The sequence below is a fragment of the Sorex fumeus genome, unplaced genomic scaffold, assembly GCF_029834395.1.
Source record: "Sorex fumeus unplaced genomic scaffold, SorFum_2.1 ptg000030l, whole genome shotgun sequence".
Taxonomy (NCBI): domain Eukaryota; kingdom Metazoa; phylum Chordata; class Mammalia; order Eulipotyphla; family Soricidae; genus Sorex; species Sorex fumeus.
In genome coordinates this window covers 11,982,767-12,126,945 of record NW_026606087.1, presented here as the reverse complement: position 1 = coordinate 12,126,945, position 144,179 = coordinate 11,982,767, and the positions used below count along the sequence as shown (strand labels likewise).

General features: G+C 42.5%; 1 protein-coding gene across 1 annotated transcript; it reads right to left on the bottom strand.

The window, feature by feature from the left end:
• Positions 1-94,735: 94,735 nt before the first annotated feature.
• On the bottom strand, positions 94,736-139,427 carry LOC130025412 (interferon-induced very large GTPase 1-like). The gene is given in 4 exon segments (XM_056116365.1): positions 94,736-101,986; positions 101,989-102,092; positions 102,094-102,177; positions 139,144-139,427. Coding segments are annotated over 4 exon segments (7,545 nt in total). The 3' UTR covers positions 94,736-94,913.
• Positions 139,428-144,179: the final 4,752 nt, after the last annotated feature.

The following is a 144,179-nucleotide window of genomic DNA, read 5'->3' as shown; positions in this document are numbered from 1 at the left end:
TTCCCAGGGAGAGGCATGGTTTTGGAGACAAGGTTAGAGAAGAGGTGGTTGAGGTGGTGGCTGCTGCCAGGGTCATGGAGATGGATACGGGAGAGTGAGAGACAGAGTTTCGTGGAGAGTTGGAGAGAGCGTTGTGAGGCAGGTGAGAGGCAGGGTTTAAGAGAGCATTGGGAGATAGAGAGACGGTTGGAGAGAGCTGAGAGTGAGCTAGAGAGTTGCAAGTTGGGGAGAGACTTGTGGCCAGAGGTGGAGAGAGTTGTGGAGAGAGTTTGGGAGAGATTAGAGATGGGATAAACAGCAACTGATCACCAACCAGCTTGGCACTCGGTCCTCTTTCATCTGCCTATTGCAACGGCTGTCCCGGGTGAGGAAGGGGTTTGAGAGCACCGAACTCAGAAGGCAAGAGAGAGCCACCTGGAGAGACAGTGAACATTTTAATGTATAATCCCTCATAGCGACACCCGAGCTAAGGAGTTTACACAGCTCTGAGGAAGGTGTTTACACAACAACCAATTCTGTAAAAAATGCCAAGAATTTGAAAAACACAAAGCAATACGACCACCATAAACATCTGTATGCAGTCATGTTGGATAACCTAGAGAAATGCTCAGTTTCTGTATCTATTATTCCTGGAGAAACCAGTCTTTGATATACGTTGAGGCCTTTAAGGACTGTTACATCTAAATCGATTTGAACAGCAGGGTGTGAAAAATACAGAAACAGCGCTAAAGGAAATAAGAGCTGCATAACATGCCTGTAACAGTCTGTAAGAGGAGCATGAGAAGGAGCTGCCACATGGACAAATAATAATTAGAAAATAGGAAACAGGAGAGTAATGAAAGAGAGATGAACTTGATGGGCACAGCAAAATTCAATGACTCTTTTACATGGTCTTTGGGGGAGGAGAAGAGTAGGTCAAATTCAAAAGTCTAGGTCTTGCAAATGAATTCCTTAGGTGGATGAGACAAGGTAATGGCTGAATTACACCAAAACAAGAAGCCCTGTGTTAGCTTCAGGTGTCCTGGGATAGAATTATTCCTCAAAGAGCTAGAGCTCTGGGAGGCACATATGGCTGGGTTCTGTAGCAGACCCCTCCCCTCCCCCCCCCCCCCCCCCCCGCCACACACACACACAGTCTTGTATTAGCCCAATTAAGCATTTAAAGTTTACCAAAAACCTGTTTCAGCCGTAGTTGTGCTAGGGCTCTGAAATCACAACGAAATGAAATAAATGAAAAGCTCTATAGGCATGAAAAATTCAAAATGATACACGCAACTTCTGGCCTCAGAAAAACCCACCCTCCAGTTATGAATTTTTCTTGTTCTTCCCTGTTGTGACTGTAGGTACCACTTGTGAGTCCAATCATCTGACTTCCTGTTGAAATTACATGCCTGCCCTTATTCTACCACCAGATGGAGATACAGAGCCACCTCAGGATCATTCTGCTAGATCAACATCTGCTGTGTAGTACTTGGAACCAGATCATTCTTTGTCTGGAGGTACTGGCTTATTGCTATAGGACATTTTGCATCATCCCTGAACATTACACATAAGATTCTCGTAGCAATCCTTGCAATCATGACATACAAATGTGTCCATACAGTGCCAAATTCAAGGAAGCCTGACATTTTTTTTTTCAATAGGATTAACAATTGTTGGAGAGATAGTATAGTGGATAAGGTGTTTGTCTTGCACACTTGGTTCAATCCCTGGCACCCTATATGATCCCCTGAGTCCTAAGAAGAGGTGGGTGTGATCTAAAAACAAAACAATGGAAGGTGTAAAAATTTTTCCCTATTTCCCTTTGTTGTGGTCACCATTATCTCTGGGGTGTAGCAAGGGTGGTGGGACATGGGAGGAGCAGGTCACACTCTCAACTGGGCCAGAAGTGGGCTGTATACTCTTGGCCTCTTGTAAGCACTCTACCATTGAGCTACTTCCCTTTTGTTTGTTTGTTAGCACAGCGGTAGGGCGTTTGCCTTGCACGCAGACAACATGGCCGACCTGAGTTCGATTCCTCTGCCCCTCTCAGAGAGCCCGGCAAGCTACCGAGAGTATCTCACCTGCACGGCAGAGCCTGGCAAGCTCCCCGTGACGTATTCGATATGCCAGACACAGTAACAACAAAGTCTCCAATGGAGACGTTACTGGGCCTGCTCGAGCAAATCGATGAACAACGGGAGGACAGTGACAGTGACAGGATTTGTTCATAGAAACAAATTTCTAAAATGCCTTCAGTCGTGTTTCTTTCTTTTTTTTGGCTTTTTTGGGGGGGTCACACTTGGCAATGCACAGGGGTTATTCCTGGCTCTGCACTCAGAATTACCCCTGGCGGTGCTCAGGGGACCATATAGGATGCTGGGAATCGAACCCGGGTTGGCCATGTGCAAGGCAAACGCCCTACCCACTGTACTATTGCTCCAGCCCCTCGTGTTTATTTCTGTACAATCTTTGACTTCGTATGCCATTTTCCAGGCACATGAACACACATAGAAATGAGCTCAACTTTCCATACATGGTAATGCATAGTCTCTATGCTCTTCTATATCCTCTTTCACTCAAGTCTAGTGTGAATCCCTGTGGATATCAGCAATTTTATTTTGTGTTTTTACTTATGGATATCAACAAATTTATTGTGGAAACAAGGACTTAACTGAGTGTAATTCTGTGTGTATGTTAGTGATAGCTCACCACACCCACCACCAACATGCCAAAATCCCTCCATCACTGTCCATAGTGATAAAGCGTGCAGGGGCTAAGATCCTAAGGTCTTGTCTGTGATTCGTAGGTCTCCCCAAGGATTTTATGAAGAATGTAAAATGTTGAAAGTGAGCATTTACCTATTTACTTAAATAGGTAACTGAAGCAAACACACTGCTGAGGTTAAAATTAAGAAAAAGAAAAAGTAGCAACACAAGCTCAAAAATGGGGATCCAAGGAGAAGCAACACCATCTTTATTTCACCTGTTTTTATATCAGCCTTCCCACCTTCCCATTTCCTCCCACTCCCTTCCCTAAATGTGGGGAAGTACCTGGGTCTGAAGTTCTAACCATATTTGGCTTCTTCTGTGGGTTGCTATGGAAACTATTAAAATGTCCTGGCACTGTTGGCATAATTATGATATGTTAAAGTACTATAATGATCATGTAGTTAGAGGTCACTTTTCAGTCACCGGGGACTGACCTAAGCTTGGTGCCCCAGGTTGTAACAAGGGAAGACCTTGCAGGATGTCATCAAACTCCAGTGAGGTTCTTTCACTACCATCAATTACTGCTGGCATCAGACTTAGAGCCTTGCTACCAGGCAGTTTTACTCTTTCACATCCTTTCTCATGCTCCCATGTCCTCATCCATACTATCCATCCATTATCTCCGTAACCCTCCAGGCAACCCACGCACCCTTGCTAACCTCAGTTCTGTCATCCGAGTCTAAAGTATTTTGTTGAAGTATTTTAAATGAGACTTGCCTCATTTCTTTATATAATACATGTGAGGGGCTGGAGCGATAGCACAGTGGGTAGAGCATTTGCCTTTCACACAGCCAACATGGCCGACCTGAGTTCGATTCCTCTGCCCCTCTCGGAGAGCCCAACAAGCTACCAAGAGTATCTCACCCGCATGGCAAAGCCTGGCAAGCTACCCATGACATATTCGATATGTCTAACACAGTAACAAGTCTCACAATGTTACTGGGCTCACTCGAGCAAATCGAGCAAACAACGGGACGACAGTGACAGTGACAGTGACAATACATGTGAGATTATTCATATTTGCTTTTCTCCTGTGGTATTTTCTCCCATGATAACCTCTAGTTCCATCCATCATTTCTCATAGCTGACTAGTATTCCACTGTGTATAGATAATATACATAATATTCATAATACATTGAAAGGGGCCTTTTAATGCAAAGGGTCAGGGATATGGTGCTACTCAAGCCCTGTGGAGCCAGGGATTTACCTGGGCTACCCCAGCAGTTCTGGGAGCCACCAGGGTCACACCCAATAGTGTTCAGGGACCTCCAGGATTTTAGTCAATGACGCTCAAAGGACCATGATATACCAGGGATAAAAGAAAGTGCGGCCACATCCAAACATTCACTTTAATTCCTGTACTAGCTCTCTGGCCCTTTGTCAATTTGAATAGCAAATTGTAATGCCTGCATAATCACTTAATCACTTAATCACTTAATCCCCGTTATTCATCGATTTATTCGAGCGGGTGCCAGTAACGTCTCCATTCATCCCGGTTGCGTGCTAGCGTAGCCCAATGGTATCTGTTCGTTTTAGGAACATGTAGAGCCTCAAACCGATCATTTAGGGTCTTGACGAAGAAGTCTGACCATCTTATAGGTGGGCGTCCACGTGATCTTTTGATGTCTCGTGGAATCCAATCAGTAATGGCTCTAGTCCAGCGGTTGTCTGTAAACCTCATTACGTGTCCAGCCCATCTGATTTTTGATGTCTTGGCAAATGAGACAGCGTCCCTGATTCTTGAGCGTTGACGAAGATCAGAACTCCGGATTCTCTCATTTGAGTGAATCGTGATATTCCAAGCATAGTTCTTTCGATTCCTCTTTGAGAGACCCGAATAGCGTTCTCATCCTGTTTTCGTAGGGTCCAGGTCTCTGAGGCATATGTTAATGCAGGAAGAATAGTGGAATCAAAGAGATGTGCTCATAGCTGGAGGTTCTTTGTCCTTTTAGTTATTTCTTCAATGCTCTTGAAGGCATTCCAAGCCGCTCTCTTCCTCCTGCGCAACTCAGGTGCCAGGTCATTCATCATGTTGATTTCTCGACGTAGGCATATATAACTGTTGCATTCGGAGATGGTGGTTCCGTTGAGAGCGAATGGAGCGTCAGGAACAAGGCTGTTTCTCATAAACATTGTCTTCGTAAGATTCAGCTGTAGTCCTACCTTTCCACACTCACGGTCAAAGTCCGCCAGCATTTGTGCCGCTTGGCTGATGTTTGGTGTTATTAGAACGATGTCATCAGCAAAGCGGAGGTGGTGTAGTTGCCGACCATCTATCTTCACTCCCATGTTTTCCCATTCCAGTCGTCGCATGATGTTCTCGAGGGTGGCACTGAAGAGTTTTGGTGAAATGGTATCACCCTGCCGAACCCCTCTCTTGATATGGATGATTACATCTTTGTAGAATGGTGAGATCTTGGTAGTGAATCCGCAATAGAGCTCACGAAGGATCCTGATGTATTGAGTTTGTACGCCCTGATTGGCTAGGGCTTCCATGACCGCTTCCATCTCAACAGAATCAAAGGCCTTCTTTAAATCAATGAACGTTAGACAGAGCGGCATCTTGAACTCCCGAGATACCTCAATGAGCTTGGTTATTGTGTGGATATGGTCAATGGTACTGAATCCTTTTCGGAATCCAGCTTGTTCACATGGTTGTCCTTCATCTAGTGTTCTGCTAATCCTATTCAGGATGACTCGAGTGAATAGTTTGTAGATGACAGACAATAGGCAGATTGGGCGATAGTTGCCAATGTCGTGGATGTCTCCTTTCTTGTATAGTAGTACAGTCTTGCTGGTTTTCCACTGGGATGGAACCTTGCATTCAGACAGGTAGCGTGTGAAGAGTCGAGCCAATGTATTGATGAGTACTGATGGTAAGTTCTTCAGGTGTTCAGGTCTGATCTTGTCTGGGCCAGGTGCTTTTTGTTTCTTTACCGTTGAATTTCGGAAGGGAGAACATTGGGAACGACATATCCATCATGTGGTATGTGGTATGTGGGCAAGTGGATGTGGCTATTAAAGAGATCTGATTAGAAGTCATGAATAATCTTCTCCATTGCCCTTCTGGAAGATGTGATAGATCCATCATGATGTCGGAGGGCAGTCATCTTGGTTTTGTAGTTGGTGAAGGACAGGCGGGCATTACGAATGTTTTTCCCAGCTTCTGCTGCATCTACCAGTACTGCTGCTCTCCTGTTTTTGAGGTCATCCTTGATGGCTTTTCTGCACTGTTTTGCCAGTTCGGACGTTTGCTTGTGGTTGCCTGAGGCACGTGCCAAGCCACGTTGGCGAATAAGTTCAAGAGTGTTCGAAGAAAGACGGTTTTTTGTGGTTATCTCTCTCTTGGCATTCCTTGCACAATCATGGAGGTGCTGAATCATTCGATCGTATTCCTCATCAATGTTGTCAATGACGGCATCTTCCCATGTTGCCGCAACAGAGCCAAAGAGTTCCCAGTTGGTGGTTGTTCTGGGAGTCCTCTTCTTAAACCTTGCATTCTTTTCTCCTCGTTCTGTGAGGTAGAATTTTGCACGAAGAAGACGGTGGTCTGATCCCGTTTGGAATTTTGGGACAACAGCAACATCGGTTAGGCAAAACCGCCGATTGAATATGATGTGGTCTATTTCATTGTGGAACCGTCCATCGGGAGACTCCCATGTCCAACGTTTAGATTCAGCCTTTTGGAATTGTGAGTTACCATGGAAGGTTTTGGTTGACATGATGAACTCAGACAGTCTGTCACCCTGTTCGTTCCATTCCAGGCCATGGGTTCCGATGTGGAGTTCATCGACTGATCTTCTTGGTCCTATCTTGGCATTAAAATCACCGACAATGATCTTGTAGAAGGTGTGATCTTCTTTATAGAATTTCTCCAGCTCCATGTAGAATTTCTCAGTTTCTTTTTCACCATAACTGGATGTTGGTGCATAGACAACAAAGATAGAAACTGCCGGTAGTGAGCCACATTTATTCAAGTGTAATCGTCCGATTCGGGTTGTTAGGCATTCAAATGAATCAATGCTTGTGACTAAGTTTGTGTTGACAAGGATACCGACACCACCAACGCCTCTTTTATCACATGTTCCAAGGAACAGTTCTTCTCCAGTGTCGAAAACAGCATGATGGGATTGATGTCTTCTTGTTTCGGTCAGACCAATGATGTCGTACTTGATCTTTCGTGCTTGTACCATAAGGTCTTCAATGGATGCAGCAGATGCCAGCGTACGAGCATTAAAAGTACAGACAATCATTTTTGTTTTTCTGCGTTTTGGCAGCCTATGTCTGCCTTGGTGTTTTATCAGCTTTTCCTTCCATATCCTTCTCGACTCTGCATATTCAGCCTGCATAATAGTCTTTGATATCTAAGGTCTCTATCAGTAGGTAACCAAGTTCCTTATATTCCTCTATTTATTCTATTTCTATCCCTGAGCTTTCATTGTTGATGTGGTTCCATAATAGGGGTGGTGGTGTCTCTACCTGCACCTGACTTCAGTGCTCATGTTTCAGTTATGGCACTCACCAGTGTGGCAGCTCAGATTGTGATGCTCCCAGACTCAGATGTGGTGGTGCTAAAGGCTGCACTCCTTTTGCTGTGGTGCCTGTACACATGCCCACCAGTGGCTACACACTTCTGCTGTGGGGTTCACTCACCTTCTGGTTGCAGTACTAGTCAGAGGTACTGCAGTTCTAACCAGAAACAGCACTGTCTCCTTGAAGTGCTAAGTGGGATTGTGCTCCTTTGTTGTTGTGCTCACATATCCCTGGCTTGCCCATCAGAGATCACGAACAGCAAAGTTGTCAGGACCACCCTCAGCACATATGGAAACACCAGGGATTAAATGCTCAACCTTGTGCTTGCATAGCTGGCATTCTAATCTCGGAGCTATTTTCGGGGCCCTGAATTTTCACTAGCATAAACAGCATTGGAATGGACATCGCGTATAAGCATCTCTGCACAGCTTGTTACAGACACTGCTTCACACTGAGCATTTCTGAATTATTGGAATTTTACCTGAACACAAAGTTTGAATTCTTGGTCTGAAAACTTTCAGAAATGAATAGGAGAAAATGAGCAGAGCACAAAATTCAATGTGAAGAGTGGCGTGAAATCATGGGCAATAGGTTACAGTATTACTGGGGATCAGAATCAACCTTGCTGACAAGAGTTGAGAAGGAGTAAAGAAATTAAATTAGTCTCAGCAAATTTTCCCTAAAGTAGTTGTTTATAAAGGGAGAAAAATAGGAAGGAAAAATCATCTATTTGTTTTGAGCTTAATTTCGTTTTTTTCCTTTTTTAAAATTTTTATTAGTGAAACACCATAATCTACAGTTGTAGACTTACAAATTGTTGTGCTTGGGTTTCAGTTATACAATAATTGAGTACCGATCCCTCCACTAGTGCCCGTTCCCCACCTCCAGTGCTCCCAGCACACCTCCCACCCCCCATGGCCCCCATCCCACCCAACCCCTGGCAGGGCATTCCCTTTTGTTCTCTCTCTCTCCTTTTGGGTGCTGTGGTTTGCAAAAGAGGCATTGAGTGGCAATCATGTTCAGTATATAGTCTACTTTCAGCATGCATCTCTCATCCTGGGAGGATCCTCCCAACACCCTTTACTTGGTGCTCCCCTCTATCTGAGTTGTCTTCTCCCCCAGCATGTGCGGCTGGCCTCCAAGCCATGGAATGAACCTCCTGGTACTTATCTTGGCTATTCTTGGGTGTTAATCTCCCATTTTGTTACTTTATATTCCCCAGATGAACTCAACTTTCTTTGTCTGTCCCTCTCATTCCGACTCATTTTGCTTAGCATACTTTCCATGTAGTACGACTTGTATGTAAATTTCATGACTTCATCTTTTCTAGCAATAGCACAGCGGTAGGGCATTTGCCTTGCACGCAGCCAACATGGCCGACCAGAGTTCGATTCCTCCGCCCCTCTCGGAGAGCCCGGCAAGCTACCGAGAGTATCTCGCCTGCACGGCAGACCCTGGCAAACTCCCCGTGACGTATTCGATATGCCAGACACAGTAACAACAAAGTCTCCAATGGAGACGTTACTGGGCCCACTCGAGCAAATCGACGATCAACGGGAGTGCCTTTACTTTACTTTACTTTACTTTACATCTTTTCTAACAGCTACTCCATTGTGTAGATGTACCAAAGTTTCTTTAACCAGTCATCTGTTCTCGGGCACTCAGGCTTTTTCCAGATTTTGGCTTATTGTGAACAGTGCAGCAATGAACACAGAAGTGCAGATGTCATTTTTTTTTCTTTTTTTATTAGTGAAAAACCATGAGGTACAGTTATAGGCTTACAAATTTTGTGCTTGGGTTTCAGTTATACAATGATCAAGTGCCCATCCCTCCACCAGTGCCCGTCATCCATCCCCATGGGTCCCAGCATCCCCCCACCCACCCTCATCTCCCCCCTCCCCCGTCCCATCCTGCCTCTGTGGCAGGGTATTCCCCCTTGTTCTCTCTCTCTTCTTTTGGGTACTGTGTTTTGCAAGAGAGGCTTTGAGTGGCAATCATGTTTGGTCTATCGACTACTTTTAGCATGCTTCTCCCACCCTGGGAGAACCCTCACAACACCCTTCATTTGGTACTCTCTTCTCTATCTGAGCTTCCTTTTCACCTAGAGCCTGTGGCTGGCCTTCCATTCATGGAGCAAAATTCCTGGTACTAATCTCAGCCATTCCTGGGTGTTACTCTCCCTTTTTGTTGCTTTATATTCCCCAGATGAATGCAATCTTTCTGTGTCTATCCCGCTCTTTCTGACTCATTTCGCTTAACATGATACTTTCCATGTAGTACCACTTGTATGTAAATTTCATAACTTCATCTTTTCTAACAGCTACATAGTACTCCATTGTGTAAATGTACCAAAGTTTCTTTAACCAGTCATCTGTTCTTGGGCACTCAGGTTTTTTCCAGATTCTGGCTATTGTAAAGAGTGCTGCAATGAACAAACAATTGCAGATGTCACTTCGACTATACCTTTTTGCCTCTCTGGGATATATTCCCAGGAGTGCTATAGCTGGGTCAAATGGGAGATCAAATTCTAATTTTTTGAGAGTCGTCCATACTGTTTTCCAAAAGGATTGGACCAGCCGGCATTCCCACCAGCAGTGAAGGAGGGTCCCTTTCTCGCCACATCCGCGCCAGCACCGGTTGCTTTTGTTCTTGTGGATGTGGGCCAGTCTCTGTGGTGTGAAATGATATCTCATTGTGGTTTTGATCTGCATCTCTCTGATGATTAGTGATGTAGAGCATTTTCTCATGTGCCTTTTTGCAATTCGAATTTCTTCTTTGCGAAAGTTTCTGTTCATTTCCTCACCCCATTTTTTGATGGGGTTGGGTGATTTCTTCTTGTGGAGTTTAACCAGTACCTTGTATATCCTTAATATCAACCCCTTGTCGGATGTGTACTTGGTGAATATCCTTTCCCATTCTGTAGGCTGTCTTTGTATTTTGGTCACTGTTTCTTTGGAGGTGCAGAAGCTTCTTAGTTTAAGATAGTCCCATTTGTCTATCTCTGTTTTCACTTGCTCGGCCAGTGGCGTGACATCTTTGAAGATACCATTAGCTTCAATATCATGGAGAGTTTTGCCGACTTTGTCTTCAATAAACATTATGGATTCTTTCTGATGTTGAGGTCATAAATCCATTTTGATCTTACTTTTGTGCATGGTGTTAGGCAGAGATCTGAGCCCACTTTTTTGCATGTAGCCGTCCAATTTTGCCAGCACAGTTTGTTGAAGAGGGTTTCCCTGCTCCATTTCACTTTTCTTGCCCCCTTATCAAAAATTAGATGATTATATGTTTGGGAGGATATGTCAGTATATTCAACTCTGTTCCATTGGTCTGCAGCTCTGCTTTTGTTCCAGTACCATGCTGTTTTAATTATTACTGCCTTGTAGTAGAGTTCCACTACTTCCACTACCCAGCCGTCGCCACACTCCAGGATGCTTTCCGGACCTGCGCGGCAGCTCCGGCCGAGACCCACGCACAACTGAAGACCCACAGAACAAGATAAGCGGAACTCTCTGAGACCTTGGACTCCAGGCTCGGCGGACCCAGGGACAGAGCTTCTCTGCTTGCTCCCACCACCACAGGTGACAAAGGGATTCTAATCAGGAGCCCCACCCTACCCTGCCCTGTCTGCTTCCATCAACCACCCAGGGATCGAATTGTGCACAGGAGACCCACCCTACCCAGATAAATACCCCACTGGCAGACTTCCATTCTCGACACTACTTCCACTACCCAGCCGTCGCCACACTCCAGGACGCTTTCCGGACCCGCGCGGCTGCAAGCGTCCGCGCGACACATCATAAGACACTAAATACCCATCTTCTGGAATTGTCGTACCATATTTGATAGGGTTCAAATATGGTAAAACCTACAAGGGTGATTAGAGGTCACCCCAAAAGCCTCTATACCTCTCGGAAAGACTGGCAAGCTACCGAGAGTATTCCGCCCGCACGGAAGAGCCTGGCAAGCTATCCGCTGTGTATTCGATATGCCAAAACCAGTAACTACAACTGGTCTCATTCACCTGACCCTGAAGGCTTCACCGGCATGGCAGCATTGAGAAGGATGAGAAAGGAGAGGCCGACAAAATCTCAAGGCCGACCTAGGCTGCCACAACGAAGGAAGACAAAAATGATCGTCTGTACTTTCAATGCACGTACGCTAGCATCAGATGCATCCATCGAGGACCTGATGGTACAAGCGCGAATGATCAAGTACGACATCATTGGTCTGACCGAGACAAGAAGGCACGAATCTCACCATGCCGTTTTCGACACTGGAGAAGAATTGTTCCTCGGAACATGCGATAAAAGAGGTGTTGGAGGCATCGGTGTCCTTGTCAACACAAACTTGGCCAAGAGCATTGATTCATTCGAATGCCTAACAACCCAAATCGGACGTTTACATTTGAATAGATGTGGCTCACTGCCTGCAGTTTCTATCTTCGTTGTCTACGCACCAACATCTCATTATGATGAAAGAGAAATCGAGAAGTTCTACATGGAGCTAGAGAAGTTCTATAAAGAAGACCACACCTTCTACAAGATCATTGTGGGTGATTTTAATGCCAAGATAGGACCGAGAAGATCAGCTGAAGAACTTCACATCGGAACCCATGGCCTAGAATGGAACGAACAGGGTGAGAGACTGTCTGAGTTCATCATGTCGACCAAGACCATTCATGGTAACTCACAGTTCCAGAAGGCAGAATCTAAACGATGGACATGGGAGTCTCCCGGTGGACGATTCCACAACGAAATAGACCACATCATATTCAATCGACGGTTTTGCCTGACTGATGTTGCTGTTGTCCCAAAATTTCGAACGGGATCGGACCACCGTCTCCTTCGTGCAAAATTCTACTTCACAGAGCGGGGAGAAAGGGCTGCAAAGTTCAAAAAGAAAACTCCCAGAATGACCACCAACTGGGAACTCTTTGGTACTATTGCGGCAACATGGGAAGATGCCATTGTTGACAACATTGACGAGGAATACGATCGACTGGTTCAGCACCTCCATGAATGTGCGAGGAACACCAAGAGAGAGATAGCCACAAAAAGTCGCCTATCTTCGAAAACTCTTGAGCTAATTCGCCAGCGTGGTTTGGCGCATGCCTCAGGCAACCGCAAACTAACGTCCGAGCTTGCAAAGCAGTGCAGAGATGCGATCAAGGAAGACCTCAAAGAGAGAAGAGCAGAAGTACTGGTAGATGCGGCAGAAGCCGGGAAAAGTATTCGTAACGCCCGCCTGTCCTTCGCCAACTATAAGACCAAGATGACTGCCCTCCGACGTCCTGATGGATCCATCACATCCTCCAGAACGGCAATGGAGAAGATTATCCATGACTTCTACTCAAATCTCTTCGATAGCCATGTCCACTTGCCGACATACCAAATTCCACAGGATGGGTATGTCGTTCCTAACGTTCTCCCTTCCGAAATCCGACACGCCATTTCGTTGGTAAAGAAGCAAACAGCACCCGGCCCAGACAAGGTCAGACCTGAACACCTGAAGAACCTGCCGTCAGTACTCATCAATACACTGGCTCGGCTCTTCACTCGCTACCTGTCTCAATGCAAGGTTCCGTCCCAATGGAAAACCAGCAGGACCGTACTACTGTTCAAGAAGGGAGGCATCCATGACATTGGCAACTATCGCCCGATCTGCCTATTGTCTGTCATCTACAAGCTGTTCACTCGAGTCATCCTGAATAGGATTGGCAGAACACTAGATGAAGGACAACCATGCGAGCAAGCAGGGTTCCGCAAAGGATTCAGCACCATCGACCATATCCACACGGTAACCAAGCTCATTGAGGTTTCTCGGGAGTTCAAGATGCCGCTCTGCTTAACGTTCATTGATTTAAAGAAGGCCTTTGATTCTGTTGAGATGGAAGCGGTCATTGAAGCCCTAGCCAATCAGGGCATTCAAGCCCAATACATCAGGATCCTCCGTGAGCTGTATTGCGGATTCACTACCAGGATCTCACCATTCTACAAAGAAGTGATCGTTGATGTCAAGAGAGGGGTGCGGCAGGGTGATACCATTTCACCGAAACTCTTCAGTGCCACCCTCGAGAACATCATGCGACGACTGGAATGGGAAGGAATGGGAGTGAAGATAGATGGTCGGCAACTACACCACCTCCGCTTTGCTGATGACATTGTTTTAATAACACCAAACATCAGCCAAGCGGCACAAATGCTGGCGGACTTTGACCGTGAGTGTGGAAAGGTAGGACTACAGCTGAATCTTACGAAGACAATGTTTATGAGAAACAGCCTTGTTCCTGACGCCCCATTCGCTCTCAATGGAACGACCATCTCCGAATGCAACAGCTATGTGTACCTAGGTCGAGAGGTCAACATGACAAATGACCTGGCACCCGAGCTGCGCAGGAGGAAGAGAGCGGCTTGGAACGCTTTCAAGAACGTCGAAGAAATAGCTAAGAGGACGAAGAACCTCCGGCTCCGGGCACATCTCTTTGATTCCACTGTTCTTCCTGCATTAACATATGCCTCAGAGACCTGGGCCCTACACAAACAAGATGAGAACGCCATTCAGGTCTCCCAAAGAAGAATAGAAAGAGCTATGCTTGGAATATCACGTTTCACTCAAATGAGAGAACGAATCCGGAGTTCTGACATCCGTCGACGATCAAGGATCAGGGACGCTGTCTCATATGCCAAGGTGTCGAAAATCAGATGGGCTGGTCACGTAATGAGATTTAAAGACGACCGTTGGACTAGAGCTGTTACTGATTGGATTCCACGGGATGTCAAGAGACCGCGTGGCCGCCCACCTACCAGATGGTCAGACTTCTTTGTCAAGATCATGAACGATCGGTTTGAGGCCCTCCATGTTCCTGGAGCGAAGAGATGCCATTGGGCTACACTAGCACGTGACAGGGACAAATGGAGACGTTACTGGCGCCCGCTCGAGCAAATCGACGACTAACGGGAAGTTAAGTGATAAGTGATTAAGTAGAGTTTGAAGTTAGGGAGGTTGATTCCTCCCATTTTCTTTTTCCCAAGAATTGCTTTAGCTATTCGTGGGGGCTTATTGTTCCATATAAATTTCAGAAGTGTTTGCTCCATTTCTTTGAAGAATGTCATGGGTATCCTTATAGGGATTGCATTGAATTTGTACAGTGCTTTGGGAAGTATTGCCATTTTGATGATGTTGATTCTCCCCATCCATGAACAGGGGATATTTTTCCATTTCCTCGTGTCCTCTTTTATTTCCTGAAGTAGCGTTTTGTAGTTTTCTTTGTACAGGTCCTTTACTTCCTTAGTTAAGCTGATTCCTAGATACTTGATTTTCTGGGGCACAATTGTGAATGGGATTGTTTCCTTGATGTCACTTGCTTCTCTTTCACTATTTGCGTATAGGAATGCCATGGATTTTTGGGTATTGATTTTATAGCCTGCCACTTTACTATACAAGCCTATTGTTTCTAGGAGTTTCTTGGTAGAGGTTTTAGGGTTCTCTAAGTATAGTATCATATCATCTGCGAATAGTGCGAGCTTAATTTCTTCTTTCCCTATCTGGATGCCCTTAATATCTTTTTCTTGCCTAATCGCTATTGCAAGTACTTCCAGTACTATATTGAACAGTAGTGGAGAGGGTGGGCATCCTTGTCTCGTCCCTGGACTTAGGGGGAAGGGTCTCAGTTTTTCCCCATTGAGGATGATGTTTGCTGTAGGTTTGTGGTAGATGGCTTTAACTATATTGAGGAAAGTCCCCTTTATCCCCATTTTGGCAAGGGTTTTCATCATGAATGGGTGCTGGATCTTGTCAAAAGCTTTCTCTGCGTCTATTGATATGATCATATGATTTTTATCTTTTCTTTTGTTGATATGATGGATTATGTTGATTGATTTCCGAATGTTGAACCATCCTTGCATCCTTGGGATGAATCCCACTTGGTCATGATGTATGATCTTTTTGATGAGTTGTTGTATTCTATTGGCTAGTATTTTGTTGAGAATCTTCGCATCCGTGTTCATCAGGGATATTGGCCTGTAGTTTTCTTTTCTTGTGGTGTCTTTGTTTCCTTTTGGTATTAGAGAGATATGGGCTTCATAGAAGCTGTTTGGGAGAGTTTCTGTTTTTTCAATTTCCTGGAAAAGCTTGAGAAGAATTGGCAATAGGTCCTCTTTAAATGTTTGGAAAAATTCGCTAGTAAATCCGTCTGGGCTTGGGCTTTTGTTTTTGGGAAGACTTTTGATTACAGTTTCAATTTCCTTGATGTGAATAGGTCTATTCAGGTACTCTATATCTTCTTGATTCAGCTTTGGGAGATGGTAGAAATCCAGGAATTTATCCATTTCTTCCAGGTTCTCGTGTTTCGTGGCATAGAGACTTTCAAAGTAGTCTCTGATGATCTCTTGAATTTCTTTAGTTTCTGTTGTGATATCCCCATTCTTATTTCTGATTCGATTTATTAGGGTTCTCTCTCTGTTTCTTTGTGAGTGTTGCTAGTGGTTTATCTATCTTATTTATTTTCTCGAAGAACCAGCTCTTGGTTTCATTGATCTTTCAGATTGTTTCTTTGTTTTCCATGTCGTTGATTTCTGCTCTAAGTTTTATGATCTCTTTCCTTCTGCCTGATTTAGGCTCTTTCTGTTGATCCTTTTCTAAGGTCTTGAGCTGTGAGGTCAAATTGTTTATGTGCATCGTTTCTATGGACTTAAGATAGGCTTGCAGAGCTATAAATTTTCCCCTTAATACAGCTTTCGCTGCATCCCATAAATTCTGGTAGTTTGTGTCTTCATTCTCATTTGTTTCCAGGTATCTTTTGATTTCATCCTTCACTTCGTTCCTGACCCACTCATTGTTCAGCATCAAGTTGTTTAATTTCCAGGTGTTTGATTTTGTTCTCCGTGTCTCTGTGTGATTCACTTCTATCCTCAGTGCATCATGGTCTGAAAAGATGGCTGATACTATTTCTATTTTCTTGATTCTGTTGAGGTATGTTTTGTGTCCTAGCACATGGTCTATTTTGGAAAATGTTCCGTGCGCGCTGGAGAAGAATGTGTATTCTTTCTTTTTGCGGTGTAAAGCCCTGTATAAGTCCATAAGCCCTTTCTCTTCTATTACTTCTTTCAAAGCCAATAATTCCTTGCTGGGTTTTGTTCGTGTTGATCTATCCAGAGATGATAAGGTGATGTTGAAGTCTCCAAGTACTATTGTGTTGGTAGTGATGTCCTCCTTAAAATCTGTTAGCAGTTGTTTTAAATATTTAGCTCTTCCCTCATTAGGTGCGTATACATTTAAGAGTGTGATTTCTTCCTGTTGTACGTATCCCTTGATGAAGAGAAAATAGCCTTCACTGTCCCTTCTAATCTTTTTCAAGGTGAAATTAATGTTGTCGGATACTAGTATGGCCACCCCAGCTTTTTTGAGGGAGTTGTTTGCTTGCAGGATTGTTTTCCATCCTTTGACTTTGAGTCTGTGTTTGCTCTGGCTGTTGAGGTGAGTTTCTTGTAGGCAGCAGAATGTTGGGTTCTGTCTCTGTATCCATTTTGCCACTCTGTGTCTCTTAACTGGTGAATTTAGACCGTTGACATTGAGAGAAAGAATGGTTATGGGGTTTTGTGTCATCTTTCTGTGCGGGTGTGTTGTGGTTGTAGGGTTTGTCTTTTCTTATAGTAGCCCCTTTAGGCCTTGCTTTAGGTTTGGTTTTGAGTCTATGAAGTTCCTGAGCTGCTGTTTATCTATAAAATAGTGTACTGTTCCTTCGATTTTGAGGGAGAGTTTAGCCGGGTAGAGTATTCTTGGGGAAGCATTCATTTCCGTGAGTTTTTTGACTATATCTTGCCACTGCCTTCGGGCTTGTAGGGTTTCCTCTGATAGGTCTGCTGTGAATCTAAGGGATGCTCCTTTGTATGTGATTTCCTTCTTTGCTCTTGCTGCTTGCAGTATTGTGTCTCTATCGGCAGTATCGATCATTCTAAGTATGATATGTCTTGGAGTGTTTTTGTTGGGGTCTCTTTTAGCTGGCACCCTTCGGGCTACTTGAACCTGAATGGCTGCATTGTGCAGCTCTGGGAAGTTTTCAGCAATGATTTGTTCGACGGTGTTTTTTTCGTTGGGATTGTTTCCCTGAGGTTCAGGTAGTCCCATGATTCTAATATTGTTCCTCTTGGAGTCATCTGCTAGGACTCTGATTCTCTGTAGAGCCATTTTGAGGTCCCTTGCCACTGTTTGTTGTTGCGTGTTGGCTTGTTGCAGCTGATCTTCCAGGTCACTGATTCTCTCTTCAGCTGTGGTCATTCTATTTTTAAGAGAAGAAACTGAATTTCTCATTTCATCTATGGAATCTTTTAATCATGACATTTCTGCCCTCATTTCTTCTCGTAATTTGTCGATTTTTTCTGTGGTGTTACTGGCTGTCTGTCTGACTGTTTCATTGAGTTGATTGAACATCTTGATGACTTCATACCTGAATTCTATGTCAGAGAGGTCCCTTAGGTGAGCTGTATTGACAGAACGGTCTAGATTGTTTTCGTTGTTCTCCCTTTGTGTTGGAGATTTTCTTTGTTTCTTCATATTGCTGAGTAGGTTGGGTTACTAGATTCCCTGGGGACTAGGTTTCTTAGTGTGAGAAAACAACCTGCGGCTGCGTAAGCGTTGGCCCGCCGGAAATTAAGCCATGCCCACTTTTGAGGCCACGCCCACTTTTGAGGAGGCCACGCCTCTACAGAACCCTGGGTTTGGGATGAGATGGGCGCCGCCGTCAGGTCAGGAGTGAAGAGGGCAGGGCAGTCGCTCAAAACTGCTTCTCTTCAGGCATCTCGGGGGACACCTGGGGTCCTGCAGGGAAAGATGGAGGTCCCAGGGTCCTGAGCCGGCAGCTGTTCTGACCTCAGATAGTCTCTGTGACAAAGGATAAGGTTAGCTTTAGTGTACAGGGTGGAGCCCACTTCTCCCAAGAGACAGTCACAGCAGGCGCACTTCAAGCAGTCTTCATGCCAGTATTTGTCCAGTGCCTTCAGGAGATACCGGTCCTTGATCTTTCGGTTGCAGCCAGCACAACCTTTCGGCTTGGTATCTGGCTGGACTGAGAGCATTTGTATACCTTCTCCAGGAAGCGATGCAGGGGGAGGCCGTTCAGCAAGCGCCGGGGCTGCTCGGTCGCGCTTCTCCCTGGCCCGGGTGCGGCGCGCGAGGAGCCGAGCTGGAGGCAGCACCCGGCTCTCAGCTGCAGAACGCGCCGCTCTTACGGCCAGGCATGATGATGCTCCAGCAGCTGGAGCGGTCACTGCACGGCCACCCGAGCCCGGGCAGCCAAGCGCCGGGCAGCCAAGCGCCGGGGCCGGCCCGCAGAGCACGCAGTTCCCTCCCCGATCGCTCGCAGACTGCCCCCTGCTCTCCCCTCGGTACCCCTTTCTTCCCCACCCGCCCTCTCCCACCTGCGACCGGCCTCGCTCTGCTCCTCCGAGCAGGCTCTGCGGCTCCGTCCGGTCCCCCCGCAGCCCTGGCAAAGTGCCGCAGATGTCATTTTGACTATAATTATTTGCGTCTCTGGGATATATTCCCAGGAATGGTATTGCTGGGTCAAGTGGGAGCTTAATTTCTATTTTTTTGAGAATTGTCCATACTGTTTTCTAAAAGGACTGAACCAGTCAGCATTCCCACCAGCAGTGAAGGAGGGTCGGTCCCTTTCTCGCCACATTCACACCAACACTGGTTGCTTTTGATCTTTTGGATGTGGACCAGTCTCTGTGGTGTGAGATGATATCTCATTGTGGTTTGATCTGGTCTCCATGATGATTAATTATGTAGAACATTTTCTCATATGCCCTTTTGCCATTTGAATTTCTCCTTTGAGAAAGTTTCTGTTCATTTTGTTGCCCCATTTTTTTTTTTAGTTAGGAGTACTACTATTTATTCAGCCATTGATTAGCTGATTGAATTGGGCATGAACTCCATCTTACTTTTTTTTCCATAATTTTATTTATTTATTTTTCTTCTTATATTTATTTATTGAATCACTGTGGGAAAAGTTACTAAGCTTTCAGATTTGTCTCGGTCATACAATGATCAAACACCTTTCCCTTCACCAGTACTCATTTTTCACTACCAAGAACCCCAATACACACACCTCCCACCCCTCACAATGCCTGTGAGGCATATGATTTCTACTTAACTCTCTCAACATTGATTACATTCATTATTTCGACGAAAGATGCACCATTATTGTTTAGAGTTTTCCCCCCTAACAATCAGAATTGCTAAAAGGCATTGTGAAATACTTGTTTTCTATAGCTGGTTATGAGAACCATATAATGTCACATGGCTGTGATTTTAGATTTCTGCAAAGAGCTAGATAATTACGAGATTGGTTTCTGTGCGTCTGGTGTCATGTTTGTGCCGGAGAGCCGCTAGTTGGGGACAACTCGTGACCTCAGTAGGGCTTACAGGACGAGCCGGTACAGTCCCCCTTCCCATGAGACTGCAGTTGCCCTGTCAATGCCAGCTCACACCTGGCTTTTGTATAAGCTCTGAGGCAGTGGCCATCTTGCTGCGGGTGGGGGTGGGGGGAGGAATGGAGCAACACCCTTTCCCTCTTGGAGAGGCATAACGCTGTAGTTTAATGCATGGTCCATTCACTTTTTTGCCGCAAGCTGCCGGGCTCTGGATTAAGTCCTTTTACCTCTGGAGCCATGGCCATGTCGGAGAGCTGCTTGTGGGGGGCAACTCGTGACCTTGGGCAGGGCGTGAAGGATGAGCCAGTACCATCCCCCTTCCAATGAGACTGCAGTTGTCCTGTCACCGCCGGCTCATACCTGGCTTTCCAATAAGCTCTGAGGGGGTGGCCACCTTGTATGCGGTCCAGATGCATTTTTCCAAAAGTCACTGGGTTTTGAGATTTGTTTCTGAGTCTCTGGAATCATGGTCGTAAATCAGCTTGATCAGGAGCCAGAGAGGCCGTTTATAGGCGGCAACTCGGGGTCTTGTTGGGATGGGGAGGAAAGGGCCGGTTCCATTCCCATCTGGTGAGACCCCGTGTGTCTTGTCACTGCAGGCCCAAACCTGACTGTCCAGTGGCCTCTGGAGGATGGTGGTCTCTAGGCCACCAGGAGGAACAGGCCTAGGCACGAAACCTATTCCCATGTGGAGTGGTCCAGTGCCAGTAACCTACTGCAAGAACAGGACGCATTTCTGCCAAAAGCCATTGGGGTCCGAGATTTGTTTCTGAGTCTCTGAGATCATGGCCATTAAGCGATTCGATCAGGAACCAGAGAGGTCATGCCTCCAGTTATATAGCTGAGCTGGAGGTGGTTTGTGGGTGTGTCTCCCACATACCTAAATTTTGACTGTTTACTTTCTTGGTAAACTTTGCCCCAAGTTTTTGGGGTCTGGACAAAGGCACAGCAGCAATTTTGGGGTATCTGGAAGTCTGAAGATGCCATGAGGCTGCTGATGCACTCACCTCACAGGTACAGATTGACCTGCTGGCGGTACCATACCCCCTCGTTGCCCGATTTTTTGATGGGTTGGATGTTTTTTTTCTTGTGGAGTTCAACCAGCACTTTGTATATCCTTGATATCAGCCTCTTGTTGGATGGGTATTGGGTGAATATCCTTTTCATTCTGTAGTCTGTCTTTGTATTTTGGTCAGTTTCTTATGAGGTGCAGAAGATTCTTAGTTTAAGATAGTCGCATTTGTCTATCTCTGTTTTCACTTGCCTGGCCAGTGGTGTGTCATCTTTGAAGACACCAATAGCTTCAATGTTGTGGAGGGTTTTGCCAATCTTGTCTTCAATGTACCTTATTGATTCCGGTCTGATGTTGAGGTCTTTAATCCATTTTGATCTTACTTTTGTACATGGTGTTAGGCAGAGATCTGAGCCCATTTCTTTGCATGTAGCCCTCCATTTTGCCAGCACAATTTGTTAAAGAGGTTTTCCTTGCTCCACTTCACATTTCTTTCTCCCTTATCAAAGATTAGATGATCATATGTTTGGGGGGAGATGTCTGTATATTCAACCCTGTTTCACTGGTCTGCAGCTCTGCCTTTGTTCCAGTACCCTTTTGAGCGTGTCTGGTGCTAGTACCAAGGACATTGGTGGCAGCGGAATACCTAGCTGCATACCCTTTACCCTGAAAGCAAGTCCAGCAGTTTGTAACACTGAATGGGTGAATCATTAATTCAGCTCTGGATAAGTTTATGCAGTCCACTGAGACTCATTTAAGTATCAACAGTACACAAAAATTCAGGACCTCTAAAGTTAAAGTTTGAGAGGCTATAGTCCAGTCCATAGGGTGCTTGTATCATAGACAACCAACTCAAGTTCAATCCCTGGCCATCCCATATAGTCCCCTGAGTACTGCCAGGAGTAATTCCTGAGTGCAGAGCCAGGAATAACTCCCAGAGGATCACCTGGTGTGGCCCACAACCCAAACAAATAAAATAAAGTAAAAGTAAAATTAAAGCTCAAGGTATTCTTCTGGCTATGATGCACTACTGTTCTGTGACCGAATCTTAAAGTTGATCAATGAAAAAATCCACTGTGTATATTAAAGACTATTTTTGTTAGCATGTTTCAGGTTCTGATGTCCAGAACAGAGATTATAATGCAAGACAGGAGAGAGCAGGAGAGCAAGGGAAGTTTTACTGTGAGTACAAGCTAAAAAACTTGCCTTTGTGAGTACAAAAGCCTCCAAAGTAAGAGGCTTCTGAAAAGGGTTGCCCTGGAATCTAATCTTTTCTTATATAGAATTTTGCATTTTCCTTTGATTTCCCAGATGAGATTAGGATCTGACTGTTGTGGATTACCTTTGATCCTATATTTCCAGCATTATCCAGAGAGGGTGTGAGTTACATTTGGTGGAATATTTTTTTTTGACATCTCTCTCTCTCTCTCTCTCTCTCTCTCTCTCTCTCTTTTTATTTATTGAATCACTGTGGGAAAGGTTACAAAGCTTTCAAGTTTAGGTCTCAGTCATGCAAATATCAAACACATTTCCCTTTACCAATACTTATTTTTTACCATGAAGAACCCCAATAAAACCCCACCCCCACCCCTCCCAGTCCCTGTGAGGCAGATGAATTCTAGTTAACACTCTATCTGCTTTGATTAGATTCACTGTTTCAATAAAAGATTCACCACTATTATTTAGAGTTTACCCACCCCCCAAATCAGACATGCTGAAAAAGCATTGTGAAGTGATTTGCTTTCTACAGCTGGGTTCAAGAATTAAATGTTGGTTTTGGATTTCTGCTATTTTACTTATTGACCCTGGAAGTATTTCTACTGAAAGTCAGATAGTTAAGAAATTGGTTTCTGTGCTCTGGAGTCGTGGCCGTGCTGGAAAGCCACTCGTGGGGGGCAACTGGTGGCCTCGGTAGGGCATGAAGGGCGGACTGAAACGCCCCCCTTTCCATGAGGTTTTAGTTGCCCCCACACCCTCGGCTTATATCTGCTGTCCACAAGGCTACCATGCGACCGCCATCTTTTTTTCCAGAGAGGAGAGGGCGAATGGGGCAACACCCTTTCCCCTCCGGACAGACATGATGGCCTGGATTAACGCATAGTCCGTTCACTTTTCTGCTCCAAGCTGCCAGGTTCTGCATTAAGTCCTTGTGCTTCTGGGGCTGTGGCTGTGCTGGAGAGCCACTCGTGGGGGGCAACTGGTGACCTCGGTAGGGCGTGAAGGACGGACCGGAATGCCCCCCTTCCCATGAGGTTTTAGTCGCCCCCACACCTCAGGCTCATACCTGCTGTCCACAAGGCTCCCATGTGGCCACCATCTTTCTTTCCAGAGAAGAGAGGGCGAATGGGGCAACACCCTTTCCCCTCCGGGCAGACATGATGGCCTGGATTAATGCATAGTCCATTCACTTTTCTGCTCCAAGCTGCTGGGTTCTGCATTAAGTCCTTGTGCTTCTGGGGCTGTGGCCGTGCTGGAGAGCCGCTCGTGGGGGGCAACTGGTGACCTCAATAGGGCGTGAAGGACAGACCGGAATGCCCCCCTTCCCATGAGGTTTTAGTCGCCCCCACACCCCAGGCTCATGCCTGCTGTCCACAAGGCTCCCATGCAGCCGCCATCCTTCTTTCCAGAGAAGAGAGGGCGAATGGGGCAACACCCTTTCCTCTCCAGGCAGACTTGATGGCCTGGATTAACGCATAGTCCATTCACTTTTCTGCTCCAAGCTGCTGGGTTCTGCATTAAGTCCTTGTGCTTCTGGGGCTGTGGCCATGCTCCTAACTTAACTCTGATTTTCAGGGAGAAACGTTGGGTGGTTTACTTCCCATTGATCACTTTGTATATAGAGAGATGCTTACGCGGCTGCGCGGTTTTGAGGAAAAGTCCTAGTTCCCGCATACTCGAGCTGTGCTTGTAGAGGCTTCTGGTCACCGGGGTTCCATCTGGGGGAGGCAGGATGCGGTACCTACCCCATCTGGGACTTCCCGATGATCTCGGCTCTTTTTGGAACCTGTTTTTTTTTTTCCCTCCGGGAGCTGTGGATCCCGCCCTCCATGTGGCCCTTCTCTTCGGCTGTATCTTTTTTCACTTTTTTGTATTAGTGAAACACCATGAGGTACAGTTGTAGACTTACAAACTTTCATGCTTGGGTTTCAGTTATGAAATGATCAAGTATCCATCCCTCCACCAGTGTCCATTCTCTACCACCAATGATCCCAGTAGCCCTCCTTCTCCCACCCTCAATCGCCCCCCCCCCCGCCTCTGTGGCAGGACATTCCCTTTTGCTCACTATTTCCTTCAGGATGTTGTAGTTTGCAATAGATGTATTCAGTGGCCATAGTGTTCAGTCTATAGTGGTACTAGAATATTTTACATGATAAGAGAAGATATGCTGGCCCAGTTTTGAGAGCACACCAAGCCCACATTATTATTTTCTGTCTGGTGTGCTCTGTTTACCTGTTGTTTCTCCTTCTCCTTCTCCTTCTCCTTCTCCTTCTCCTTCTCCTTCTCCTTCTCTTTCTTCTTCTTCTTCTTCTTCTTCTTCTTCTTCTTCTTCTTCTTCTTCTTCTTCTTCTTCTTCTTCTTCTTCTTTTTTCTTCTTCTTCTTCTCCTCCTCCTTCTCCTTCTCCTCCTCCTTCTCCTTCTCCTTCTTCTTCTTCTTCTTCTTCTTCTTCTTCTTCTTCTTCTTCTTCTTCTTCTTCTTCTTCTTTTTTCTTCTTCTTCTTCTCCTCCTCCTCCTTCTCCTCCTCCTTCTCCTCCTCCTCCTCCTCCTCCTCCTCCTCCTCCTCCTCCTCCTCCTCCTTCTTCTTCTTCTTCTTCTTCTTCTTCTTCTTCTTCTTCTTCTTCTTCTCCATGACCTTCTTGTGTATGACCCCAAGCACTGCTCAGCAGGCCCAGGTTCATTTTCAGCAATACTTGACCAAAGATAAGACAGTTCACCACTAGGATCCAGAGATCATGCACTTCTGACCTGGAGGCTATCCTCCTGGTCCCACTTTCTACATTTCTTTTGCAAAAATATATAATCTCCAAGTCTTCATGGAACTTGGAATAGCCAGGTCATATCATTTAAGCCATATTGTTATTGTCTCCTTAATATGTCTACTCTGTCCCTAAGGCTGGAGTGATAATATAGTAGGGAGGGTGGTTGTCTTGCCACTCAACCAAACTGGGTTCAATACCTGGCATCCCCTATGGTGCCCTGGGTGCAGAGCCAGAAGAAACGTCTGTGCATCACCAGATGTTATCCCAAAACAAACAAATATAAACACAATATGTGCCTTATCTACTTTAGCTATTTCTAATATAAACAGGTAAAGAATAAAAGTAAGAATTGCTGTAGAGAAGAGCTATTCAAGTTACGGTGAGAGAAGGAAGAAGAAGAAGAAAAAGAAGAAGAAAAGAAGAAGAAGAAGAAGATCAAATGCTTTATAAAGAATATAGCCAGTTCAGACACTAACACATCTGCATTCTGGATCATAAAAAGAAGTGAAAAGGAGAAATCTTCCCATCCCACCCCTCATTTCAGTAGGACCACACACTCCCTAGTTCTGAGGGCTGGAGGGCCTGGAGTCATTTTTGACAATAGAATGTGCTTTTCCACTTAAGCCATATCCTCAGACCTAAAAAATCTTTTCAGAGGAACCCCTCAAGCCCAGGAGCTCCAGAGGTGAGCACTGCATTTCACTCAGGCACTGAGGGGACCCGCTGCTCCCTATACAGGTGAGGGGATGGTGGCGTGGCCTCTGAGGTGGCAGTCATTTTCCCTCTCCCAGCATTTTGGACTCACAGCTCAGCCTCCATTATCTAATTCTGAAGGGGACATCCTGGCTATCTCAATCACATTAGACCAATATTTCACTAGCCTATTCCAATCAAAATACTCCTCCCAAACACCAAAATAACAGTGACCCCAGGGAATTGAACAGTCCTAATGACAAAAAACACATCTCCTGAAGCTACACTAGCGACCCCATGTAAGGCACAGAGGAGCACTGAGGAGAAAGTATTCTAAAAGAGGAAAAAAGAGACCACCATTGACCAAGCCCATCTAGAATTCTCCCTTGTAGTGAGATGTGGTCACTGATAGTGAACTAAAGGGGCCCATCTCCCAGCGAAAGCTGTATTAAGGGGAAAATTTATAGCTCTGCAAGCCTATCTTAAGTCGATAGAAACGATGCACATAAACAATTTGACCTCACAGCTCAAGACCTTAGAAAAGGATCAACAGAAAGAGCCTAAATCAGGCAGAAGGAAAGAGATCATAAAACTTAGAGCAGAAATCAACGACACGGAAAACAAAGAAACAATCCGAAAGATCAATGAAACCAAGAGCTGGTTCTTCGAGAAAATAAATAAGATAGATAAACCACTAGCAACACTCACAAAGAAACAGAGAGAGAGAACCCTAATAAATCGAATCAGAAATAAGAATGGGGATATCACAACAGAAACTAAAGAAATTCAAGAGATCATCAGAGAATACTTTGAAAGTCTCTATGCCACGAAACACGAGAACCTAGAAGAAATGGATAAATTCCTGGATCTCTACCATCTCCCAAAGCTGAATCAAGAAGATATAGAGTACCTGAATAGACCCATTCACATCAAGGAAATTGAAACTGTAATCAAAAGTCTTCCCAAAAACAAAAGCCCAGGCCCAGACGGATTTACTAGCGAATTTTTCCAAACATTTAAAGAGGACCTATTGCCAATTCTTCTCAAGATTTTCCAGGAAATTGAAAAAACAGAAACTCTCCCAAACAGCTTCTATGAAGCCCATATCTCTCTAATACCAAAAGGAAACAAAGACACCACAAGAAAAGAAAATTACAGGCCAATATCCCTGATGAACACGGATGCGAAGATTCTCAACAAAATACTAGCCAATAGAATACAACAACTCATCAAAAAGATCATACATCATGACCAAGTGGGATTCATCCCAGGGATGCAAGGATGGTTCAACATTCGGAAATCAATCAACATAATCCATCATATCAACAAAAGAAAAGATAAAAATCATATGATCATATCAATAGACGCAGAGAAAGCTTTTGACAAGATCCAGCACCCATTCATGATGAAAACCCTTGCCAAAATGGGGATAGAGGGGACTTTCCTCAATATAGTTAAAGCCATCTACCACAAACCTACAGCAAACATCATCCTCAATGGGGAAAAACTGAGACCCTTCCCCCTAAGGTCAGGAACGAGACAAGGATGCCCACTCTCTCCACTACTGTTCAATATATTACTGGAAGTACTTGCAATAGCGATTAGGCAAGAAAAAGATATTAAGGGCATCCAGATAGGGAAAGAAGAAATTAAGCTCTCACTATTCGCAGATGACATGATACTATACTTAGAGAACCCTAAAACCTCTACCAAGAAACTCCTAGAAACAATAGGCTTGTATAGTAAAGTGGCAGGCTATAAAATCAATACCCAAAAATCCATGGCATTCCTATACACAAATAGTGAAAGAGAAGCAAGTGACATCAAGAAAACAATCCCATTCACAATTGTGCCCCAGAAAATCAAGTATCTAGGAATCAGCTTAACTAAGGAAGTAAAGGACCTGTACAAAGAAAACTACAAAACGCTACTTCAGGAAATAAAAGAGGACACGAGGAAATGGAAAAATATCCCCTGTTCATGGATGGGGAGAATCAACATCATCAAAATGGCAATACTTCCCAAAGCACTGTACAAATTCAATGCAATCCCTATAAGGATACCCATGACATTCTTCAAAGAAATGGAGCAAACACTCCTGAAATTTATATGGAACAATAAGCCCCCACGAATAGCTAAAGCAATTCTTGGGAAAAAGAAAATGGGAGGAATCAACCTCCCTAACTTCAAACTCTACTACAAGGCAGTAATAATTAAAACAGCATGGTACTGGAACAAAAGCAGAGCTGCAGACCAATGGAACAGAGTTGAATATACTGACATTTCCTCCCAAACATATAATCATCTAATTTTTGATAAGGGGGCAAGAAAAGTGAAATGGAGCAGGGAAACCCTCTTCAACAAACTGTGCTGGCAAAATTGGACGGCTACATGCAAAAAAGTGGGCTCAGATCTCTGCCTAACACCATGCACAAAAGTAAGATCAAAATGGATTTATGACCTCAACATCAGACCAGAATCCATAATGTTTATTGAAGACAAAGTCGGCAAAACTCTCCATGATATTGAAGCTAATGGTATCTTCAAAGATGTCACGCCACTGGCCGAGCAAGTGAAAACAGAGATAGACAAATGGGACTATCTTAAACTAAGAAGCTTCTGCACCTCCAAAGAAACAGTGACCAAAATACAAAGACAGCCTACAGAATGGGAAAGGATATTCACCAAGTACACATCCGACAAGGGGTTGATATCAAGGATATACAAGGTACTGGTTAAACTCCACAAGAAGAAATCACCCAACCCCATCAAAAAATGGGGTGAGGAAATGAACAGAAACTTTCGCAAAGAAGAAATTCGAATGGCATAAAGGCACATGAGAAAATGCTCTACATCACTAATCATCAGAGAGATGCAGATCAAAACCACAATGAGATATCATTTCACACCACAGAGACTGGCCCACATTCACAAGAACAAAAGCAACCGGTGCTGGCGCGGATGTGGCGAGAAAGGGACCCTCCTTCACTGCTGGTGGGAATGCCGGCTGGTCCAACCCTTTTGGAAAACAGTATGGACGACTCTCAAAAAATTAGAATTTGATCTCCCATTTGACCCAGCTATAGCACTCCTGGGAATATATCCCAGAGAGGCAAAAAGGTATAGTCGAAGTGACATCTGCAATTGTTTGTTCATTGCAGCACTCTTTACAATAGCCAGAATCTGGAAAAAACCTGAGTGCCCAAGAACAGATGACTGGTTAAAGAAACTTTGGTACATTTACACAATGGAGTACTATGTAGCTGTTAGAAAAGATGAAGTTATGAAATTTACATACAAGTGGTACTACATGGAAAGTATCATGTTAAGCGAAATGAGTCAGAAAGAGCGGGATAGACACAGAAAGATTGCATTCATCTGGGGAACATAAAGCAACAAAACGGGAGACTGACACCCAGGAAGGGCTCAGATTAGTACCAGGAATTTTGCTCCATGAATGGAAGGCCAGCCACAGACTCTAGGTGAAAAGGAAGCTCAGATAGAGAAGAGAGTACCAAATGAAGGGTGTTGTGAGGGCCCTCCCAGGGTGGGAGAAGCATGCTAAAAGTAGTCGATAGACCAAACATGATTGCCACTCAAAGACTCTCTTGCAAAACTCAGTACCCAAAAGAAGAGAGAGAGAACAAGGGGGAATACCCTGCCACAGAGGCAGGATGGGACGGGGGGGGATGAGGGTGGGGGGGATGCTGGGACCCATGGGGATGGATGACAGGCACTGGTGGAGTTATGGGGACTTGATCATTGTATAACTGAATCCCAAGCACAAAATTTGTAAGCCTATAACTGTACCTCATGGTTTTTCACTAAAAAAAAAAAAAGAATTAAAAAAAAATAAAGGGGCCCATCTCCACACTACTACAGTAACATGAAACAACAGCGCAGAAACAACACCCCATGAGGAGTGAATAAAAAAAAGATCCTTGAAGCCTCAAAGAAATTCCCACAAATATAATCTTTCAGACAAAGAATTCAGAGATGAAATGTTGAGAATGTTCAACTAACTCAAAGAAACCAATAAACAAACATCCAGTAAATTACAGGAGAACATGAGGGAAAGAGTGGAATGGACAGCCAACAAAACACAGAAAAACAAGAGCAGAAATGAGAAAGCTACAAACAGAAGTGTCACGAATAAAGACTTCAGAAGATGAAATAAAAATTCAGCGGGCGCCCTCAATAATAGAATGGCTACAGTCGAAGTCAGAATCAGTGAGCTTGAAGATGAGCGGCAGAAAGCTTACAGGCAACAACAAACAATGGAAAAAGACCTCAAAACATCTTCAGAGTGAATCAGAGACTTAGGGGATGACTCCAAGAAGAACAACATTAGAATCATCGGAGTACCAGAAGGACAGGGAGGCAACCCCAGTGTAAAAGCCACAGTTAGAGAAATCATTGCTGAAAAATTCCCAGAGCTGGAGAATGAAGGTATCCAGATCTAAGGAGCCCGAAGGGTGCCAGCTACAAGAGACCTTAATAAAAAGATTCTAAGACATATCATAGTCAAAGTGATGTATGCCATGGATAGAGACACAATACTGCAAGCAGCAAGATCAAAGAAGGAAATCACATACAAAGGAGCACCACTTAGATTTCCAATAGATCTATCAGAGGAAACCCTCCAAGTCCAAAGACAATGGGATATAATGAAAAGACTCAACGAAATGAACTTCTCACCAGGAATACTTTATCCAGCTAAACTCTCACTCAAACTCAATGGAACAATAGACAATTTTATAGATAATCAGGAACTTCATAGACTCAAAACAAAACTTAAAAGCAAGCACTAAAGGGGCTACTGTAAGACAAGAAAAAACCCTACAAGCACAACAATACCCTACAGAAAGATGGCACAAAACCCCATGACAATAATCTCTCTCAATGTAAATGGTCTAAATTCACCAATTAAGAGACACAGAGTGGCAAAATGGATTCATAAACTGAACCCAATATTCTACTGCCTATAAGAACACATCTAAACAGTCATAGCAAACACAGACTCAAAGTCAAAGGATGAAAAACAATCCTGCAAACAAACAACTCCCTCAAAAAAGCCGGGGCAGCCATACTAGCATCAGACAATATAGACTTCAGGTTGAAAAAGATTTGAAGGGACCGCAAAGTCTATTTTTTATTAATGAAGGAATATATACAGCAGGATGAAATCATTCTCCTAAACGTATATGCACCCCATCAGCGACCACCTAAATACTTAAAACAACTGCTAACAGATTTTAAGGAGGACATTGATAGCAACACAATAGTAGTTGGAGACTTCAACACCACCTTATCAGCACTGGATAGACCAACAAGAATAAAACTCAGCAAGGAAACACTGGCTTTGAAGGAAGAAATAGAAGAGAGAGGGCTAAGAGATCTGTACAGGGCTCTATAACCCCAAAAGATAGAATACACATTTTTTTTCTGGTGCACATGGAACATTTTCCAAAATAGACCACATGCTGGGTCACAAAACTTATCCCAATAAAATCAGGAAGATAGAAATTGAATCAACTATTTTTTCAGACCACAATGCACTGAAGACAGAAGTTAATCACACATAGATGTGGAGAACCAAATCAAACACCTGGAAATTAAACGACTCAATGTTGAACAATGAGTGGGTCAGGAAGGAAATTAAGGAAGAAATCAAAAGATACCTGGAAACAAAAGAGAGTGAAGATACAAGCTACCAGAACCTATGGGATGCAGTGAAAGCCATGTTAAGAGGAATATTTATAGCTCTGCAAGCATTTCTCAGGAAGGAAGAAAGGGCCCACATAAATAACTTGACTTCACAACTCAAAGATCTTAGAAAAGGACCAACAAAAGGATCCTGTAATAGGCAGAAGTAAAGAAATAATAAAACTTGGCAGAAATTAACGACATGGAAACCGAAAAAAAAAAACAATCCAAAAGAGCAATGAAACCAAGAACTGGTTCTCTGAGAAAATAAACAAGATTGATAAACCACTAACAAGACTCACAAAGAAAGAGAAAGAGAGGCTCCTATTAAACCGAATGAGAACTGAAAAAGGGGACATCACAACAGAAACCAAAGAAATCTATAAGATCATCAGAGGCTACTTTGAAAGTCTGTATGCCATGAAACAAGAGAACCTAGAAGTAATGGATAAATTTCTGGATTCCTAGAATCTCCCAAGACTGAAGCAAGAATATTTGGAATGCCTGAATAGACCCATTACTATCAAGGAAATTGAGGCTGTAATCAAAAGTCTTTCCCCCAAGAAAAAGCTCAGGTCCAGATGGATTCACTAGTGAATTCTTCCAAACATTTAAAGAAGACCTATTGTCAGTTCTTCTCAAGCTTTTCCAGAAAATTGAAGAAACAGGAACTCTCCCAAACAGTTTCTATAAGGCACATATCTCCATAATACCGAAAGCAAACAAAGACACCACTAAAAAAAGAAACTAGAGACCAATATTCCTGATGAACACAGATGCGAATATTCTCAACAAATATCAGCAAATAGAATCCAACAACTCATTAAAAAGATCATACACCACGACTAAGTGGAATTCATGCTGGGGATGCAAGAACGGTTTAACATTGGATATCAATCAGCATAATTGATCATATCAACAAAAGAAAGGATAAAAACAATATGGTCTTATCAATAGATTCAGAGAAAGCATTTGACAAGATCCAGCACCCTTTTCTGATGAAAACTCTCACCAAAATGGGTTTTGAAGGAACTTTTCTCAATATAGTCAAAGCCATCTACCAAAAGCGTATGGCAAGTATTATCCTCAGGGGGAAAAAACTAAGAGCCTTCCCTTTAAGATCAGGGACAAGACACGGTTGCCCACTCACACCACTTCTATTCAATATAGTAGTCGGAGTACTTGCAATAGGGGTTAGGCAAGAAAAAGATATTAAGGGCATTCAGATAGGAAAGGAAGAAGTCAAGTTCTCACTATTTGCAGATGATATGATACTATACTTAGACAACCCTAAAACCTCTACCAAGAAACTCCTAGAAACAATAGACTTGTATAGTAAAGTCACAGACTATAAAATCAATACCCAAAAGTCCAGGGCTTTCCTATAAGCAAATCATGAGAGAGAAGAAAGTGACATGAAAAAAGCAATCCCAATACAATCATGCCTCAGAAAAATCAAGTACCTCGGAATCAGCTTAACTAAGGAGGTAAAGAACCTGTACAAAGAAAACTACAAAACGCTCACGACCACGATCACGACCACCCTGTTGTTCGTCGATTGCCTCGAGCAGGTGCCAGTAATGTCTTCTTCGTCCTAGCCCTGAGATTTTTTTTTAAGTGCCATATTCAAGGGTTTTTCAGGGTTAGGAGAATGAGACCCATCATTGCTACTGGTATTTGGCATATTGGGTATACCACGGGGAGTTTGCCAGACTCTGCCGTGTGGGTAGGTTACATGTGGTAGCCTGCCAGTTTGTCCAAAGTAGGAATGAGATGATATGATGTCGCGCGGGCGAGGATGTGCCCACGCGCTTCCGGGAGCTGAGTGTGATAATCTCGGGATCCTGGCCGTTGTTGGAGTTACACGGCAGTTGGTGGGTGTAACTGTCTAGTTACTTGCAGGTCCAGTCCCAAACCGTGCAGGCTTGGAGATCTCAGCCCTGGGTACCACACACCTGGGTTCCTCTGCCAGTTCTTTTATGCGTGAGGTTCATCCAAGTGTGTGGAGAGTGGTCCCAGCATGGCCTCGGCTGGGCCCCGGAGGTTATATATATATATATATATATATATATATATATATATATATATTCCAGAGATTATCACACCCAGCTCCCGGGAGAGAACAAGGCAGAGTCTCCTACCCTGTGCCTGACTGTCTCCACCAGGGCCCAACAGCTGAAGACCTCCAGGGCCCTGCCAAGGTCATGCTGGGACCACTCTCCATACACTTGGATGAGCCTCATGCATAAAAGAACTGGCAGAGGAACCCAGGTGTGTGGGACCCGGGGCTGAGATCTCCAAGCCTGCATGGTTTGGGACTGGACCTGCCAGTAACTAGACAGTTACACCCACCAACTGCCGTGTAACTCCAACAACGGCCAGGATCCCGAGATTATCACACTCAGCTCCCGGGAGAGAACAAGACAGAGTCTCCTACCCTGTGCCTGACTGTCTCCACCAGGGCCCAACAGCTGAAGACAAAACGCTACTTCATGAATAAAAGAAGACACGAGGAAATGGAAACATATACTCTGCTCATGGACTGTGAGAATTAACATTGATAAAATGGCAATTCTCCCTAAAACATCATACAGATTCATTGTGATCTCTCTAAGGATATCCATGACTTTCTTTGAAGAAATGGATCAAACACTCCTGAAATTCATATGGAACAACAAACCCCCACAAATAGCTAAAGGAATTCTTAGGAAAAAAGATGCGAGGTATCAACTAAGAAGCTTCTGTACCTCCAAAGATACAGTGACCAGAATACAAAGACAATCTACAGAACGGGAAAGGATATTCATTCAATACCCACCTGATAATGGATTGATATGAAGGATATAAAAGACACTGGTTGAACTCTATAAGTGGAAAACATCCAACTCCCTCAGAAAATGGGGCTATGAAATGAACAGAATCATTCTCAAAGATGAAATCCGAATGGCCAAAAGGCACATGAAAAGTACTCTTCATCACTAACCATCAGGGAGATGCAGATCAAAACAATAATGAGATGTCATCTCACACCACAGAGACTGGCCCACATCCAAAAGAACAAAAGCAACTGGTGCTGGCATGGATGTGGGGAGAAGGGATTCTCCTTCACTGCTTGTGGGAATGCCGACTGGTTCAGCCCTTTTGGAAAACAGTATGGATGTTTCTCAAAAAATTAAGCTCCCCTTTGACCCAGTAATACCACTTCTGGGAATATATCTGGGAGATACAAAGAAGTATAGTAGAAATGACATCTGCACTTTTATGTTCATTGAAACACTGTTTACAATAGCCAAAATCTGGAAATAACTTGAGTGCCTGAGAACAGGTGACTGCTTAAAGAAACTGGTACAACACAGCAGCAAAGAAAACCAGCTGGTGGGATCCACAACTCCCGGAGAATTCTCTGGGCACCATACTGAGCCAATATCACTGGGAGGTCTCAGATGAGGTAGGTGCTGTCTCCCCGTTTTCTCCCAATGGAATCCTGGTGACCATGAGCTTCTACAAGCATGGCTCTGGTATGCGGGCACCAGGACTACTTTCCAAACCGTGCAGCCGTGTGTGCAAAATGATCAATGGAAAGTAAATGATCTAGCATTTGTCCCTGAAAAACAGGCTTGAATGATGGAGGGAAAATCTGAGGAAAATATAATGCCCAACAGAAATGCATCTGGACTGTGCATTTAACTATGGTGCTATGCCGCGCTGGGAGGGGAAGGGTGTCTGTCCCTCCACTTGTCCCCCCTTGTGGTGGCGGCATGGTGGCCTGCATTTTTTAGAGCCTAATGAATAGCCAGGTATGAGACTGCATTGACAAGGCACATGGGGCCTCGTGGGATGGGGGATGGAACCGGCCCTGCTCCCTGCCATGACAATGCTCCTGGTTGCCACCCTTAAATGCCTCCTCTGACTTCTGAACAACCATGATCCCAGAGGCACACAAACCAATCTTGGAACCCAGGTGCTTTTGGCAGTAATCCCTCTAGGTTTATTACTATAAAATATAAAATATTTAATATTATTATTAAAATATCAGAAATCCAAATTCACGTGGTCACTATTGTGGTCACATGACATCATATCCTCTTCATAATCAGCAATAGAAAACAAATTATCTAATTGATGTCCTTTTGGCAGGTCTGAATCTTGGGGATAATTACAAATAATAAAGTTGGATCTTTTGTAGTAATATTGAATGTGATCAATGTAGAGAGAGAGAGAAAGTAAAGTGGAAATATGCCACAGAGGTGGGAGGTGTGTGGAAGGGGGGGTATACTGGGATTCTTGGTGGTGGAAAATGTGCAGTCATGAAGGGACAGGTGTTTATTCATTGTATGACCGACCGAGACTTGAACTGAAAGGCTTTGTGACTGTTCTCATGGTGATTCAATAAATAATAATAATAAAAAGAAACTGATACATCTACACAATGGAAAACTATGCAGCTGTTAAAAAGATGAAGTTATAAAATTTGTTTATCCACATAAGTGGATAAACATGAAAAATATCATGTTAAGTGAAACGAGTCAGAAAGAGAGGGACAGACACAGAAGGATTGCACACATTTTTGGAATATAAAGTAACAGAATGAGAGACTAACATCCAAGAATAGTAGAGATAAGTACCTGGAGGTTTGCTGCACGGCTTGGAAACAGGCCTCACTTGCTGGGGGGAAAGGCAGCTCAGATAGAGAAGGGACCACCAAATAAAGGGTGTTTAGAGGGCCCGCTTGGGATAGAAGATGTGTGCCAAAGTAGACTATAGACTGAACATGACAGACATTCAGTACTTGCATTGAACACCACAACACCCTAAGGAGAGAGATAGTAAAATGGAATGTTCCTGCCACAGAGGCAAGGGGTGGGGAGTGGGAGTGGGATGGCAGGGATACTGGGAACATCGGTGGTGGAGAATGGGCACTGGTGGATTGATGAGTACTCGTTCATTGTATGACTGAAATGAAAGCAGAAAAGTTTGTCTGTAAATGTGCCTCATCGTGATTCATTAAAAAAAATTAACAAAAGAAGAAATCTTTTCAATTATTTAGCACTGTAGCACTGTCCTCCCGTTGTTCATCGATTTGCTTGAGCGGGCACCAGTAACATCGCCATTGTGAGACTTGTTACTATTTTTGGCATATTGAATACATCACAGGAAGCTAGCCAGGATCTGCCATGTGGGCACGATACTCTCAGTAGCTTGCCAGGCTCTCTGAGAGAGACTGAGGAATCAAACCCAGGTCGGCCGTGTGCAAGGCAGATGCCCTAGCCGCTGTGCTATCCTTCCAGCCCAGAGCAGGTTACAGCCCTAAAATGTATGTGTAGGAAAACTGCCACACTCCTGAGAGCTACACAGCCATGCCGGACAGACTTTTTGCAAGAGGGGTGGCCTGAGGGCCATGAGTCAGCGGGCTGTGTGCCAGGAAGACATTTGCCAAATGGAAAAGCCTGTTCTTGGGCTATTGCAAGGAGACCCTTTAACTTGTTTAGATGTTAACTGAGATGCCCCTGCAGAAGGCTCCACTCTGCAGAGTGTGTGTGGAAATGGCTGAAGGCAGGAGGTCAGGGGACACTGCCACACAAAGGAGCCTCCCAAGTGGCATCAGCCCTGGGAACTGCACACTGGGCTGCTCTAGAATAGCTGCAGGGAAGGGAGAGGGAGTGGGCTGGGGGTACCCTCTGGTCCTTGCACACTTGAGCAGGGAGCCCACCCAACTAACTTTTGGTCTTAGTCTGATAGTACTTCAACTCTTCACTTCCTACCTGCTTTTTCTTTGAGAGTTGGGGAAGGAGGCAGGGGTGTGGAGAGAAGGGAAAATGGCCACTGCTTGGATTCACTCCCAAGAGTGCTCAAGGATCACTCCTAAGAGTGCTCAAGAGACCTTATAGGATGCCGGGTATCAAATCTGGGTCAGTTGTATGTTAGCAAAGCACTTTGCCTGCTATACTCTCTCCAACCCCTAACAATTCTTAAATAAGTTTAATCTTTATGGCAGGAATAGAGCTCAGTGGTAAACATTGCATATGAGAAGCAGTCCATTCTTGGCCCCTGGACTTTAAGGGAAAAAAAGGCCTCATTTGATAATATTTAACCCTGTTTTGAAAATCAAATTCACTCAGGAGCAGATTGGCTACGGTCCCTTCAACTCTCTTAGGGCTGATATAAGAAAGTTCAAGGGTATTGCCCAGATGCTCAGTGGGGGAGAAGCAACCTGGCTTTTGTTTTGGAGGTATAGGAATGGGGAGGGGAGAGACAGAGGCTTGAGGGTCAACTGTCCCACAAAATTACAGAGGCAGGACATCTCCGCATCAGTGCTGACTGAGCGCCCACGCTCCCGTGAGCACTCACCAATGAAGGGATTTTCTATCTGAAGGGAGCTCTGCATCCTCCACTATCCTTACAGGAACTCAATGATGGCCCGATGTGAGACCCCACTTTCCAGAGGAGGGACACAAGAGATGCACTGTGAAAGATAAAATCAGCAAAATAGTTGTTGTTTGGTGTCATAATAGTTAACTAACAAGCAGTGTACCTGCTACATGATTTGCAATAGATTGAAAATCAAGAGAAGGCAGAGGATAAATACTTCTTTTAAGTAAAGGAGAAATACTCAAGGGACACAGTTCAAATTTCTTTTCTTTTTCTTTTTTTAACCTTTAGGAGCCACAACCAGCGGTGCTCAGGGTTTACTCCCAGTTCTTTGCTCAGAAATTTGTCCTGCTGGTGCTCAAGGGACCATTTGGGATGCTGGAGATTGAACCTGGATTGGCTATATGTAAGGCAAACACCCTACCTACTGTACTAGTTCTCCGGCTCCAAATTCTCCTTTTGTTTTGTTACAAACATATATGTAAAAAGTATAGGGGAGAAAAAATAACAACAACAACAACAACAAAAGTACTGAGTTGGCAGTAAAGGGAACAAAAGCGATGAGATGCATTAGCTTGAGTCTTTAACCTCAATGGGATGTATTATGAATATTATAGGTGCTTTCTCCTACCCTGTGTCTGACTATCCTCGCCAGGGCCCAACAGCTGAAGACCTCCAGGCCCCAACCAAGGCCTTACTGGGGCCACTCTCCACACACTTGGATAAGCCTCAGACATAACAGAACTGGCAGAGGAACCCAGGTGTGTGGGACCCGGGGCTGAGATCTCCAAGCCTGCACGGTTTGGGACTGGACCTGTCAGTAGCTAGACAGTTACACCCTCCAACTGTCGTGTAACCCCAACAACGGCCAGTATCCAGAGATTGTCACAACAAGCTCCTGGGAGCGTGTGGCCGCATTTGTGGCTGCGCGACTATTTATTTACTTTTCTCTAAGTTTTCAGGGTACCTTAAATATCCAACCTGCACGGCAGAGCCTGGCAAGCTATCCGTGGTCTATGCCAAATAGACCAAATTGATATGCCAAATCCAGTAATAAATGGATCTCATTTCCCTAACCCTGAATATGCAGAGTTGAGAAGGATATGGAAGGAGAGGCTGATAAAACACCAAGGCAGACATAGGCTGCCCAAACACAGAAAAACAAAAATGATTGTCTGTACTTTTAATGCTCGTACGCCGGCATCTGCTGCATCCATTGAAGACCTTATGGTACAAGCATGAAAGATCAAGTACGACATCATTGGTCTGACCGAAACGAGAAGACATCAATCCCATCATGCTGTTTTCGACACTGGAGAAGAACTGTTCCTTGGAACATGTGATAAAAGAGGCATCGGTGGTGTCGGTATCCTTGTCAACACAAACTTAGTCACGAGCATTGATTCATTCGAATGCCTAACAACCCGAATCGGACTATTACACTTGAATAAATGTGGCTCACTACCGGCAGTTTCTATCTTTGTTGTCTATGCACCAACATCCAGTTATGGTGAAAGAGAAACTGAGAAATTCTACATGGAGCTGGAGAAGTTCTATAAAGAAGATCACACCTTCTACAAGATCATTGTCGGTGATTTTAATGCCAAGATAGGACCAAGAAGATCAGTCGATGAACTCCACATCGGAACCCATGGCCTGGAATGGAACGAACAGGGTGACAGACTGTCTGAGTTCATCATGTCAACCAAAACCTTCCATGGTAACTCACAATTCCAAAAGGCTGAATCTAAACGTTGGACATGGGAGTCTCCCGATGGACGGTTCCACAATGAAATAGACCACATCATATTCAATCGGCGGTTTTGCCTAACCGATGTTGCTGTTGTCCCAAAATTCCAAATGGGATCAGACCACCGTCTTCTTCGTGCAAAATTCTACCTCACAGAACGAGGAGAAAAGAATGCAAGGTTTAAGAAGAGGACTCCCAGAACAACCACCAACTGGGAGCTCTTTGGCTCTATTGCGGCAACATGGGAAGATGCCATCATTGACAACATTGATGAGGAATACGATCGAATGATTCAGCACCTCCATGATTGTGCAAGGAATGCCAAGAGAGAGATAACCACAAAAAAAGTCTTTCTTCGAACACTCTTGAACTTATTCGCCAACGTGGCTTGGCACATGCCTCAGGCAACCACAAGCGAACATCCGAACTGGCAAAACAGTGCAGAGAAGCCATCAAGGATGACCTCAAAAACAGGAGAGCAACAGTACTGGTAGATGCAGTAGAAGCTGGGAAAAACATTCGTAATGCCCACCTATCCTTCACCAACTACAAAACCAAGATGACTGCCCTCCGACATCATGATGGATCTATCACATCTTCCAGAAGGGCAATGGAGAAGATTATTCATGACTTCTACTCAGATCTCTTTAATAGCCACATCCACTTGCCCACATACCACATACCACATGATGGATATGTCATTCCCAATGTTCTCCCTTCCGAAATCCAACATGCCATCTCATCGGTAAAGAAACAAAGAGCACCTGGCCCAGACAAGATCAGACCTGAACACCTGAAGAACTTACCATCAGTACTCATCAATACATTGGCTCGACTCTTCACACGCTACCTGTCTGAATGCAAGGTTCTATCCCAATGGAAAACCAGCAGGACTGTACTACTATACAAGAAAGGAGACATCCACGACATTGGCAACTATCGCCCAATCTGCCTATTGTCTGTCCTCTACAAACTATTCACTCGAGTCATCCTGAATAGGATTAGCAGAACACTAGATGAAGGACAACCATGTGAACAAGCTGGATTCCGAAAAGGATTCAGTACCATCTACCATATCCACACAATAACCAAGCTAATTTAGGTATCTCGGGAGTTCAAGTTGCCGCTCTGTCTAATGTTCATTGATTTAAAGAAGGCCTTTGATTCTGTTGAGATGGAAGCGGTCATGGAAGCCCTAGCCAATCAGGGCGTACAAACTCAATACATCAGGATCCTTCGTGAGCTCTATTGCGGATTCACTATCAAGATCTCACCATTCTACAAAGAAGTAATTATCCATATCAAGAGAGGGGTTCGGCAGGGTGATACCATTTCACCAAAACGCTTCAGTGCCACCCTCGAGAACATCATGCGACGACTGGAATGGGAAAACATGGGAGTGAAGATAGATGGTTGGCAACTACACCACCTCCGCTTTGCTGATGACATCATTCTAATAACACCAAACATCAGCCAAGCGGCACAAATGCTGAACGACTTTGACCGTGAATGTGAAAATACGGACTACAGCTGAATCTTACGAAGACAATGTTTATGAGAAACAGCCTTGTTCCTGACGCTCCATTCGCTCTCAACGGAACCACCATCTCCGAATGCAACAGTTATATATGCCTAGGTCGAGAAATCAACATGATGAATGACCTGGCACCTGAGTTGCGCAGGAGGAAGAGAGCGGCTTGGAATGCCTTCAAGAGCATTGAAGAAATAACTAAAAGGACAAAGAACCTCCAGCTACGAGCACATCTCTTTGGTTCCACTATTCTTCCTGCATTAACATATGCCTCAGAGACCTGGACCCTACGAAAACAGGATGAGAACGCTATTCGGGTCTCTCAAAGAGGAATCGAAAGAACTATGCTTGGAATATCACGATTCACTCAAATGAGAGATAGAATCCGGAGTTCTGATCTTCGTCAACGCTCAAGAATCAGGGACGCTGTCTCATTTGCCAAGACATCAAAAATCAGATGGGCTGGACATGTAATGAGATTTACAGACAACCGCTGGACTAGAGCCATTACTGATTGGATTCCACGGGACATCAAAAGATCACGTGGTCGCCCACCTATAAGATGGTCAGACTTCTTCGTCAAGACCCTAAATGATCGGTTTGAGGCTCTGCATGTTCCTAGAACGAAAAGATACCATTGGGCTAGGCTAGCACGCAACCGGGATGAATGGAGACGTTACTGGCACCCGCTCGAATAAATCGATGAATAAGTAAGTAAAAGTAAAGGCCCTCCCGTTGATCATCGATTTGCTAGAGCGGGCCCAGTAAAGTCTCCATTGGAGACTTTGTTGTTACTGTGTCTGGCATATCGAATACTCTCGGTAGCTTGCCGGGCTCTCCAAGAGGGGCGGAGGAATCGAACTCGGGTTGGCCATGTTGGCTGCGTGCAAGGCAAATGCCCTACCCGCTGTGCTATCAGTGGTAGGGTGTTAGCCTTACAAGCGGCCAACATGGCCGACCCGAGTTCGATTCCTCCGCCCCTCTTGGAGAGCCCGGCAAGCTACCGAGAGTATTCGATATGCCAGACACAGTAACAACAAAGTCTCCAATGGAGACGTTACTGGGCCCGCTCAAGCAAATCGATGAATAACGGGGATTAAGTGATTAAGTGATATATATATATATACATATACACAGTGGAATTACTCCTTAGGTATGAGAAATGATGTTTTGAACTAGAGGGGATCATGGGAGAAAATATCACAGAAGGAGAAAGGCAATGGGTAATCTCACAAGTATTATATAAAGAAATGAGGCAAGTGAATACACAATGTTGAATAAAATACTTTATTATTTTTTTCTTATATTTATTTATTGGATAATTGTGGGAAATGTTACAAAGCTTTCAGGTTTAAGTCTTGGTCATACAATGATCAAACACCTTTCCCTTCACCAGTACTTATTCTTCACCACAAAGAACCCCAATATACCCCCCTCCCATCTTTCCCAATGCCTGTGAGGCAGATGATTTCTACTTAACTCTCTCTCTACTTTAATTACATTCATTATTTCAACAAAAGATGCACCATTATTGTTTAGAATTCCTCCCCCCCCCAACAATCAGAATTGCTGAAAAGGCATTGTGAAATAATTTGATTTCTATAGCTGTTAATGAGAACCATATGATGTCACACGGCCACTTTGCGCGATTTTGGATTTCTGATATTTTACTAGGTAAGTCTGGAGGGATTTCTGCAAAGAGCCAGAATAATTACAAGATTGGTTTCTGTGCATCTGGTATTATGGCCGTGCCGGAGAGGCATGGAGCCATAGGTTAGCACATGGTCCATTTACTTTTCTGCTGCAAGCTGCTGGGCTCTGGATTAAGTTCTTTTGCCTCTGGAGTCATGGCCGTGCCGGAGAGCTGCTCATCTGGGGCAACTCGTGACCTCGGTAGGGCGTGAAGGACGAGCCAGTACCGCCCCTCTTCCCATGAGACTGCAGTTGCCTTGTCACTGCCGGCTCATACCTGGCTTTCTGATAAGCTTTGAGGCAGCAGCCATCTTGCTGTCAGGGGCGGGGGGGAGGGAGGCAGAAGGGAGCAACACCCTTTCCCTCCCGGGGGACGCATGGCACCATAGGTTAACTCATAGTCCATTCACTTTTCTGCTGCAAGCTGCCGGGCTCTGGATTAAGTCCTTTTGCATCTGGAGCCATGGCCCTGCAGGAGAGCTGCTCATGGAGGGGGGGCGGGCAACTCGTGACCTCGGTAGGGCGTGAAGGATGAGCCCGTACAGCCCCTCTTCCCATGAGATAAAATTTCGAAGTTTTAATATTTAAATTTGGAGGGATTTCTGCCAAAACCTGCTGGGTTCTGAGATTTGTTCCTGAGTCTCTGGGTTATGGCTGTTAAGCAGCTTGATCAGGAGCCAGAGAGGCCGTTTGTGGGCAACAACTCGGGATCTCATTGGGACGGGGAGGAAAGGGCCAGCTCCACCCCGATCCCGTGAGGCCTCACATGTCTCCTCATTGCCGGTCCAATCCTGACTGTCCAGTGGCCTCTGGGGGATGGTGGCCACTGGGCCGCCAGGGGGAACAGGCCAAGGCACAAAACCTATTCCCACCTGGGTTGGCTCAGCACCAGTAACCTACTGCAGGGACCAGACACATTTCTGCCAAGAGCCATTGGGTTTTGAGATTTGTTTCTGAGTCCCTGGGATCATGGCTGTTAAGCAGTTTGATAAGGAACCAGAGAGGCCATGCCTCCAATTATATAGCTGAGCCCGAGGTGGTTTGTGGGTGTGTCTACAACATACCTGACTTTGCCCCAAGTTTTTGGGGTCTGGCCAAAGGTACAGCTGCAATTTTGGGGTTTCTGGAAGTCTGATGCACCATCAGGCTGCTGATGCACTATCCTCACAGGTACAGACTGACCTGCTGGTGGCACCATACCCTTCTGTCGAATAAAATACTTTAGACTCTGATGACAGAACTGAAGTTAGCAATGGTGAGCGGGTGTGCTGGAGGGTTAGGGAAGTAGATAATAATGATATGGATGAGAACATGAGAGCATAAGAAAAGACATGGAAGAGTAAAGTTAATTGGCTGCATTGCAGCGAGTCTCTAAGTCTGTTGCCAGCAGTAATTGGTAGTGAAAGAATTTCACTGGAGTTTGATGACACTCTGCTAGGTCTTTCTTTGTTACCACCAGGGTAATCAAGCTTAAGTCAGTCCCTGGTGACTGACAAGTGACCTCTAGCTCTACATGATTGTTATACTACTTTAATATATCATAATTATGCCAGAAGTGCCATGACAGTTCAGCAATTACCATGGCAACCCAAGGAAGAAACCAAATATGGTCAGAACCTCAGACTCAGATATTTCCCCACATTTGGGGAGGGGAGTGGGAGGTAATGGGAAGGTGAGAAAGCTGACATAAAAGCAGATGAAAGAAAGACGGTGTTGTTCCTCCTTGGGACTTCATTTTTGAGTTTGTGTTGCTACTTTTTCTTTTCCTTAGCTTGCACTTCAGCAGTGTGTTTGCTTCATTTACCTAAATAAATGCTTACTTTCAACATTTCACCTTCTTCATAAATTCCTTGGAGAGATCCAAGAATTGCAGAGAGGAGCTTAGAATGCTCACACCTTAGCTCCTGCACATAAAGGGTGCACTATGTACTGTGGTGGAGGGATTTTGGCATGTTGGTGGAGGGGTGTGGTGAGATATTTTGTGCCTACCACTAAAATACATACAGATTTATGCTCATACAATGAGCATAAAGCAAGATTTATACTTGTTTTCACAATTAAAAAATAAAATAATATTGCTGTTATCCGCAGGGATCAACACTAGAGTGTGGAAGAGATTTTAGGAGAGCATGTAGACTATACATTACCATTTATGGAGAGTTGAGCTCAACTCCTATATGTGTTCATGTGCTGGACAATGACATATGAAATAAAAGACTGCACAAAAATAAACCCGGTAGGAGGAATTTTATTTTAATGTTCCCCATTAATGTTTTTCTATATTTTAGAATTTTTTTCCATGAACAAATCCTAAAGCAAACAAACAAACGAAAGGGAAGTATCTCAGTGGTAGAGTGCTTACAATAGGCCAAGAGTAACACTCACCTTCTGCCCAGTTAAGAGTGTGACCTGCTCCTCCCATGTCCTACCACCCTTGCTACACCCCAGAGATAATGGTGACCACAACAAAGGGAAATAGGGGAAAATTTTTACACCTCCCATCAAAGTCTGATTCTCTTTTTCCTATTGTTTTGTTTTTGGGTCACACCTACCTTTGCTTAGGGATTATTGGTGTGGCTTAGAGGACCATATGGGGTGCCAGGGATTGAACCAAGTTTTGGTAGTGTGCAAGACAAGCACCTTACCCATTGTACTATCTCTCCAACACTTGTTTTTCCTGTTGAAATAAATGTCAGACTTCCTTGCCAGCTTGGTCTCAAACAGAACAATTGAAAATTTCCACTGGGCATTTGGCACTGTATGAACACATTTGTATGCCATGATTGCAAGGATTGCTTCAAGAATCTTATGTGTAATATCCAGGGATGCTGTGAAATATCCTATAGCACTTAAGACAGTACCTCCAGAGAAAAAATGATCTGATTCCAAGGGACAGAGTGATAGCACAGCGGTAGGGTGTTTGCCTTGTGTGCAGCCAGTCCGGCGGAGCCGGGTTCGATTCCTCCACCCCTATCGGAGAGCCCAGCAAGCTACTGAGAGTATCTTGCCTGCACGGCAAAGCCTGGGCAAGCTCCCCATGATGTATTTGATATGCCAAACACAGTAACAACAAGTCTCATGATGGAGACGTTACTGGGCCTGCTCGATTAATTAACAATTTGCTGTGTAGCTACTGTGCCACACAGCAGATACTGATCTAGCAGAATGATCCTGAGATGGCTCTTTACCTCCATCTGGTGGTAAAATAAGGGCAGGCATGTAATTTCAATAGGAAGTCAGATGATTGGACTCACAAATGGTAGCTACAGTCACAACAGAGAACAAGAAAAATTCGTAACTGGGAGGGTGGGTTTTTTACTAAGACCAGAAGTTGCGGTGAGTATTATTTTGTTTTTTTAGTCCCTATAAAGATTTTTATTTTTCTTAGTTTGGTTGTGATTTCAGAGCCCTAGAACAACTAAGGCTGAAGCAAGAAAGGTTTTTGGTAAACTTTAAATACTTAATTCGGCTAATAAAATGTTTTTTTTTTTGTTTGTGTGTGTTTATGTGAGGGGGTTTGTGTGAGAGGGATCTGCTACAGAACCCAGCCATATGTGTCTCCCAGAGCTCTAGCTCTTTGAGAAATAATTCTATCCCAGGACACCTGAAGTCAACATGGGGCTTCTTGTTTTGGTTTAATTTAACCATTACCTTGTCCCATCCACCTAAGAAATACATTTGCAAGACCCAGACTTTTGAATATGACCTACTCTTCTCCTACTCCAAGGACCATATGAAAAAAATCATTAAATTTTGCTGTGCTCAAATAGGAGACTAACACCCAAGAATAGCCGAGATAAGTACCAGGATGTTTACTCCATGGCTTGGAGGCCAGCCACACATGCTAGGGGAAAGGGCAGCTCAGATAGAGAAGGGAGCACCAAATAAAGGGTATTGGAGGGATCCTCCCAGAATTGGAGAAGCATGGTTAAACTGGACTATGGACTGAACATGATTGCCACTCAATGCCTCTTTTGCAAATCACAGCACCCAAAAGGAGAGAGAGGCAGGGCTGACCTGGGTTTGAGAAGAGAGGAGTGCCGCGTGACTACCGGAGAGGGGGCAGCAGCCGCTCACGGCTGCGTTTCTCCAGGCGTCTGCCGGGATGCCTGAGGTCCCGAAGGGAGAGATGGAAGTCCCGGGGCCACACACCAGGGGCTGGTCCAACCCTTTTGGAAAACAGTATGGACGATTCTCAAAAAATTAGAATTCGATCTCCCATTTGACCCAGCTATAGCACTCCTGGGAATATATCCCAGAGAGGCAAAAATGTATAGTCGAAGTGACATCTGCAATTGTTTGTTCATTGCAGCACTCTTTACAATAGCCAAAATCTGGAAAAAACCTGAGTGCCCGAGAACAGATGACTGGTTAAAGAAGCTTTGGTACATTTACACAATGGAGTACTATGTAGCTGTTAGAAAAGATGAAGTTATGAAATTTACATACAAGTGGTACTACATGGAAAGTATCATGTTAAGCGAAATGAGTCAGAAAGAGCGGGATAGACACAGAAAGATTGCATTCATCTGGGGAACATAAAGCAACAAAACGGGAGACTAACACCCAGGAAGGGCTCAGATTAGTACCAGGAATTTTGCTCCATGACTTGAAGGCCAGCCACATGTGCTAGGTGAGAAGGAAGCTCAGATAGAGAAGAGAGCACCAAATAAAGGGTGTTGTGAAGACCCTCCCAGGGTGGGAGAGACATGCTAAAAGTGGTCTATAGACCAAACATGACTGCCACTCAATGCCTCTCTGGCAAAACACAGTACCCAAAAGAAGAGAGAGAGAACAGGGAGGAATGCCCTGCCACAGCGGCAGGGTGGGACGGGGGGGGGGGGGGAGGATGGGGGGTCGGAGGGATGATAGGACCCGTGGTGGGGGAGGATGGGCACTGGTGGAGGGATGGGTACTTGATCATTGTATAACTGAAACCCAAGCACAAAAATTTGTGAGTCTATAAGTATACTTCATGGTGTTTCACTAATAAAAAAAAATGATAAATAAAAAAAAAACAAAAAAAAAATAAAAAATAAAATTAAAAAAAAAAACAAAAGGAGAGAGAGAACAAAAGGGGATGCCCTGCCACAGAGGCAGGGTGGGATGGGGGGAATGGGGTGGGAGGGATACTGGGATCCATGGTGGTGGAAAATGGGCACTGGTGGAGGGATGGGTACTTAATCATTGTATAATTGAAACCCAAGCACAAAAATTTGTAAGTCTACAACTGTACCTCTTGGCTTGTCACTAATAAAAAGAAAATAAATAATAAAAAAATTTTGCTGTGCTCATCAAATTTATCTCTTTTGTTACTCTCCTGTTTTCTTTTTTCTTTTTTTTTTAAAATTGAATCATTGTGAGATACGGATAGCTTGCCAGGCTCTGCTGGGTGGGCGGGAGACTCTCAGTAGCTTGCCAGGCTCTCTGAGACGGATGGAGGCTTTTAGGGCGGCCTCTAATCGCCCTTGCAAACCATATTTGAACCCCACCAAATATGGTGCGATAATCTTGTATTAAGTGTTTTATGATGTGTCGCATGGACGCTTTGTGGCCGCACGGTCCAGAAAACATCCTAGAGCATGGTGGCGCCTAGGTAGTGGAGGTAGTGGAGGTCTGCTAGGCTGCTGGGAGCAGGCAGAGGATCTCTGTTCCCAGGTCCATTGAGTCTGGAATCCAAGGTCACAGAGTTCTGCTCCCTGGTTCTGTGGAGCTTCATTCGTGCGCGAGTCTCAGCCCAGGTGTCAGGAAAACATCCTGGAGCGTGGTGGCGGCTGGGTAGTGAAGGCAGTGGAGGCAGTGGAGGTTTGCCGGGCTGCTGGGAGCAGGCAGAGGATCTCTGCTTCCGGGTCCGTTGAGCCGCAAAACTAGTTAGATGTAACAATCCTTACCAAGCCCTTAAAGGATACAGGAATAGATGGAGAAATGGAGCATTTCTTCTTGGTTATCCAACATGATTGCATAGAGATGTTCATAGTAGTTGTATTCCAAGCTCATTTTTCAAATTCTTGGCATTTTTATGGTATTGGTTGTGACTTAGACTTTTACATTTCTGACTCTTTTGTCTCAGATCTCTCTCTTTCTTGGTGAACCTAATAAGAATATGTTCAATTTTGTTTGCTTATTATAAATTTTTTTTGTGTGGTGCTATGGATAGAACTCAGGTCTATGATACACATGCCTACCACTGAACCACATTCCCAAACTAGTTGAATGCTACTGATTTTTCTTTTTGTTCTGAAGGCTATATGGATGATGCTCATGATGTTGATACTGTTGCTGTTGCAATGAGTGGTCTTACACTCATGGCAGGCTGTGATGCTCACACATTTTTAGCACTGGTTGTTGCTGCAGCTGTCAGTTGGGGTGGAGCAAAAGGGAACTTCATTGCAATGTGAGTTCACATGTATTAATAGGTTAATAAATTAACCTATCACCTGAAGGGATTAAAAAAGAGAAAAAGAGAGATAAGTCACCAGAAAGAAGAAAATATTAAAAATGTGAATTGAAACAAATGAAGCAAGTATAACAACAACAACAGAAGGTGCAAAAGATCACAGAGTGTACGGAGAGATAGTATAGCTGGTAAAGTGCTACCTTGCACTCAGTATATGGAGTTCAATCCCACATACCACATATGGTACCCTGAGCACAGTCAAGAGTACTCCCTAAGCAAAACTCCCAAGAATAATACCCAAGCACCACCAATATGACCCCAAAACCAAACCAAAACAAAATAAAAAATCAGTGAAACCTAGCGCTGGTTCTGAAAGAATCAATTACACTGGGGACTGAGAGATAGTACAGCAAGTTAGATCCTTGCCTCGCACATACTATAGAACTTCAGTTTCACCTTAGGTGCTGGTGATCCTGCCTTTCGTCCCTCCTCCAAGAGACACTGAGGGTATTCAGAGGAGAACAAAGACTAAACTCAGTAATGTTGGTCTCTCTCTCTTCAGCACATCTCTAATCTTAATAAACCTTCTGACTTTTAGGTTTTTACATAAACCATAAGCCTTAGATAGGTCTTCTGGACTTATGTAATCATTTCAGCATGCCCAAATCCCCGTTACTTTAAATTAGTTCCCTTTGTTGCTATGTAAGAAACTTGGGTGTTTCTACTTTGTTTAGTATAATTTTTTCTTTCTTTTTTCCTATTTTTGTTAATTATTTTTAAACTGAATAGCAGTGAGATGCAGAGTTACAAAATTGTTCATGATTGGGTTTCAGTCATAATGTTCCTGTCCCTTCACCAGTGCACAGTTCCCATCAGCAATCTTCCCAGTTTCTCTCATGCCCTGCTCCTCACCTGCATTTATGGCAAGCACTTTTATCATCTCTGTCTCTCTGTCTCTGTATATTTGTCTCCGTCTCTCTCTATGCTTCTTATGTCTCTCTCTTAGACTCTCTGTCTCTCCCTCCTTTTGAGCATGATGGCTTGTATTACATGTACTGGGAGGTTATCATGCATATTCCACGAAAGGCTTGTATTACATGTACTGAGAGGTTATCATGCATATCTCTTTCCCTACTTTCAGCACTCAGTTCTTGTTCAGAATGATCATTTCCAACAATTATTGTCATAGAGGTCCCTTCTCCATCCTAAGGGCCCTCTACACCCCACATACTCGCAGCAAACTTCCAACTCTGGGCCAGACCTTCCCACCTCCCCCTTTTTTAAACCTTGGATATTAGTGTCATACTATTTTTATTTTAGATTCCACAAATTACTGCAGTCTTTTTGTCTGTTCCTCTCCTTGTGACTCATTTCACTCAGCATGATACTGTCCATGTCCATTTATTTATTTATTTTTAAATTTTTATTAGTGAGACATCATGAAGTACAGTTGTAGACTTACAAATTTTTGTGCTTGAGTTTCAATTATACAAGGATAAAATACCCATCGCTTCATCAGTGCCCATTTCCCACCACCACGGATCCCAGTATTCCTCCCACCCCCCCATCCACCCCATCCCACCCTGCCTCTGTGGCAGGGCATTCCCTTTTGTTCTCTCTCTCTTATTGGGTGTTGTGGTTTGCAAAAGAGGCAATGGGTGATAATCATGTTTGATCTATAGTCTACTTTCAGCATGCTTCTCCCATCCTGGGAGGATCCTCCCAACACCTTGATTTGGTGTTCCCTTCTCTATCTGAGCTCCCTTTTCCCCTAGTATGTGTGGCTGGCCTCCAAGCTATGGAATAAAATTCCTGGTAGTAATCTCGGCCATTCTTGGGTGTTATCTCCTATTTTGTTACTTTATGTTCCCCAGATGAATGCAAAATTTCTATGTCTATTCCTTTCTTTCTGAGTCATTTTGCTTAACATGATACTTTCCATGTAGTACTACTTCTACGTATATTTCATGACTTCATCTTTTCTAACAGCTACATAGTACTCCATTGTGTAAATGTACCAAAGTTTCTTTAACCAGTCATCTGTTCTTGGGCACTCAGGTTTGTTCAAGATTCTGGCTATTGTAAAGAGTGCTGCAATGAACAAACAATTGCAGATGTCACTTCGACTATACTTTTTTTTGTCTCTCTGGGGTATATTTCCAGGAGCGGTATTACTGGGTCAAATGGGAGCTCAATTTCTAATTTTTTGAGAATTGTCCATACTGTTTTCCAAAAGGGCTGAACCAGTCCGTATTCCCACCAGCAGTGGAGAAGGGTCCCTTTCTTGCCACATCTGTGCCAACACTGGTTGCTTTTATTCTTTTGAATGTGGGCCAATCTCTGTGGTGTGAAATGATATATCATTTTTGTTTTGATCTGCATCTCCATGATGATTAGTGATATAGAGCATTTTCTCATGTGCCTTTTAGCCATTCGGATTTCTTCTTTGAGAAAGTCTCTGTTCATTTCATTGCCCCACTTTTTGATGGGGTTGAATGTTTTCTTCTTGTGGATTTCAACCAGTACTTTGGATATCCTTGATATCAACCCCTTGTCGGATGTGTATTTGGTGAATATCCTTTCCCGTTCTGTAGACTGTCTTTGTATTTTGGTCACTATTTCTTTGGAGGTGCAGAATCTTCTTAGTTTAAGATAGTCCCATTTGTCTATCTCTGTTTTCACTTGCTTGGCCAGCAGTGTGACATCTTTGAAGATACCATTAGTTTCTATGTCATGGAGGGTTTTGTCAACTTTTTCCTCTATGTGCCTTATGGATTCCGGTCTGATGTTGAGATCTTTAATCCACTTTGATCTTACTTTTGTACATGGATTTAGGCAGCGATCTAAGCCCACTTTTTTGCATGTAGCCGTCCAGTTTTGCCAGAACAATTTGTTAAAGAGGCTTTCCCTGCTCCACTTCACTTTTCTTGCCCCATTGTCCAAGATTAGATGGTCGTATGCTTCGGGGGAGATGTCAGTATATTCAACCCTGTTCCAGTGGTCTACAGCTCTGCCTTTGTTCCAGTACCATGCTGTTTTAATTATTACTGCTTTGTAGTAGTGTTTGAAGTTAGGGAGGTTGATTCCTCCCATTTTCTTTTTACCAAGAATTGCTGTAGCTCTGGAGCGATGGCACAGCGGTAGGGCGTTTGCCTTGCACGCAGCCAACATGGCCGAGCTGAGTTAGATACCTCCGCCCCTCTCGGAGAGCCCGGCAAGCTACTGAGAGTATCTCACCTGCAAACAGAACCTGGAAAGCTACCCGTGATGTATTTGATATTCCAAACACAGTAACAACAAAATCTCCAATGGAGACGTTACTGGGCCTGCTCGAGCAACTCGATGAACAATGGGAGGACAGTGTTTGTTTTGTTTGTTTGCTTTAACTATTCGTGGGGGCTTATTGTTCCATATAAATTTCAGGAGTGTTTGCTCCATTTCTTTGAAGAGTGTCATGGGTATCCTAATAGGGATCGTGTTGAATTTATACAGTGCTTTGGGAAGTATTGCCATTTTGACAATGTTAATTCTCCCGATCCATGAACAGGGGATATTTTTTCCATTTCCTCGTATCCTCTTTTATTTCCTGAAGTAGCGTTTTGTAGTTTTCTTTGTACAGGTCCTTTACTTCCTTAGTTAAGTCAACTCCTAGGTACTTGACTTTCTGGGGCACAATTGTAAATGGGATTGTATTCTTCGTGTCACTTTCTTCTCTTTCAGTATTTGCATATAGGAAAGCCATGGAATTTTGGGTATTGATTTTATAGCCTGCCACTTTACTATGTTTACAAGCCTAATGTTTCTAGGAGTTTCTTGGTAGAGGTTTTAGGGTTCTCTAAGTATAATAACATATCATCTGCCAATAGTGAGAGCTTGATTTCTTTCTTTCCTACCTGAATTCTCTTAATATCTTTTTCTTGCCTAATCGCTATTGCAAGTATTTCCAGTACTATATGGAACAGCAGTGGAGAGAGTGGACATCCTTGTCTCTTCCCTGATCTTAGAGGGAAGGCTCTCAGTTTTTCCCCCATTAAGGATGATGCTTGGTGTAGGCTTGTGGTAGATGGCTTTAACTATATTGAGGAAAGTCCCTCTATCCCCATTTTTGCTAGGGTTTTCATAATAAATGGGTCCTGGACCTTGTCAAATGCTTTCTCTGCATCTATTGATATGATCATATGATTTTATCTTTTCTTTTGTTGATATGATGGATTATAATGATTGATTTCCGTGTGTTAAACCAGCCTTGCATCCCCAGGATGAATCCTACTTGGTCATGGTGTATGATCTTTTTGATGAGTAGTTGAATTCTATTTGCTAGTATTTTGTTGAGAATCTTTGCATCTGTGTTCATCAGGGATATTGGCCTGTTATTTTCTTTTCTCGTGGTGTCTTTTTTTACTTTTGGTATTAGAGAGACATGGGCTTCATAAAAAACTGTTTGGGAGAGTTTCCAATTTTAATTTTCTGGAAAAGCTTGAGAAGGACTGCCAGTTGGTCCTCTTTAAATGTTTGAAAAAATTCGCTAGTGAATCCATCTGGACCTGGGCTTTTGTTTTTGGGAAGGGTTTTGATTACAGTTTCAATTTCCTTGATGTTAATAGGTCTATTCAGATACTCTAGATCTTCTTGATTCAGCTTTGGGAGATTATTGGAGTCCAGGAATTTATCCATTTCTTCTAGGTTCTCTTGTTTCGTGGCATACAGACTTTCAAAGTAGTCTCTGATGATCTTTTGGATTTCTTTGGTTTCTGTTGTGATATCCCCCTTCTCATTTCTGATTCAGTTTATTAGGTTTCTCTCTCTCTCTCTCTCTCTCTCTCTCTCTGTTTCTTTGTGAGTGTTGCTAGAGGTTTATCTATCTTGTTTATTTTCTCTAGGAACCGGCTCTTGGTTTTATTTAACTTTTGGATTGTTTCTTTGGTTTTCTTGTCATTGGTTTCTGCTCTAAGTTTTATGATCTCTTTCCTTTTGCCTGATTTAGGCTCTTTCTGTTGATCATTTTCTAAGGTTTTGAGCTGTGAGGTCAAGATGTTTATGTGCATCCTTTCTAAAGACCTAAGATATGCTTGCAGAACTATAAATTTTCCCCTTAATATGGCTTTCGCTCTATCCCATAGGTTCTGGTCTTCATTCTTCATGTCTTCATTCTCTTTTGTTTCCAGGTATCTTTTGATTTCGTCCTTGACTTCGTTCCTGACCCACTCGTTGTTTAGCATTGAGTTGTTTAATTTCCAGGTTTTTGATTTGGTTCTCCGTGTCTGTGTGTGATTCACTTCTATCCTCAGTGCATCAGGGTCTGAAAAGATGGTTGATACAATTTCTATCTTCCTGATTCTGTTGAAGTATGTTTTGTTGCCTAGCACATGGTCTATTTTGGAAAATGTTCCGTATGCACTGGAGAAGAATGTGTATTCTTTCTTTTGGGGGTGTAGAGCCCTGTATAGGTCTATAAGCCCTTTCTCTTCTATTTCTTCTTTCAAAGCCAATGATTTCTTGCTGGGTTTTGTTCTTGTTGTTCTATCCAGAGGTGATAAGGCGATGTTGAAGTCTCAAAGTACTATTGTGTTGCTAGCAATGTCCTCCTTAAAATCTGTTAGCAGTTGTTTTAAATATTTAGCTCTTCCCTCATTAGGTGCATATACATTTAAGAGTATAATTTCTTCCTGTTGTACGTATCCCTTGATGAAGAGAAAATAGCCTTCACTGTCCCTTCTAATCTTTTTCAACATGAAATTAGTGTTGTCAGATACTAGTATGGCCACCCCAGCTTTTTTGCAGGAGCTGTTTGCTTGCAGGATTGTTTTCCATACTTTGACTTTGAGTCTGTGTTTCCTCTGACTGTTGAGATGAGGTTCTTGTAGGCAGCAGAATGTTGGGTTTTGTCTCTGTATTCATTTTGCCACCTTGTGTCTGTTAAGTGGTGAATTTAGACCGTTGACATTGAGAGAGAGTATGGTTATGGGGTTTTGTGTCATCTTTCTGTGCGGGTGTGTTGTGGTTGTAGGGTTTGTCTTGTCTTATAGTAGCCCCTTTAGCTCTTGCTTTAGGTTTGGTTTTGAGTCTATTAAGTTCCTGAGCTGCTGTTTATCTAGAAAATAGTGTACTGTTCCTTCTATTTTTAGGGAGCATTTAGCTGGATAGAATATTCTTGGTGAAGCATTTATTTCAGTGAGTTTTTTCAGTATATCTCGCCACTGCCTTCGGGCTTGGAGGGTTTCCTCTGATAGGTCTGCTGTGAATCTAAGGGGGTGCTCCTTTGTATGTGATTTCCTTCTTTGCCCTTGCTGCTTGCAGTATTGTGTCTCTATCGGCAACCTTGATCATTCTAACTATGATATGTCTTGGAGTGTTTTTGTTAGGGTCTCTTTTAGCTGTCACCCTTTGGACTTCTGAATCTGAATGGCTGCATTGTGGAGCTCTGGGAATTTTTCGGCTATGATTTTTTTAACCATGGCTTTTTCAGTGGGATTGTTTCCCTGAGCTTCTGGTATTCCAATGATTCTAATGTTGTTTCTTTTGGAATCGTCTCCTAGAACTCTGATTTGCTCTAGAGCTATTTTAAGGTCCTTTGCCACTGTTTGTTGTTGCCTGTTGGCTTGGTGCAGCTGATCTTCCAGCTCACTGATTCTTTCCTCAGCTGTGGACATTCTATTTTTGAGGGCACAGACTGATTTTTTGATTTCATCTATGGAATCTTTGTTTCGTGCCATTTCTGTGCGCAGCTTTCCAATTTCTGCTCTCATTTCTTCCTGTATTTTGTCAATTGTGCTATCGATTGTTTCTTTAATGTCCTTTTTCAATTTGCTGGATATCTGTCTGACTGTTTCATTGAGTTGATTGAACATCTTGATGACTTCATATCTGAATTCTTTGTCAGAGAGGTCCCTTAGGTGGCTAGCACCTACTGAGCCTTCTGAACTCATTTGCTCGTCCTCCCCATATGGTGGGGATTTGCATTGTTTCTTCATGTTGGTGTGTAGGTGTAGGGAGTAGATTTCTTGGTATGATTAAACTACTTGCGGCCGCATCAGTGCGGACCCGCTGAAAATTAGGCCACACCCACTTCTAAAAAGCCACGCCCACTTCTAAAGTGACCACACCCCCACGAGTATCTGGTGTGTGTCGGGGGAAGTAAAGACTTGATGGGGAGAAGAGACCAGCTCAGCTTGGATGACGTAAAGGAAGAGGCAGAGAGGCTCAGAGCTGCTTAGTCTCCCAGCATCTGGAGGATGCCTGTGGGGCTTGCTGGGTGAAATCAAAGTCTTGGGTTCGAGAAGTGGTGGATAAAATGACCTGGGTGGGGAGAAGAGACCAGCTCAGCTTGGGTGATGCAAAGCCATGTCTATCCATTTATAATCCAATTTCATGAGTTTCTTTCCCTTGTGACTGCATAGTATTCCATTGTGTAGATATCCATAGTTTCTTTATTCAGTCATCTGTTCTTGGGCACTCAGATTGTTTATTGATTCGGGCTATTGTGAATAATGCTGCAATGAACAAAGAAGTGCAGGTGGTATTTCTGCTGTATGTTTTTGGGCCTCCAGCATATATTCCCAGATGTGGTATTTCTGGGTCTAATGGGAACTCAATTTCTAGTTTTTGAGGAATTTTCATATTGTTTTCCATAAAGGCTGGACTAGTCACCATTTCCACCACCCATAGTGGATGAGAGTCCCTTTCTTCCTGCATCCCAGCTAGCACTGGTTGCTCTTGTTCTTTTTGATGTGTGCCAGTCTCTGTGGTGAAAGATGATATCTCATTGCTGTGCTGATTTACATTTACTGATGATTAATGATGGACAGCATGTTTTCGTGTGTATTTTAACCATTTAAATTTCTTCTTTGAGGAAGTTTGTGTTTATTTCCTCTACCTAGAGTTGAATATCCTGACACAGGCCCTCACGTATACGATCACTTAATCTTTGATAAAGAAGCAAGTGAAGCAAGAAAAGTCTCTTCAAAAAGTGGTGCTGAGAAGAATGGGCAGCTACACGGAAAAAAATGAACGCACACCTCTTTCAATGCCAGGCACAAAAGTCAGATCAAAATGGATTAAAGACTTCAATATCAGACCATAAGGTACATGGAGAAAAACAAAGGCAGAACTCTCCATGACCTCCATTATACTGAAGTAAAAGCATCTTCAAACATGAAATACCAGTGACCAACCAAATGGAAGCAAAGATAAATAAATGGGACTACATTAAGCCAAGAAGCTTCTGCACCTCAAAAGAAATTGTGACCAAGTTACATGGACAGCCCAATACCCATCTGATAAGTGGTTAATGTAAAAGATATATAAGGTGCTGGTAGAACTTTACAAGAAAATAGTATAAACTTTTTCTTTACTTTTTTTCTTTTTGAGTCACACTAGTGATGCCCTGGAGTTTCTCCTGACTCTGCACTCAAGAATTAGTCCTGGAAGTGCTTGGGAGACCCTATAGGATGCCGGGGATTTGGCTGCATGCAAGGCAAACTCCCTACCCAATGTACTATCGCTCCAGCCCCAACTTTTTTTAACTTCTTGAACCTTCTATGGCCCTCCCTATCACTGAGATTGTCCCATAGCTGGCGTAGTAGCCAAAGTAATAAGTCTCACACCTGGGGATGGTGTCTCCAGTCAATAAATTTTTACACACCAGACTTGTGTTCTAGCTCTGCCAATAATCCTAGGGGTAGTCTCGGCACCTATGGCCACTAGTTCTTGTGCCTCTTTTATGGTGTATCATATTTTTAATGTTTCATAGATGTTACTAACTGGGATCCTCTGACTTAACTATGGTTATAAACCTCTAAACAGGAGGTGTTACATTCTTGCTTTCAAGGTTAGGAACTCTCTTGCAGAGGAGAGACTCTTACAGTGCCATTGTAGACATAGGAAGCACCACCTCTTCTAATGGAGGGAATTTCTTCCTCCCTCACTTGTGTATGAGTTTGCAAGGAGCTCTGTAGAGATAAATTCCTTGGAGGTAGCCAGAGATCCTGGTCCATCCCAGGCATCTTAATCCAAAAGTCACACAGCCCCCAAAAGAAGTATAGGAGATGTAGGGGTGTCTGACATGCTTTATTGCTGCGGCTACACATAGTCCAATCGAGTGATCTTTGGAGAGAGCAAAATAAATCCAGAACAGGTCTAGTGACATGTCCCTGGATAGGCTCAAATTCACAATCAGCCATGGAATTAGTTCAGGCCAAAGATTGACTGTGCTGGGGAGGAGTTATAAGGAAGTAAGTCAGAAGAAAAGGATAGATACAGATTTATCTCTCTCATAGGTTGACTTAAAGATACAGAACAAGGTAACAGCAAAAGTTGAAAGAAAATATAATGGGAGAATTTATCCACACAGCTGAGTTGTTGTTGGTGGGGGTGTTAAAATAGAGAGACAATGGGGTCCTTGGAGGAGGGTGGTGGGTACAACTGGTGGTGATACTTGTGGTGTTGGAATTATGTGCACTGGAAAACATCATTACAGAGTCTTCAATCAAATAAAATACTCAATAAATACCCCCATATTCCCTATACCCTACCCTTTCCTTCTTAGAGTACTTACTATATAATTTTTGCATCATCTCTTTTTCTATTAGTACTTGGAAGGTTAGGAATTGCTGGTCTCCAGACCCCAGGCAAGTCATTCAGGTCCTGGATTTTACCTGTTTGAAAGCACAGACACTCCCAGGTGCATTCCCTGGTCAATTCAAGGAGAATGTGATCCACTGTCCCTCCCACAAGCTCATAGACTGCCCTATGGGATTGTTAGTTTTACTCAACTGACCACAAGAATTCCACAGATAAGCCAGGTTCCTATGACTTGTCTCTATTGCAGTATGCAGGCAGGAGAGGAGCAACGGTCTCTAAATTTGCAAGAGAATATTAATGATACAAGCCCATGACAGAGCACAGGGTTATTTAAGCAGCCAGGTACCAACAAAGTGAAAATCTACTGTTGTCCTTCCCCATGGTAATCCATTATTACTTTGGAAGTGTGTTCATCTAGCTTCTGAATAGTCCACACAGGGGTGTGGTAGGGACTGTGTGCTGAACACATCACCCCAAAATGGCCTTTTCCTCTTTAGTTGCCTGCTTCAAGGAATCAACTGTTAGGTTTCAACTAACTGTTACCACAACTCTTAACAGAAAAGCTAGGTAGCCCAGGCTTCCTTACCCATTGCTTGAAATGTTTTCCTAGGTGCCTCTTCTAGAGACACTTCTGCCCTACCCCTTGAGGTGACAGGTGGTCTATGTTTCATCTCTTATGTGACCAGAGTTGGGGTTCCAGCCTCGTAATTCAATGATTCCACAGCGATGAGTTTCCTGGCATTGGTCTCCTGTAGTGCAGCTGTTCCAGAACCTCCCTGTTCCAGAACCTTCCATAACGTCCTCCATGGTGCATCATGTGATTCATCAGTCTTTGAGGAGAAACCAGGCTGCTGCTCCCACAGCCATCTGGCTTCTAGGCTTCTCCAGTGCTTCCCCAAGAGAGATCAATGCTTTCTTCAGGATGACTGAAGTTATGTATAAGTGTGTGTGTGTGTGTGTGTGTGTGTGTATGTGTGTTATGTAATCAAGTGGCAAGGGCCTTGTCACCTAGTACAATATCGTGACTGTCTAACCAGCCAGTCCCTTCCCCGGGAAGATGTTGCGGGCTCCATACCAGGCCACTTGGCTATATGCTGCTTGTCTATGCCACTTGTGGGGCACAGCATTTTGCCCATGATGTCAAATGTGGGGAATCGGGTTTACCCTGTATATCTTCATTAAGTAGTTAGACAGTCCCAAAAAGGAGCTGAGAAGTTACAGGGTGTTCTGACATTTTTTAAAAAATTTTTTCCCTTTATTTTATTTTATTTTTTTTACAGTTGTAGATTTACAATTCTTTGTGCTTGGGTTTCGATTATACAATGATCAGTTACCCATCCCTCCACCAGTGCCCATTTTCCACCACCATGGATAATATCCCCCCACCCCCATCCCCCCATCCCCCCTGTCTCTGGGGCAGGGCAATCCCCTGTGCTCTCTCTCTCCTTTTGGGTGTTGTGGTCTGCAAAAGAGGCATTGAGTGGCAAACATGTTCAGTCCATAGTCTACTTTCGACATGCATCTCCCCTCCTGGGAGGATCCTCCAAACACCCTTTATTTGGTGATCCCTTCTCTATCTGAACTGCCCTTTCCTCTAGGATACCCGGCTGGCCTCTAAGTTATGGAGTAATCCTCCTGGTGCTGATCTCAGCTATTCTTGGGTATTAATCTCATACTTTGTTACTTTATATCCCCCAGATGAATGCAATCTTTCTATGTCTATCCCTCTCTTTCTGACTCATTTCGCTTAGCATGGTACTTTCCATATTGTACCACTTGTATGTAAATTTCATGACTTCATCTTTTCTAACAGCTACATAGTACTCCATTGTGTAGATGTACCAAAGTTTCTTTAACCAGTCATCTGTTCATGGGCATTCAGATTTCTTCCAGTTTCTGGCTATTGTAAAGAGTGCTGCAATGAACAAACAAGTGCAGATGTCACTTCGACTACACATTTTTGCCTCTCTGGGATATATTCCCAGGAGTGGTATTGCTGGGTCAAATGGGAGCTCAATTTCTAATTTTTTGAGAATCGTCCATACTGTTTTCCAGAAGGGCTGAACCAGTGGACATTCCCACCAACAGTGAAGGAGTGTCTCTTTCTCGCCACATCCACGCCAGCATCGGTTGCTTTTGTTCTTTTGAATGTGGGCCAGTCTCTGAGGTGTGAGATGGTATCTCATTGTGGTTTTGATCTGCATCTCCCTGATGATTAATGGTGTAGAGCATTTTCTCATGTGCTTTTTTGCCATTCGGATTTCTTCTTTGAGAAAGTTTCTGTTCATTTCATTGCCCCATTTTTGGATGGGGTTGGATGTTTTCTTCTTGTGGAGTTTAACCAGTATTTTGTATATCCTGGATATCAACCCCTTGTCAGATGTGTATTTGGTGAATATCCTTTCCCATTCTGTAGTCTGTCTTTGTATTTTGGTCACTGTTTCTTTGGAGGTGCAGAAGCTTCTTAGTTTAAGATAGTCCCATTTATCTATCTCTGTTTTCACTGGCTCGGCCAGTGGCGTGGCATCTTTGAAGATACCATTAGCTTCAATGTTATGGAGGGTTTTGCCAACTTTATCTTCAATGTACCTTATGGTTTCTGGTCTGATGTTGAGGTCTTTAATCCATTTTGATCTTACTTTTGTACATGGTGTTAGGCAGAGTTCTGAGCCTATTTTTTTGCATGTAGCCGTCCAGTGATGCCAACACAATTTATTAAAGAGGCTTTCCTTACTCCACTTCACATTACTTGCACCTTTATCAAAGATTAGATGATCATATGATTGAGGGGAGATGTCAGTGTATCCAAACCTGTTCCATTGGTCTGCAGTTCTGCCTTTGTTCCAGTACCATGCTGTTTTAATTATTACTGCTTTGTAGTACAGTTTGAAGTTCGGGAGGTTGATTCCTCCCATTTTCTTTTCCCCAAGAATTACTTTAGCTATTCGTGGGGGCTTATTGTTCCATATAAATTTCAGGAGTGTTTGCTCCATTTCTTTGAAGAATGTCATGGGTATCCTTATAGGGATTGCATTGAATTTATACAATGCTTTCGGTAGTGTTGCCATTTTGACAATGTTAAGTCTCCCGACCCATGAGCAGGGGATATCTTTCCATTTCCTCATGTCCTCTTTTATTTCCTGAAGTAGCGTTTTGTAGTTTTCTTTGTACAGATCGTTTACTTCCTTAGTTAAGCTGATTCCTAGGTACTTGATTTTCTGGGGCACAATTGTGAACGGGATTGTTTTTTTCATGTTGCTTTCTTCTCTCTCACTGTTTACGTATAGGAAAGCCATGGACTTTTGGGTATTGATTTTATAACCTGCAACTTTACTATACGAGTCTATTGTTTCTAGGAGTTTTTTGGTGGAGGTTATCGGGTTCTCTAAGTAGAGTATCATATCATCTGCGAATAGTGAGAGCTTGATTTCTTCCTTTCCTACATGAATGCCCTTAATATCTTTTTCCTGCCTAATCGCTATTGCAAGTACTTCCAGTACTATATTGAACAGCAGTGGAGAGAGTGGGCATCCCTGTCTCGTCCCTGATCTTAGAGGGAAGGCTCTCAGTTTTTCCCCATTGAGGATGATGCTTGCTGTAGGCTTGTGGTAGATGGCTTTAATTATGTTGAGGAAGGTCCCCTCTATACCCATTTTGGCTAGGGTTTTCATCATAAAGGGGTGCTGGATCTTATCAAATGCTTTCTCTGCATCTATTGATATGATCATATGCTTTTTATCTTTTCTTTTGTTGATATGGTGGATTATGTTGATTGATTTCCGAATGTTAAACCATCCTTGCATCCCTGGGATGAATCCTACTTGGTCATGGTGTATGATCTTTTTGATAAGTAGTTGGATTCTATTTGCTAGTAGTTTGTTGAGGATCTTTGCATCTGTGTTCATCAGGGATATTGGCCTGTAATTCTCTTTCTTTGTGGTATCTCTGTCTGCTTTTGGTATCAGTGTGTTATTTGCTTCAGAGAAACTGTTCGGAAGTGTTTTTGATATTTCAATTTCGTGGAAAAGCTTAAAGAGCATTGGGAGTAAGTCCTCTTTAAAGATTTGGAAGAATTCACTAGTGAATCCATCCGGGCCAGGACTTTTGTGCTTGGGGAGACTTTTTATTAACATTTCAATTTCCTTGATGGTGATAGGTCTGTTCAGGTATTCCAGGTCTTCTTGGTTCAGCCTTGGGAGTCTGTAGGAGTCTAGGAATTTATCCATTTCTCGAGGTTTTGATGTTCCGTGGCATAAAGCTTCTCAAAGTACTCCCTGAGGATCCTCTGAATTTCTGTGGTTTCTGTTGTAATGACCCCCTTTTCATTTCTGATTCGGTTTATTCGGGTTTTCTCTCTCCCTTTCTTTGTGAGTTTTGCTAGAGGCTTATCCATCTTGTTAATTTTCTCAAAGAACCAGCTTTTGGTTTCATTGATCTTTCGGATTGTTTTTTGGGTTTCCATCTCGTTAATCTCTGCTCTGAGTTTTATTATTTCCTTTCTCCTGTTCGGGTTGTGCTCCTTTTTTTGGTCCTTCTCCAAGCTCTTAAGCTGTGAGGTTAGGTTACTTATGTGTGCTCGCTCCTCCTTCCTGAGGAATGCTTGTAGAGCTATAAACTTTCCTCTTAACACAGCCTTTGCTGTGTCCCATAAGTTTTGGTAACTCGTGTTCTCATTTTCATTCGTTTCTAGGAATCTTTTGATTTCCTCTTTGATTTCCTGTCTAATCCACTCGTTGTTCAATAGTGCACTGTTTAATTTCCAGGTGTTTGATTTAGTTTTCTGTTTTTGTGTGTGATTTACTTCTAATTTCAGCGCATTATGGTCTGAGAAGATTGTTGATACAATCTCTACCTTCTTAATTTTATGGAGGCATGTTTTGTGGCTCAGCATGTGGTCTATCTTGGAGAATGTTCCATGTACGCTTGAGAAGAATGTGTATTCAGCTTTTTGTGGATGAAGTGTCCTGTATATATCTACTAAGTCCCTTTCTTCCATTGTTTCCCTCAAATGAAGTATGTCCTTGCTAAGCTTGAGTCTGGTTGATCTATCAAGAGGTGACAAAGCAGTGTTGAAGTCTCCCAGTAGTATTGTGTTGCTATTGATGTCTTTTTCCAAATCTATGAGTAGTTGTTTTAAGTACTTTGCTGGTCTCTCATTAGGTGCATATACATTTATTATTGTAAGTTCTTCCTGTTGTACAGATCCTTTGATCAATAAGAAATGGCCTTCACTGTCTCTTATGACCTTCCTCACTCTGAAATCGATGTGGTCTGATATAAGGATGGCTACCCCAGCTTTTTTATGGGAGCTGTTTGCCTGTAGGATTGTTTTCCAGCCTTTGACTCTGAGTCTGTGTTTGCTTTGACTATTGAGATGCGTTTCTTGCAGGCAGCAGAATGTTGGGTTCAATTTTCTAATCCATCCTGCCACTCTATGTCTTTTAATTGGTGCGTTTAGCCCATTGACATTGAGAGAGATTATTGTTATGGGATTTTGTCCCATTGTTCTGTTAAAATTTGGTGTATTTGAGGGGCCTTTCTTGCCTTAGAGTAGCCCATTTAGTTGTTCTTGTAACCATGGTTTTGAGTCTATGAAGTTCCTGAGCTGTTGTTTGTCTGTGAAACTGTGTGTTGTTCCTTCTATTATGAGTGAGAGTCTTGCTGGGAAAAGTATTTTTGGGGAGGCATTTATTTCATTGAGTTTTTTCACTATGTCCCACCACTGTTTTCGGGCCATGAGGGTTTCATCAGAAAAATCAGCTGTGAATTTTAAGGATGCTCCTTTGTAAGAGATTTCTTTCTTCGATCTTGCTGCTTTCAGAATTTTGTCTCTGTCTAAGGTTTTGGTCATTTTGATCAGAATGTGTCTTGGGGTATTTTTATTCGGATTTCTTCTAGCTGGTACCCTTCGGGCCTCCTGAACGTGGTCACAAGTTTTCTTCAGCTCTGGAAATGTTGTAGCAATGATGTCTTTGACAGTTTCTTCTTCATCGAGGTTTTCTTCCTGTCCCTCTGGGACTCCAATAATTCTTATGTTACCCCTCTTGGCTTCATCACGATCTTCTCTTGCCATCTGTTCCCGAATTGTGAGTCTCTTTTCCATTTTCTGCTCTTTTCTGGAGAGTCTCTGAACTTCATCTTCGAGCTCACTGATTCTGTTCTCAGCCGCTCTTACACTGCTGCTGAGGCCTTCCACTGAGCTTTTCAATTCGCCTACGAGATTTTTCAGGTCTGACATTTCTGATTGCATTTTCCTCATTTCTGCCTTCAGATCCTCTTGTCTTCTATTGGCATTGCTTTCCATTGTTTCTTTTAATTCCCTAAGCATCCTAAGTAGCTCCCTTCTGAATTCCTTTTCAGAGAGGTTGTCTAATACTACAGTACTGTTGGTGTCATCTGGGCTAGACTCTTCAATATGAACGTTTGGTGGGCTTTTGCGTTGCTTTACCATTGTGAGAGGTGTGGTTTAGTTCTTCACGTTCCCTGTTACTATTCTGCTTGATATGCAGTGTGAGTTAAGATAGGCTTATGAGTTATTGGCTATTGTGTTTCTAGTGGCTGAGCTAAAATAGAGAAGTTTCCACCTAAGAAGGTAGCTTATGGTTCCTATGGCATACGTAGTGGGAAAATATTTCGTGGACGCGTTAGCGGCCACGGCTCCGGAAAGTGTCCCTGGCACTGGGCGAGGAGTTGGGAACATCTCCTGCTTGGAATGAGGAGCCGTTCAGCTTTTTTGCCCAGAGCTGGGCCTCTGTGCCCGTCCCACGCAGCTCAGGGGTTGAAAATCGGCTTTCTAGGGGCTGGATCTAGCTGCGCATGCCCAGAGAGGGTCCCAGGCCCTTGGGGTCGGGCTGTACCTATTTGGAATTGGAGCCGTTCAGCTTTGTTGCCCAGAGCTGGGCCTCTGTGCCCGTCCCACGCAGCTCAGGGGTTGAAAACCGGCTTTCTAGGGGCTGGATCTAGCTGCGCATGCCCAGAGAGGGTCCCAGGCCCTTGGGGGCGGGCTGTACCTGTTTGGAATTGGAGCCGTTCAGCTTTGTTGCCCAGAGCTGGGCCTCTGTGCCTGTCCCACGCAGCTCAGAGGTTGAAAACCGGCTTTCTAGGGGCTGGATCTAGCTGCGCATGCCCAGAGAGGGTCCCAGGCCCTTGGGGGCGGGCTGTACCTGTTTGGAATTGGAGCTGTTCAGCTTTGTTGCCCAGAGCTGGGCCTCTGTGCCCGTCCCACGCAGCTCAGGGGTTGAAAACCGGCTTTCTAGGGTCTGGATCTAGCTGCGCATGCCCAGAGAGGGTCCCAGGCCCTTGGGGGCGGGCTGTACCTGTTGGAATTGGAGCCGTTCAGCTTTGTTGCCCATAGCTGGGCCTCTGTCTGTTCTGACATTTTTTATTGTGTCCATGCTTGAAAGAGTTTTAGGGAGCTCTCTCTCTCTTTTCTTTTTTAAAAAAATATTTGTATTCTATTTATTTATTTTTTTGAAGAGTAGAGTAATATCCTTTATCTTTTAATTTTTTTTATTGAATCACTGTGAGATAGACCATTACAAAGCTGTTCATGATTGGATTTCAGTCATACAGTATTCCAACACCCATCCCCCCACCTGTGTACATTGTCCAGCACCAGTGTCCACAGGTTCCCACCCAACACCCCCCACCCCCAGACCATTACAAAGCTGTTCATGATTGGATTTCAGTCATACAGTATTCCAACACCCATCCCCCCACCTGTGTACATTGTCCAGCACCAGTGTCCACAGGTTCCCACCCAACACCCCCCACCCCCACCCCCTGCCTATCTTTATGTCATGTGCTTTTCTTCTGTCTCTCTCTCTGTCTCTCTCTCTCTCTTTCTCTCTCTCTTTCTCTCCCTTTGGGCATTGTTTGCAATATTGACACTGAAATGTTATCAAGAATATCCCTTACCTCCTTTTATTTTTAAAAATTTTTTTGAAAATAGGGATATTTATATTTTAATTATTGAGTTCTTATAGTTTCTTATATTCTGCATACATATTCTTATTAGCTATTTTATTGTAAAACCTATCTTCCACTCTGTAGGTTGTTTTTTTTCAAAAAAAAATTTTAAATTGAATTACTGTGAGCTACAGTTACAAAGCTTTCATGTTTGAGTTTCAGTCATACAATGATCAAACACCCATCCCTCCACCAGAGTATCATGCTAAGTGAAATGAATCAGAAAGAGAGGGACAGACATAGAATGATTGCACTCATTTGTGGATATGAGACTAACACCTAAGGACAGAAGAGACAAGGGCCAGGAAGATTGCTCTATGGCTGGAAGTCTGCTTTATGAGGTGTGAGAGAAGTCAGCTGAAATCGAGAAGGGGGTCACTAAGTCAATGATGGTTGGAGGGATCGTTCGGGATGGGAGATGTGTGCTGAAAGTAGAGGAAGAGGGAAATTGTTTGCCCTTACCTACTTTTAATCCTCTTATCTTGTTCAGAACTTGAGCAGGATAGAGCACAGCACCCCCAAACAAGTTCCCTCCCTGAGTTTCAAATGTGTGATCCCAGTGCATCTTTCAGTGCCCTAGCCAGATCCTCAGCCTCTCTGGGTGTCTCAGAAGCATTGTGACTTTAAAAAATTTCTAAACCTACTTCATACATGTGTTCACTCTTCTGTTGCAGGAGATAAGGAGCCCTTTATAAGTTAAAAAAGAATTTTTCAGCTGCTATATAAATATATTTCTTGAATTATTTATGGATTTTATCATTCCCCAGTAGAATGAGGATAAAACTTAACAGTAACTGAACTGTCCTTTAAGGAAGCAGTATCTCCTATCTTTTGAGTATCTAAATCTAATATTTGCAGGATTTTCCAGATGTAGATAGATCCCTGGTCACCATAGAGAATGCACTAGCCTCTTTTGGGGCAATGCTAGTCAAGATGGATGCCAGGGCATTAGCTGCAGCAATGGGCTTTGTTCTCATTGTAGACTTGTGCCAGGCTGAGGACTGCACCATAGCAGGGACCAACAAACTGGAAGAACTGCAGCTGGAGACAGATTGACCTGAGCAGCAGATTCACATGTTGGAAACCAGGCTCAAGGACACTAGGCTTAGCAACCGTATCTAGAGAGTTACGTTTTTTTTTTTATTTTTTTATTTTTATAATGTATGAGCACTGCTATTTATTCAGCCATTGATTAAACTATGGGAACACCTACAAGGGTGATTAGAGGCCACCCTTAAAGCCTCTGTAACTCTCAGAGAGCCCAGAAAGCTACCGAGAGCACCCCGTCCACATAGCAGAGCCTGGGAAGCTATCCACGGTGTATTAGATATGCCAAAAATAGTAAATGCAATGGGTCTCATTCCCCTGACCCTTAAAGAGCCCCCAATATGGCAGCATTAAGAAGGATGAGGAAGGAGAGGCTGCCAAAACGAAGAAGGACTAAAATTACTGTCTGTACATTCAAAGCACATACACTGGCATCGGATGCATCCATCGACGACCTGGTGGTGCAAGCAAAAGAAGATCAAGAATGACATCATTGGTCTGACCGAGACAAGAAGGAATTGATCACATCATGCCATTTTTGACACTGGAGAAGAACTGTTCCTCGGAAAATGTAATAAAAGAGGCGTTGGTGGTGTTGGTGTCCATGTCAACATGAACTTGGCCATGAGCATTGGTTCATTTGAATGCCTAACAACCCAAATCATACTATCACACTTGAATAGATGTGGCTCACTGAAGACAGTTTCTATCTTTGTTGTCTACGCACCAACATCCCGTTACGATGAAGGAAAAATTGAGAATTCTATATGGAGCTGGAGAAGTTCTATAAAGAAGACCACAGATTCTACAAGATCACTGTTGGTGATTTTAATGTCAAGATAGGACAGAGAAGATCAGCCAAAGAACTCCATTGAGACTCCTGGCCTAGAATAGAACAAACAGGGTGAGAGACTGTCTGAATTCATCATGTCGACCAAGACCATCTATGGTAACTCAGAGTTCCAGAAGGCCGAATCTAAACATAAGACTTGGGTGTCTCCAGGTGGACAGTTCCACAATGAAACTGACCACATAATATTTAATCGACGGTTTTGCATGACAGATGTAGCTTTTGTTCCAAAATTTCAAATGGGATCAGACCACCATCTCCTTTATGCAAAATTCTACTTCATGGAGCGGGAGAAAGGGCTACAAAGTTTAAAAAGAGAACTCCCAGAATGACAACCAACTGAGGCTCTTTGGCACTATTGAAGCAAAATGGGAAGATGCCGTTGTAGACAACATTGACAAAGAATATGATCTGCTGGTTCATCACTTCCATGATTGTTTGAGGAGCACCGAGAGAGAGAAGCCACCATAAGACGCCTGTCTTTGAAAACTCTTGAACTCATTCGCCAATGTGGCTTGGTGTGAGCCTCAGGCAACCACAAGGAAACATCCGAGCTCATAAAGCAGTGCAGATAAGCGATAAAGGAAGACCTCAAAGAGAGAAGAGCAGCAGTGATGGCAGATGTGGCAGAAGCTGGGAAAAGCATTCACAACATCCGCCTGTCCTTCGCCAAGATGACTGCCCTCCAATGTCCTGATGGATCTATCACATCTTCCAGAAGGGCAATGGAGAAGATTATTCATGACTTCTACCCGGATCTCTTCGATAGCCACGTCCACCTGCCCACATACCAAATTCCACAGGATGGATATATCATTAGCAATGTTCTCCCTTCTGAAATCCGACACGCCATTTCATCAGTAAAGAAGTAAACAGCACCCGGCCCAGACAAGGTCAGACCTGAAAACCTGAAGAACCTGCCTTCAGTACTCCTCAATATACTGACTCGGCTCTTCACACGCTACCTGTCTGAATGCAAGGTTCCATCCCAATGGAAAACCAGCAGGACCATTCTACTGTACAAGAAGGGAGACATCCATGGCATTGGCAACTATTGCCCTATCTGCCTGTTGTCTGTTGTCTACAAGCTGTTCATTCAAGTCATCCTGAATAGGACTGGCAGAACACTAGATGAAGGACAACCATGCATGGAAGCCAGGTTCCAAAAAGGATTCAGCACCACCTACCATATCCACACAGTAGGTAACCAAGCTCATTGAGGTTTCTTGGGAGTTCAAGATGCCGCTCTGTCTAACATTCATTGATTTAAAGAAGTCCTTTGATTCTGTTGAGACTGAAGCAGTCGCAAAGCCCTAATTAAACAGGGCGTTCAAACTCAATGCATCAGGATCCTCCATTAGCTGTATTACGGATTCACTACCAGGATCTCACCATTCTACAAGGAAGGGATCATTGATGTCAAGAAAGGGGTTTGGCAGGGTGATACAATTTCACGAAACTCTTCAGTGCCACCCTTGAGAATGTCATGCGATGACTGGAATAGGAAGGACCCATTCCTTCCTATTGAAGTGAAGATAGATGGTCAGCAACTACACCACCTCTGCTTCGCTGATGACATCCTTCTAATAACACCAAACATTAGCCAAGCGGGACAAGTTCTGGCTGACTTTGACCGTGAGTGTGGAAAGGTCAGACTGCAGCTAAACCTCACCAAGACAATGTTTATGAAAACCAAACTCGTTCATGACAATCTATTCGCTCTCAATGGAACAAACATCTCTGAATGCAGCAGTTATGTATACCTAGGTCAAGAAGTCAATATGACGAATGACCTGGCACTTCAGTTGTGCAGGAGGAAGAGAGCAGCTTGGAACGCCTTCAAGAGCGTCAAAAAATAGCGAACAGGACAAAGAACCACCGGCTCCAGGCACATCTCTTCGATTCCACTCTTCTTCCTGCATTAACAAACGCCTCAGAGACCTGGGCCCTACGCAAACAGGATGAGAATGCTATTTGGGTCTCCCAAGGAGGAATCGAAAGAACTATGCTTGGAGTATCATGCTTCACTCAAGTGAGAGAAGAAATCCGGAGTTCTGAACCTCATTGACGATTGAGAATCAGGGATGCTGTCTCATTTGCCAAGGTGTCGAAAATCAGATGGGTTGAACACGTAATGCGATTTGGAGATGCCCTCTGGACTAGAGCCATTACCAACTGGATTCCACGGGACGTCAAAAGATCATGTGGCTGTCCACCTACGAGATGGTCAAACATCTTTGTCAAGACCCTGAAAGATCTTTTTGAGGCTCTTCTTATTCCTGGAGCAAGCAGACGCCATTGGGCTACACTAGCATGTGACAGGTATGAATGGAGACGTTACTGGCGCCCGCTTGAGCAAATTGGTGAGTAAAGGGATGTCAAGTGATTAAGTGAGTGTAGGAGCACTACTTTTTATGCAGCCATTGATTATGCTGATTGAATTGGGCATGAACTCCACATTAGCACTGTAGTATGGTCCTAGCATTGTTCATTGATTTGCTCAAGTGAGCACCAGTAACATCTCCACGTGAAACTTTTTGTTACTGTTTTTGGCATATTGAATATGCCACAGGTAGCTTGCCAGGCTCTTCTGTGAGAATCCACATTACTTTTATTTAATTTTTAAAAATTTTATAAGTTAGTTCACAATGTTTGATTACATTCAATATTCAAACACCAATCCCACCACCATTACACCTTCCCACTATAATTTTTTACACCTTTTTTTCCCCACTGGAGACAGGAGATTTTATTAATGCTGCTAAGGGGTAGGAAAGGCCCCCCAGTTCGCCCTGGGGGTGGGATGGGGACTGAGTCAGTCAGCGGGAGCATCAGGCCTGGGCACAGGCAGGCAGGTTAGGCACATTCATCTCGGGCTTCTGTGGCTCCTTCCCTGGGGAAGGGACAGAGTCGGGGTGGTGAGGGCTCCAGAGAGCAGCAAGGAGGAGGTTAGGGGTGGCTGAGCGTGCCCACCCTGAAAGGAGGCGCCACAGTAGGCAACAATGGCTGTGGAAAGCTGGATGGACTGGTCAGTAGGGGCAGAGGGCGAGGGGGTCCAACCTTGGCCTGGGTGAGCTCTCAAGAATACTTGGTCTCCCGAGGCGGGGGAGGGGGGCGGGCCCAGAGCCCCTTTCCCTGCGGGGGTCTCCACAAGGAGAAATAGACAATCGGAGAATAACGCATTCGGAGAGCCCCCAGGCAAGGGGCACCAATCAGGATTTTCCATTCCAAACCCTAATCCTTGTCCCAAATCAGAGCTGAAATAATATATTTTATATTGTCTGTTATGAAGAACTGACAAACATGCATATAAAAAAGGTGTTCATATAGGAAATATGTGAAGATTGTTCTATTTTGGCAGGAGTCATTAAGACATCCTATAGGATATCACTATCATGTTTTTAAAGTTTGGGTGATGTGGGTTTTGGTATATATATCTGAACATATGTATATATGAACATATATACATATATATGTTTTCCTCCATGATTTGTTGCTTACTATCTGAACCTCATCAAATGTGATGTGGTAATAATTATGGAGAATGAGTAGGGAGTATTTTATGATGTGTTGTGGGGCTGCTTTGGGGGCCACAGGGTCCAAGAATATGTTCACTTATATATAAGGCTCAGTTCGAGCATGTGGGAAGCGGCCTTGAGCATGGCAATGGTTGGGTTGTGGAGGTTTTTGGCTACTGGAGTGGGTCCCTTGGGTTGGGGAGTGCTCTCTCCCACCCCTCTCTGGATTGTCCCACGTGAAAAAGCCAGTGCGGAGTCACGTGGCATGGTTATGGTTATGGGGGCCTCATGTTATGCTCCCTTTTGGGAGAAGCAGCTGTGTGATATGAACGGTGGCTGATGATGAGATTATCTGGCACTGGTAGATGGCTTATGGGCGTGACCCCTGGGTTGCTGGAGGCTAGGGAAAGTGGGCGGAGGATCTCTGCTCCTGGTTCCATCAAGCCCAGCGTCCAAGTTCCGCATTACCTGGGTTCTGTAGGACTTCACTCATGCGTCAGGCTCATCCCAAGCTCGTGGGGAGCTGCCTTGAGCATGGCAGCATATGGGTTGTGGATGTTTTGTGCTGCCGGAGCTGGGTCCCTTGGGGCGGGGAGGGTTCTCACTTGCCCTCCTCTGGGGCACCCCTGTGAAGACAGCCTGGCTCAGAGTCAGAACATTCTGTGGTCTCTCTTTTGGGAGTTTTAGTTTATAGTTCCCGGGTCTTGGCCGTTGATGAGATTGCAACTGGTGCTGCGGGCAGTTTGTGGGTGTGACTGCCAAGCTACTAGAAAACTGGGGACCTGGGGGGAGGAGGCCCAGTCCTGATCCAAGCAGGCCTGGATCTCTCAGTCATGGGTTCCCGCCTACCTCTGCACTACAGACTCTAACTTCATCTTTTGATCTCTTTTGGGATTTGTGGGTCTCTGTAATAAGGCCAATAAGTGAGCTTATATAGCTGAGCTGGAGGTGGTTTGTGGGTATGTCTCCCACACACCTAACTTTTGGTCATTTAATTTTTTTGTAAACTTGGCCCCAAGTTGTTGGCGTCTGGCCAAAGGCACAGCAGCAATTTTGGGGTATCTGGGTGTTTGAAGGCACCATTAGGCTGCTGATGCACTTGCCCCACAGGTACAGGTTGATCTGCTGGTGGCACCATACTCCCTAGAGAGTTCCTTTAGCAGGTGACAGTGGATTTACCTTACTGGAACTGATTCTACGGAATCTGGTTTCATTTCTCAACCTGTGCAGTATTTAGAACTGCCAAGGGAAGAAACAATAGCTATTTACACCTTGAGGACTTTTTTGGAGGGATTTTTCTCAGCATGTAGGGAGTTCAAGTGGCAGAAGCTGGAATTTCATCATTGAGAAGCAGACGCAGTCCTAGAATGAAGAAAGACTTATGGAAGAGTGCCTCAATTATATAATGAATAATGTACCAAAGTGTACCAGCCAAACACAGCAAAATAAACTGTCAGGCAGGTGAATTACCTGAGTGGAAGATCCTTGTCTCTGGAACTGGAGCGGGGATTGCCTGGCTCCTGTGTGGAGGGATTGAGCCAGGCTCTATCAGAAACCTTATCTATGTACAGCTCTTGGTCTGGTGACCAGCAAAGTGGAAGTGGACTATGGCACTGTCCAGTTCTATAGGTTCCTGTGGTGAGTACGCAATGCTTTGGGGTGACTCCATGGGGAGGACTGGGATAACCAGTGGGAATATCATGAGTTGTATGCTGGCTACAAACCCATGTGGGAAATAATGTAAAACTGGGACTTTGCTTAACACTCCTGGAGGGGTGCATGATATCTTTGCTTGAGGGGGGAGGTGATGGTGTGCAATGTGAGGTAGCATATATCTCTAGATTTCCCTAAGTGCATGCTGACCCCATATTATTGTGGAGGCTGCTTGGTGTGCATGAACATATTTTCTGGGTTGTTGCCTGTCTGCTTGGCACTGACCAGATGACTGTGATTAGACACATAACCTGTTGGAGCAGCAGTGACAGACAAAACAGCAATAGCAGCAGGAGAAGTAGAAGCAACTGAAATGAGATCAGTTGTCAATCATGAAGCAGAGATTACACAGAGCCAGACCAGAGACAAAGTTGTACTATGTTGGAGGATGCACCCAGTCATCTGAGAAATTAGACTTGGTGACAAATGTAGGAGCTGACAACTGTACAATGAGAAGGACTGTATTTGCTCTTGTGAAAGTGCACTGGTGAAGGGTTGGGTGTTCCATCATTGTAAGACTGAAACTCAAACATGAAAGCTTTGTAACTGCATCTCACAGTGATTCAACAAAAAAAAAAAAAGAGGAAGCACCTTGATTGGTTCCCATTTATGGCTAGGTCACCACCTCAAATAAGTTTGTGAAGATTCTAAGTCCTTCACTGCCAGGAGGAAAAGCAGTGTGTGATTGGGGGTTCAGAAGAGTGAAGCAGGGCATGTAAAATAATGTGTACTGGGAAACTTGTTTATTCCAGTAGGGAATGGTCAGGGTTGGACTGGACCCTAACTTCAAATTGCTAAATGAGTTGATGAATTTGACTAGGTACTGCAGTGTGTTTGTGTGTGTGTGTGTGTGAGAGAGAAGAACAAGAAAGATTCTTTGCTTCTTGCCCAAGTCATGCCCATGCTAGAGAAATATCTTGAGACTATGTCACTGAGGGAAACTATGATAGATGGCAGTGGGGGTAGAAGGTTGGAGAGTAGTGGGGCACATGTAGAGTTTTATCTTTCCTTTTTCTGATTTTTAGCATTAATTTTATGCACAATTACAATGCACAATTGTAAATGCATATGTTGAACCATTTTTGCATCTGTGGTATGAATTACACTTGATTATATTATATGATCCTCTTGATATGTTGTTGAATTTGGTTTGCTAAGGCTTTGTTGAGCATATTTTTATTGATGTTCTTTAGTGAAATTGATAGTTTTGAGTCTAGGAACCAATAGTTACTGGATTAAATCTAGGATGGTGTGGAGGACAACATAAGCAACGGGAAGGAGGAGAGTTGAGAAATAAATTTGTTTGTGGAGGTAGGACAATGTTCAAGAGGTCAGTTGGATTAGGTTAATCCTTCTCATTCCTTCACCGGAAGTAGACAGGTGAATTATTTTCTATGCTGAAATATTATCAGTTTCAAGTCATATATAGTATGGAAAGGGAAGGGCTATCTGAAATGACCCTAAAGGAATAGGGTTACCTGAAATTTTAAATTGGGTTAGAGAAATGTCTTAACTCTTTCATATGCTATTTTGCACGAACTGTTTTGCAAATAGAAACTACAAACACAAATTGGGAACTGACCCCTGCTCTCTTCCTTTTTCCTTCTTCTTTTCAACAAACAAAAGAGGGCAGAGGATATAGAGAAACAACAGCAGTTTGCATGTTTTGCAGTCAGGAGGCCAGGGTTTAACCCTCGGCACTGCATAGGCCCTCTAACACTTTCCCAGGAGTGCTCCCTGAGCACCGCCGGCTGTGGTCCCCAAATAAATAAATCAATAAATAATTTGAACAAATAAAAATTTTCTTTTACATCTCTCCTTCTCTTCTCCTTTCACCTTACCCTAAATACAAACACAAAATAGCAAAGAGAAAAAACAAACAAACAAAAAAACAAGCTGGGAAAAAAAACCTAAGGAGGAAATGCACAGAAACACATTCTGTTTATCCAGGACCCCCTGCGTCTCTGCAAGGCCCCCATCTTATTTGTCCTGAAACTCACATTCTATTTTTGTTTTTAAAGAATAGACAATTTCTAAGATTTCAGTCCCTTTTATACCTATATATAGTATTCCCTGGGACAGAGGGCAGCCTGGTACATTTGAGCTTCGCTCCTCTCTGGAATGTAGTGAAGATTTTCCTTTTGCAAAAACTGGTGTTGACAGTGATTGATTATCTGATACATTGGGTAGTGGGTCTCATTTAGTTAGTAAAACTGTAGCAGGGGGTCTTGTTTCTCTCCACACTAAGGAGTCAACTGAGCTCACCTAGAGACCAGTAATGGCAGCGCTCCCTGCTCCTTGGGCACCTTCATGGATGAGGCAAACCACATAAGAGGGAAGGTGAGTACTGGAGGTGCACGAAAGACAAGCACTCCGGGGCACTTTGGAGAGACAGCTCATTTATTGCAAGCAGGATCAACCTTATATACTCTAAGGGGCAAGAAATAAGCATCTTAGGAAACTTCCCAAACGTACTTGCACAAAATAAGAACAAGGTAAAACAGGATGTTAATTCCCATTGGCAGGGGCCACTTTAGCTCAACTGTCTCCTGGCCACTGTTTACTGAACTCACATTTACCTGAGGGGGGAGCGTAGCTGAGAAGCCAAAAGGAGAAACTATTGGGGAAGGGCTGCCTACCGTTCATCGCATTCATGTCAAGGTCTAAATCCTCACCCCAGGCTGTCCCCACAACCATGCCCCACAATGTATCCTACAGGGTCGCAAAGGGAGTTTTTGGACACCAAGGACTTCAGGAGCAATAGCACTATTAACTGTACCAGCATGGGTTCTGCAGCATTCATATTGGAAATATCAAGCTCTGAATGACAGACCAATTTCTCTTCTATACCTCAGGGAAACCATCCTACAGGAGCAGAGGTAGAAGCAAAGTGAATGTTAATTTTAACTCTAGTGCTTCAAAACTGGGAAAGACGTGCTTCAGCAGGTGACCTCTGTGGTCCTGAGCAACTCATTCCAGTGCTCAGCTTTGGTGTCTCAATCAGGTTGGCAGCCTTAGCATTTCTTAGAGAGAACAGGAACTGGAGGAAACTGTCATCATGCGTGGCAGAGTTGGCACTGGTCTCTGTAGGCCTCCTGCCACAGAGCAAAGCCTTAAGGGGCGGGATTGTCTCCTGCTACCATACTCCCGCTGAGTTTCTGTAAGAATGCTGTCATCTGACAGCTGTCAGGGATATTTTTCTTCCTTTATACATTTATAGAATTTATAGCTGTATTTGTCTTTTCTATTGTAGTGCTAAGACTTCTGAATAAAAAAACTGACAAAATAATATTTGTGGTCAGTTTATTAAGGAATCAGCTGAGAATTTGAGTCAGGAATAGAGTCCATTTGCTTCAAGATCTGAGTCCTACTGTGCTTATGAGGGGAATTCATAGTGAATATTATAGGAATTCTACAAAGCAGAGTGAGACTAAACAAATAGACACAATCATAATTTTCCCCCTTCGTTTTAACCTGCTCTTCTGCATCATATCTTGCTGTTGAGGTGTTCTATTTTTTTTATGCATCCTTGGTAGTTAACAACCAACATGACCTTACGTGATGTTTTCCTTTTTGCAGAGATTTTGGAATCCCCCGGTGGAGACCTGCTGCAGTGTGAATTCAGACTCATACGGATGTTCAGAAAGATGGCGAATAGTATTTAGTCTGTTTTCCTTAACAATTTATTGTACTTGATAACCATGCACTGGAAAACTTAGACTATATCCTCACTAGGAGTTTAGTGGAATAATAACTCATCCAGGTAGATCCAGCATATTAGAGCAAAGTAATGATGCCGGGCCTTGCTCAGGGCTGAGACTGAGTGAGCCGGGAGGGTGCAGAGGAACCTGAGAGGGAGGAAGGGTTTAAATTTTGTACTGTTAGTGTCTCCATAACTTAGCCTGGTTGGTGGAGCAATGTGAATCCCAATTCATGTTTGTTTTCTTACCTAGTCCTAATATGCCTGTGTCCTTGACCTTTTCCTACTAACAGAGGAATCCCTAGGTTTTCTTCTTTGCTAGTAGCCCTTTTGCTACATGTTAAGAGACATCTTACAGCTCCACCACCTTACAACCGCACCTTACAACTCAACCACCTCAAGTTTTTATTAACTCTGCAGTTAACAAAACTGCTTTTTTCAGAGCCCCAAAGCTGAAAAAAATCTAAGGTTTCCTGGTTTCCTTGCAGACCTGGACAGTTGCCTTTTCTAAGCAACCCTGTCTTCTGAAATAAGCCTGCATTTCTGTCCTGGGCCAAACCAGGAGATTGCAGCAAGCTGTAATGCCAGGTGGCTGTAGAAGACAGACAGAAAGCCCTAAATGTAGAAAAAGCCTGTGGACAGTGCATAGTTTCTCTGTCTTAAGAATCCCTGATATCGCCAACTTCCTTCTGGAAAGAAAGATGGCAGCCGCCTGGGAGCTTTGTGGAAAGCCAGGTATGAGCCGGTGGTGATGGGGCGATTAAAACTTCATGGGAAGGGGGGCGTTCCCGGCTCATCCTTCACGCCCTACCAAGGTCACCAGTTGCCCCCCACAAGCGGCTCTCTGGCATGACCATGGCTCCAGAAGCACAAGGACTTAATGCAGAATCCAGCAGCTTGCAGCAGAAAAGTGAACGGACTATGTGTTAATCCACGCCACCATGTCCGCCTGGAGGGGAAAGGGTGTTGGTCCCTTCCGCCTTCTTCCCTCTGGAAAGAAAGATGGCAGCCGCCTGGGAGCTTTGTGGAAAGCCAGGTATGAGCCAGTGGTGATAGGGTGACTAAAACCTCATGGGAAGGGGGGCGTTCCCGGCTCGTCCTTCACGCCCTACCGAGGTCACCAGTTGGCCCCCAGGAGCGGCTCTCAGGCACGGCCATGGCTCCAGAGCACAGAAACCAATCTCTTAATTATCTGACTCTCAACAGAAATACTTCCAGGGTTAATAAGTAAAATAGCAGTAATCCAAAACTGCGCAGCTGCGGCATCGTTTAATTTTTGTGTCCACCTGTAGAAAGCAAATCATTTCACAATGCTTTTTCAGCATGTCTGATTTGGAGGGGGGTAATCCCTAAATAATAATGGTACATCTTTTATCGAAACAATGAATCTAGTCAAAATCGATAGAGTGTTAACTAGAATTCATCTGCCTCACTTGCATTGGGAGGGGTGAGGGGGGGTGGGGGTTTATTGGGGTTCTTTGTGGTGAAAAATAATTATTGGTAAAGGGAAATGTGTTTGATGTTTGCATGACCGAGACCTAAACCTGAAAGCTTTGTAACTTTTCCCACAGTGATTCAATAAATAAATGAATTAAAAAAAATGTTAGACACTAAGGGACTTCATAAAAAAAAGGAATCTCTGATATCAAGGATATACAAAGCACTGGTTGAACTCTACAAGAAAAAAACATCTAACCTCATCAAAAAATGGGGTGATGACATGAACAGAAACTTTCACAAAGAAGAAATTTGAATGGCTAAAAGGCACATAAGAAAATGCTCTACATCACTAATCATCAGGGCGATGCAGATCAAAAGAACAATGACATATCACCTCACATCACAGAGACTGGCCCACATCACATCCAAAAGAACAAAAGCAACCGGAGTTGGCATGGATATGGCAAGAAAGGCTCTCTCCTTCACTGCTGGTGGGAATGCCAACTGTTTCAGCCCTTTTGGAAAACAGTATGGATGATTCTTAAAAAATTAGAAATTTTTTAAAATTTATTTTTATTTTTTAAAATATTTATGTAGGAGTACTGCTATTTATTCAGCCACTGTTAGGTGATTGAATTGGGCATGAATTCCATCTTACTTTTTTATAATTTTATTTATTTTTTTCTTCTTATATTTATTTATTGAATCACTGTGGGAAAAGTTACTAAGATTTTAGGTTTAAGTTGCGGTTACACAATGATCAAACACCTCTCCCTTCATCAGTACTCATTTTTCAGTACCAAGAACCTCAACATACCCCCCTCTCACCTCTTCAATGCCAGTGAGACAGATGATTTCCACTTAACTATTCTCTACATTGATTACATTCATTATTTTGACAAAAGGTGCACCATTACTGTTTAGAACTCCCTCCCCCCAACAATCAGAATTGCTGAAAAGGCATTGTGAAATACTTTGTTTTCTATAGCTGGTTATGAAAACCATATAACCTCGTGTGGCTGCAATAGCGGCCTCGTGATTTTGAATTTCTGCAAAGAGCCAGATAATTATGATATTGGTTTCTCTGTGTCTGGTGTCATGGCTGTGCCAGAGAGCTGCTCATGGCGGGTAATTCATGACCTCGGTAGGGCGCGAAGGACGAGCTGGTACTGCCCCCCTTCCCATGAGACTGCAGTTGCCCCCTCACCACTGGCTCATACCTGGCTTTTTTATAAGCTCTGAGGCGGTGGCCACCCTGCTGCTGGGGGTGGGGGGAGGCGGAAGGGAGCAACATCCTTTCCCTCCCGGGGAGGCACAGCGCCATAATTTAACGCATGGTCCATTCACCTATCTGATGCAAGCCGCTGGGTTCTGGACTAAGTCCTTTTGCCTCTGTAGCCATGGCCGTGCCAGAGAGCTGCTTGTGTGGGGACAACTCGTGACCTCAGTAGGGCGTGAAGGATGAGCTGAACCCTCCCCTCTTCCCATGAGACTGCAGTTGCCCAGTCACCGCCAGCTCACACCTGGCTTTTGTATAAGCTCTGAGGCAGTGACCACCATGCTGCTGGGCGGGAAAAAGGTGGAAGGGAGCAACATCCTTTCCCTCCTGGGGAGGCACGGCACCGTAGTTTAACGCATGGTCCATTCTACTTTTCTGCCACAAGCTTCCAGGCTCTGGATTAAGTCCTTTTGCCTCTGGAGCTATGGCTATGACGAAGAGCCACTCGTGGGGGGTAACTTGTGACCTCAGTACGCCGTGAAGGATGAGCCAGTACTGTCCCCCTTCCCATGAGACTGCAGTTGCCCTGTCACCGCCAGCTCATACCTGGCTTTCCTATAAGCTCTGAGGTGGTAGCCACATTGTATGCAGTTCAAATGAATTTCTGCCAAAAGCCGCTGGGTTTTGAGATTTGTTTCTGAGTCTCTGGGATCATGGCCATTAATCAGCTTGATCAGGAGCCTTGTTCTTCGGCGGCGACTTGGAGTCTCACTGGGATGGGGAAGAAAGGGCTGGTTCCACCCCCATCTGGTGAGGCCCCCCCGTGTCTCGTCACTGGAGGCCCAAACCTGACTGTCCAGTGGCCTCTGGAGGATGGTGGTCACTGGGCCGCCAAGGGGAACAGGTCAAGGCACGAAACCTATTCCTACCTGGAGTGGCCCAGCGCCAGTAACCTTCCGCAGGAACAGGATGCATTTCTGCCAAAAGTCTTTGGGTTCCGAGATTCGTTTCTGAGTCTCTGGGATCATGACCATTAAGCAGTTCGATCAGGAACCCGAGAGGCCATGCCACCAGTTATAAAGCTGAGCCGGAGGTGGTTTGTGGGTGTGTCTCCCACATACCTAACCTTTGGCCGTTTACTTTCTTGGTAAGCTTTGCCCCAAGATTTTGGGGTCTGGCCAAAGGCACAGCAGCAATTTTGGGGTATCTGGAAGTCTGAAGGTGCCATTGGGCTGCAGATGCACTCACCTCACAGGTACAAACTGACCTTCTGGCAGCACCATAACCCACCAAAAATTAGAAATTGAGCTCCTATTTGACCCAGCAATACCACTCCTGAGAATATATTCCGGAGAGGCAAAAAAGTACAGTCGAAATGACATCTGCACTTCTATGTTCATTGCTGCACTATTCACAATAGCCAAAATCTGGAAATAACTCTAGTGTGTGAGAACAGATGACTGGTTAAAGAAACTTTGGTACATCTACACAATGAAATACTGTGCAGCTGTTAGAAAAGATGAAGTCATGAAATTTACAAACAAGTGGTACTACATGGAAAGTATCATGCTAAGTGAAATGAGTCAGAAAGAGAGGGATGGACATAGAAAGATTGTGTTCATCTGGGGAATATAAAGTAACAAAATGGGAGACTAACACCCAAGAATAGCCAAGATAAGTACCAAGACTTTCATTTCATGGCTTGTAGGCCAGCCGTACATACTGGGAGAGAAGGCAGCTCAGATAGAGAGGGAGCACCAAGTAAAGGGTGTTGGGAGGATCCTCCCAGAATGAGAGATGCATGCTGAAAGTAGACTATAGATCAAACATGATTGCCACTCAATGCCTCTTTTGCAGACCATAGCACCCAAAAGGAGAGAGAACAAACGGGAATGCCCTGCCACAGCGATGGGGTGGGATTCGGGGGTGGGGAGGTAGGACAAATGCTGGGAGCATTGGAGGTGGGAAATGGGCACTGTGGAGGGATGGGTACTCAATCATTTTATAACTGAAACCCAAGCACAAAAATGTGTAAGTCTACAACTGTAACTCATGGTGTTTCACTAATAACAATAAAAAAAAAGAATCTCTGAGCACAGAACCAGGAATAAGCCGTGAGCACTGCAACAGCAACAAGTGAAACACACTAAAAATATTATAAGCAGAAAAACTCCTTTAAAAATGAAGGGAAAATGTATTTACAGATAAATAAATTTGTTGTCGGACTGGAGCGATAGCACAGCAATAGGGCATTTGTCTTGTGCGCAGCCCCCTGGCTAAGCCAGGATCGATTTCTCCAGCTCTCTAGGATAGCCTGGCAGGCTACCGAGAGTATCTCGCCTGCACAGCAAAGCCTGGCATATTCGATATGCCAAACACAGTAACAAGAAGTCTCACAATGTAGATGTCACTGGGCCTGCTCGAGCAAATCAATGAACAATGGGAGGACAGTGCTACAGTGCTACAAATTTGTTGTCAGCAAAACACTTTACTAGGAATGCTGCTAAAGCACGTTGAAGAAAATATCTTGGCATCCAACTTAAAAAGAATATAGAGTCCCAAGGTCACCTGTAGTAATTGATCAGACATGATGTTCACATCTTCACATGGCTAACCCTGGGTAACTCTAACATGACAGGTAAAAAATATTAAATGTCTTTATTAATGTAAGATACCTGCTCTGTCCATATCCAGTCCCCAGGACTTCTCAGTAAATAATTGGGCACTCCAAATGGATAGTTCTACAATCTTGCTGTGTGTATACAAAAGAAAAAACTAAGTACATTAAGTCATCTGGCAAATTTAAAGTGAAGGTGTAGAGAAAACTTGGTTGCTGTAATGTTCCTTTTGTAGAAATCAGATTCTAGTTCCAAATAAATGATTGAACAAGTGTATTGTATAAACCTGATTTAAAAGGTACCCCCTTGGGTAACCCAGATGAAACTGACTTTAATGATGGTAGCAGCCTACTTCATAAATGTAGCACTGTAGCGCTATCCTCCCATTGTTCATCAATTTGCTCAAGCGGGCACCAGTAACGTATCACAACAAATTGTGAGACTTGTTGTTACTGTTTTTGACATATTGAATACGTCACGGGAAGCTTGCCAGGCTTTGCTGTGTGGGCTGAATACTCTTGATAGCTCCCCGGGCTCTCTGAGAGGGGTGGAGGAATTGAACCTGGGTTGGCCACGTGCAAGGCAAATGCCCTACCCACTGTGCTATCGCTCCATCCCACTCATCACCACAGCCTCATAAAATTTTTAATGGGGACTTTCAAATGCTTTTTTCACTACAAAGATTCCTTGATTTGTAAGGAGGTATGTTCTGTTGGAACCATCCTAAATTTCAAACAGCCTAAAATGTAATAGCTGAAAACATTCAATCCACATAATTTCCTGAACACTGTGGCTTAGCCTAAATTTCCCTCAGTGTGCTCGGAACATGCACCAATCTGGAGTCAGGAGAATCAAACACTGTTCACTGTACCTGAAGGTGGGCGCTATCTCTCCCCCCCATAGCCCCCTGCAAGCACCTCCCAAGAGGGATGCTGCAATGATCAGAGGGGAAAGGATCCATGAGTGGAAGCCTGTATGTGCTGGGTGGGTTACTTAGTGATTTCGTTTTCTTGAAGAGGGGAGGTTAGACCAAATAAGTTTGGGAACTTCTAACCCAAATCATATATTATAATGAAGTTGACTGTCTCAGACGAATGGGCATTTTATAAACATGATAAGATGTGAAATTGCAAATTCAAGATCCTAGAACTGATTCCTACTGTATACAGCCTTTTATGGGCCTCGTGGCCCATGGCTGACGGGAAATGGTGTTTGTGGTGGTTCTCCAGCACCAGGAGAGAATGCTGTGCCTCTCACAAGAATACTGCCTGTTCTTAGCCCAGAGAAATACACAAGTCCCACAAACTTGAAATACCAAGATTTAAAGAATGGCTTTTACCTAGTGTGTATAGTTTTTGCAATATTGTATAAAATAACACACGCCAGGGGCCCGAGAGATACCATGGCAGGGAGGGTGCCTGCCTTGCATATGGTGGATCCAGTTTGACCCTCCATCCCATATGATCCCCTGAGCACCAAGCCAAGAGTAAATCCTGGGCACAGCTGGGTATTGCCCAACAACAAAAAGAAAAGACTCATATGCTAAGTTGTCCAAAGTTCTGTTTTATCTGGGCTGTTTCTCAAAAAAGAATAAAATAAAATAAAAGGAGACTTCAGTGCTCCTACACAGCAGAAGCACTGTTCACAGCAGGTGGCACGAGCAGAGCAGGGAGACGAGAGTATCTCCATGCACCAGGGACCCGCAGGCAGGCTACATCTCCCCCCACTCCTGGCCTTTGGAAGTTCCACCGACGACAGCTCCAGCCCAGCCCTTTGGTCTCTGTCAGAGTCAGGGAGGATCGGCCTTCTTATGCAGGGAGGCCAACTGACAGGTCTGTCTGCTCCATATGGGAACTTTCAATGCAGTCCCTCTGCCTCACCCCAGTCCTCTGGACATACTGCACTGCAGTCACAGCATTCTAAGGTTGGACTGAACTGCTGGAAATGGCACAACTTGTATAACTGCCTTTAAACAGTGTAACTATAATTTTGTAGCAGTATAATGTGTACTCATATAAAGGTATTGCAGTATAGCAATACCAGCATGCAGTGGTCCAGCAGTATGAAACAGGGTCATGCTGCAGAGAATAACTGGGAGTGCAGAATCCTAACAGGGATCCTGTAACTGAGCAGTGTGACAGTGTAGCGGGTGACTGATAACTGTGTGAGGGGAGGGTCCCACTAGTCAGTTTCCTTTGGGAGATGCAGAACAATACACAAAAATTCATTTGTCCCTCAAACAGCTCCACTTTCATGAGCGCAAAATGATATTCATCCCTCTGAAAAACCTCGATCACGATCACGATCATGATCATCCTGCTGTTTGTCGATTGCCTCGAACAGACCCCAGTAACGTCTCCTTCATCCTAGCCCTGAGATTCTAAAAAGTGCCACATTCAAGGCTCTTTCAGGGTTAGGAGAATGAGACCCAGCATTGTTACTGGTATTTGGCATTTTGGGCACGCCACAGAGAGTTTGCCAGACTGCCATGTGGGCAGGTTACATTTGGTAGCCTGCCAAGCTGTCCAAAGCAAGAATGAGATAATAAGATGTCACTTCCGGGAGCTGGGTTTTATAGTCTCTGGGTCTTGGCCGTTGATGGGATTACACAGCGCGGGGGTGGGTGGGTGGGGGGGCGGGGAGGAAGAGTTGGTGGGTGTGACCCCCGCCTACTGGAAGATGGAGGATCTGGGTGGAGGATGGTCAGCCCCGATCTGAGGAGGCTTGGAGATCTCAGCCCCGGGACCCGCATGCCTGTGCTCCTCTGCTGGAACCTTCATGCACTGGAGAGTGGTCTCAGCATGATTGTGGCTCCAGAACCAGTCACAAGTCACTGAAAAACCTCAAAGATAATAAAACATCAATGTTGAAATGAGGAAGTCATCCGGGGCTCCAAGCTGTGTATGGAATAAGAGCACTCATGGAAGAAAGGTGAGAGAAGGAGAAAGAGCAGAGCAATCAGATAGAGCACACGAAAAGGAGCATGCCATTTCCAGCAATTCAGTTCAACTTCTTTTTTTTTTTTTTGTAGGAGTACTGCTATTTATTCAGCCACTGATTAGCTGATTGAATTGTGCATGAACTCCACCTTACTTTTTTTTTTCTTTTTCCATTTTTTTATAATTTTATTTATTGAATCACCGTGAGAGCAGTTACAAAGCTTTTGGGTCTAAGTCTCAATCATACAATGAAACATCCGTACCTTCACCAGTGCCCATTCTCCACCACCAAAAATCCCAGTATACCCCCATCCCACACCCTCCCCCTGCCTGTGGAGCAGATGATTTCCACATTACACTCTCTCTACTTTGATCACATTCACTATTTTGACACCAGACCCACCATTATTTAAGATTTTACCCCAACACTCAGATCTGCTGAAAAGGCAACAATAGACAATTTGTGTTCTATTGCTGGTTATGAATAACATATGATGTCGTGTGGCTGCAGTAGGGCCATGTGGTTTTGAAGTTCTGAAATTTTAACACTTAAATCTGGAGGGATTTCTGCCAAAAGCCACTGGGTTTAGAGATCTGCTCCTGAGTCTCTGGGATCATGACCGTTGAGCAGCTTGATGAGGAGCCAAAGAGGCCATTCATGGGCGATGACTTGGGGTCTCATTGGGGTGGGGAAGACAGGCCCTGCTCTACCTCCCCCCCCCATCCCGTGAGATCCAACAAGTTTCGTCACTGCGGGCCCAAGCCTGACTGTCCAATGGCCTCTGGAGGATGACAGCCACCACGTCGCCAAGAGGGAGCAGGCGGAGGGACAGAACCCTTTCCTCCCTGGGGTGGCCCGGTGACAGTAACCTACTGCGGGGTCCGGACACATTTTTGACAAAAGCTGCTGGGCTTCGAGATTTGTTTCTGAGTCTCTGGGATCAAGGCCGTTGAGCAGCTTGATGAGGAGCCAGAGAGGCCGTTTGTGGGCGATGACTTGGGGACTCGTTATTGTGGGGAGGACAGGCCCGGTTCCACCTCCCCCCCCCCCCATCCCGTGAGACCCAACAAGTTTCGTCACTGCGGGCCCAAGTCTGACTGTCCAATGGCCTCTGGAGGATGAGAGCCACCACGTCGCCAAGAGGGAGCAGGTGGAGGGACAGAACCCTTTCCTCCCTGGGGTGGCCCAGTGACAGTAACCTACTGTGGGGTCCGGACACATTTCTGACAAAAGCCACTGGGTTTCAAGATCTGTTTCTGAGTCTCTGGGATCAAAGCCGTTGATCAGCTTGATGAGGAGCCAGAGAGGCCGTTTGTGGGCGATGACTTGGGGTCTCGTTATTGTGGGGAGGACAGGCCCGGTTCCACCTCCCCCCCCATCCCGTGAGACCCAACAAGTTTCATCACTGCGGGCCCAAGCCTGACTGTCCAATGGCCTCTGGAGGATGACAGCCACCAAGTCGCCAAGAGGGAGCAGGCGGAGGGACAGCACCCATTCCCCCCTGGGGTGGCCCGGTGACAGTAACCTACTGCGGGGTCTGGACACATTTCTGACAAAAGCTGCTGGGCATCGAGATTTGTTTCTGAGTCTCTGGGATCAAGGCCGTTGAGCAGCTTGATGAGGAGCCAGAGAGGCCGTTTGTGGGCGATGACTTGGGGTCTCATTAGGGTGGGGAGGACAGGCCCGGCTCCACCTCCCCCCCCCCATCCCGTGAGACCCAACAAGTTTCGTCACTGCGGGCCCAAGCCTGACTGTCCAATGGCCTCTGGAGGATGACAGCCACCAAGTCACCAAGAGGGAGCAGGCGGAGGGACAACACCCTTTCCTCCCTGGGGTGGCCAGGCGACAGTAACGTACTGTGGAGTCCAGATGCATTTCTGCCAAACGCCACTGGGTTTTGAGATTTGTTTCTGAGTCTCTGGGATCATGGCCGTTAAGCAGCTTGATGAGGAGCCAGAGGGGCTGTTCGTGGGCGATGACTTGGGGTCTCATTGGGGTGGGGAGGACAAGCCCGGCTCCACCCTCATCCCGTGAGGCCCTGTGTGTCTCGTCACTGGGGGCCCAAATGTGACTATCCAGTGGCCTCAGACGGATGGCGGCCACTGGGCCGCCAGGGGGAGTAGGCCAAGGCACGAAACCTATTCCCACCTGGATTGGCCCAGCACCGGTAGCCTACTGCAGAGACCAGACGCATTTCTACCTAAAGCCACTGGGTTCCGAGATTCATCTCTGAGTCTCTGGGATCATGTCCATTAAGCAGTTCAATCAGGAACCAAAGAGGCCTTGCCTCCTATTATATAGCTGAGCCGGAGGTGGTTTGTGGGCGTGTTTCCCACATACCTAACTTTTGGCCGTTTACTTTCTTGGTAAACTTTGCCCCAAGTTTTTGGGGTCTGGCCAAAGGCACAGCAGCAATTTTGGGGTATCTGGAAGTCTGAAGGCGCCATGAGGCTGCTGATGCACTCGCCTCACAGGTACAGATTGACCTGCTGGCGGCACCATACCCCCTCAGTTCAACTTCTTAAATGTAAAGTCAGTAAAGCCTGTCTACTAATTCTGAAGACTCAAATACATTTAGATGATTATATTAAGCAAAATAAGGTAGAGAACGAGTGAGAAAACTAATGATTAGTTTAACTCATGTGAAACGTAATAAATAGCCAAATTAAAGCAAATTAACATAAAAATACCTTCCAAAATCCATCTGAGACTTATTTAAAAAATGGAATACCAACAGACAAAGGGAAGGAATTGAAAAAAAAAACTTGACAAAGGGGTTCTTTTTTTTCTTCAAAATATTGATTCTTTGTGAGATACATGAGTTATGAGGTTATTCATGATTGGGTTTTAGTTATACGGTGTTCCAACATCTGAGCTGGATTGATAGTACAGCGGGTTGGCATTTGCCCTGTACATGGATGGCTGGGGTTCGTTCCCTGGCATCCCAAATGGTTCCCTGAGCACTGTCAGGCATTATTCCTGAGTACAGAACCAGGAATAACCCTGAGCATCTCTTTGTGTAATCAGAAAAAAAAAACCCCACTGTTTCAATGCCTGTCCCTTCACCAGTGTACATTTCCCATCACCAATGCCTCCAGTTTCCTTCCAAACTCACTCCCTTTGCTTCTATGTCAGGCTCTCTCCTCTCTTTCTCTCTCTCTCTCTCTCTCTCTCTCTCTCTCTCTCTCTCTCTCTCTCTCTGTATCTCTCTCCTCCTTTGCCTTCCCATTATTTTCGTCATTATGGGCTATAACTCAGGTACTTAAAGGTTGTCATGTATGACTTTTTACTTTTTTTCAGCACTCAGTTTTTGTCCAGAGCGATCATTTCCAACTATTATTGTCCTATTGGTTCTTTTCTATCCATGGACCCGTTCTCCTGGCTCCTGTTTCTTCTGTTCCTGGATATTAGTCTCACACAATGTTTTAATTTTTTTAATTGGGTCATCATGACATACACAGTTACAAGGTTGTTCATGATAGGGTTTCAATTCTATAATGTTCCAATACCAGTCCCTCCACCAGTGTATATTTCCCACTACCAATGTCCTCAGGTTCTCTCTTCCCCAACAACACCAGTCTGCCTATATAGCAGGAATTCCGCCCTTCCTTTTGAATATAATGATTTGCATTACAGGTACTGAATGTTTATTATGTTTGTTCCTTGACTTACTTTTAGCATTCAGATCAGAAGATACCATTTTTTTAAAAAATTAGTTTCTGTACTGTGATTTACAGAATACTTGCTGATATAAATTTTGTTTTAATAGCCAATCCTCCTCTAATATGTGCATGGCACGAGGCTTATATATCAAAATTCTTGTGGAAATATATTTTAAAACATGCAAAAGTAACTGCAATGTGCTAGGGGGAAAGAAGGTGATCATTAGATAAGAACAAGTACTAGACAAGAAAAATGGGTTTTTCTATTTGTTTAATATTTGCTGAATTGATGTAAATGTATACATGCATATATCCTATATTATTATTTCCTAGAACAGATGATGAAAACCATTTTAAAATTGAATATCCATAAGATAGACTATTACAAAGCTGTTCATGATTGAGTTTCAGTCATACAATAAACCAGCACCCATCCCTCCACCAGTGTACATTTCGCACCACCAATGTCCCCTGTTTTTTTCCTACCTTCCCCAATACTCTCCCTGCCCCAGCATGCTTCTCTGGCCAGTACCTTTCTTTTTCTCTCTTCTTTTGTGCCTTATGATTTGCAATTTAGGTATGAAAAGGGCATTGTGGTTGTTCAAGACAGTATTTTTGTCAAGAAGGTAAGGCTTGAGTAGCTTTTTTAACTGAATGACAGCTTTGAAGTGTGGATGTGACTGTCGAGGCTTATAGCAGTACAGGGAGGTGTGGGGAGGTAGCTCATCCCGACCCAGAAAAAGCCTGGAGATTTCAGTCAGAAAACCCGCATACCTGAATTTTCAGCAGATTCTATCTCAGCGAGATCTGTCCTGAGATGGTGCAGTACAGATGGGGACATGGTGGTGATTTTGGATTGGGGAAACACGTGGCTGCCAGGGCTCTGCTTGAGCTGGCACCAGGCTGACGTACCCCTTGTGATTTACCTCGGTCTGTTCAGCCTTGTGCAGGTCCAAGATTAACTGTGGCTTCTGATCTCTTTCGAGACTTATTTATGGTCTCTGAAGCAGGCCTGATAGAAGAACTTACATGGTGGTGCTGGAGAAAGTTGATGGGGGTAACTGAAGGTGCTTCCAGGGATATAAGGAGGTGGCGATTTTCAAATGTGGGAGCAATCAGCTGCCAGGGGTTGTTCTTCTCCCCAACCCCCCATTGTGATTTACCCTGCTGTGTTCAGCCTTGTGTGGGTCTAGGATTAATTGCAGCTCTGATTTCTTTTGAGATTTATTTATGGGTCTGTGAAGCAAGGCCTATAAATGAGCTGTATAGCTGAGCTGGAAGTGGTTTGTGGACATGACTTCCAAATGCCTATTTTGGCCATTTAATTCCTCAAGAAACTTGGTTCCTAGTTGTTTGGGTCAGTCAGAGGCACAGTGGCAATTTTGGGATACCAGAAACCTGAAGGCACCATCAGACTACTGATGTAATTGTCCCCCTCATACAGGTTGACCCACTGGTGGCACCACACCCTCCAGGATAGATGATTTTTAAGTAACACTCTACATTTTTGAAAAATATTTTCTAAATAACACTGCACTTTATTCTTCAGAATCATGAGTTTTCTGTGGACTTTTTTATTTAGATGTTAGAAACTTCTCAAATGTGAAGACAAAACAAAAACAAAAAGTTAAATTGCAGTGTCAGTCAAATCTGTATGCTATTTGATATAAATATAAAGCAATTTTTCAATTTTATAGCAATCTATAGTTATTTTTATTAACAGTTTTCAAATTGCTTGCTCTGAAAAATTTTATAATTCAGATGTATTAAAATTAACATGGCTTACAGAACAATAGTTTGACATATGAGGAATCTATTTAAAAGAATTTTATCATGTTTATGTTTTTAGTAATTTATTTTTGTACTATGAGTTGAGATAAAATGGAAAAGCAGTGATTTAAAAGATAATAGTCTGCTCTTGGAATAATATTTTTCTGATTTTTTTACCTGAAACATGAGGATAATAGAGATTGATCCTGTAAAGAAGAGTTATTTGAAAATAGCTTGATTACTGTACATTATACTACTAAAACTTTATTTTTGTAATTCTGTAGTATTATTGTTTTCTCAAATCATCAAGCACATTCTGTTCTGTGATGCTGTGCCATGTGTCAGGGATTTGGCCTCTATCTTCAAATTTTAACTTGTATTTTTCTTCTAGCTTTGATCTGAAGTGACAGACAAACCATTTCCAGTATGGCTGGTTGGAGGAGCCTGGTGTGATGCTCCATGTGGCATAAGCCCCTGCTGCCTGTCGATAAGTGTTAAATGGGATTCATTTATTGTTTACAAGAAACCTACAGTCACTTGCTACTGCACTAGTACAGAATTGAATAAAAAATTGGTGTGTTCCATACCATCTCCATCCTATGAGACCTGCTGGACGATGGAAGGGAGTATTGTGGTCTCCATCATGTGCAGGGATCCTCAATGGGGAAAAACTGAGAGCCTTCCCTCTAAGAACAGGGATGAGAAAAGGATGCCCACTCTCTCCTCTGCTGTTCAATATAGTACTGGAAGTACTTGCAATAGCAGTTAGGCAAGAAAAAGATGTTAAGGGCATCCAGGTAGGAAAGAAAGAAATCTAGCTCTCACTATTCGCAGATGATATGATACTATACTTACAGAACCCTAAAACCTCTACCAAGAAACTCCTAGGAAAAATAGATTTATAAAGTTGCAGGCTATAAAACCAATGCCCAAAAGTCCATGACTTTCCTATATGCAAATAGTGAGAGAGAAGAAAGTGACATGAAAAAAACAATCCCGTTCACAGTTGTGCCCCAGAAAATCAAGTACCTAGGAATCACCTTAACTAAGGAAGTAAAGGACCTGTACAAAGAAAACTACAAAACGCTACTTCAAGAAATAAAAGAGGACACGAGAAAATGGAAAGATATCCCCTGCTCAAGGATTGGGAGAATTAACATTGTCAAAATGAAAATACATCCCAAAGCACTGTACAAATTCAATGCGATCCTTATAAGGATACCCATGACATTCTTCAAAGAAATGGAGCAAATAATCCTGAAATTCATATGGAAGAATAAGCCCCCACGAATAGCTAAAGAAATTCTTGGGAAAAAGAAAATGGGAGGAATCAACCTCCCTAACTTCAAACTCTACTACAAAGCAGTAATAATTAAAACAGCATGGCACTGGAACAAAAGCAGAGCTTCAGACAAATGGAACAGGGTTGAATATGCAGACATCTCCCCTCAAATATATGGTCATCTAATATTTGATAAAGGAGCAAGAAATGTGAAGTGGAGTAAGGAAAGCCTCTTTAACAAATTGTGCTGGCAAAAACTGGACAGCTACATGCAAAAAAGTGGGCTCAGATCTCTGCTTAACACCATGTACAAGAGTGGGAAGATCAAAATGGATTCGAGAGCTCAACATCAGACCGGAATCCATAAGATACACTGAAGATAAGATTGGCAAAACACTCCAAGACATTGAAGCTAATGGTATCTTCAAAGATGACACGCCACTGGCCAAGCAAATGAAAACAGAGATAGACAAATGGGACTATCTTAAACTAAGAAGTTTCTGTACCTCAAAGGAAACAATGACCAAAATAAAAAGACAGTATACAGAATGGAAAAGGATATTCACCCAATACCAATTCAACAAGGGGTTGATATCAAGTACATACAAAATGTTGGTTGAACTCCACAGGAAGAAAACATCCAACCCCTTCAAAAAATGGGGTGATGAAATGAACAGAAACTTTCTCAAAGGAGAAATCCGAATGGCGAAAAGGCACATGACAAAATGCTCTACATCATTACTCATCAGGGAGATGCAGATCAAAACAAAAATGGGATATCATCTCACACCACAGAGACTGGCCCACATCCAAAAGAACATAAGCAACCAGTGTTGGAGTGGATGTGCCAAGAAAGGGACCCTCCTTCACTGCTGGTGGGAATGCCGACTGGTTCAGTCCTTTTGGAAAACAATATAGACGATTCTCAAAAAATTAGAAATTGAACTCCCATTTGATCCAGCAATACCACTCCTGAGAATATATCCCAGAGAGGCAAAAAGGTATAGTAGAAGTGACACTTGTTTGTTCATTGCAGCACTGATTACAATAGCTAGAATCTGGAAAAAAGCTGATTGCTCAAGAACAGATGACTGGTTAAAGAAACTTTGGTACATCTTCACAATGGAGTACTATGTAGCTGTTAGAAAAGATGAATTCATGAAATTCACATACAAGTGGTACAATATGGAAAGTATCATGCTAAGCGAAATGAGTCAGAAAGAGAGGGATAGACATAGAAAGATTGCATTCATCTGGCGGATATAAAGTAATAAAGTATGAGATTAATACCCAAGAATAGCTGAGATCAGCACCAGGAGGATTACTCCATAACTTAGAGGCCAGCAGGGTATCCGAGAAGAAAGGGCAATTCAGATAGAGAAGGGAGCACCAAATAAAGAGTGTTTGGAGGATCCTCCCAGGTGGGGAGATGCATGTCGAAAGTAGACTATGGACTGAACATGTTTGCCACTCAATGCCTCTTTTGCAGACCGCAACACCCAAAAGGAGAGAGAGAACACAGGGTATTGCCCTGCCACAGAGGCAGGGGGGATGGGGGATGGGGGTGGGGGAATATCATCCATGGTGGTGGAAAATGGGCACTGGTGGAGGGATGGGTATCTGATCATTGTATAATCGAAACCCAAGCACAAAAAATTGTAAATCTACAACTGTAAAAAAAAAAGAAAGAAACAAAAAAAATTAAAAAAATATATAAATCTTGGGGAAGGAGAGCAATAATGTATTATCTTTGATTGATCTTGACTTTAAATTAAAACTAGAATAAAAGTTTAGCACTTTAAAAAAAAGAAACTTTGGTACATCTACACAATGGAGTACTATGTAGTTGTTAGAAAAGATGAAGTCATGAAATTTACATACAAGTGGTATTACATAGAAAGTATCATGCTAGGAAAAATGAGTTGGAAAGAGCAGGACAGACAAAGAAAGACTGCATTCATCTGGGAAACCTAAAGTCACAAAACAGGAGACTAACACCCAAGAATAGCCGAGATAAGTACCAGGAGGTTTACTCCATGGCTTGGAGGTCAGCCGCACATGCTAGGGGAAAGGGCAGCTCAGATAGAGAAGGGAGCATCAAGTGTTGGGAGGAACCTCCCAGGATGGTAGATGCATGCCAAGAGTAGATTATAGACTGAACAAGATTGCCACTCAATCCCTCTTTTGCAAACCATAGCACCCAAAAGGAGAGAGAGAATAAAAGGGAATGCTCTGCCACAGAGACAGGGTGGATGGAGGTGATGGGGGGTGGGAGGGATACTGGGATCAGTGGTGGTGGAGAATGGGCACTGGTGGAGGGATGGGTACTTGATCATTGTATAACTGAAACCCAAGCACAAAAATTTGTAAGTCTATAACTGTACCTCATGATGGTTCACTAATAAAAATTTTTAAAAATAAAATAAATAAAATGACTTGCTCGAAAAATTTTATTTTAGATGTATTCAAATTAACACTTTTTGCAGAACAATAGTTTCACATGTGGAAAACCTATTTTAAATGGATTTTATCATGTGTATGATTTTAGAAATTTATTTTTGTACTATAAGTGATGAGATAAAATGAAAAACAGTTATTTGAAAGGTAATATCAAGCTCTTGAAATGCTATTTTTCTGATTTTTAAACTGAAGCATGAAAATAATAAAGATTGATATTGTAAGGAGGAGTTATTTGAGAGTTGCTTGGTTACTGCACATTTTATTATAATATTAAAACGTTTTGGGGGGGTGATTACTGAGTATTATTGTTTTCTCAAGTGATCAAGCACATTCTGTTTTGTGATGCTGTGCCATTCGTCAGGGATTTGGCCCCTACCTTCAAATTTTAAATTGTATTTTTCTTCTAGATTTGATCTGAAGTGACAGACAAACCATTTCCAGTATAGCTGGGTGGAGAAGTCTGGAGTGATGCTCCATGTGGCAAAAACCCCTCCTGCCTGTCGATAGGTCTTGTATGGGAAAGTTTTATCTCCCACATAAAATTGACAGTCACTTGCTACTGAAGTAGTACAGAAATCAATGGCAAAGTGGTCTGTTGCACGCCATTTCCACCCATTTAGAGCCTTTGGACAGTGGAAGGGAGCACTGTGGTCTCCATCATGTGCCTGGATTGTGTTTGTACAGACTGTTCCACAGAAGGGACATTTTTCCCAGCAGCCAGAGAGATGTTCAGAAAGAATGTCACTGATTTCAAGCATCACATGCTCCTCATTTGTATTTAAGCATTTTTGTTCTAAGTCCTCCATTGTAGGATCCAAAGCATCACTCATGGCATCTTTAAGAAAATCAAGATCTTTTACCTCTTGGTGTTCAATGCTTATCAGGTCTTTTCTTGGAAAGGCAAAGTCACTTCCTAGACTATCACAGAACAAATTCAACCACTCTGATGCAGTCTCATTACTGCTTCTATCTTTGGCTATTTCTGTTGAATCATGAATAGCTGAGCGGATGATTTCCTTAATGTCATCTAAATTTTGTTTCAAAAATGATTTCATTTTTTTACTTCCTTCACCTGAGTAATATTTTTGAACCTGGCTCACAATGAAACTTCTAAAGAAAGATTGTGGATCACATAGATATTTCCAGTACCTATCAAAGTTTTCCTCTTCTGCCAGAGAGATGAGGATATGTTTCTCCAGGTTAGACCTGTTCACATTGAATTCAGGACAGGTTCCTCGAATTTGTCCAACCATCTGACAAACCACTCTTCTCCACAAGGTTGTAGAGATAGCAGAAATGAGTTTGCTCCACAGAAAATCAACAGACGTTTTGATGTTGGTTGCTCCTTCACAAGATATCTTAAAACTCATAAAGAACTCATCTTTCTTCCTTTCCAGATAGTTTACAGGATCATTTGCTTCTTTGAATGCCCTGTGTATCTCCTTAAAAGTTTTTGAAGCTTTTTTAAATAAACTCAAAGCCAAATCAATTTTATATTCAGTTTTAAATGTGTACCTTTCCTGGGTGAATGCAGATTTAACCTCCTCATCTATTATTCTAAGTATTTCATGAAAATAATGGGAATTGTAATCATGCTGCTGCTTCTGAACTTTGCCAAGAGTTTCATTAAATCTTGAGACTATGCGTTCAGTAGTCACATTTATGGATTCTTTATCTTGGGTCTCTAATTTCAGCTTAGTAAAATTGAAATGGTTCTTCTTCATTTGGATATGCTTGGCATATTGGATTTGAAAACTTTCTCCACAATGACTCTTAATTATGTCCACTATGTTTTTCTCTTTGTTGAAATAACAGAAAAGGACATGTTCAGAATCCTTATCAATGTCAGGCTCTTTAGTAGGTTGATGATTTGAGGTTACATCATAGATCCAGGTTTTCCAAAGTTGATCAAATATTTGATACAGTTCTTCACTACTTAACTCTCGGCCCTTGACAGTTAAGGCCAACTGTTGACTTTTTTTCACTATTTCCTTTTCATAACTTGATTTTTTGCTATCCAATTCTTCTTGATTTCTTTTGAAACTGGCCATTAATTTGACCTTTTTTTGGACATCTGAAATGAGGGCGTCTTTCAGAAGTCTTAGCTTATTTTCAAAGCTTACTTTCCACTGAATCAGAATTTCACTGTCTGGATCATCCTCAAAATATTTTTCCATTTTTTGTTTGATGTTGTTATAATGTTCTGAAACTTGATTCTCAAGCATGTTTGTTCCAAGAGTCTGCAATTTTCCATTCTGAATCTGGTTCATGAGTTGGTCATGCAAGCCTAGTATATGACGCCTTAAATCCCAATTCCAGCAGTTATACATGGTTTCCAGTTTGCTCATAGCCAGAACCTCTTGTGTGTTCCTGAAGCTGAAAATAAAGTTCTCACTCAACAGGGCTTTCCACAGATCTTGAATTCTCATTTTTACAGCTGATATCTTCATGATGCTTCTCCTGGATTTCTGTTTGGCAATCTCAAGAATCTGATATTTGAGTTCCTGAACATTGTGGCTGTAGCGAGGATTAGGAGGGGCCATTGGGGGATTGCCATCCCAGAGATGTGAAAAATAGCAGACTTGAGTGCTGACATCAAATTCTATGACATCACTAAAGCAGGTTATATCTGAACACTGCTCTTGTTCAGCTGCTGCGGCTGCCATTTCATCCAGTCTCTGCTCCAACCTCCTTCGTCCTTCCATGGTTTGATCTTTGGCTGTAACTTCCCCTACATTTTGATGAACAAATAGACAACTTGGAGAGATTTTCACTTGTTTCATCCTCAGAAAAGCTTGGACAGTTATTTGTAGAATATCTTGCATTTCTGATGGGTTTTCCCCAAAAATATTGATCAGCGTCAAGTTGGCAAGCCCAATGACAAAAGTCGCTAACTCATTGTCATGATTTTGGGATTTGTTGCTTAGTTCTGGGGCCCGAAGTCCTTCTGTGTCCACAACAAGTAAAAAGTCAAATCCGATTTCCTCTGCAAATGTCTCCTCCACCTTGAGGAGTTGCATGTAGGCTCCCTGGGTGCACCTGCCAGCACTGACAGTGAACTGTAGCCCAAAAAGAGCATTGAGGAGGGTGGATTTCCCTGAACTCTGTAATCCTAGGACAGAGAGAACAAACAGCTTTTTGTCTCCAAGTTTCTCAATGACCTTATTGAAAACAGCTGTCACCCACTTTAGAGGCACGTAGGAAGCTTCCCCATCCATCAATTCAATGGGAACCCCAGATATCATCAACTCTGCAGCGATCTGTGGCAGGGAGAGTAAATATGTCTCCGTAGTTTTCAAGATGGGAGTTTCTTCTAGAACTTCATAGATCTGACCAACTTCCCTGAGAATCTGCTCAATTCCCAAGCTACAGTCATTAATCTTTTTGGAGATTACTGTGATATCATTTACTAACGATTTCCAGTCATTACTCTTGGATGACTTATGCTTTTCTGCTTGTGCTTGTGACCACAGGCTCTTTTTCTCTGCATTAAGGGTTTCCAGGTATGGTGCAGTCAGTTTGTCCAAAAACACAGTTATCCATTGCAAGAAGTATAATCTCTTATTAGTTTCTGAAAATGTTTGGAAAAATTGAAGGAATTCTTTCATTAAATGGTTGGGTGGAAAGGCCTTCCCCAATTGTTCCTGCCTAATTTTTTGTTTCTCTGTCTCTGTATCACTCTTGTGTTGTTCAATGCTTCGATTCCCTTTTTCTCTCAGATGATAGAGTTCTTTGTCTTTTTTGCACCAATCATGCCACAGTTGTCCCTGAAGAGGTAATAAGCTTTCCTTCATCTGAGTTATTTCCATTTTTTTTAGATGGCTCATTAAAAGTCCTGCATTTTCTTTGGTTTCCTTGCAGTCTCTCTGGTCTTCATCGATAAGGAATCCTTGTTTACGAGCAAGAAGGGCACAGTCCTCTAAACTGCATGTGGAGTGAGAGTATTTTAGCAAGTTTTTAATAGCAGTTGTGAGCTCCTTCGATAATTCTGCTTCATTTCTATTTTTGATCCCAATTTTCACTCTTTGGCCAGAAATCTTGGTCATATTTTCTTTATCGTCATATAACAAGATGAAAGGCTTTGATGACTGACACAGGTGACGGACACATTTTCGATTTTCTTCATTGTCATCAGTAGTCACCAAAAGGATCACAAGGACAGAAGAGACTTCTTGGAGGAATGTGAGCTGCTGTTGATATTCTTTTGCATTTCCATGAAGATTGGCAAAGGTCAAGCAACTGTCAAACCTGTCTTCTTCTTGCCCTGAAGGACAGAACCAGCAGATTTCTACCACACCCCCCATCAAGAGACAGTCTTTGCTGCTTCCTTTGCAATGTCGGTGAAAAAAGATATCATGTTTCCGTTGACTGAGAAGGCAATTCATTATCTGAGATTTGGAAGCAGACAGGCCATTTCCAACTCTAATAAAAGATATAATGGAAGTAGGAACTTGGCTAATCTGCTGATTATTGAAATTGTTTTTCTCATTTGGTGATTTCTTTCTTTGCTGCCAGCTTCTCCTAATTTGACTGAGAGACCAAAGGTAAAATTCAATCTGAGAATTGCAGGGATTGGGCACAAGAAGGGGGAGGGCAAACTGACAAATGGAAAGTTTTCCCAAAATATATTGTCTTGCAAAATCATCTGCACAGTGAAGAATTGACATCTGAATGTCCATCGGGTGGATATTGGGTCTGGGAATGGTTACTGGAATGGAATTCTCATTGTCTTCAAAATCATCTTCAAAGGGATCAAAAGTCTTATTATCCTGATTTAATGTGCCTGAAGAAACTTGACTCTCTATTTCTTTACCATTGTCACAAACCAGGTATCTCAGTCCATAATCTAGCATTAGTAACTTCTGCAAAAAATGGAAGGGAAGTTCCCATTCATTGCTGGGTTTGTTATTATGTACGGAAATCCTATAGATCAAATGGAAGTCAGCCCTGGTCATCTTTTTGGGGAACTTATCTTTTAGGTCTAGACTCTGGAGTAACTCTAGAAGAGTTCTATTTTTGTGGACCTCACACATGTACTCATCAGTGTCATGTGTTTCGTTGGATGGCTTCTTTTCATAATGGATACTCTGTAAGTCTTTCTTCACATCATCCATATTCACTGAAGTCATGGTGGCATCACAGTCTCCATTTATAAGCAATCTCAGGTCTTTTTCCAGGTTTTCCCAATCATATGTCACAAATTTGTTAAGGACATGGGCAACTTCTGCAGTCAAGGAATGTCCAATGTACTCTCTAATCAGTGCCAAGCGTTGTTCTTTCACCTCTGGAGAAACAGCTGTGACTCCAATAGTAGCTGTCAATGCTGTGAGCACCAGGAAAGCCTGAGCCCTGTAGCTGCAAATATTTTGGAGCTCCTGGTGTTTATCATGGGCAGCTTGTATTTCGTTCAGCAGGAAAGATAATTCCTCACTCCCCAGAAGATGCTGAAAAGTATTCTTAACCACATTATATCCTACACAAACTGCAATGGAAAGCAGCAAGAGCTGTATGTTTGGCTGTCGTGTTTCTTGCAGGTGATTCAAGATACAGCCAAAGGACATGTTTACGTTATAAGTGGCCTTTCTTTGAGCTTCCTCTACTACTTCTGGGGACTGAGATTTGGCCTCTTCTTCCATGAGAACACTTTGGGTTTTTTTTAGCACTTTCATTAATTCAGAGAGTTGAGTGATGTTGATGTCCTCTTTTTCTGATTCTGACTGGAAGAGCCACTTCATAATGGAGTGTTTCTGGGGAAAGGTTTTCACATTGTAGATATGGGGATTCAGAAGGCTGCACAACTGAGACTTAATGAGTCGATTTTTGTTAGTGGAAGAATTTTTGCACAAATTAACAGTATTTACCAGAAAATTTTGCAGACTCAAATCTGCAAGGCATATGCTAATCCAGCAACTATATCCTTTTTCTTTCAAGGTCAACATTTGCATGAAATCTATCAGTTGCTTAAGTTGTTCTTCTGGTTCAGATACCTCCCAGGATTTCACAGTCTCTAAGAAATCAGTAGCCTCCTTTTGAGCACTCAGTAAATCTTCTCCTGCTGGCATCTGAGCATTGATTCTAGTCAAGTGATTGTAGTTTTCTATCAGGCAAGTAGCTACCTGAAAATGATTCATAAAATCATTTTCATGGTTGGCCAGAATGATTTCCCAAATGGGTACCAATTGAAGTCCCCTGTCAATGATGCACCAGGTCTGATTACTGGCAACGAGGCCAGATTTCCACTGAATAATGTTATTTGTTTCTAGTGGGCCACCTGTCTGGGTTATAGATAATTGTATCCTTGTTTGGAGGGTTTTGGAGGCTGTATCCTGAGAGGTTGTGTAGGAATCAGAGGAAGACAAATCTCCTGCAGCAGCAGTCACGCCAAAGTCACTGAAGCTGTCTCTTATGTAAGCATTTAGCATTTCTACTGATTGCTGTTTTACTTTCATCAGCTGCTCACTTTGGAAACCTTGTGAAACGGCCTTCCACCAGTAGATTCCTCCCAAGTGTAGAGGACCCTGATTAGCATGAGAGCCAAACCTCTGGAAGAAATTTTCAGTCCTGCTCCTCAGAACATGGACCCTGTCTGGGCCTGTAAGGTGACTGAGAAGGTTTTCAATGCACTTCAGTTCCTGAAGAGCTGCCTTGGAGAGCTGGAGTTGATCATGGGGAAAGTGGCAGGAGACCAGCGGGACATACATGAACTTGGTGGAGCAGAAATAAGAGTGCTCAGAGTGCAATTGCTTGGTTTCCATGGATTCTGAATGTTTTCTGTGATCTATTCCATCTTCCAAACTACATCCCCAACCACTGCCTTTGCCTATGGCAGATGCACTGAATCCCAGCCTTTTTATTTTCTGTGTGAAGATGGATTCTTCTTGAGAAGATGTAAATTCCCTTGTTTCCATCCATGTGCCGTGCTCAGGCCCAATGAGTGAGAACTGTTTGGGAACACTGAGTAGCTCCTCTCTCCTTTCCAGCAGGTCTCTTTGGAAGCAAGTTTTATAAATTCCCTGCAGGGCCAGACCTCCAGAGGCTGACCTCACCAACTCTGTAGCTTGGAGGTTTTGTTGGTGGGGCAGTGTCTGCTCTGTAGGGTTGATTTGTTTCAACATGTTTTCTATGGCTTCTTTAAATGACTTTTCCAGGTACCGCCAAATCTCATGGGGCATCTCCATTGCTTGCCTCAGTTCTTCCTCTTTTCACCTGACTTCCTCTTCTTGTTATTGCCTTCCTACATTCAGCAAGTCTCTTAACTCCTTTAGTTTCTGTTCTAACTGCTTCTGCTTTTCTTCTAAAGATTTCCTCTGAGATGCCTGTAAATCTTAAAGGCTATTTGACTGAGACATGTTAAGTGACTTTCCCGGAGCACTTTTTCCTTGCAATGTTGTAAGTGAGATTTTAGCTGCTTAAGATCTTTTCTTCTAGCTGTTGTAAGACATGAGAAAGGTTTTTCGAGATATCGAATCTTGGGCAACCACTGTTTTCCTCAGCACTTTTAAGAGTTCTTTCCTTTTTTCACCTTTGAGTTGGGCCTCTTCAGGGTTTGTCTCTACTGTGCCAAGACTGCAGAAAAAGTAACACTCACTTACTCTGAATCATGACACTGGGATGTGTTATCAAAACGACCTAAAGTATAGTATACTAAAGATTCAATTTGACTAGGTCTTCTAATCTTTTAACTATCAAGATATTTTATTAATACTATTAAAATTCTACTTCCTGCTGGACATCTTGTGGGCATTGTTATTCTAAACATTGATTGCCACGTAGAATGTAGTAACATTGTTTATGATACACCCTATTTTACAGACTAATTTCATGGATATTGTTAAACTGAGGATTAGAAATGGAGCATATGTATGAGTTTCAAAGGCCTTTGCTGATTTTCAAACCAGAGGAATACAACCTATGTTCTTTCCTATATTCTGTTAGATAGCACAGCGGGTAGGGCATTTGCCTTGTACATGGCCGACGTGACTGACCCAGGTTTGATTCCTCCACCCCTTTCAGAGAGACCGGCAAGCTACCAACAGTATCTTGCCTGCACGGCAGAGCCTGGCAAGCTACCCGTGATGTATTCGATATGCCAAACATAGTAATAAGTGTCACAATGGAGATGTTTTTGGGCACACTTAAGCAAATTGATGAACAACGGGAGGACAGCAACAGTGACAGAATTTTGTTAACTGGTCCCTATTCTGTTTCTTTCTGACTTCCCAGGAGGTTTCATGATGTTTTTACTTTCTCTGGAACATATAAATTAATTTTGGGTTGTCAGTATTACAGTGTTGCCCAGTTTCATTAAACAGCTATGTTGGCATTCTTCTTCCTTTAAGTATTTCTTTTAGAGTTCTGGGATCTTACAACATATGCTATGGAACTGAAGGAATATTTCTAAGATGTGCATTTATAAAAAGCTGAATAGGTCTACAAGGGTAATAGAATCAGTAAAACACAGTGAATAATCCCAAACCAAACTCCTCTCTCTTGTTCTATTTGGGAAACAAAACTCACATTTCTGACCTGTATAGTGAGCCACAAATGGAAGAGAATTGCAGAATTCCAGTCTTCCTGAGTGCAGTTCCAGCATGAATTTGATTGGATTCTATGATGCTGAGTTACTTGATGAATATCACCACCCCTATTGAGAAAAATGAAAATGTTGACTGAGAGCTTGGTAACCAGTTCTGAATGACATGGCTGCAGGATCACATTTATCTTTTATACATCCCGGAATTTTGAATTAGAATCTTCATGACTAAGAGAGGGGAACAGTTGACCAGGATATATAAGAATATCAAAAAGACTAGATAGATATCACAAGCTATTAAATACATTAAATACAGTGTTTTCTTTTGACTCTGCCTCATACATCAGCAGGAAGGCCTCCCATGAAGCTCTAGGAGACTCTCACATTGATGCTTTCACACTTAGTTCTTGGAAACTTTAAAACACTGACTGCTAAGCCCTACTTCCTCCTGCTCTTTATTTATTTCCTTCAATATGCTCCTGATTTCAGTAGTGCAAAGTAATATTCTTGAGAACTACCCAAACCAGATGATATATGGGCAACGGTGAAATGGGATACTTGAGATATTGTATCAGAAGTAAAGGGTAAGGTCTCAGTAATCAGCTGCTTGACATAATGATGCCATAATGATGCCAACATAATGATGCCAACACAACCCATGTGAAGACTAGTAAGATTTGATGAAGTATCTTATACTATAGTGAAAAAGAAATCAGTGTAAAACTATTGGGACATTAAAAATCAAGAAAGAAAGAGATGCTTACAGACTTCTCAGCCAGACTGAGTCTCATCTGTCTTATGGGGTCCAGGTGAAACAACCACCCATCCAAACAGAGCCTGGGTAGACGATAACTTCCACACTCCACAATCAGTGCAATGATCAAACCCGAACTCCAGTGTTCCAGACAAACCTCATCCAGAAATTGATCTGTTAAAGAACTTTAGGTATGTAGGTTTATTGACTGAAATCTCCAGGCTCTCATGGAGTGGGGGATGGGCTACCTACCCTCATTTCTCCATCCTTTAAGGAGACTGGCATTATGCCCATGAGCTGCCTCTTGAGATACATAAGCTCATTAACCAGCCATGATTTAGAGATTCAATAAACCTCAAAAGAGATCAACAAGCTGCAGATATACTTCCAGATCCTAAAGTCACCATACAGTAAAAATTTAACTCCAGCTGTATCACCCCATTTAAAACTTAAGAATCCCTAGAGCAAATGTGGCCATGTCTGTACACCACTGTTAAACCAGGTAAAGCACACAACATTGGATGGGATGTAAAGTAGGGGGCAGTCGATCTCGATTGGAAAAAATGTTAACACCCAAGTCTTAATGTGTAACAACATGTTAGAAATCTTTTATACAGGGGCTTAATGACTCCATAGCGAGATACAACAACCTTTGCATACTTTTTTCTAAGGAAAACATTTGATCATTTTAGTGAATTATTCATAACAAGTAATAAAAATTCTTGGGAACTGCTATTATGGCAGGCTTGAGTGGTGGTTGGGAAAACTGGAAATAATGGTGGTGGAAGGTGCAATGGTGATGGAATTGGTGTTGGAATATTGAATCTAGCAAATCGTCACCAACAACTTAATAAAAATATATAATTAAAAAATAAAAATCAAGAAAAAATGACATTGCCGAAAGATAATTAGAATTCAACAGTAGAGTCTGCCTAACCCCTTACTACACCTTGCACGGTGAGGAAAGTTGCCTGGATTCTTCTGCATTCCGATGCCTGCCTGAAGGCACAGGTGTTAGTCCCTTAGCCTTTTCTGCTTCTAATTTCCTCCTTGATAGCTCATGAATCATGCCTGGACGATCATCAGTAAGGTGCACACCTGATTTATCACCCAGGGTTTCCTTTCAGCTCATAACCCATGGAGGCAAGTACAGCTCCAGAAATAATGAAGAAAAAAAAGAATCAGTGGACAATGACAAAGTTCTGGGGAAATTCCAAGCACAGAAAACCTCTCTATTCTGCTGAATGTGGATTTCAATATTATAGTTATTAAGCTGCTTATTGGATTGAAGGAAATAATAGACGAAAATTTCAGCAAGAGATTAAAATTCCACACAAATAAAAGAAAAAGAAAAACGTCAAAAGATGGTATAGTGAGCAAACTAACAAAATTAGTGGAACACATCAGAATAGAAGACATGATGCATGGAACTATTTATAATGGACAAAAGAAGAAAATAGAAAAACAAAGGGCTTTTTCTCAGTAGAAGAAAGGTGAAGAAAGATATTTTTTGTGACAATAATCACAGAAAAATTTTCCAGTTTGAAGAACAACTTAGATTTCCAAGTCCAGAAAATTCACAAGTTCTCAATAAGAGTAGACTCAACCAAATATCAAGAAACTTTCTAATTTAAAAGGCAAGAGCTAAAGATAGAGGTACTCTCCTGAAAGCAGCTAGGCCAAAATCCCAAATTACTTATAAAAAAATTCCTATGAAATTCACGGTTAATCTTTCAAATAAAGCCTCATAAGATAGAAGGGGATGATGTGATTATCCAGCACAATGAAACAAATAGACTTTCAAACAGTGTATATCATACAGGTAGATTATCATTGAAATCTGATGGAACAATACAACACTTCATTTCCCAAAAAAAGGTAAAGAAGTTCTTGGTAACTAAAGCAGCACTGCAATATACAATAATTTATCTAATATAAAAAGCTGAAAAAACAAAGCTAAGTCAACACACAAAAATCCCAGACCCCACACAAAGATATGGCATTAAATCCCTTAATTTTAATAATCTCATTAGATATCAATGTTCTGAAGTTAGAAACTCACTACCGGCAGTTTCTATCTTTGTTGTCTATGCAACAACATCCAATTATGAAGAAGGGGAAACTGAGAAGTTCTACATGGAGCTGGAGAAGTTGTATAAAGAAGACCACGCCTTCTACAAGATAATTGTTGGTGATTTAAATGCCAAGATAGAACTGAGAAGATCAGCCGAAGAACTCCATATCAGGACCCATGGCCTAGAATGGAACGAACAGGGTGAGAGACTGTCTGAGTTCATCATGTCGACCAAGACCATCCATGGTGACTCAAAGTTCCAGAAGGCCAAATCTAAACGTTGGACATGGGAGTCTCCTGGCGGATGGTTCCACAACAAAATTGACCACATCATATTCAATTGACGGTTTTACCTGACCAATGTCGCTGTTTTCCCAAAGATCCAAACAAGTTCGGACCACTGTCTCCTTTGTGCAAAATTCTACTTCACACAGCGGGAAGAAAAGGCTGCAAAGTTTAAGAAGAGAACTCCCAGAATGACCACCAACTGGGCGCTCTTTGGCACTATTGCTGCAACAGGGGAAAATGTCATCGTTGACGACATTGACAAGGAATACAATTGACTGGTTCAGCACCTCCATGATTGTGCGAGGAACGCCAAGAGAGAGATAGCCACAAAAAAACGCCTGTCTTCGAAAACTCTTGAGCTTATTCGCCAACTTTGTTTGGCGCTTGCCTCAGGCAACCTCAAGCAAATGTCTGAGCTCACAAATAAGCGCAGAGAAGTGATAAAGGAAGACCTCAAGGAGAGAAGAGCAGCAGTGCTGGTAGATGTGGCAGAAGCCAGGAGAAGCATTCGTAATGCCCGCCTGTCCTTCACCAACTACAAGACCAAGATGACTGCCCTCTGACGTCCTGATGCATCTATCACATCTTCCAGAAGGACAATGGAGAAGATTATCCACGACTTCTACTCAGATCTCTTCGATAGCCATGTCCACCTGCCCACATACCAAAGTCCACAGGATGGATATGTCGTTCCCAACATTCTCCCTTCCGAAATCCGACACGCCATTTCGTTGGTAAAGAAACAAACAGCACCCGGCCCAGACAAGGTCAGACCTGAATACCTGAAGAACCTGCCATCGGTACTCATCAATACACTGGCATGGCTCTTCACACACTACCTGTCTGAATGCAAGGTTCTATTCTAATGGAAAAGCAGCAAGACTGTACTACTATACAAGAAAGGAGACATCCACGACATTGGCAACTATCGTCCAATCTGCCTATTGTCTGTCATCTATGAATTGTTCACTCGAGTCATCCTGAATAGGATTAGCAGAACACTAGATGAAGGACAACCATGTGAACAAGCTGAGTTCTGAAAAGCATTCAGTACCAACGACCATATCCACATGATTACTAAGCTCATTGAGGTTTCTCAGGAGTTCAAGACGCCTCTCTATCTAACATTCATTGATTTAAAGAAGGCCTTTGATTCCGTTGAGATGGAAACAGTCATAGAAGCCCTAGCCAATCAGGGCGTACAAACTCAATACATCAGGATCCTCCATGAGCTCACCACCAGGATCTCACCATTCTACAAAGAAGTAATCATCCGTGTCAAGAGAGGGGTTTGGCAGGGTGATACCATTTCACCAAAACTCTTCAGTGCCACCAGGGAGAACATCATGCGACAACTGGAATGGGAAGGAATGGGAGTGAAGATAGATGGTCGGCAACTACACCACCTCCGCTTTGCTGATGACATCGTTCTAATAACACCAAATATCAGCCAAGCGACACAAATGCTGACCAACTTCGACCGTGAGTGTGGAAAGGTCGGACTACAACTGAATCTTACAAAGACAATGTTTATGAGAAACAGTCTCATTCCTGACGCTCCATTTTCTCTCAACAGAACCACCATCTCCGAATGCAACAGTTATATATACCTAGGTTGGGAAATCAACGTGATGAATGACCCGACACCTGAGTTACGCAGGAGGAAGAGAGCGGCTTGGAATGCCTTCAAGAGCATTGAAGAAATAACTAAGAGGACAAAGAACCTCCAGCTATGACAAATCTCTTCGATTCCACTGTTCTTCCTGCATTAACATATGCCTCAGAGACCTGGGCCCTACGCAAACAGGATGAGAACGCTATTCGGGTCTCTCAAAGAGGAATTGAAAGAGCTATGCTTGGAATATCATGCTTCACTCAAATGAGAGATAGAATCTGGAGTTGTGATCTCTGTCAAGGCTCAAGAATCAGGGATGCTGTCTCATTTGCCAAGGCATCAAAAATCAGATGGGCTGGACACGTAATGAGGTTTACAGACAACTGCTGGACTAGTGCCATTACTGACTGGATTCCACGGGACGTCAAAAGATTGCGTGGACGCCCACCTAAAAGATGGTCAGACTTCTTCGTCAAGACCCTGAATGATCGGTTTGAGGCTCTGCATGTTCCTAGAATGAACAGATACTATTGCGCTACGCTAGCACGCAACAGGGATGAATGGAGACGTTACTGGCACCCGCTCTAGTAAATTGATGAATAATGGGGGATTATGTAATTCCATTTTGCTTATTCTCTCTCTATCACCTGTTCTTCTTTGAATACCTATGAAATTAATCCAACAATGCACTTCTCATGCAGGGTGGGAGTTCCTCTTTGGATACCTGTATCACTGTATCACTGTCATGCCCATTGTTCATAGATTTTAGCAGCCTCTTCTTGTCCTTCTAATGGTGTTGCATTGGAGGCTCTTTCAGGGTCAGGGGAATGAGACCCATCATTGTTACTGTTTTTGGCGTATCAAACATACCACTGGGAAATTGCCAGGCTCTGCCATGCGGGCAGGATACTCTTGGTAGCTTGCAGGGTTCTCTGAGAGGGAGAACTAGACTATAAGAGGTCGCATGGCCGCATTTGCTTCTGGGAGCTTTGTTTTATAGTCTCTGGATCTTGGCCATTGATGTAATTACATGCATTCCTATACACATTAATTTGCTATAGTCAGTTAACTTGTACCTTTTAGTTTCATATACCTCTGTGACCATTGCATATTGCATTCTGGAATTCATTTATCACATTGAAACTTGTGTATACTGTTAAAAGCTAAACTAGCACAAATTGTAGTGATGTGTCAACATATTGAATCATTTACTTGTTTACAAAATAGAAAATCCTCATAATTTAACACAAACAGCCTAATTTCTTTAACTTATTCTTTTTCCTACTATTAAAATGGAAACAGCAGACACAAATAGGAGTTATTTGAGTGCATTATTAAATTAACTTAATAATTTCTAGCCTAAGCACAAATAACTGGCCCACATCTCATCTCCAATACAGGAATATAGTCTTGTTTTTTTTCCTTTCTGGGTCACACCCAGTGATGTGCAGGTGTTACTCCTGGCTCAGGCACTCAGGAATCAATCCTGGCGGCACTTGGGGAGAATATGGGATTCTGGAAATCGAACCCGGTTGTCTGCGTGCAAGGCAAACAACCTATCTGCTGTGCTATTGCTCTAGCCCCAGGAATATAGTCTTAAATATCCAGTGTGAAATTCATTGGTCAGGACCAGAGGTCATCCTTTATGTTCCTCAAAGAAAGACAAGGTGATTCGCCACATGGACACTTGGTAGGCTACCTAGGTGAGAAGTAATTTTTCATTTATGACTCCTTTGCTTTGCCTTTGGAAGATTTTTTGTTCTTTTTGCCCCTTCAGAAACTTTGCTACTTTACTGACAGCATTTTGCTTGATCCATGAGTTGTTTCCTAAAACCAATTAATTGCATTTACATTATTGAAGATTTTTTTAATTTAATTTTGCTTTTAATTCACTTTTTTCCCTTAGAAGATGTACTTTGCCAATGTTTCCCAAGGAAAAACTCTTTCTGATCCCTATCATATTTCTTTTTCTATCTTTTCTGAGTATATATTCCTGAGTATATAGTCGAGACAGTTCATTTGTCATCATCTGTGAATACCTCTAATCAATCTTTTAGCATGAGCTGGAAAAATTTCATGCCACAGGGATATAGAGTTTATATAGCAAGATTTAGGCGCTTTGCCTTTACATCATAAAATGAAATATTTGCTTTGAAGAATACATTTTCACTTGTTCAATGAGACCAATTCCAATTGGTTGAGTATAGTACCTGTATTAAAGGACTTATACCTCATTATAGGCAATTTTGGTGCTAAATTATAAGGCTAAAATTAAAAATATAATGCCAAATAAAGGGTAACTGATGATTTATTTGCAACATTTCTGCTTATATTAACATTTACTACTTACATAATTCCTAAGAAAAATTACAGTTTTTTCTAGCTTCTAGTTTTTGAAAACCAGTGATGGCTCAAGAAATCTATTTGTGGGATGGTAAGATAGCTCATAGGTCTGGGACTTCTGCCTTGCCTGTGTAAGTAAGCATAATTTAGAGACTCCATTTTGTTCCTGAGAAATGTATTCTTCATTCTCTCTCTCTCTCTCTTTCTCTCTCTCTCTTTCTCTCTCTCTTTCTCTCTCTCTCTCTCCTCTCTTTCTCTCAGCTATTGTCCTTCCTTTGAATTTCAAAAGGTTTTCTGATGAGGATAGAGGGCTGGAAAACATTAGAGGGGTTAAAGTGTTTGCCTTGCTTGTGGCTGACCACAGTCTGTTCTCTCCACTGTATATCATCCCCCAACATTGTTGGCTGAGGCCCCAACCCAGCCCCCTCAAAAAGAAGTTCTTGAACATTGTGTGTTTGGCATTGAACCAAGTACTGTTATGGATGGAGTTGGGAGTGAGAGCAAATCCCAGACCCCCTGAGTGCATTTTAGGAGCTTAGACCCAATGACATGCGCTTCAACTTTGGAGAGGAACCAGCATTGGGCCCTCTGAAAAGATTACTGTAGTTCTGAAGTTTATCAGATTATTTCCTCCTACTGACCTACTTCGCACAATTTTCTGTTAATTTACTTTACCAGGCTTCCCTATGCAGACCACAAACGCTAACCTGAGAGCAAGATGGTTTGGGAGGACACCCATTATTTTGGGTTGCTAGCAAAAGTACCCTATAGTTCTCTTTTCCTCTCATATCATAAGTATTGGTCTTCTTGTAGTAAGCACCCAAACTTGTGTTTCATCAAAGAATTTGGTGACTGCAACAGGAGCAGCTGTGTGGCCCAGAAATCTTAACCCTCCCAGGGACCAGTGGGTGGATCAGGTGGTCCTGGCATGTGCTATGGTCCTGGCATCAGGTGCTATCCCATCATGGTACTAGGGGTCTTGGAAGTCTTTAGGTGTGTGCCAGCCACTCCAGGCTAGATGTTCCCATGGAAGAAATTTTTGGGACTCCTCAAAGTTTCTGAGCTCCAGTTGTCTTGCACACTAATCCTTTACTTACCCTTATGCTCCCTAAATGTTGTTGATATAGATAAAAGGTTTGAAAGAGTCGAGGGACTCAAGGACTAGTGTACTTCAGAATCCTCATGCCCAACTGAAATATCTGTTTTTTGGCATTTAGGATTTTTTACATTTGGGACCCTGAGGTCATTTGAGATGATTATAGAACCTCTATGCTAGGTGTCTCTACACTTATCTTCCTTGGGAGTATTTTTGTTGAAAGTGCTCCATTTGTACTTGTCTTTTGACTTTGATTTTGTTCTGTTTGCATCATGCTGTTCTGGATTTGGTTTTATTTTATTTCTGATTATTCGATATGCCAGACACAGTAACAACAAAGTCTCCAATGGAGACGTTACTGGGCCCGCTCGAGCAAATCGATGATCAACGGGAGGGCCTTTATTATTGTTTTAGATTTGCTTTGTGGTGCTTTGTTTTATATTGCTTTAGAAAATTGAATCTAATACCATCCCAAAGCACCCTGGACCATGTTCTAAGAGACTAGGCTGCATGAGTAAAATGAAAATGATTTTCTGTTGTGACATTGTTTGACCTATTCATGAATTTTAATTTGAAAAAGGATATCTTCTAGATGGTTATTTAAATTAATTTTCTATCTTACAATTAGAATGTCATCAAATGAGATTAAATGTCATCCAGTTTTATACCTTGTAGTAGAGGGGCTCCTGCTAGGTGGGGCTACTTAATGGTGCCAATTGGCAGAAATGATACTATCAAATATAGTGAATTATCGGAGGATAAAGATGAGAAGGACAGAAATCTTTTGGAAGCTTCCAATTATTTCTTTTGTGTGTGTGTGCTCCCCTTTTGCCCTTGGCAACCACCTCAGCAGTCTCTAGTACTGACTATTGGTGCTACTTTCAACAGCCCATCGCACTCCCTGTAATGGTCTGTCTGCCAACTAGAGAAAGGGTTAACGTCTCCCTCCTCAATACCAGGGGGAGTATAGAATGGTGATGTACCACTCTTTTGCATGTCATACAATTTTGAAGTTAGAAAATCAAGTTTTTAAATAGTAAAAACACTCACAATGTTTTATGTAATCAATGTTAATGGAAATAAGAAAAAAAAACTTATGAGTACCAAAACAAAGTATGTATTAATGGTGAGAAGGGACATGGAAATAAAACATTTTATTAGATTTGTGTTTCTGTGTAAAATTGACTCCCAACATCGCAAAAAATAATCAAAACAAAATAAAAGCGGGAAGAAAAGGAGATACAACACATATAATGTTAGGAAAGATTAAGGAATATTTGAATTTTACACTAAACTTAGACAACAGAAGATTTCATCAATTTCTTAATATTGTGTTATTATAGGACAGATTTTAGTAAAGATAATCAAAAGGACATTTAACATAGAAATGAAACCGAGACAGTTTAAGACTTCACTATTTCCTCTAACTTTTTCAAGTGGTCTTATTATTTATTTATTTATTTAAATTTGATTTTTGGGTAGTACCCGATGGTGTTCAGGACTTCTGACTCTGAATCCTGGGATCACTTTTATTGGGCTTGTTGGAAAATATGGGGTGTCAGGGATTGAGCCTGGGTTCGTCTCATGCAAAGTAAATGCCCTACCTTCTGTGCTATGACCCTGGCCTTAAAAGTTGTTTTAATAACATAAACCATAATATATATATATAATTAACTTGTAACTATCTGGGCTACATATATATAAATTCTGAGCTCTGTATGTGTATGTATAAAGAGAGCAAAAACATCTAAAATCATTTTTAAAATTTTGTACAAATACTATTCTTATTACTTATCTTGCAGCTGATAGACATAAAGCTGACTGACAGTGCGGCAGTTTGATCAAGCATAAAGCCCAAGGAAAGATAGAGACAAATTTAAAATATAAACTTCTAGAAAATCTCCCTTGATTTCTAGTGTCTATTGAGAATTAAGAATTTTGAAGAATAAAGATAAAGAAAATGTTTCTGGACTAAGGAAAGATAAGAAATTTTAAATACGGAAAGGGAGAAAGAAATCACTTTCCAAAAGATTAAAAAAAACAAGCTGAATTGCTGCCATGCCTCTAGTTTGACTGACTAGTTAAATATTCTGGATTTTCTGGAGTGGGACCGGAACATCTCCAAACTCTACAACACTGACATCCCAGGAGTAGCACACTAGATTGAATAGGATGTAATGTAGAAACCAATAAACCTTGATGAACCAAAACTTAACGCAGAAGATTTGACTTGCAACAACAGCTTGGGAAAATATTTGACAAGGACTTATAAGTGTTCCCATGGTGAGATACAACAGTTGTCACTAATTTTCTTCTATGGGAATAATTTTTATCATTCTGTTAGTCATTTAGTGGTAACAGCAATACAAAATAAATTAGTGTGGACCTGCTACAGGAGCAGGCTTGAGAGGTGGTTGGGAAAATGGAGAAAATGGTGGGGGGAAAGTGACAATGGTGATGGGATTGGTGTTAGATATTGAATGCTTGAAACAAATCATCAAGAACAACATGGTAAACCATGGTGTTTAAATACAGTGAGGCTGGCTTGAAAGCCAGCCTCACATGCTGGGCAAAAATGCAGGTTAAATAGAAAAGGGACCACCAAGCAAAGGATGCTTGGAGGGCTTGCTCAGGAGGGGAGATACAAGCTGAAAGTATACTATAGAGCGAACATGATGGCCACTTAGTACCTGTCTTGCAAATCATAACACCCAGAAGGAGAGAGAAAGTAAAAGGGAATGTGCCTGCCACAGAGACGGGGGCAGGGGGGTGGCGAGGGGGGGGAGGCGGTGTGGGGGTGGTGGGAGGGATCTGGAACATTGGTTGTGGAGAATGGGCACTGGTGGAGGAACGGGTACTCGACCATTGTATGACTGAAACGTAATCATGAAAGTGTGTAAGTCTGTAATTGTATCTCATGGTGCTTTATTAAAATTTTTTAAAAAATATATAAAATCAACCAATAAATAAATACAGTGAGGGATAAAAAGAAAAAAATAAGCTGGAGAAACATAAGTATGAAAATGCATGTGTATGCAGTACCCAAAAGGAGAGAGAGAACAAAATGGAATGCCCTGCCACAGAGGCAGAGTGGGATGGGGAGGATGGGGGGTGGAAGGGACACTGGGATCAGTGGTTGTGGAGAATGGGCACTGGTGGAGGGATGGGTACTCGATCATTGTATAACTAAAACCCAAGCACAAAAATTTGTAAGTCTACAACTGTACCTCATGGTGTTTCACTAATAAAAATTAAAAAAAATAAATATAAAAAAAAGAAAATGCATGTGAATGTAAAAGCAGACTTGAGAGTAAGAATCTTATGGAAAGGAACTTTAAATGCAGTTATAGGCCTAATGTGTTGATGTAAGGATTTTTGATTGTTTTAATATCTGTGACCTATTAAGCATAACTAGACTTTAAATTTCTTTTGCTTAAAGGACAAAGCTATTCAGAAGATTGAACTAATATAGGATTTTACATAGGATCTCATTTTTACTTTGGATAAACTGGCAGGCTACTGAATGTAACCTACCCACACGGCAGAGTCTGGCAAACTCCCCGTGGTGTACCCAATATGCCAAATACCAGTAACAATGATGGGTCTCATTCCCCTAACCCTGAAAGAGCCTTGAATATGGCAATTTTTAAAAAATCTCAGGGCTAGGATGAAGGAGACGTTACTGGGGCCTGCTCGAGGTAATTGACGAACAACAGGATGGTCGTGATCGTGATGGAGGATTTTACATTAGTTGAATGATCTACTCTGACAATGAATTTACTGACAGATCAAAGACTAACATAAAGGAAAATAATTTTGAGTTAAGCAGCAAAAGTTCCTCTGAAAATAGAGTTAAATAAGCATAATTCATCTGACTGGAAAAAACAAACAGTTTTACTTACATTTGAATAAAACTAATTTAGAAATCTATTATCTTAAATTTCAACTGGAATTCAGTTCACATTTGAAGGCATTTTGAGACTGGGATGGGATCTTGAGTATAGGAATGGTAAGAAAATCTTATGAAGAACAGCTTCTCCTGGGACAAAAGTGATAGGACTCCAAGCTGGGCACTTACTTTGCATGTAACCAACCTCGGTTTCATTTAAGGCATCCTATAAGCACTGCCTGGAGTGATTCCTGAGTGAAGAGTCAGGAGTAGCCCCAGAGATTCACTGGATGTGGCCCAAAAACTTAAAAAAGGGAAAAGAACAGCTTCTCCTTGTGTTGGGTTTCCTCAGAAAGAGACACATAATGTCTCCCACAATGTCAACTTCTTTCATGCCAAATTCCCACTGGACTTGAAGCTCTGATTTCCACGGAAATAAAAGTAAATATCGACAGTGGGGATTTGTGAGCAAACACTAGAGACTCCACTCTGTTCCTCATAAATTTGTTTCTTAAGAACTTTCACTCTCTCCCTCCCCACCCCAAGCAGAACCCTGGTAGCGAAAACCCTCCAGAACCCAGCCACACCCATGTTCAAGCCACTCTCTACACGCTCAGATGAGCCTCATGCACGAAAGAACCAGCAGAGGAACCCAGGTATGCAGGACCCATGACTGAGATCTCCAAGCCTGTTTGGATCGGGGCTGGGTCTCCTCCACCCAGATCCCCAGTTTTCCAGCAGCTTGGCAGTCAGTCACACTCACAAACTTCCCTTGGCGCCATGTAATCTCATCAACGACCAAGATCCAGAGACTATAAAACAAAGCTCCTGGAAGAGAACAAGGCAGTATTTCCTATCTGCAAATGCAGCCATGCGAACTCTTATACTCTAGCCCACTGATGTACCTAAAGCAGCACACATGTGTTAGGTTTTAACATACTTGCTTGTATTCTCTTATATATGGGCTGAAATGGCCCCAGAATGAAATACAAAAACCTTCACACATTTCCCTCTTATTGTGGTGGGAAGATGTTTGCCACCTGGTTGGGTGGGTTTTTGAATGCTATCTGCAATGAACTACTGTGAACTACTTTATGAAAATAAAATGTATAAAAATAAAAAAAAGAAATTTCACTCTCACTTGTCTCTTGTCCTACTGCCCAATTTTCCACCTGTCTCCCAATCTGCCTTTATGACAGGCACTTTTCTTCTTTTTTCTTTTTCCCCCCTTTGAGGCACTTGGTTTCCAATACCGTTACTGATAGGATATCTTAAAAGATGTTCTCAAACACTGTGTGTTTGATCTTGAACCAGGTGCAGTCATGGTTGGGGAGGAGGTGTAAGGGCAAACATCAGGCTTTTGAGGCCCCTCGTGGAAATTAACAGGTCCAAACATTCCTCTTGACACTGGAGAACACTCTAAAAATATTTCTGAAGTTTATCAAACTTCTTCCTCCTTCCCATAATCTTCTGTTAACTTACTTTCCCAGCCATCTCTAGAACACTCGCACCAGCCTGAGAACAAGATGGTTCTGGGAGGCGAATCCACCAGCTTCCACCTGATTTTCTTTCAGCTCTTGTCTCTTTAATGCTACCCTTCATGTGCTAGCACCTAAACATGGATTTGGTAACATCAGCTAGGATCCAAATTTGATCACTCGCTGCATAGCGCCAGGACCCCAGCATTACCTAAGCAGTGCTGCTTTTCCAGGCTCTAGAATTGTATTATCAAGAGTCACCTTTCAGGGATTATTGAATACTGTTTGCAAGACTACCCCCACAAAACATCTTTTTGTTGTCTGTGAACCACTCAACACAAAGATCTTGACCCATATGACTTAAAAAAGAACATTGATATGTCCTGCTCTTACATATGGAGTCAGGTAGCTTGCCAGGCTCTCAGAGAGGACAGAGGAATCAAACCCAGTTGGCTGCATGTAAGACAAATGTCCTACCCGCTGTGCTATCGTTCCAGTCCATACATACATCATTGCTTAAATTTATATTTTCAGATTAGTGTGTATCCCTGAAGTTCACTATAAATCTAAGTGACTTTGGCTGCCGAAGCTAGCACAGTGGTAGGGCATTTGCCTTACAAGCAGCCAACATGGCCAACCCGAGTTCGATTCCTCCACCCCTCTCGGAGAGCCCAGCAAGCTACCGAGAAGTATCTCGCCCGCACAGCAGAGCCTGGCAAGCTCCCCGTGATATATTCGATATGTCAAACACAGTAATACCAAATCTCACGATGGAGACGTTACTGGGCCAGCTCGAGCAAATCGATGAACAATGGGAGGACCGTGACTTTAGAATATTAGCCTTGCAATTCCCATAGTTATGAGTTCAAATCTCTGGTGTCCCACGTGTGTTGAGCATGTGGGTAGGAAATCAACCTGTGGTGAAGGCGTGTATCACCACAGGGACCCCCTGGAAAATATCACAACCAGAAATTTTGTACTTCAATTAAGAGTGTGAGACTCAATGATCATGAGTTGAAAGTTGCAACACAAGGAAGTGCACATTTCAGTGATAGTCATGGCAGGTGTTCAAGCACAGTCACCTGAAGTGCAATCCCCAGAGAATCTCAAAGAATATATAAAAGAGCACTGCAAACTGGGGTTGTACAATCCCCTCATCATCTTAACAGCGACATTAATGAAGGGGAGATAGAAAGTGCACGGGAACAACAACAACAACAACAACAACAACAACAACAACAAAAAGATACATCAACAAGAATCCTGCATAGAATTCTTGATAGAAATTCTAAATAGAAACCATGCAGGAGATAAGAGTTTTTTTCTGGCACTTTAAAAAGATCACAAAGAAAAGAAGAAAAAAAAACAGTTTTAGATACAGTAATGAAAAGGAATATATTTTTTGTTGGCACTAAAAATATTACTAGCTTACTAACGTACTTTGTCAAAATCCTTGCATCTTTCTTTTACTGAAATAAATTTCAATTTTATTCCTTCAAAAAAAAAGATCACAAGGAAGCCAGAGAAATAGGTCAGCTGGTAAAGTGCTTGCCTTGCACATTGTCTACCTTGGTTGGATCCTGAGCACCCTATATTGTCTCCTAGACCTGTCATAAATGATCCCTGAGTGCAGAGCCATAAGTAAGCCCTGAGCATTGATGGCTATTGCCCCAATGCACAAAACTGCAAAAATCACAAACCAAAAAAAAAAGATGATAATTAGAAATACAAAATCAGAACTATAAAGAAAAGTTTAAAAAAAGGCAGTAACAAAACATAGCACATAAAACTGGGAGAAAAAGTAGAATCTTTTTAAATGATGGTTAAATATTAGAAGTTTGATGCATCCTATTGGTAATCACAAAAACAAAATTGTGTACAGACTTAAAAACAAAATGAAGAAATTGAATCACCAGAAAATTCTCCTAAATAAAAGTCTATTTGAAACAGAAAAAGAAACAATGGAGATATAAATGCCAAAAAAAAATCCCAAAGATAGATGGCAATAAGTTATCAGTAAATTAAATATAATTAGAATCCTGGCACAGCTTCCTGAGCATCTGGACCAAAGTGCTTGTGGAAAAGCTTGGAGCACTAAACTTGAAGAAGGCAGGCTGGCAACAGGATACCTGACATTCCCCAATGATCACATGACTTGATGGCCTTGCAACTGCCAGAAACAAGGCTTGATACAGGGAGAGCTGACACCTGTAGTATTTGTAAAGTTTCCTGTTCTGTCTCTGAAATAGATCATAGAAATCTTGTGACACTTACCATCAACTTGCAACATAGTTCTGGGAATTGTAGCAAGAGGGAGAGAGAGAGAGAGAGAGAGAGAGAGAGAGAGAGAGAGAGAGAGAGAGAGAGAGAGAGAGAGAGAAGAAAAAGAGAAAAGAAATCCAAAGTTGAAAAGAATTAAAATTATCAGTATGTGTAATATGTATATTACACATCATAATATACATGCAAAGTCCTAAAGTTTACACACACAGACACAGACATATACAAACACAAACTTCAAGAAATAATCAATGAGTTTATTTTAAAAAGCAGGCTGGAGCAATAGCACAGCGGGTAGGGCGTTCGCCTTACAAGCGGCCAACATGGCCGACCCGAGTTCGATTCCTCCGCCCCTCTCGGAGAGCCCGGCAAGCTACCGAGAGTATTCGATATGCCAGACACAGTAACAACAAAGTCTCCAATGGAGACGTTACTGGGCCCGCTCGAGCAAATCGACGATCAACGGGAGGGCCTTTACTTTACTTTACTTTTACAAAAAAATATATATATATATACATATATATGTTTCACTTTTATGCACAGTGAATTGGCAGGAAAGGGTATTAAGAGAACAATCCCATTTCCAGTTGCATTAAAAATTAATAAAATAATCCGTGCCATCTTGCCTGCCCGGAGGGGAAAGGGTGTTGCCCCATTCGCCCTCTCCTCTCTGGAAAGAAAGATGGCGGCTGCATGGGAGCCTTGTGGAGAGCAGGTCTGAGCCGGGGGTGGGGTGCGACTGAAACCTCATGGGATGGGGGAGCTCCGGCCTGTCCTTCACGCCTGACCGAGGTCACCAGTTGCCCCCCACGAGCGGCTCTCCAGCACGGCCATGGCCCCAGAAGCACAGAGACCAATCTCTTAATTATCTGACTCTCAGTAGAAATACTTGCAGGGTTAATAAATAAAATAGCAGAAATCCAAAACTGCGCGGCTTGAACCCAGCTGTAGAAAGCAGATCATTTCACAATGCTTTTTCAACATGGCTGAGGTTGGGGGGGGGGTAAAGTCTAAATAATAATGGTGCAACTTTTATCAAAACAATGAAGCTAGTCAAAGTAGACAGAGTGTTAACTAGAATTCATCTACCCCACAGACATTGGGGGGGTTGGGGGTTCGGGGTTTATTGGGGTTCTTCGTGGTGAAAAATAATTATTGGTAAAGGGAATTGAGATTGATATTTATTTGCATGACTGAGACCTAAACTTGAAAGCTTTGTAATTTTTCCCACAGCGATTCAATAAATAAATAAATAAATTTAAAAAAATTAATAAAATGCCTGTAGGTAAAAACAGTAATGTTGGTGAAAGATTTATACATTAAAAACTGTGAAAGATAAAATAGATCAAAGACACAAAGAAATGTAAAGACGTACCATGATCTCATCTGAAAGAACAAATATTAAAATGGCTATTTTCCTCTAATACTATATATATAGTCTACTCCCTATCGAAATACTGAAGACATTCATCACAGATATAAAATAAGAAAATCTAAAATTTGTGTAAAATCACAAAGTACCCCAAGTAGGAAAATGTAATAGAGGGATCATGGTTCATTATTTCAAACTATAGCAGAACTGTTATATTGGAATGAAAGCAGGAGCTCTAACAATGGAGTAGAAGGGAAATTCTAAAAACAAACTCACACATACATGGATATCCAGTTTATAGTGAAGAAGCAAGTTCATAAAAAGGAGGAAGAAAATTCTCTTCAACAAATACATAGAGAATAACACCTAAGGGTGTTATTACAAACAACTAAAAAAAAACTAGAAAACTATTCAACACCACAAGCAAAAATGAACTCAATGGATTAAGCACTCAAATTTTAAAAAAAATGAATTTTTTTTATTAAATCACCCTGAGATAGACCATTACGAAGGTGTTTATGATTGGGTATCAGTCACACAGTGTTTAGATACCCATCCCTCCAACAGTATACATTTCTCTTTGGACATTGTTGTCTGCAATACAGATACTCAAAGGTTGTCATGTATATCCCTTTACCTGCTTTCAACACTCAGTTATTGTCTGGTGTGAGCACTTAAATTTTATTTATTTATTTTTAAATTTTTTATTAGTGAAACACCATGAGGTATACTTGTAGACTTACAAATTTTTGTGCTTAGGTTTCAGTTATAGAATGATCGAGTGCCCTTCCCTCCACCAGTGCCCATTCTCCACAACCACTAAATTTTAAACTCAGAAAATTAAAATACAAAAAAGTATATAAATAATACATGTTATATCTCAGGGACGTATTTGGAGACCCAACTCCTTTGGTAAGGGAAATGCAAACAAGACTAAACAAATCAGACTAAAAACACACAAAACAATCTTTAATAGAGTGAAATAAACTGCCACAAAAAGGAGCAATCTCTCAAATGAGTGGAGATATTTGCACATTGTATGTTTAAAAAGTAGTTGATATTCAAATAAAAACCATGAGCTATTGCATCATATTGGAATGAAGTCCTATATAAAAAAGTAAGAAAGATTGAATAACTATTATTGAGGATGAGGAAAAAAATTACTTGAGTGCATTGTTGATATAAATGTAAATTGGTGCAACCACTATGGCAAATCTATGCAATTTGCTGCTACATGAATAGTATTAGAGGGTACTATGCTGAGAGAAGTGAATCAGAAGAAAAGAGAGAGATACAGAATGCTATCTCTTATGGTGACATTTAAAGAGACACAGTAAAGGAGCAAGAGATGGCTAAAGACAATAGAACTGAAGAGTTAGTCCATAGAGTTGTGTTTTTGGGGTATAGCCAGATTATAGGATGAGTTCTCGGAGGCTGACCTGCAAGCAGGCAGAACCCTGGACCCCACTTTCATGAGTGGGCGAGCGAAGGCTTGTGAGTCCGACTGATCTAGAAAGGGTTAACATTTCTTCCCTCAGCTTCCTTGGCCTTACTCTAACTCCAGGAAATACAAAGAAGCTGTCTTCCCCTTCCTGCAATTCTCTAACCCAGCAAGGCTTTGGAATGCAGACATTCTCTTACATCTCCTTATCACCCCATGTGTGGGGCTGTAACCCATGGTGCCTGGATCCCTAGGTTGTTGACACTGGAATTACAGATTCAACAGAACAAACTGTTCCTTAGTGTTTTATTGTCCCTCCTTAAATCCCTTTTCCCTGTTAATGATTTCTCTGTACTGAGTGTGTGTGGGATGGCAAATAAAAGGGACAGAGGGATGCTTCTCTATGCTTCTCTTCCAGAGCTAGCAAGAAGCCTCTCCAGCAAATCTCATTTCTCTTGCACTTCTTATCTCAGCTTCCCTGACCTAAACAATATTAACAACAGGGGGGAATTTGAAAAGAAAGAATTTTTGGAATTTGCTAGAGGGAATTGGGTACTCTTGTGATGGGTTGTAATTGTCATGATATGATCTTAAAACCATTAATGAATCATATAAATCACAGAACTGCAAAAAGATTTTTAAAGAAATGTTCGCTGGTGAAATGAATTAAATAAATTCATGAACATGTCCCATCCACACCTCATTATTTAGTCTATTCCTACCCTTATTTAAAAAAAATTCTCTACAAACCTCATAATCATATTCTTTAATTTCCCAGTTCTAAAAACCTCTCCAACTATGTTCTGTTCCAATATATCTTCCTTCAGAGAAAAGGAAATTCAGACATTTTGACAAGAAGAATGAACCATTAGGATTTTAGGCTAAGTGAAGTAATTCAGAGATAAGTATATAGAAATGATAATAATCTCACTGTAACACTGTAGCACTGTCCTCCTGTTGCTCATCAATTTACTCCAGCGGGAACCAGTAACGTCTCCATTGTGAGACTTGTTACTGTCCTTGGCGTATCAAATATGCCACTAGTAGCTTGCCAGGCTCTGCTGTGTGGGCAGGATACTCTCAGTAGCTTGCTGGGCTCTCTGAGAAGGATCCGCTGTGCTATCGCTCCAGACCAACCAAGTCTTTTAACCCAACTAAGTCCAACTAAAAATTTCACAGTATCACTGTATCACTGTCCTCCCATTGTTCATCTATTTGCTTGAGCGGGTCCAGTAACATTGTGAGACTTGTTTGGCATATCAAATATGTCACAGGTAGCTTGCCAGGCTTTGTCGTGCGAGCGAGATACTCTCGGTAGCTTGCTGGGCTCTCCGAGAGTGGCGGAGGTATCAAACTCGAGTCGGCCATGTTGGCTGTGTGCAAGGCAAATGCCCTACCTGCTGTGCTCCAGCCCAAGAATCTCACTAGTATGTGGAATTTAAAAACTAATCCCACCACCACCAGGTCCAGAAAACAAATTCATAGTCTCTAGAGGCAGATGTTGGGAAGAGACAAAACTGTAGAAAGGTACACTATCTCTTATAAAATCAATGTTTCAGGATAATACAAAGTACAATATGTTAGTTATAGATGATATAACTGTATTGAATATTTTAAAGTTGCTTAGAGTAGGATAAGAATTTCCATCACAAAAAAGAAAACCTTGTGTTGTGATAATTATTAATTAGATTTATCATGGTTATAATTTTTGGCACAAATATAAATTGAACTATTATATTGTGCTGCTGAAATGAATAGAACATGACCATAAGTTTTGTTTCTATTTTAGTGTGTCTGTCACTCTATCTGTCTGCTTCATTTTCTTTATTTTTTTTTTCACATACCTGTATCCTTTAGAGAAAATTCCTATCTTTGGGTTGCTCTAGAGAGATCTTCACATAGAGCAGTTGTCTTCCTTCATTCTGGAAAACTGTAGGCTTATGTCTCTAGCTCCAATGCTTGTTGGCTTCCTCTCTAATTCTGGGGCCTGAATATATAGTCTGAGCAAGAAAAGAAAATTTGGTTTCACTTTTGTTTTTCTTGATTTGTATTTCTTACCATAAGTCATGTGATTGAAATGAATCTTGTTCATCTGAGCAAGAAATAAAAAATCGGTTTCACTTTTGTTTTTCTTGATTTGTATTTCTTACCATGAGTCAGGTGTTTGAAATGAATCTTGTTCATCTGAGCAAGAAATAAAAAATTGGTTTCACTTTTGTTTTTCTTGACTTGTATTTCTTACCATAAGTCAGGTGATTGAGATGAATCTTGTTCATTTGCCTGTTATTTTGATACCAAGATTTTAAATTGCTAAAATAGAAGGGTACTATGGTTTGTGGCTTGTCCATAGAGTGAAGGAATGTTGCTCAGTCTCTATTTGTTAAATTTTTTTTTCCCAACACGGACTTTATTTTCCTTGTTCCTGAAGTAGCAAAATGTCTTTTAGGACATTTTAGGAACAGAATAGAGGTGTCTCTTGATATCAGGAGATGTCTGTCACAAGCAGCTCAAGCTTAAGCTAATCCAAACTTCATAATTATGCTAAAATATTTTTCAAATCAAAGATTTTACAGAACCCCCCCATCTTTATTTCTGCTTTTGCTTTCAAAACAACCGGAAGAATCAGTCCTGTTATGTGCTATGTTCTAAGAGAAAATTCCCATAAACAGAAAATAAGCATTTTTATCCTGACTTCCTGGTTTTTCTAAACTATCCTCATTCTTTTTGTCCTAAATCCAAATCCTGTTTTTTAAGAAACAACAAGACAGAAACTTCAAGCTCCCTCATTGCACTAATATAAAATATCTTCTGAAACAAAGGGACAGGCAGTTAGATTTGGGGACTGTTTCTATCTCCATGCACTCTGTACCCATTACTGAACAACATACAATTATGTTACAGGAGGAAAAAGGAAATCAAAAAAGAAATAAAAAGAAACATGATATGGGAATAAAATATGGTCAAAGACATCAGAACTTGAGAACTGGTTTACAGAACTTGGCTTATCAAGTGTGAAGGATGGGGCTGATCTGGAGGAGACCCTGAGATTTGAAACAGTTGCCTAAAAGTCATCCCCCCATTATGTGGACTGGGGGCAAATAGTGATTGTTATTGTGATTACAAGAACTGCAAATATACTTGCATATTTTAAAAGAAGATGCTTAGTTGTCTCGTTTACATTTCATTTAAAACTATATAGAGATGAGAACGTTCATTCTGAGACACTTCATAACTTGGCAAATTTTTGAAAATTTAAACCAAATTAAGTGGCTAAGCAAGCACATAGTTCAGGTAGATAGCCAGTGCTGAAGTGTAAATTTCATTTGCTACACAAAGCCATTCCTTTAGACTTTAAGTGAAAATGTTTTATCTGTTTGGGGTGTGAAGGACAGCAATAAAATAGAGTCCAAAGTCACTCAAAGTCTAATTTTGAGTGACCCTCGTATGGATGAGTTTTCTTGTTTTGTTATTTGTGGGCCTTGTTATTTGGTCTGCCTTGTTGCTATTTTGATTTTTACTCTCCTGCCTACTTGCCTACAGCTAGAATATTTAGACATGTGTATAATTAAAAAGCAAGAGCGTCCTTGAAATTTAAAACACAGAACAAACTGGAAGATATGGTATACAACATACTGAAGAGGGAAAAAAGTTTGTGTTTCCTGTTTCTTTTAATAAAAATTTTCAGAAAGTAAAAGATATAAGGAAGATTAAAGAAAGAAAAAAATAATGTCAAAGGACTTAAAGGGAAGCTGTTCTTATAGAAATCTCAGAATAGAAACTATGCTCTCTGCCACACTCTACCAGGTGTGCTTAATCTCCAGTCTTCACTCTAGGGTCTGCCATTTCAAAGGTCCAACATCCATTTCTCCTGAACCTCTGCTCACTGCCATACCCTATCAGATGTGCTTAATCTACAGTTTCCACACTCAGCTCCGGAAATTTAAAGATCCACCTTCTACATCTCCTGATGCACGTGGCCATGACTACTCATCAAATTTTACAGTGCTCACCACTATACTTTCTATCACTGGGTGAAGATGGGTAGGGAAGGACAAGTAAATTTCCCAGCCCAATTTCTTTAAGATTTCTAAGGGAGCTAACTAAAAAGATTCGCCATCAGAACAGCAGAAGCACTGGTAAGCTATTGGGAAAGGCCATAAAAGGACACTGAGTTCAAGAATTTTAAAAAAACCCCAAGAACTAAAATCAAAAACCGACAGCCCACAGAAGGCTCAACCAGCACAAACCAGCTCAGTAAATTCTTACAAAATTTTTTTAGTGACGCCATAGTGAGGAGATTAAATTACCTCAAAAAATGATGGCACAGGTAGTTCAGTAAAACAAAAAGAAGTATGAAATCTAAAATGAGAAAACTCAAATCAGAAATGAAGAGTATTGTAGGTGATATAAAAACTCAATAGAGTCACTGAGCAGCAGAATAACAGAGTTGAGGACTACATTGAGACACTTCAAGATGAAACGGCAGAAACTGATATAAAACAACAGAAGCTGGAAAATAGTCTGGCATGAAATGAACAGCAAACCAGAGAACTACGAAACGAGTTTAAGAGGAACAAGATAAGAATCTTTGTAATATAAGTCCTTAAAGTTCAGAAAGGCAATTTGATGAATAAACTATAGTAAAATAAATCACTGACAGGAATTTCCTAGAGTTAAAAAAAAGAAAGAAAAAAAGGATTTCCCAGAATTGAGGAATATAAGCACCAAGATTCAAGAGGCCCAAAGGTTTTGAGCAATAATAGACTCAACTAGGAAGTCTCCAAAGCTTGTTGTGTTCAGAATGACAAAATCCAAAGACAGAATATTGAAAGCAGCAAGATCAAAAGGGGAATTTAAATACAAAGAAAAGCCCATATTATTTACAGAAGATCTATCAAATGAGATTCTGTAAGCCAGAAGAGAATGGAGGCAGACAGCAAATGCTCAATGAAACAAACACCTCATCAAGAATATTCTACTCAGCTAGATTATCAATCTAATTTTAAGAAATGATTCAGAGCCTCAGGAAAACACAATTTAGAGGTTTCATAGTCTAGAAATCAGTCTTGCAAGAAATATTAAGGGAGCATCTTTAAATGACAAACCAAACTCCTCAGCACTTGGCAAGAATATAGAATTAACTTATAGTGTTTATGGTTGCCCTCTGCTAGACTAAGAAAGGTTTGTTTACTTCTATCCTGTTAAGGACTTGAATAGATTCTATTTATATGCATGTTATATTAATTATCAGGTAAATTACAGTTTTTACATCCATAGAGAATTTTTTATTACAATTATTCAATGAATACATCTATGTAGTATTTCTAATAATTAAATTTAATTTTTAATTTATTTAAACAATTTTACTACTCACCATGAAATTAAAAAGTTGTACATGATTGATTTTCAGGCATGCATTGTTTCTAGTAGTACTTTAATATAATATTTTCTAACCTGAAGCATATTTCCTTCTTTAGGCTAAAATACACTTTTTTTAATCTTCTATAGGCCTATTCAGATTTTACTCTTATGTTTTCCTTAACTCTCTTTACTCTTACTAAATTTTACATTAGTAGGATTTATGTATTTTATGGCCTTATCTCAATCAGCATTCCTCACACAGTCATGAAGGTGCTGAACTAGTTGATCCCATTCCTCCTCCATGTTGTCAATGACAGCATCTCCCCATGTTGCCGCAATAGTGCCAAAGAGTTCCCAGTTGGTGGTCATTCTGGGAGATCTCTCCTTAAATTTTGCAGCCTTTTCCCCTACTCCATGAAGTAGAATTTCACTTGAAGGAGATGGTGGTCTGATTTCATTTGGAATTTTGGGACAACAGCCACATCAGTCAGGCAAAACCATCGATTGAAGAAGATGTGGTCAATTTCATTGTTGAACTGTTCACTGGGAGACTCCATGTCCAACATTTAGATTTGGCCTTCTGGAACTTCGAATTACCATGGATGGTCTTGGTTGACATGATGAACTCAGACAGTCTCTCACTCTATTTATTCCATTCTGGGCTGTGGGGTCTGATGTGGAGAGAGAAAGCCACCAAAAGACTCCTGTCTTCAGAAACTCTCAAGCTCATTTGCCAACGTGGTTTTGTGCAGGCCTCATGCAATCACAAGCTAACATCCAAGCTCACAAAGCAGTGCAGAGAAGCAATCAAGGAAGACTTCAAAGAGAGAAGAGCAGCAGTGTTTGCTGATGTGGCAGAAGCCGGGAAAAGTATTTGCAATACCCACCTGACCTTTGCCAACTATACAACCAAGATAACTGCCCTCCGACTTCCTGATGGATCTATCACATCATTGCCCACAGAAGGGCAATGGAGAAGATTATCCATGACTTCTACTCAGATCTCTTTGATAGCCACGTCCAACTGCCCACATACCAAATTCCAAAGGATGGATAGGTCATTCTCAGCATTCTCCCTTCCAAAATCTGACACGCCATTTTGTCAGTAAAGAAGCATAGAGCACCCAGTCCAGACAAGGTCAGACCCGAAAACCTGAAGAATCTGCCACCAGTCCTCATCAATACACTGGTTCGGCTCTTCATACACTACCTGTCTTGAATGCAAAGTCTTGTCCCAATGGAAAACCAGCAGGACCGTTCTGTTGTACAAGAAGGGAGACATCCACGACATTGGATGATTTCCAACTACCACCCATCTGCCTGTTGTCCGTCATCATCCACAATTTGTTCACTTGAGTCATCCTGAATAAGATTGGCAGAACACTAGATGAAGGACAACCATGTAAGCAAGTTGGGTTCTGAAAAGGATTCGGCTCAATTGACCATATCCATACAGTGACCAAGCTCACTGAGATTTCATCTCAAGAGTTCAAGAAAGCTCTAACATTCATCGATTTAAAGAAGGCCTTTGATTCTGTTGAGACTTAAACGGTCATTGAAGCCCTAGCCAAACAGGGTATTTAAACTCAGTACATCAGGATCCTCCATGAGCTGTATTACAGATTCGCCACCAGGATCTCACCATTCTACAAGGAAGTGATCATCGATGTTAAGAGAGGACATCAGCATGACAATACCGTTTCACTGAAACCCTTTAGTGCCACCCTTGAGAATGTCAAGCGACAACTGGAATGGGAAGGAATGAGAGTGAAGATAGACGGTCTACAACTACACCTCTTTCTCTTCACTAATGACATCATTCTAATAACATCAAACATTAGCCAAGCGGCACGAATGCTGGCTGACTTCAATTGTGAGTGTGGAAAGGTCAGACTGCAGCTGAATCTCACAAAGACAATGTTCATGAGAAACAAACTAGTTCCTGACGTTCCATTTGCTCTTAATGGAACGAATATCTCTGAATGCAACAGTTATGTGTACCTAGGTTGAGAACTCAACATGATGAACAACGTGGCACCTGAGCTGCGCAGGAAGAAGAGAGCAGCATTGTGGAATGCCTTCAATAGTATTGAAGAAATAGCTAAGAGGACGAAGAACCTCCTGCTACAGGCACATCTCTGACTCCACCATTCTTCTTAACACTGATATACGCCCCAGAGATCTGGGCTCTATAAAAACAGGAGAAGAACGCTATTTGTGTCTCCCAAAGAGGAATCAAAAGAGTGGTTTGGAGTATCACGTTTCACCAAGTGAGAAAAGGAATCTGGAGTTCTGAACTCCGTCAATGATTGAGAATCAGGGGCGCTGTCTCATTTGCCAACGCATCGAAAATCAGATGGGTCAGACACGTAATGCGATTTGGAGATGACCACTGGACTAGATCTGTTACTGACTGGGTTCCATGGGATATGAAAAGGATGCATTGTCACCCATCTACAAGATGGTCAACTTCTTCATCAAGACCCTGAACGAATGGTTTGAGGCTCTTCCTGTTCCTAGAGTGAGCAGATGCCATTGGGCTACATTAGCATGTGACAGGGATGAATGGATATGTTATTGGTGCCTGCTTGAGCAAATCTATGAGCAACGGGATGACAAGTGATACTAGTGATATATTTTATGCAAATCTCTAAATGCACCAGCACAGAATTATGTGTAACATTAATTTTTAAAAATTATGTAGTTCTATAAAGTGATAGCCAAAGCAATCCTGTGAAGATCAGAGGCAATATATTCCTAGACTTTTCCTAGACTTTAAATGATCCTACAAAACTGTAGTAATCAAAATTACATGATACTTGCAAAAAGATTTTCAAATTAATGGGTTAGAAAAGCGCAAGGCCACAATTTGGGAAAAATTTACCTTATTATTTTGTCAATAATTTATTATTTTGTGAAATTTCAGGAAATTAGCTCTAGTCACCTATATAGGACTTCACCCATATTCACCTATATGACCTCCACAAAAAATAAGAAAAAAATAAGAGAGACATAGTAAGTGTATAAAAATTGACAAAGTTGTCATAATTGAAAATATTGTCAACAGAACTGAGTTTATATCGAGGGTTGGGGAGGAGGGACATTATTGGAGGGAACAATGTTGGAGGGAAGCAGACTCTCCAGTGGTAGAGTTGGTATTGGAATTTTATATCCATGAAAACTATGATGAACAGTATTCTACATACTAGAACCTCGATAAAATTGTTAAATAAGAAGGAGAGAAAGAAAGAAAGAAAGAAAGAAAGAGAGAATGAGAGAGAAAGAAAGAAAGAAAGAAAGAGAATGAGAGAGAAAGAAAGAAAGAAAGAAAGAAAGAAAGATGGAAGGAAAGGACGAAAGGAAGGACGGAAGAAAGGAAGGAAAGAAGGAAAGGAAAGAAGGAAGGAAGGAACCAATCCTCTCAGTATAGCCAAAGCAATCCTGTGAAGATCAGAGGCAATATATTCCTAGACTTTTCCTAGACTTTAAATGATCCTACAAAACTGTAGTAATCAAAATCACATGATACTTGCAAAAAGACTTTCAAATTAAGGCGTTAGAAAAGCGCAAGGCCACAAATTAAACCTCAGATGTAAGAACAGTTCATTGATGGCAGAGGAATCAGGTACATGAAGTAACAAGTAGTCACATGCAAAAAGATGAAAATAAGGATCCTGTCTCACACTATACACAAAGATAAATTGAAACTAGGTTAACTTAATCACTTAATCACTTAACTTCCCGTTAGTCGTCGATTTGCTCGAGCGGGCGCCAGTAACGTCTCCATTTGTCCCTGTCGCGTGCTAGTGTAGCCCAATGGCATCTCTTCGCTCCGGGAACATGGAGGGCCTCAAACCGATCGTTCATGATCTTGACAAAGAAGTCTGACCATCTGGTAGGTGGGCGGCCACGCGGTCTCTTGACATCCCGTGGAATCCAATCAGTAACAGCTCTAGTCCAACGGTCGTCTTTAAATCTCATTACGTGACCAGCCCATCTGATTTTCGACACCTTGGCATATGAGACAGCGTCCCTGATCCTTGATCGTCGACGGATGTCAGAACTCCGGATTCATTCTCTCATTTGAGTGAAACGTGATATTCCAAGCATAGCTCTTTCTATTCTTCTTTGGGAGACCTGAATGGCGTTCTCATCTTGTTTGCGTAGGGCCCAGGTCTCTGAGGCATATGTTAATGCAGGAAGAACAGTGGAATCAAAGAGATGTGCCCGGAGCCGGAGGTTCTTCGTCCTCTTAGCTATTTCTTCGACGTTCTTGAAGGCGTTCCAAGCCGCTCTCTTCCTCCTGCGCAGCTCGGGTGCCAGGTCATTTGTCATGTTGACCTCTCGACCTAGGTACACATAGCTGTTGCATTCGGAGATGGTCGTTCCATTGAGAGCGAATGGGGCGTCAGGAACAAGGCTGTTTCTCATAAACATTGTCTTCGTAAGATTCAGCTGTAGTCCTACCTTTCCACACTCACGGTCAAAGTCGGCCAGCATTTGTGCCGCTTGGCTGATGTTTGGTGTTATTAAAACAATGTCATCAGCAAAGCGGAGGTGGTGTAGTTGCCGACCATCTATCTTCACTCCCATTCCTTCCCATTCCAGTCGTCGCATGATGTTCTCGAGGGTGGTACTGAAGAGTTTCGGTGAAATGGTATCACCCTGCCGCACCCCTCTCTTGACATCAACGATCACTTCTTTGTAGAATGGTGAGATCCTGGTAGTGAATCCGCAATACAGCTCACGGAGGATCCTGATGTATTGGGCTTGAATGCCCTGATTGGCTAGGGCTTCGATGACCGCTTCCGTCTCAACAGAATCAAAGGCCTTCTTTAAGTCAATGAACGTTAAGCAGAGCGGCATCTTGAACTCCCGAGAAACCTCAATGAGCTTGGTTACCGTGTGGATATGGTCGATGGTGCTGAATCCTTTGCGGAACCCTGCTTGCTCGCATGGTTGTCCTTCATCTAGTGTTCTGCCAATCCTATTCAGGATGACTCGAGTGAACAGCTTGTAGATGACAGACAATAGGCAGATCGGGCGATAGTTGCCAATGTCATGGATGTCTCCCTTCTTGAACAGTAGTACGGTCCTGCTGGTTTTCCATTGGGACGGAATCTTGCATTCAGACAGGTAGCGAGTGAAGAGCCGAGCCAGTGTATTGATGAGTACTGACGGCAGGTTCTTCAGGTGTTCAGGTCTGACCTTGTCTGGGCCGGGTGCTGTTTGCTTCTTTACCAACGAAATGGCGTGTCGGATTTCGGAAGGGAGAACGTTAGGAACGACATACCCATCCTGTGGAATTTGGTATGTCGGCAAGTGGACATGGCTATCGAAGAGATTTGAGTAGAAGTCATGGATAATCTTCTCCATTGCCGTTCTGGAGGATGTGATGGATCCATCAGGACGTCGGAGGGCAGTCATCTTGGTCTTATAGTTGGCGAAGGACAGGCGGGCGTTACGAATACTTTTCCCGGCTTCTGCCGCATCTACCAGTACTTCTGCTCTTCTCTCTTTGAGGTCTTCCTTGATCGCATCTCTGCACTGCTTTGCAAGCTCGGACGTTAGCTTGCGGTTGCCTGAGGCATGCGCCAAACCACGCTGGCGAATTAGCTCAAGAGTTTTCGAAGATAGGCGATTTTTTGTGGCTATCTCTCTCTTGGCGTTCCTTGCACATTCATGGAGGTGCTGAACCAGTTGATCGTATTCCTCGTCAATGTTGTCAACAATGGCATCTTCCCATGTTGCCGCAATAGTACCAAAGAGTTCCCAGTTGGTGGTCATTCTGGGAGTTCTCTTTTTGAACTTTGCAGCCCTTTCTCCCCGCTCTGTGAAGTAGAATTTTGCACGAAGGAGACGGTGGTCCAATCCCGTTCGAAATTTTGGGACAACAGCGACATCAGTCAGGCAAAACCGTCGATTGAATATGATGTGGTCTATTTCGTTGTGGAATCGTCCACCGGGAGACTCCCATGTCCATCGTTTAGATTCTGCCTTCTGGAACTGTGAGTTACCATGAATGGTCTTGGTCGACATGATGAACTCAGACAGTCTCTCACCCTGTTCGTTCCATTCTAGGCCATGGGTCCCGATGTGAAGTTCTTCAGCTGATCTTCTCGGTCCTATCTTGGCATTAAAATCACCCACAATGATCTTGTAGAAGGTGTGGTCTTCTTTATAGAACTTCTCTAGCTCCATGTAGAACTTCTCGATTTCTCTTTCATCATAATGAGATGTTGGTGCGTAGACAACGAAGATAGAAACTGCAGGCAGTGAGCCACATCTATTCAAATGTAAACATCCGATTCGGGTTGTTAGGCATTCGAATGAATCAATGCTCTTGGCCAAGTTTGTGTTGACAAGGACACCGACGCTTCCAACACCTCTTTTATCGCATGTTCCGAGGAACAATTCTTCTCCAGTGTCGAAAATGCCAAAACCAGTAACTAGAAACTAGGTTAACACAAAATTGAATTTTAAAAATACTTAGAGAAAAACAGGAAGAACTTCTTATGAAATTTAAAATTATCCTCAGAGGAGTTTTCAAAGATAGAGACCATTGGTGGTGGTGGATTGAAATTATTATTTATATTGATGCCATCAACTCTACTCTTGTAACTTTAAAAGTATAAGAAGTTAAAAAATGCAATCACTTATCACTTAACTTCCTGTTAGTCGTCGATTTGCTCAAGTGGGCACCAGTAACGTCTCCATTTGTCCCTGTCGCGTGCTAGTGTAGCCCAGTGGCATCTGTTCGCTCTGGGAACATGAAGAGCCTTAAACCGATCGTTCATGATCTTGACGAAGAAGTCTGACCATCTGGTAGGTGGGCGGCCACACAGTCTTTTGACATCCCGTGGAATCCAGTCAATAACAGCTCTAGTCCAGCGGTCGTCTTTAAATCTCATTAGTGACCAGCCCATCTGATTTTTGACACATTGGCAAATGAGACAGCGTCCCTGATTCTTGATTGTCGACGGATGTCGGAACTCCGAATTCTTTCTCTCATTTGAGTGAAACGTGATATTCCAAGCATAGCTCTTTCTATTCTTCTTTGGGAGACCTGAATAGCGTTCTCATCCTGTTTGCGTGGGGCCCAGGTCTCTGAGGCATATGTTAATGCAGAAAGAACAGTGGAATCAAAGAGATGTGCCCGGAGCCGGAGGTTCTTCATCCTCTTAGCTATTTCTTCGACGTTCTTGAAGGCGTTCCAAGCCGCTCTCTTCCTCCTGCGCAGCTCGGGTGCCAGGTCATTTCTCATGTTGACCTCTCGACCTAGGTACACATAGCTGTTGCATTCGGAGATGGTCGTTCTGTTGAGAGCGAATGGGGCGTCAGGAACAAGGCTGTTTCTCATAAACATTGTCTTCGTAAGATTCAGCTGTAGTCCTACCTTTCCACACTCACGGTCAAAGTTGGCCAGCATTTGTGCCGCTTGGCTGATGTTTGGTGTTATTAAAACAATGTCATCAGCAAAGCAGAGGTGGTGTAGTTGCCGACCATCTATCTTCACTCCCATTCCTTCCCATTCCAGTCGTTGCATGATGTTCTCGAGGGTGGCACTGAAGAGTTTCGGCGAAATGGTATTACCCTGACGAACCCCTCTCTTGACATCAACGATCACTTCTTTGTAGAATGGTGAGATCCTGGTAGTGAATCCGCAATACAGCTCACAGAGGATCTTGATGTATTGGGCTTGAATGCCCTGATTGGCTAGGCTTTCAATGATCGCTTCCGTCTCAACAGAATCAAAGGCCTTCTTTAAATCAATGAACGTTAAACAGAGCGGCATCTTGAACTCCTGAGAAACCTCAATGAGCTTGGTTATCGTGTGGATATGGTCGATGGTGCTGAATCCTTTCAAAAGCATAAAGAACGTTCTAAGACTATATCAAAATAAGAGTCCATTGCATGGTGATATTTCACTGTTTCTTAACAGGTCAGAAATAAAAAGAAACATCACTGAGTGGGAGGAATAGCTCTATTTTTTTTTTTTTGCTTTTGCTTTTGGGCTACTGCTTGTTGTGCTCAGGACGTAACCCTGGCTTGAGGAGTTCTGAAAGGCTCAAGGTTTGTATGCAGTGCCAAGAAAAGAACCTTGGTCAGTCACATGCAAAACAAGCACCTTTCCTGCCGTATAGGTGCTTGCTAGGTTCTGGTCCATCTTGCCATTTTGATGGGTTTTTAAGTTTTATTGATATTAAAAATTTTAATACTTTTAAATATTTTAATTTTATCTGTTGAGTGAAATCTTTTCCATTTATAGTATTTTTATTTTAACCTGATTATTTTTGCCATGTGGACATTTTTTACTTGGTATAGTCTCCTTTGTTTATTTTTAATTATCTGTGCCATTGGATTCAAAGCATTTAAAAGACATTGAGGTCCAAATCCTGAATGTCTTGTCTATGTATTCCTGAATACATATGTATTTTATGATTTCTGATGTAATCTTCAAGTCTTTAATCAACTTTGAAGAAATTTATTTTTGTGAATGGTGACAAATGTGGATATACTTTCAAAGTATTTTGCAATTGGCTCTCAAACTCCTCAGCACAATTTGTTGAAAAGGTTTTTCTTATTCTGCTTCTTGCTCTCTGCTACTTTATAATAAATTATTCATTTATAATAAATTTATAATAAATTTATAATTAATCAATGTCAAGAGAGGGGTTCGGCAGGGTGATACCATTTTACCGAAACTCTTCAGTGCCACCCTCGAGAACATCATGCGACGACTGGAATGGGAAGGAATGGGAGTGAAGATAGATGGTCGGCAACTACACCACCTCCGCTTTGCTGATAACATTGTTTTAATAACACCAAACATCAGCCAAGCGGCACAAATGCTTGCCAACTTCAACCGTGAGTTGAAAGGTCGAAGTCGGACTACAGCTGAATCTTACAAAGACAATGTTTAAGAGAAACAGCCTTGTACCTGATGCTCCATTTGCTTTCAATGGAACGACCATCTCCAAATGCAACAGCTATGTGTACCTAGGTCGAGAAGTCAACATGACAAATGACCTGGCACCTGAGTTGCGCAGGAGGAAGAGAGCGGCTTGGAACGCCTTCAAGAGCATCCAAGAAATAGCTAAGAGGACAAAGAACCTCCAGCTCCGGGCACATCTCTTTGATTCTACTGTTCTTTCTGCATTAACATATGCCTCAGAGACCTGGGCCCTACGCAAACAGGATGAGAACTCTATTCAGGTCTCCCAAAGAGGAATTGAAAGAGCTATGCTTGGAATATCACGTTTCACTCAAATGAGAGAAAGAATCCAGAGTTCTGACATCCGTCGACAATCAAGAATCAGGGACACTGTCTCGTTTGCCAAGGTGTCAAAAATCAGATGGGTTGATCACGTAATGAGATTTAAAGACGACCGCTGGACTAGAGCTGTTACCGACTGGATCCCACGGGATGTCAAAAGACCGTGTGGCCGCCCACCTACCAGATGGTCAGACTTCTTCATCAATATCATGAACGATCGGTTTGAGGCTCTTCATATTCCTACAGCAAACAGATGCCATTGGGCTACAGTAGCACGCGACAGGGGCAAATGGACACGTCACTGGCGCCCGCTCGAGCAAATCGCCAATTAACGGGAAGTCAAGGGATCAAGTGAAATTTATTATAAATTTATAATAAATTATTTATAATAAATCATTGGCTGGAGCGATAGCATAGCAGTAGGGCATTTGCCTTGCACACAGCCAATGTGACCAACCCGAGTTCGATTCCTCCGACCCTCTTGCAGAGCCCGGCAAACTACTGAGAATATCTCGCCCGCACGCCTGGCAAGCTACCCGTGATGTATTCAATATGCCAAACACAGTAACAACAAAGTCTCCAATGGAGACGTTACTGGGCCTGCTCGAGCAAATCGATGAACAATGGAAGGACAGTGACAGTGACAGTGATAATAAATCATAATAAATTATTCACAATAATAATGCAATAAATTATAATAATGTAAATTATAATAATATAAATATGTATAAAAATTATAATAATATAATACTATATATAATATGATATAATAAATTATTCATAATTCTGAGGCCTTGTCTCTGAGCTCTCAATTCTGTTCTGTTCATCTAAAAATCTATCTTTATTTCAATAACACAATTTTGATTATTATTAATTTATAATAGCACTGTGACACTGTCTTCCCGTTCTTCATCGATTTGCTCAAGTGGGCATCATTAACATCTCCATTGTGACACTTTTTGTTACTGTTTTTGGCATATCAAATACGCTACGGGGAGCTTGCCAGGTTCTGCCATGCGGGATACTCTTGGTAGCTTGCCAGGCTCTCCGAGAGGAATGGAGGACTCGAACCCAAGTCAGCGTGTGCAAGGCAAACACCCTACACACTGTGCTATCACTCCAGCCCAGGATACTTCTTTTTAACAACGAGAGTTTCATCCCCAGCAGTGCTTAGTGGCCCAGAGCTGCTCTTGCTAAACTGCCAGTTCAGGCCTGACGGTTTCGTTCCAGGGCCCAACAGCACCATACTCGGGATTGAACTGAGGGCTTTAAAAGCACTTGTGCCATCTCCCAAACCCCTGGAGTATGTTTTTGATGATTGCAGTTAAAAAAAAAAAAAGACAGGGCCTAGAGAGCTAGTTCAAGTTAAAGCACTGCCTTCATCTACAACCAATCCCAATTCCATCCCCAGCACTGCATGGTCCCTGAGAGTGACCCTGAGCAAACAGCAGTGTATGTCCCCAGACCCAATAAAACTTCTTTTTTAAAAAATCATGCTCAAATGTACTCCTCACAATATCTGCTATATTTTTCTTTTATTCTGAATCATTGTCAGATACACAGTCACAAAATTGCTCATGACTGAGTCTCAGTTATACAATGTTCCAACACCCTGTCCCTTCACCAGGGCACATTTTTCCCCACCAATATCCCCAGTTTCCCTCTCGTCACACCGCTCACTCCCTCAGTCCTTCTCTGAGGTATAATTTTTTTCTTTCTCTCTTCCTCCTTCCCCACCCATCTCTCTCTCTCTCTCTCTCTCTCTCTCTCTCTCTCTCTCTCTCTCTCTCTCTCCCCCCCCCCCTTTTAGGCACTCTGGTTTGCAATATTGTCACTGAATGGGTATCATGTATATCACTTTACCTTCTTTCAGCACAGTTGGTTTTTATTTTTTAAAGTAGTGTATACTAAAGACAAACAAACCAGGCCAAAAAAAAAAAAGGAGGAGATGGCTTAGTAAGATATCTTCTTTAGTAATTACTAAAACAAAAATAGACAAAGCATTCTTGATTTGGAAAGTATAAGTATTGGGAGGCTTCCACTACAGAAGTTTCTGGGTTAGAGCCCCAGAACTGATTTTTCATTTTTGTAAGTGGGGGTGGATTTGGAGCAATGCTCAAAGTGGACCATAAGCAGGAGTCCTGGGTTCAACCCCTGGCACCACAATGTCCCACCAAGCACAACTGGAAGGATTCCCAACAGTTTAATGGTAAGAAGATAAGAACTTTTATCTTCTTTACTCTTTTCTTTGTAGTTTCCCCACTTTTACCACCCCCGCCCCACCCTGTCTTTCTTAAGAAACTAAACCTTGGATTTCACATTGATACAAACAAATGGAAATGTAAAGCAATGCACTACTTAGAGAAATATTTACTAGTATGTATGTCATCATCTTGCTTGTGTTTTCTGGTTTTCTGAAGCAATTTCAAGCCTTCAATTTGTCTGACAAGCAGGGGTATGGTCATCTTAAACCGCTCCTCAAGACTCACAGCATCTAAAACTTGGAGCTTCGCTTTGTTGGTTGTTCAGATAGTGGAGGTCAGAATATCAGGTAAAGCTTCTCTTGGTAGACTGTCTAAAAGACATCTTAATTCAGCAACTGCAGGGACAGACATGTCTAACATTTCAACCAACTGTACTGCGTATTTGTAAACTTTTCCAAGAGTTTTCCTAGCTTGTCCCTCGAAATACAGGTGTTGGGAAATTCCTCCAGCTGGTCCAACTGCTCCACCTTATCACGGGATAGGGTTTCTTTTTTAAGACCTGCACAATCTGGAACTGGCACAGGCCTGTGATCAGCAAAGTATAGTGGGGCTTGGGCCGGTTGCTGCCCACGACCTGAACTGCCAGTGCAGGGGTGCCAATTCTGTGCAGAGGCGGCAAGTCCTGCGCGTCGCTGGTGGGGTCGGGCGTCTTGGGGAAGACTCCCAGGATGGTGCTTTGCAGCGACGTGCCCTTGAGCAGGCGATTCTGCATCAGCTGCAGGTTGCGGGCCGAGTCCAAGCTGGTATGCATGGCGGAGCTGGGCAGCAGCAAGACCTTGTTGTGAGAAGCAGCGGAAGGCGGCTGGGGATCTGGATCTGGCTCACGGACTACATGGCTGAACTGAGGGTGGAGAGGGATCGTACAGGGGGACCACGACCTTCAGCTCAGCCCCTCTGGCTACTACCCGGACGCTCAGACTCCACTGCTTATTAATTTATAATACAAATAAAAATCAGGAAATGTGATAGGTCTAATCTTTTTTCCTTCCAGAGTAGCTTTGGATATTGGGGGAGTTTAATGATTCCACACAGATTTTAGTAGCCTTTGTTCTAAGACCTGGAATATTAAAATTTTTGTGGGAGTCACATTGACTCTGTATAACGTTTCAAGTAGTAAGGTAATTTGGATAATTTTTGTTTTCCAATCCATGAAGATAGAATATTTTCCTATTTCCAGCTGTCCTCTTACATTGTCAAAAACTTATTCATTGACAACTAAAGAACATATAGAACATATACATTCTTTGGTAAATTGATTCCCAGGAATTATATGGTTTTAGGAACTTTTTAAAAAGTGGTTCTCTTGGCCAGAAAAATAGTACACTGGTTAAAATATGTGCTTCACAGAAGTCTGACCTAGGCTTAATCCCCAGCACCAATATGTGTGGCTCCCCAAACAATTAATAATTAAGTCTTTTATCTTTCCTACTTCATTATTTATATGTAAATACATAACTGAGTTTTGCATTTGTAGCCTGCTGCTTCTTTGTATTGACTTATTATTCATAATACTTGTTGAGCAGAGCATTTAGAATTTAATATATACTTACACACACATACACATATATATCCAGGCTAAATAACAATATGTGTATTGTTATTGAAGTAATGTATATTGCTAAAGCAATTAAACCATCCTGATAACTAACTTGCAAGTAAGGATAGCTTAATTTATTTCTCTATATAAATCTCTCTTTTATTTTGGTGAGATTTCAATGGCTAGGAGTCCCAAGTCTAAATAAATAATTGTAGAAAAAATAGATGTCCTTGCTTTTTCTCTTGATCATAGATGACAAATTTTCAGCTTTTGCGATTGAATATAATAATGACTTTGGGTTTACTGTAAAATCTATGATACTTTGAGATTTGTTCATTCTATCTCTACTTTGTTGAGGGTTTTTTGTTGTTGTTGATTCATGCACAGCAGTAGGGCATTTGCCTTGCATGCAGCCAACATGGCCGACCTGAGTTCTATTCCTCTGCCCCTCTCAGAGAGCCCGGCAAGCTCAAGAGTACCTCGCCCGCACGGCAAAGCCTGGCAAGCTCCCTGTGACGTATTCGATATGCCAAACACAGTAACAAGTCTCAAGATGGAGATGTTACTGGGCCCGCTCGAGCAAATTTATGAATAACGGGAGGACTGTGACCTAACTTTAAATTGATATGCAAACTTTGTTTTTAGAAAATGATCTTTATGACTATTTCATTTAAATATAATACATATAATAAATATAATAAATATAATACATCACACATCACACATTGCTGGAGCGATAGCACAGTGGGTAGGGCGTTCACCTTACAAGCGGCCAACATGGCCGACCCGAGTTCGATTCCTCCGCCCCTCTTGGATCGCCCGGCAAGCTACCGAGAGTATTCTATATGCCAAACACAGTAACAACAAAGTCTCCAATGGAGACGTTACTGGGCCCGCTCGAGCAAATCGACGATCAATGGGAGGGCCTTTACCTTTACCTTACCTTACATCACACATATTTAAAGAGTATAGTTAGGGGGCTAGAGCGATAGTACAGCGGTAGGGCATTTGCCTTGCACACAGCCAAACTGGGTTCCATTCCCAGCATCCCATATATTCCCCTGAGCACCGCCAGGAGTAATTATTGAGTGCATGAACCAGAAGTAACACCTGAGCATTGCCAGGTGTGACCCAAAAAGAAAAAAAAAGTATAGTTAGGATATTTTTGACAAATACATGAACAAACGGCTGGAGCGATAGCACAGCGGATAAGGTGTTTGCCTCGCACACGGCCGACCCAGTCAACCCAGGTTCGATTCCTCCATCCCTCTCAGAGAGCCTGGCAAGCTACCCAGAGTATCTTGCCCACATGGCAAAGCCTGGAAAGCTACCCATGACATATTCAATATGCCAAACACAGTAACAACAAGTCTCACAATGGAGATGCTACTGGGCCCACTCGAGCAAATCGGTGAACAACGAGAGGACAGTGCTACATGAACAAATGTAACAGGCTCCACAATTGACATGTGTAATATTTCTCTTGCATCAGATTGTTCTATTGTGCCCCTTTCTTGTTGATTCTTATATACCAGTCCTCCACTACTGATTCATTTTATAAACTTGCCATATCAATCACCAACTAATTACTGATCCTATAATTACATTAAAATGTAATAAGTAGTTTGATTTTAAATGGATGAATTATAAATATACACCATAGTTTATCTGCTCACTTTTTTCTGTTAAAAACATTTGGGGTTTTTAAGTTTTTCACTACTTCGAATAAACTGATAAGAACAATTATAGAATACATTTTTGTGTCAGTAAAGGTTTTCATTTCTCTTGGTTATCTAGAAATAAAACTGCTAGGCTGAATAAAATATATTTTGGATTCTACTATATGACTATATAAAATTTTGTTAATTTTGAATAAAGTTTAAAATCAAAGGCAACCCATATATTTTAAGCTGTGTTTACAAGCATTGATATATATATATATACAGTATATATATATATAGTATATATATATATACATACATACAGCTTCAGTGTATTTTAACAAGTCAGAACTCATGGGAATGCACTGTTTACCTCAGTTCTCAGGTACTCATTTTTAATAACTTCCTCTTAGGAAAATATATTGCCTGGGCCCTTGGGGACTTTAGGTTTGTGACTTTGAGATAACTGGTTGGAAAAGATTTAGAATGAAGAAATACTATGAATATCTGAGAATAAAAATCCAATGAGAACTTCCAGTTAGGATTTGAATCTTCAGGTTACAGATTTCACTGCCCTATGCCCAGTCCTCAAAATCCCTCATCAGTGACTCCGCTGCTCTGTTCATGCCTCAGCCCAGCTCCACAGGTGAGAGTAGGGAATGTGATCAGGTGTTGTATCTGTTCAGGAAAGAATGAACCTTTCCTCTTCAGCATTCTCTCATTATTGGTGGTGATGGATAGTGCTTATCTTTAATTCTTCTTGCATAAACCTAAGTACATAAATCTTGATCCAAAGTGCCTACAGGATCAGAATCTACACCGAACATCCCTAGGATCTATAAGGTAGCTATCTCTCATATTGACCTCTTTCAACAAATAAACCTACTAGATAATCCCCTGCTTTTTTTACTGACTCTGACTCTATCTTCACAATGTTTTTTACATTGTTTTTATTACTACAAGAAAATGGTCACAGGGATACCTGGACTTTTGATTTTTTTTTTTTTTTGGTTTTGAGGTCTCCCCCAGTGATGCTCAGGAGTTTCTCCTGGCTCAACACTTAGGAAGTACTTTTGGTGATGCTTGGGAGACCATATGGTATGTCGGGGATAGAACCTGGATCAGCCACGTGCAAGGCAGATGCCCTGCCTGCTGTACTATCAATCCAGCCCCAAGCCATCTGATTTTGAACGTCTATGGGTCTAGAAAATAAAATGAATATGATAACTAATTGACTCAATAGTTTGTTCTATATGTAACCTCTGACATATTGTACATACTTTCCCTGCTATAATATGGAAAGTAAATGATTTATTCAATTTATAATTCCCTGGACTTTAGGTAAAAAGAAAAAAATCATATTATTTTTGTAACATTGCCTATTCTCAAGATCAGGTAAGCATGCCTTATTTTTCCTACAGATCATTTCTGAGGGAATTCTACACTAATAGACATTGTGCCTTTTGTACCTAACTCATACTTCTCTGTTCATGGATTTATACTGTTTGTGTTTGATTAAAACTATGAATGAATAAAAATTTATAAATCTGTATGTGATAATGTTATGTGATAATAAATTTCAGAGGGGCAGAAAGGTGGGGAAAGTGGAAATTACACATGTGAGGTCTATGAAAGCTTGGTTAATGATATAAAAGTAGGTGTCAGAGATTGAGTAAAAGTTTTTTCAGGTTGAAAAAGCAAGAAGTGAACTTCCACTGAGAAAACGGTATCAGCAAAGGCATGGATTCATGAATATTTGTGTATGGCAGGGCACTGGTTAAAAGTTAGGTAGTGGAGAGAGATGATCATATAAACATTGAAGGTAGACAGAAATGCTCTGGAATTTGATTTTGCATTTGGACTTAAGTCTATATAGATAGGGACTTATTTAGTTGTTTAATGACTAAATCAACTTTGATTATTTGATTTGATTATTATTTTTGAAAGATTTTCCCATTATTTAAAATGCAATATAGGGGGACGTGGGGTTTTAGAGGTAAAACTATGAAAACTAACAGGTAAGAAAATATCTTGGTGGTAGAGGGAATAGAGAAAAGGAGAGATATTTGATATGAAATAATATACTGTGACTAAGCGTTCATTAAGTTGAAAGGAAAGGAAGAAAATATTATTCTCATTTACAGCAAGAGAGATATCTTATTGGTTGTGCCAATAGAAGAAAAATGAATCTTTATATAGAGATTATCAGGCCATGAGGCCTGAGTGATAGTACAGTGGGTAGGGTGTTTGCCTTGCACATACCCAAACCAGACTGGGGTTCAATCTGCTGTATCCCATATGGTCT